Source organism: Amborella trichopoda, chromosome 3 (genome assembly GCF_054954075.1).
Source record: "Amborella trichopoda isolate Santa Cruz 75 chromosome 3, AtrichopodaSantaCruz75HAP2 v2.0, whole genome shotgun sequence".
In the NCBI taxonomy this organism is placed as follows: Eukaryota; Viridiplantae; Streptophyta; class Magnoliopsida; order Amborellales; family Amborellaceae; genus Amborella; species Amborella trichopoda.
Window position 1 is genome coordinate 52,131,837 of NC_142338.1, and position 144,179 is coordinate 52,276,015.

The following is a 144,179-nucleotide window of genomic DNA, read 5'->3' on the forward strand; positions in this document are numbered from 1 at the left end:
TGAGGATTTTCGAGATTTTAGGGTTTATTGAATGAAAAATAAAATTGATATTTTTTTTGTGAGGATTGTTTTTAATGTTATATAATATATATATTTATAAAAATATTTTTTTTTGATGAATATGAGAATATATATACACAATATTTGTGTGAGACTATTGATTGCATAAAATAAATGAACAAATTTTAGAACAAAAACAAAAATTTGGAGGTCGATTTTGGGGATTTTCGGGATTTTAGAGCTTATTGAATGAAAAATAAAATTGATATTAATTGAATTAATGTCAAATTCTAAATTGTCTTGGGTATCTTCATAGTATTCAAATATTAATTTATATAAAAAGTTGTTTCACTTTTTTTTGTAAGATAAATGTATGTAATATAATAGTATACATTTAATCTACGTTTTTCTATTTTTTTTCAATTTTTATTTTAATTTTTTTGGACATTTTTTACCTTTTTTTTAAAAAAAAAGAACTACTTGACCAGTTAAAACAGTTAACCACCCCGGTTAGTTTGGTTCCGGTTCAAACCGCTCCCAGCCCCAAAACCGGTTAACCGTTCTGGTTCGATTTTTCGAACATTGATGGTAATCCTTTAGGGTCCTACACACATGGGCATGGGAGGGTCTTATAGGATCATTACTCTCTCCAAATCACCCGAAATAATAAAATCTCATATCATTATTTGAGATTGTGATTGATATTGATATTGGTAAGTTTTTTAAAAGAAATAGAAATCCAAAAATATTATGACATTGAATATTGTTGGAAGTAGTGAGAAAATATATGGGGACCTATGACCTCACTAAGGGTATGATATTTAATAAAGAGACAAGGGTATGACTTTAATAGAGCAAAACGACAAACCAAGATTTGTGTAGCCGACTCAAATTAATTGAGAAAAAGCTTTGACGATAATGATGATGTAACATCTATGTGAAGCTTCCTATTTAGTGGGGATTCCTACTTTTATATATATAAGAAGAGAGAAAAGAATAATTGTTATGTATTTGGCTTCCTACTTAGTGGGGATTCTTAATCTTAAATATATATAAGAAGATATGAAAGAATAAGTGTGACCTATTTGAACCATATAGGAAATGTGGTTTTTTTTAGAAAAATAAAGTGGGGCCTCCTGTGCATGAAATGCAAGGCCTCCCCTAAGATAAGAGCTTCATATAAAGAGAAACACTGTGATGTGCCTCATGCAGAGTGAGACTGGTTTCTTATAGAGAAACGGTTCTTATAGAAATTTTGGGTAGTTTTTTACTCATGCACAGTAAGAGACTGGTTTCTTATAGAGAAGTGGTTTATATGAAAATTTTGGGTGATTTCCCTTTTTAGTGAGAGAATGTATCGATTGATCTCAATGTTATCTTCTTGGACAATGGTTTACATGTGGAATAGAAATGGATATCTTCATGGACGGTGATTCAATTGGTATCATGGTTATCTTCCTAGATAGTGGTTGTGGAATAGAGATGGATATCTTCCGATAAAGTCTCGGTTGATATCAAGGTCATCTTTTTGGATAGTGGTTTACCTATGGAATATATATGAATATACTCATGGACAATGGTTTAGCTATGAAATAAAGATTGATCTCTTCCTAGACATTGGTTTAGTTGTGAAATAGAGATAGGAGATCGGCGGGTTTTACAAATGGGGAAATCGATTCTAAAAAAGTTTGTTCGACTATTGTCGAGGGTTAAAGTTTTGGATTTTGTGCTATCCAAAATCACCCACATAATAAAATCCCATATTATGTGAAATTGAGATTGATATTTATATGGTTTCCTAAAGAAAATAGAAACCCAAAGGGATTAGGACTCGTGGATATATATCTTGGTCTTTTGAGATATATGTAACATTTATATGAAGTTTCCTATTTAGTATGGATTTCTAACCTTATATATATGGGAAGAAACTGCAGAGATTGTGTGTGCCTCATTTGGGTCACCATATGGAAATAGTGGTTCCTCTAAAGAGAGGGAGACAAAGCCTCATGTGCATAATATGTAATTTATTTTTAGAGAATATAGCTTCCTGTGTAATGAAACATTTGTACCTCTTGAATATGCCTAAAGTTCAAGAGGTTTGTTTTTTTGTAGAGAAGTAGCTCCCATAGAGATTTTGAGTTATTTCCTCTTTTAGTTAAGAGGTTTTTTGTCGAGATTTATTCCAAAATATTTGATGTAACTTTTATTAGTATAATGGATTTCAATTTGCCGTGCCCGTGGATGTAGCCCATTTGGGGTGAACTATGTAAATCTTTGTGTTCTTGTGGTATGTATTTTATGTTTTATTTCTCGAACTTGATTTGCTAAAAATCAACCCATCAGGTTTAGAGCTTCTACGCACAACATAAAGATGTAATTTTATGTCTCAAAATCTATGATGCAATTTTCATTGGTATAGTGGATTTCAGTTAGCTATGCTCGTGAATGTCGCCATTAAACCATATAAATATTTGTATTCTTATAGCATATGTATTTATGATTCATTTATATTGGTGCTCTCGCCTATTTTGTTTCTAGCTGATTAAGTACATAATCTTGATGGGATCCAACTTTTTGGAATTATTGTTTCAACGTCTAAGAAAGTTCTTAAATCCTATACTACATTATCTATACCATTCATTTTCCCCTAAAAATAAATGTTCATAGATATGCAAGATCTCTACCACTTTTTTGGTTTAAAATTTCGGGTGGATGGGGGAGAGCCATTTAGTGAAAGAAAGGGAATTTATGTAATTTTATTTATTTATTAGGTTGCGGCGAGAGGTGTCAAGTCCAAAGAAAAGAGTGAAAGGAGAGATCATGGGATATCATTTCCGTTGAGAGATAGGAATTTTAACTAGGATATATGAGGGAAAAGTAATAAGATAAAAAATAGGGAGGCATGGGGGAGATAGAAGGAGAGGGGCGGGAAGGTAAGGGTCGCAACGGGCCGGGTCCGGACCAAGAAAAATGAGATGGGATCCGGACCTAGGCCTAGAACTGGACCCGACCGGACCCAACTAAAAAATTTAGATATTTATGTATGTAACTATATTTAAATATATTTAGTACATTGGAACCCAAAAAAATTTACTGGACTTGAACCCGAATCTAACTAGACCTAGACCCGAACTCAAATAATGTTCAAGTCCAAGATTTGGACTCGAACCCAATCTGCCGGGTCCAATTTTTGAACCCATATCCAGACCTGGATCGGGTCTACCTATTGGGTCCTAGGTCGGGTCCAGGTCCATTGCCACCCCTAGGTGGGTTCGGGTCTGGATCCAATCGGCTCCGGCTAGACTCGAACCACTGACCTGTTGCCACCCCTAGTGCAAACCTATCTAGAGGAAATTGTGCACTTGCTCATCAGACAAATCTAATTAGGTGTATGTTATGGAGGATGTTGCATACTCAACCTAGCAGAGAAAAAAAAAAAAACAAAGAAAGAAAAGAAGTTAATGCGCACCTTAGAATTAAAGAAAAACATTATATAAATTTGCAACTTTAAAATGTAGAATCAACCATTGGATAAAATATTTTGATGCTGGAAAACCTTTTAATTGATCATCTCGACATCGAGATATATAAGTATAAAAACATAAAAAACTTTTGAGTCCCAAAAATAATGCATCTTGCAACCAATTAGTTGGACCGCCCATTTTCAATATTTTCTTGTATTTATAGATCTAATTGATTTAAACCATTTTTGAAGTTTAAAATTTTATAATTAGAGATAAAAATAGATTCTCAAGCCATTCAAAGAATGTTTTACACCAAAATTACATCTTATAATAAAATTGCATCTTATAATAAAATTTGGAGGTGCGGCTTTGATTGATTGTTTAAAGTTACAATCTTTTACCATCACACCCTAGAATTAGTATTGCATAAAAATACAGCACGAAATATGGTTCTCATATGTAATATAGACTGTCAGATTACTTATGAGTTACATTCTTTGATTCAAAAGTTCCATCAGGTTTATTACTGCCCATTCAGGGAAGACCAGGCCATTTGGGAAAGGAATATAGATGGTAGATTTTCGGTTCAGTCTCTTACTATTGATTATTTCGTGATAAATTTAGAAGGGTGCATCCTAAAATAGGCAATACTCTTTGTTACCTAATTTTTTTTAAAATCAGTCAGTATGAATTGCATTCACTTTTACAATGATTACAAGAAGAAAATGATGTAACCACCAACATAAAATGATTACAAGGAAGTTATGATGTAACCACCAACAATAGTTGGTGCACACCATTAGCCTTCCTAAAACAATGAGATAACTCAAAAGAATCACTACTTAAAATGAAAAAGATTTTGTAAAAAATGCTGCACAATCTCCAAAGAGGCTTCATTTCTCTTTTTGTCCAAACAATGATATTTCTTGAATCACCTTCAATCATCTTTTGGCTCTTAAGATTCTTTATTATCTTTAAGCCGTCCAAAAGAGCTCTTGCCTTATCTTTGTTCACCGTAGGTAGTCTGTCCACACGGTCCCCGAGTAGGTAAGTTTGAAGTTACCCATATGATCTATAATAGTGCCACAAAAACCTACAGGGCTTGGGTTTACAATCGAGCTTCCATCAAATTTGAATTTTATATTATTTTCATGAGGATAAACTTACACTCTTTGTTTATTGAAAACTAATAAGCTAATGTTATTAAGTATTGGACTTTAAAACTTTGATCTCATATTATGTCCCTTCAAAGTTATTCTATTTCTCTCCCTCCAAACATTCCACATAGTGCTTGCCCATAGTGATCTCCATTGCATGTTGCCATTTTCGGCAAACCATGGTACATCCACTGAGAGATAAACAACTCCAAGCTTTGAGGAAGCCAAATATTTATATTCAACAACTTTCTACACCAATCCCATAAGCTTAGAGGGAAAGGACAATGTAAAAAAATGCGGTCCATACTTACCTTATCTTTCAAGAATAGCTTGAAAATATTGTTTTAGGAAATTTGGAAAGAGAGGAACCAACCAACTTTTGAAAGCAAGGTCCTTGACATTGAAAGTACTAGACTAAGAGTCCTTGATAGAGTTGTTGAAAGGGTGAAGTGCAATAAGGATTGTTTTGGTGTCCTTTGCTCTGATTTATTGTGTAACTAAAAAGTTTTGATGAATTCGGGCTCTATTAAAAGATGGATGAATGGCCTATGGTCGCTTCCCTCACAAAGTTTTCTTAATATTAATTTTGATGGTAGTTCCTTTGGTATTTGAGGTGATGCAAAGATCGATATTTTGACCGGAAACCATTTAGGCATTATGAGGACACGATTCTCAAGAACCTTGTGATGTTGCAACTGCTAATGAGGTGAAGCTTAGGGCTGTTTTATAGGGTAAGAGGATATTTGAGCATGACATAATTGGTAATGTTGTTTGTGCTAAAGGTGACTCTCTCAATACATTAGGTGGTGCTAGAAGGGGCTAAGAATTCTGTGAAATTTGAGAATGATTTGCTCTTATATACATGACGTTTATGGGAGGTTGAACGTTTCCTTTGACCATGTCCATAGGGGGCCTAATGGGCTATTGGGTTGGGTAAGTTCCCTGCATTCTTTATTGGTGCCTAGAGCTTAAGTGGTGGGATTTTTCGATGTTCTCTTGCCGCATTTCTTTTTCATTGTAACACGTTTTATTTAGGCTGATTTATTTCTAAGCTTATTGATCAACCGAAATACAATTATTTTGTTGGAAAAAATATAAGCTATTTAGGATTTAATTTTGTTGGAAAAAATATAAGCTATTTAGGATTAAACTTAAACTAGCCAATCTCCGTAGAGTTGAATCCAAGTGATTGGTAAAAGACCCGGTTTTTATGCGGCTAGGCCTGTATATGTAGAAATACGGTCTTAATAAATCTATTTTTGAGATGGATTTTAATATTTAATTTTTAAAGATAGGTAAGATCATGAATATGAAAAAGTAGACAAATTTAAAAAATGAGAAATAATAGTTATAGCGAAAAAAATATTTGAACTGGTACTTTCTATTGTTTTTAAATGGAATACCTATTTGCATCCATTTTTAAGATGGATACTTAGAAATGCGGTTTAGCCCACATAAAATAATTTTTTTTTAAACAATATACAAAGATAGTTTATTTTTAATATAAGGAGGTCTGAACGCTCTTGTCCATCAGATTTCAAATGGGATGCCTATAAATGTAAGTAAGTCTCGACTCAAAGTTAAAAAAAAAAAAAAAGATATCAAATTTCGTGTTGTACCCCACACTTACGGATTTAAAATCCGGGTTGGAATAAGATAAATTTCTGTTTTTTGTTTTACAATTCGCGGGCCGTTTCCGATTGAAATTTCATTAACTTGCTCCCGCGGGAGTGCGAAGCACCCTGCGGAAATTATGGAATACGCTTGGAACCGCGTTACAACAGTGTACCAGTGGCACTCTCCCTCTCTCTCACTCTCTCTATGAGTTCCACTTTAATCATGCTTCAAATGCGAACCGGAAAATTGCCGGAAAATTGATTCTCTCTCTATCTCTACTTTACGGCTAGGCTTCTTGCTTTATCTTGTCCTGTAACCTCCGCCATTTGTCTGGAATTAGGGTTTAGGGCTTCATCATCGTCATCTTCCTCCCATGGCTTTTGAATTACCAGAATGCGAGGTCTTTTGGTCCATGTGTAACAAAGCAGACAGGAAGTTCGCCAAGTCCGCAAACCTCCCTCTATATGGCAAAATCAACCATGCTTCCTCCTTCAAAAAGGTCTTCAAAATTTACACCAAGCTTTGGAAATATCAGCAAGATCACAGACAAAAGCTCATTGAAGATGGCGTCAAGAGATGGGAGATTGGTGAGATCGCTTCAAGAATTGCTCAGATTTATTTTACACAGTATATGAGAACAAGTGAGATGAATCTTTTGTGCGAGAGTTGCAGGTTTTATCAGGCGATCTTAGAGAGAGAGTATTTCAAGGAGAATTCTGCGAGTGATTTGAGCGTGGCTAACAAGCAGTTGAGGTGCTATGGGAGGTTTTTGACTGCTTGCTTGACGCTTGGGAAGAGGGAGATGGTGCACCAGGTGGTTAATCACATGAAGAGTTTGCTTGACGAGCACAAGAGGAACTTTCAGGTCCTCTCTCTCTCTCTCTCGCTGTGATCTCTGTTCTTTCTCTTTGATGTTTGTGCAATGCTTATTGTATCGGCCTCTCTCTATCTATCTATCTTCCTATGCTCTCTCTCTCTCTCTCACTCGCTGTGTTCTCTGTTCTTTCTCTTGGTGTTTGTGAAATGCTTATTGTATCGGCCTGTGTGTGTGTGCGTCTCTGTTTGTTTTTTCTTTTTGTTGTTTGTGACCTATACACTGTAAATGGAGTAAGAGACAGTTCTGCTCCCTCTCCTCTCTCTATCTTTATTTTTGCTGTAAATTGAGCTCTGGCCTTCTCTCCCTCTCTGTGCTTTATCTTTGTTTTAAATGGATTCTCTCTGCATATGAAAGGCCTATGAAAGGCTATGTTTCCGGCTTTCTTTCTATGTTCATTATTCTTTTTCCTCTGTTGCATATGAAAAGTTTTATGCATAACTAAAGTTTTATGCATAACTCTCTTTCTGTTTGTTTTACAATGGATTGTTTTGTACCTATTTTAACCCTCCCATTCTGTCACTTTTGTCCCTCTCTCTCTCTCTCTAGCTGCATGAACGGCTGTGTTTATTCCTTTCTAATTGTACATTCCACGCCTGTTCCCTTTTCTTCTCTCTTGCTGTATACAAAACAATGGTTTACCTTCTTTGATTGAGCGGTTATGAGGAAACTTGGGGTTTTCTTACTTTGCGTACTTGGATTGAGCTTTTATGAGGCTTCTTGTTTTAGGAGCATTTACTATATTTTCCTGCTATTTTTGCGTCGCGATTGGCAAGTCCGCCATAATAGATTCTACTCAGTACAAACTCTAGGGATGTTTTATCTGTGCAACAATATTGTGATCTATTTTATCTCGGTTGAGTATTTGCTTGAAATCTACCGTCAGGATATGATTAGAGGGACGTCCTCTGAATAAATATTTCCCATTGTCATTTTAGCACATAATTGGTAGAGGAAACATGCCTTTCTTCATCTAGTATATGATTGACTTAGTACGATGCTGTTGGTTTGTACTTGGATTGTTTTGAGGTATTTTTGTAGGGTTCCTGTAATTTGAGTTTGCTAAAGGTGTGTTTTGGAGTGTGCTTCATGTTCCAGCTTCTGCTTTGTTTGTTATGGAGGAATTTGGAATCGTGGGATAGCCAGATGTTTAGCCCTTGGATCTGGGAATAATTGGAGAAAACATTTGGATGAGTATAATAGTAAAAACCTCTGTTTTAAGCGATGACTTGGGTTAGGACTCGTTATAGTTCTGAAAGCAAGGCAGACAACTTGACTCAGCCAAATATGTTAAGAGTCTTAGCCGAGTCCTTAAAAAAATTACATTGAAATCCTGCCCAATGATTTTGTTTCCAAACGCGACAGCCTGCAGAGTCTGAGTTGGACTCCATGAGTTTCCAAACATTCGTAAGAACAATTGTCTTGAATCTCTCATTTATGTTCTTTCAGAAGTTGGTACAACACACACAGTGTAACATTTTATGCCTTATGATTCAGGATTGCTTCTTCTTTAGAGAGCATGATGTTCATGATTGATATTTTCTTTTTTAGCTTTAGCCCAAAGTATGGATTCTTTAGTCAGAGAAGCATGGTGAAGAACCTTCAAACATTTGAGGTCTTGCTTGAGCCTATCTGCTTACATAAAGTGAAGTTGACATCAATGCTGCACTTTATATTTTGTACGGGAAACTTTAGATTCCTATTCATGAAACTCCTTGTGAAGTAAAGCATTTTTCAAGATTGCTTGACATCCATCCAGCATATTGGCCAAAACTTGTGAAGTGATTGTTGTAGCTTTGATTTCATCCTTAAGAATCATAATGTTTGCTGGTGGAACAGAGTTCTTCTCATTATCATTCGTGTATCATTGAGCACAAAAGCTCTCTAAAGATCTGTCTTTACCTTATAGGTTTACTCATTTTCATTTACTTCCCATTGTTATAGAGAACTCAAATCTCATATTTGATCACTTTGTGTCTGGATTTCTTCTCATGCTGCTCACCATGAACTATTGACACATGTGACTAGTAGCCTCTTTGTAGGACCTACACTTTAGAGTCCAAGGGAAACTGAAAATGAATGGTGCCTTGCAGTTGAAGTTATCAAATGGATGATACAACTAGAAGTTGGCCAACATTCTTTTGGAATGATAATATTGGTGACTCCCTGCTGCAGATCATCTTAAGGATGGGTTCCTTCTGAAGTTGCATCTGACATGTGCCTTGCAGTTGAAGTTATCAAATGGATGATACAACTAGAAGTTGGCCAACATTCTTTTGGAATGATAATATTGGTGACTCCCTGCTGCAGATCATCTTAAGGATGGGTTCCTTCTGAAGTTGCATCTGACATGTGCCTTGCAGTTGAAGTTATCAAATGGATGATACAACTAGAAGTTGGCCAACATTCTTTTGGAATGATAATATTGGCGACTCCCTGCTGCAGATCATCTTAAGGATGGGTTCCTTCTGAAGTTGCATCTGACATGTGCCTTGCAGTTGAAGTTATCAAATGGATGATACAACTAGAAGTTGGCCAACATTCTTTTGGAATGATAATATTGGTGACTCCCTGCTGCAGATCATCTTAAGGATGGGTTCCTTCTGAAGTTGCATCTGACATGTGCCTTGCAGTTGAAGTTATCAAATGGATGATGATACAACTAGAAGTTGGCCAACACTCTTTTGGAATGATAATATTGGTGACTCCCTGCTGCAGATCATCTTAAGGATGGGTTCCTTCTGAAGTTGCATCTGACATGTGCCTTGCAGTTGAAGTTATCAAATGGATGATACAACTAGAAGTTGGCCAACATTCTTTTGGAATGATAATATTGGTGACTCCCTGCTGCAGATCATCTTAAGGATGGGTTCCTTCTGAAGTTGCATCTGACATGTGCCTTGCAGTTGAAGTTATCAAATGGATGATACAACTAGAAGTTGGCCAACATTCTTTTGGAATGATAATATTGGTGACTCCCTGCTGCAGATCATCTTAAGGATGGGTTCCTTCTGAAGTTGCATCTGACATGTGCCTTGCAGTTGAAGTTATCAAATGGATGATACAACTAGAAGTTGGCCAACATTCTTTTGGAATGATAATATTGGTGACTCCCTGCTGCAGATCATCTTAAGGATGGGTTCCTTCTGAAGTTGCATCTGACATGTGCCTTGCAGTTGAAGTTATCAAATGGATGATACAACTAGAAGTTGGCCAACATTCTTTTGGAATGATAATATTGGTGACTCCCTGCTGCAGATCATCTTAAGGATGGGTTCCTTCTGAAGTTGCATCTGACATGTGCCTTGCAGTTGAAGTTATCAAATGGATGATACAACTAGAAGTTGGCCAACATTCTTTTGGAATGATAATATTGGTGACTCCCTGCTGCAGATCATCTTAAGGATGGGTTCCTTCTGAAGTTGCATCTGACATGTGCCTTGCAGTTGAAGTTATCAAATGGATGATACAACTAGAAGTTGGCCAACATTCTTTTGGAATGATAATATTGGTGACTCCCTGCTGCAGATCATCTTAAGGATGGGTTCCTTCTGAAGTTGCATCTGACATGTGCCTTGCAGTTGAAGTTATCAAATGGATGATACAACTAGAAGTTGGCCAACATTCTTTTGGAATGATAATATTGGTGACTCCCTGCTGCAGATCTTCTTAAGGATGGGTTCCTTCTGAAGTTGCATCTGACATGTACCATATAAACTCATACAGTGTGAGGTTCGAGTATATGTGCACAATTTATGTTTTTTGGTAGCACACTCGCTGTTACTTTTAAGGTATGAAAGATGTGTGAATGCATATTCAGCTTTTACATCTTAGGCTGGCACAGCAGTAGGATTTGAACTTGGGAAATAATGTTGCAATTGTCAGTACTTTAACTAATCAAGCCCAAAACCGAGTCCTAGTGAAGGTATATTCAACTGAATTATGTGAATAACATATATAATATATGTTCTTAAATTGTGACATTATTGGATTCTGAAGTGCTTGCACATGTAATTTGTGTTATCGATTTGTAGCACACTTGTTTTCTTTGCCATAGTTTATGAGATGAGTCGATGAATACTTGCTTGAGTTATGCTGTTTTTCTCAAACTTACTCCTTAGTCGTAGTCTCAGGATTTCTTCGTGTTCTCGCTATTATTTGGACATGTCTAATATATACACTTTACAATCTTTGCTCTCTTGTTTTTACTTTCCAAGAACATATGCAATACTGAGTTGTCATGGCAATTCACAGCATTCCACTTTCAGAGCAAAAATCTGCACCTTTGATTTACTGTTGTTTGTCATTGCTGTAGTTGCATTTGCTACAATTAATATACATAATCATTGGATTTTCTTGAAGAATGAATGCCTTCATTTTGTTCCAATGATTTACTTGCTTTTGTTCCTTTCTGGATAGCAACCTTCTGCTGCTGCATTTCTTTTTGATGGATGCGGCCTTATGCGGCTTCTTTTGTATCTTCTCTGAAATTGTTCAATGTTAAGATGTCTCATTTTTCCAGGATTTCAGCTATAACGATTGGAAGAGGATGTTGATAGATATAAATAGGTTTTTGAAAGCAGATACAGCCTTTATGAATAGAAGACCCCTGAGGTACAGTGTGGTCCTTGATGCTGATCCATATGCTCTTCCATCCGTTTCTTCTATAGAGGGCAAAAGGGCTCTAAGATTGAGTGATGCAATTCTTGGCAGCTACCATCACAATGAGGTTTGTGACTTTCTGAGAGAAGTCCAAAATTTGTGGTACACGTGTAATGCAGTAGTACTGCCAATTCTATCCACAAATCTGTATACATCAATTATTGTCTTCATTTGGCGCAACTTGGTGTATACTCTTTTGGTTTTTCAATGGAATGCTTATTTTGCTTATAAATGAAACAAATAAAAAATAAAAAAAGTCTATCATGTCATCTAATGTGGCTTTGAGCCATCTGTTATTTCCCAGGTAAAGTTTGCAGAGCTTAATCTTGACTTGTTTAGAATGCTTCAATGTCTGGAGTGGGAACCAAGTGGTTCTTTCTACCCTAAAAGGTTGGTGGAGTCAAGTGAAAGTTCCTGTGGTGAGGCTGGAGCTGCTGTACCCAAGCGTTTCTCATATATTGAGGGTCTAGTTGATCATTCTTTGCCACCAAATCCACGAAAAGCCATTTTGTACCGTCCAGCTGCTACACAATTCATATCGGTAAGTCTGGTCATGTAGGCATAGTATCTTAAGAAATCTGTTCGATTCTGCTCGCTTTATTTACTTTGTTTCCAGCCCTTACTTTAGCTGTTGTGTGTTGAAACTTGGATTTCATAAGCCACAAATCCCATCTGGTATTAAGGTCACTAGAATTGAATAATGGCGAAAGCAAAAAACCGGGTTACTGGAAATATGTATTATTTCTTTTCAGTCTAAAATATCTTTAAGTTGACAGAATATCCACAATTCAGCTGCTGAATCTTTTTTTATTTTAGTTCCAATAAGGTTTTCACTTTATTTAGATGGAAAGATTATGTGGAAGCTAAATATCATTAAATAATAAATCCTTGACCAGATTGTACTTATGACAACCTCTCCCTAGATGCATGTTCATTAGAGAGGAAGGTAACTCTTTACTTTTTTGCTAGTTTCTTGATACATTCAATGGGTATGTAACCTTTTTTTTGGTCTTGATATGTTCACTGGAAATTTACAAGTGGTAACTAACATAGTTTTAAGTTATTGATATGATGCTTACTGTGCTTGCAAGGAGACAAACTACAATATGCACTTTCACAATGATTTTGCTTCCAAGGTCGAGAGTTGTTGGGAGTATAGGTCCTCCAGTGATGATGGAAAAGACATTTTTACTGTGGTCAATTGCATCTTAGAATGCTAGGAGATGCCCATGCTATTCTTTAATCTTAATGGAAGGAATGAGATACCAGGATTTTCAAGACCAAATGGGATCAGCATCACTAGTCATAGATGGATTTGGATCTGTTTTATGTCTTTTCCATTATCACATTTATCGCTGCAATGTTTCAAACTCAGGTAATGGGCTGATTGGGGTGAATGATTTGTGTCTTGCCCAATGTTGGAACATGAGGACCCCTTTTCTTAGGTTGTTAAGAGTGTTCAAGGTAGAGAAGATAAATGTGTTCATATGTTGGTTGAAGGTGGAGAAGATGACTGTGTAAAAGGGGTGGAAAACGATCGGGCATGTTCTCTACTATATTGGTGTTTTATAGATGTAGGGAGCAGTTATCCTCATATCTTTAAGTGTGGCACCCCCTATTCTCCATTGAATATGCCTTTGGATGGTTCGGACATGGTACTTAAAATTACTTACAACGATGGGTATCTGATTTCCTAAATCGTGATTTTAGGTGTGAAAAGGTAGCCCTTAAACATCAATAATCCATTGGAGTTTTATGATTAGGGTCTACATTGTTTTTTGCTACAACTTCTTGGAGTTGTGCCTGGCTCCATGCGATGGTGCCCAAGTTTCTAAGTTTATGGGGCTCGATTTAGGTATCTAATAAAGGAGGTAGCGTTGGCTCACTTATTAAAGCATTTGGTGGTGGTGACTATGAATTGATACTGGTTTGATGACTCATGCGCAGATAGTGCTCGTTGAAGGAGGACTGGTCGTGCATGAGTATATACACTCTAGACATGCAGCAAAAACCCTAGGGATGGTGGTCAAGCTCGATTTCGTGAAGGCCTATGACCATGTTGATTGGGCTGTACTTGATGAGGTCATATTTACAAAATGGGTTTTGGTAACAAATGGAGGCCGTGGATCAATGTTGTATATGGGGGCCTACTTATCTGTCCTTATCAATGGAGCCCCTAAGGGCTTCTTCCCATCCTCTTGGGGTTTTTGCCAAGGGGACCTCCATCGCCTTTCCTCTTTTCTCTTGCAGCAAAGGTCCTATCATGGAGAGGCTTTTCCAAATGGCCTACTTGAGGGCTCCAAGTCTCAAGCCAAGGGCAACAGATTTTGGACCTATGACACCCTCATCTTCTGTTGTGCAACTGTCCGGCAGATGGGCACTCTATGGCTTTAACTCAAATGCCTAGAATTGGTCACTGGCTTTAAAGTAAACCATGCTAAGTCTAAACTAATGGAGACCGCTGCTGACCACCAATCGGTCTTAGCCTTGGTAAGCAGATTGAGAAGTGCTTCTAAAACCTTCCCTCTAAATACATCCGCTTCCTTTGTGCATTGCTAAACCTGGCAAGCAACAGTGGGCCCCCATTATTGAAAGGTTTGAACGCAGACTCACAGCTTGGAAGGGTAGATATCTCTCCTGGGCTGGTCACATCACTCTTATCAAGGCCACCCTATCTAACCTCTCAGTTTACCAGATGTCCTACTTGCCTCCGTAGCCCGAATGAGTAGAGAACCTAATGAGGGATTTCTTGTTGTCGGGCTCAAACGATTGTCACCATCTACTCTAGGTGGCCTAGAAAACAGTCACCCTACCCAATCACAAAGGGGGTTCAATCCAACAACCCATGGCAGTCAGTCATTATGTAAAAGTACCAGATTGATCCCCCAGTGCAGCTCCCCTCTTTCCACTCAACTGCTAGACCCTCGGGGGTGCGGCAGTCTATCACTACGAGCCTTGTTCATTTCAAACCTAAAATCTGGTTTAGTGCAATGGAGGGGACGAGTCAAATTCTGATAGGATACTTGGATAGGAAACAATTGCTTACATGGATGCTTCCCTTTTTTCTTCCTCCTAGCAGTGTGCCCAGAGGCTACCGTTGATCACTCCTATACTTTAGGGAACATTAGAGGCGGGAGCCCCATTTTTAGAAGGCCACTTCAGGACACGAGCTGGCTGATTTCTCCTCTCTATTGACTGTGCTTCGAAACAGGTTTTCTCCCCTCACAGGGATCTGATCGAATCATTTGCTCACCATTTGCCTTGGGCTTCTTCGCGGTTGCCTCTTTTCAAGGCATTCTACACCTGCTTCCTACTTCTCTCCCTCCCCACTACTCAGTGTCTAGAAGAGCTTGACTTAACCCATCCCTGGAAAAGATCCAAACTTTTGGCTGGATTGCTGTTTTCATAAAGGCCCTAACAGTGGACAGCTGCAATGCAGGACCTATGCTCAACAGGTGTTCCATGTGCAAACCAGCAGAAGAGACTAATGCTCATATATTTCTCCACTGCAATGTGGCCAAAACTATATGATGAGAGCTGTTTCAAATCTTTGCTTGGCATTGGGTTGCTCCCCAGTCAGTTCCTCAACTGTTCCAAGCCTTCTATTCACTTCCTTACATGGCAGCAGGCCTCTTTTGTGGCAAGCATCAGTGGTGGTGACCATTTGGACTTTCTGGACTGAAAGGAATGCCAGAATCTTCAGTGGAAGGAAGCCAACTTCCAAGGTCCTATTGGATTGCATCAAAGCAATTTGGGCCCCTAGCCATAAAACCCTAAGAGGGCTTGCCTCTTCGGACTTCCTCAACAGTTGGAACAACATTTTGACCTATGGACCTGCTAGGTTCTCGCACTTGTCCCTTTAGAGACCCCCAGAGACCAACCAAAAGCTAAATTTTGTCCGTTGCTCACTGGCAACATGGGCTTTGCGGGCTTTGGGTGCCTATCCAGCAATCACAATAGCAATACTTGTTTCTCATATTCTAGCCATCTTGGTTTAACTCAAACATGGTGGAAATGGTAGCACCGCTAGAGGGTATCAAGAGATATAACCAGGAGGGGGTTCTGTGGTTGTAGATGGAGATTAAAAGAAAAAGTCATAACGTGGGTCTCAGGTTCCTCCACCCATGGCGCCTCGAGTATATTTTTTGAGCATATTTTCTTTCTCTGCAGGCGTATTCACGTCTCCTTTTGGCATTCTTGGCAGGAGGCCAAACCGAGGGTGCATGCACTCACAAAGATGGGAGCTATTACATGGGTTACAGTTGGGACCTAACAACATTTTTTTAAGCTCGGTTCCACAGTTTTGGTTTTCTTTCTTTTTTGGATTTTGATTTGCTTACTATTGTACATCCTACTTTCTCAAGCACCATTTATTGCATATGATTTCCAAAACTGGTCTATTTAATGGGCCTACACCATCATCGTCCAAGCCTTTTCCCAACTAATCTTGGGTCGGCTACACAAATCTTGGTTGGCCATTTTGCTCTACTAAGGGGCATACCCTCAGTGAGGCCATATTTTAGAAAAGTTTTAAGTTGACTGCCTACCTAACACAATCTACCTCCTTTACCCAGGCTTGGGATGGGTTAATGGCAAGTTTAAGGTCCTCACTCTTTTTATATCACATCACGTTTTGTAATTTCCTGATATTGTAATACAAATACGTCATCAAAATTAAAAAAAAAAAAAAACAATTGTGTTTCAAGTAATAAGTAGTGTGCATACTTACTAGTACCATCCTCAAATAAAAGATCTTTCCTGTTTATTCTTTCTAATGAATCATGGATGCTTGAAGCCTTGAGCTTACAGTATAATGGAGATCTCTTTTTTTTTCAGGTCCTTGCAGCAATCTGGGAGGATCTTGCACCTGATGGGATTTTACTAATATATCTATCTGCTGCGGGTAGATTATCTTGCTTACGATAGTTTATAGTAAAGACCGGTTCAAATTGTGGTTGGACTGGTAGAACCGGTGATCGGAACCTTGTCCGGTCCAATGTAGGCATTAAATTGGGTTTACATAGAATCGGTCAAAACCGGCATTTGAGTGGCATTGGACTGTCCAGTTTAGAAAGTTGAACTTAAATTCCATGTGTTTTTCAAATTTATTGCTTTTCTTTTTACAAAAAAAAAAAAAATCGTAAAAAAATATTGAATCAACATTGGAACTCTTTATTGCCTAATTTTGTATCCAGAAATTATCATAGAAAAGAAACTATATCTTTGCTTTCCTTTTTACACAATAAAAAATTGAATTTGTTAAAATTTGCTTTTTCCCCACCCCCCCCTTGCGTTTGTGTTCACACGTGCGGCTTGCCCATGTAAATGTCTAGCTAAATATGTTTAGTTATTTAACATTGCTTAAATGAAATGAAATTTTTAATTAAATAAAATGCAATCTTTAATTATCTGCCAATGTTTAATCATGTTAATTTACTAAATCTTAAAATGTAACATTCAATCATTTAAGTTAGTTATAGTAAATTTTTAAGAATAATCTCTTATTTTTTTACTACATTTTCATTGGTTACCTTATGTTTTTCTAATTTTAAATGAATTTTTAAATATTTTATATTGAAAAAAGGTTCTACTAGTCTGAGCCCTGGTTGGGTCGGTTTCGATTGGACGGTCAGACCAGCCCCTTCCCTGATTCAAGCACCAATCTGGTCTTAATAAAACTGGTTTATAGAGCTGGCAGGTCTTCTTACTCTTTGACTAAATCATAAGGAATTTTTGCAGGGAAGGCCACATCATCAAGTTCAGGACTCCCTCTATCCTCTACTGAACAAAATCCAGGCGATATGCAAGCTCATGACTCTGTCTCTGATGGAAACTCTATTTCACCCGAGAGCTCTTCCCGTGATAGCCCAACTGAATCTCGTAATCTACATGAGGAGAATCACCATAATGGTTCTAGAGGTTGCCTACGATTGAGTTCTCGTGGAAATGAAGGTGACCTTTCCAACAATATCTTTGCAAAATTTAGCATGAGAGCGAATTTCTCTCATTTTTTTAAAGTATGCTATAGTCCAATGAACTGTGGCAAAACCATTATTTTAAAACCCGGCGATTTCCGATCTAGATGGGAATCGGTCAGGACCAAATCAGTTCCAGGATGGTATAAGTCCCAGCCCAATTCCCCCATAAATATATATATATATATATATATATATATATATATATATATATATATATATATATATATATATATATTCTTTTCTTTTAAGCTTACCTGATGTTTTTTAGCTCCCCTCTAAATCCCCGCCTCATAAACCCCAATTTCGATTTTTATTTGATCTCATTTATTTTTAGATAATTTTCTCGATCACCAATTTGGATTAATCTAGAGAAGATTGGGATTGCTAATCCAGCGATCTTACATGGATCTATGGATGAACGACTCGCCCTCCGTTCTGAATTTTGAAACACTGGGCAAAACCATAAGTTCATTGGTTTCATCACCAACTATTGAAATGGAGGTTGCAGAGAGTGGGAGTGACCATTTTAGGTCATTTCTTGTTATGGTGGGTCCCACTCTTTATCTCTCCATTATCACCATCATTTTCATGGATGATAGTGACCAATTGACCATTTGGACTATGGTTTTCTCTTGGTGCACCGAATGGTAGTATAGTTCATGTTCATTCTAGTAGTGATTTTCCTTTTCTCATTTAACATCATTGTCTTCACAAATTTCAGGTTTGAACAATCTTTACCCTAATGACATAATCCCTTTCACAAGACGGCCGCTTTTTCTGATTGTTGACTGTGACAGTAGTCATGCATTCAAGGCAGGTTGTTTACACTTTATCACATGTTTTGTCTGGATTTGCTCCATTGGAAGTCCTCTTTTCATATTTGAGCCATGATATGAGGACCTACGGCAGAAAAATATATTTCTCTTTAAAGGAAAAAATAATGATTTCGATAGTAATATTACTTAATAAAAAAATTGGAATGGAGTTAAGCATAGGCATCCAACCTAGGCTATTATAACATTTGCAGTTCAGTAAAATCTCTTACCTAATTTACTGAATGAAAATTCGGATATTTCAATCATGTATGCTAATGACTTGTTGATTCTTATCTTCTTATTTAACTATTTTCCACACAATGAGAAAGAGAGACCAAGCCTTTCAAGACACGAATAGGCACTGGCACTGACTTGTGGAAGGTGCCTTCTGTCTTTTAAAGATTTTTGTAGCTTATGATCCTATTTCCATTTGCTCATTGAGGGGCAGATCTACGCATCAAATACAAGAGAAGGGGTCCATTGCCCCCAAGCTAGACATATCACTTATATCAATAATATTTTTCTAAGCAATCTTTTTATAAGTCAATATATATAATTGCTTAGAAATTACCTTTTTTTGAGAAGTTTGAAAACAATATTTTGCTCCCCAAACTAGACATGCAAGGTAATAGCTACTAGTCACTGTTTACCTTTTTGTTATGGGGTCCTGTACTGGGCTAAATTTTTTGAAGTTTGAACAAAATATGTTTCTTCTCCCTCAAAACCCCATGCGATTTTCTTATGTTTTTGGGCATTCATCTTCTGCATGGATTTCACATAAAATTCATGAGTAGCAAAAAGAAAATGAAACCATCTCTAATTATTAACATTGAATCTCCAACCAGCTCGTATGTGTTTCTTTATTTTGAAGTTTTAACTAGAGAGACTTATTGAAATTTTCCAGGCCATAAGTGGTGCAGAGATGGGAGAAACTGTTGCTTTACTTCTTTCCCCTACCCTTCCATCTCCATGTGCTGCTGATGCTGATTCAACCTCCCAGCCAAACAATGGAAGCCAATTCACAATGTTTCTCACTGCCCCTTTACAGGCTTTCTGCCTCTTGGTTGGTGTTCCTGGCTTTAACCTTGGAATGGTAAGCTTTTCATGAAGCTCTTTTAACAAGTGGAAGTTTACTATAGTCCAATCAACTATGGAAAATCAGTCTAATGGGGCTGTAATTGTCTGATGAAATGGTGGATTCTGATGGAGAGAAACTGTGGGACTTACCTTTGAGTTACCTTGTTCATGTGGGTTCCGTTCTGCCTCCATCACCTCCGACCATTTGAACGGACGGTCATGACCCCCAAGGAACTATGGTTTTCATAGTCCTTTGGGCTATAGGATACTTGGCCAAGTATCTATTTGATAGATTTACTTCAAATAGGGTGCTTTAGATTTTCCACTCTTACCGGGTTTTGCATGTATTCTAATGGGTGTTTTTGTACGGTAAAATGATCAGGATGCATTTAACAAAGTTGATGAGATGCTGTCCTCGTCATTTGATGAGTGGGGCAAAATGTTGGCAGATTCTGAATCACTTGATCCAGTGTGGGCTCACGTTTTAACCGATCCCTTTCTAAGGCGGCTCATTCTTCGGTAATATCCTCGACTAAAAAGACCAGTGAACTTTCTGCCCTGTGCATTACACCAAAACATAGGGTACAATGCTAGATACTTGAAGGGGTAAATAAAATAAATAACAGCAAAGAAAGAGTTGGAACAATTACTTTAGGCAAATGGAAAGAGTTGGAACAATTATTTTAGGCAAATGGTCTACACTTGGACAATTAAAACTGTCCGTTTTTCTCTGTTGTTTCTCCAAGGACAAATTTAATTTTGGATTGAGTGGTCGTGATTCACATTGTATTGATTTCATGTGGGTTGTTTCTTAGATTTATATTTTGTCGGGGTGCCATCTCACTCTATGCTCCAACGTCGAACAAGAAAGAATATCTTCCAGAGTGCCTTCCTCCTCTGCCTGAGTCATTCCGTCCTGCCTCAGCTGCCGTTCGACATGCAATCTTTCGCATTTCGTGGTCACTTGATGTTGCGGACAACTTCCACTGTACTGGAGACAATCCTGATGGGATTGGTTCGGACAAACTGCTGTGTGCAGTTTGAGATGGACACTACCAGAGATCGTTGTCAGAGAGTTTTGTTGTATATAATTGCGGGCTCTCTCACACTCTCTCTCATTCATTTGAGGAGCCACTATAAATCTGGAAATGAGAAATGAAATTGTTTGTCAAAAGGAGCTCTTGTTGTATACAGTGGTGTGCTCTGTTTGCTTGTGTGGCCGCATATTAAGACAGAAGATTTGCATCAAGAAATTGTCATATGTGCTGCCCCTAGATTTTTTCTGCATATATGGGGGCTACATCAGCGACTTGTTTCTAGTAATACGCCTAGGATTATTGATTCTGCCAACGAAACATCATCGGTAGTACTATAAGCGTTCGTGAGTTTTGACCCACCTACTTGTTTTCATTTGGGGCCAAACTAGGCCCCCTTTTTTTCTCTATGCGGACTGGGTATATTTGAGAGAGGGATCGATAGCAGGTTCTCACCCCTCCCAAAAGATAAATGGACCTATAATTCCAGTCCTTCAATACAGAACAGGGCTGTAAATGAGTTAGGTATTGTCCAGTTGGGGGGTGGGTCTGGGTCAGTTCCCACTCCAAACCCAATCCAACTAGGTCTAAGACCCAGGTTGGATCCAGGTGAATTGGACCTGAGCGCAACCCACCAAATTGCCTAGGGTCTATGCGTAATCAATATGCACCTAGTTTCAATTGCTGTTTCTATTCAATACTACCTTAATTGCCAGCACAAAGCCTCGAGATTATTTCCTTCCTACTTTGACAAGCTATCAACAATTATTCTACTCATTAACCAAACGATGTGCCATTAAAGGCTTTTATTCTACTCATTAACCAAACGATGTGCTTTTCATTAAAGGCTTTCAATTGGAAGAAAAGCTACTGCAGAAACAATATGATAGGCTTTGCTACGCTTTCCTGATATAACTGAAACCAAGGCGAAACCAAATGTTCTTTTCATTGTTCGCAAATGGAACCCACGCAAAATCAAATGTTATTTTCACTGTTCACAGTTGAAACCCATGCAAAATTAGATGTTCTTTTTCATTGTGTGATGGAAAATAAAATATAGGGAAATTTATGATATGATGACTTTTGCAAGGTCCATAATTTCTTACAGGTAGGGGTCATGCTTTTTAAAGTTTTTTTTCTTTGTTCCCATTGTACCCTGAATTTGAAAAATTAGATTTTTGAATAACTAGAAACATAAGAAAATTATGTATTTGAGTGGTTGAAAAGTACAACTTTCAAACCACTATGAGCCTAGCTCAGTATTTATTTAAAATAAGAACAAAACATTCCGAGGCTAGGATTGGTTCAAACCATGTAAGAGTCGGACCATCTAGCCCCTTGCCCAAGTTCAGGCTTGGGTCTGGGGCCCTTCGGCCCCAATTTGGGCTGGCCCAAGCTAGGCCTCTATGGACCTGGCCAGGGCAAAGCTTGCCCCGCCAAGCACAATCATTCCTAGGTATGCGTATGTGTTTGCATAATGGATAGATCCGTGGTCCATATTTACCTATGGCCAAAAAACCATAAATTGATTTTGTGTTTGGGATCATATTCACTTTGAGTAGGTCCCAAGTATTTTTAGTCATTAAATGTGAAATCGGATAGATTAAAGCCTGCCAAAACATTTGTGAAAATTTGTTTTAGACTTTGTAAACATTCAAGGACACACCTCCAAATACTCAATCTCATATTGATCATAATAATTATGACCATCTTATTCTAGGAGTAAATGATTTTATTAGATATACTTTTATACTTTTTAATTCTTATTATTTATACAAATTAATAGAACGTCTCTAAACCCAACTTTAAGAAGTATTGTGGTTATTTTTTTAGAATTGTATACTAAGAACTTTTTATCTTTATGACAAGGCGTCACACAATTGATGCGAGCTATTAGATTTCAAATTTGATGGCAGGTCAACATACCTTGTAACTAAATCCGAACCGGTTAAACGGCATTTAAGCCGTTCATTTGTTTGCCTCCTCATCCTGGCCGTCAATAATTTAAAATCACGCAGCGTCTCTCTAAAGCGGACGGCATAAGTTCACAATAAATGGGATTACACGGCATTAGTTTTTGGCGGTGAAACAGGAGCGAGAAATAGATTTCAATGTCAACGCCATATTCTTCTCTCTAAAGGGTTTCCTTGTTAGGGTTTCTCTATTAGGGATCAATTAGGGTTTCTCTTGCTTTAGTTGCATAGAAACGATGATATCAGAAGAAGGTGTTCTTGGAAAGCTCAGGTGGAGAGGCTCTTGAGGTTGACCAGAGCGTTTCAGTGGGATCACCGACCGTCAAGCATATGATCCAACATGGATATGCAGATAATGGCGTACCTTTTCCCAATATTGGAAGAAAGATATTTGCCAAGTTTACAGAGTATTGCAGGTGCCCTAAAAGTCGCAGAGGACAATACTCAGGAGGAGATCAAGAATTGGGATGCTTAATTCGTCAGGGTTGATTGTGTGATCTCATTCTGGTGAAAAACCCTCTTCTCTCATCTGTTCCCTTGTTCTTTTTAGTTTCCCTGGTGATTTACATTTGAATTCTTGCTATGGTGTTTTGTTTTGGTGGATCTTGTGATCCAATGATCTATTTTTCTGGTTGTTATTTTCCTATTCTTGAACATGGATTTCATGGGTGGTTGTTTTCTTGATTGATGTTGTTCATTAACTTTCTTTTTTAGGCAATTGTTGATCTGGTTCTCTTTTTTGTGTCGATTTTGCTTTTGCTGTACTATTTAAAAGTTTTTATGGACTTGGGTTTCTGTCTTTTGATGCATTATGTTTTACTTATTCTGAAATGAAGAAAGTCAGTAAAGGATTGTGGTCAGCTGTGCTGTTTTCTTGGTTAGTGGGCTAGCATTACAGTCTTTTGATGCATAGTCCCTTGGGAAGGGCTGTTTATTTCATTTACATGCTTTCTTGAGTATGGCTGTGGTTTCTTTATGAATCCTTCTTTTGATGCATGATCGGCAAGGGGGCTTATGCATGAATCCTTCTTTTGTTTGGGCTTTCTATAGAAACATCTGGTGTTAAGAATGTATTTATTTTTGTTATGAGATGCAGTGGTTCTTATGGAAATTGATTTTTTTATCAATTATTTTAATAAAGGACTGCTGAAATCTTCTGTTAAGTTTTTTGTTGTCCTTCTGATATGTTATTATAATAAACTCTCATGGTCTGTTCTTTTGGGCTACTGAATTGATAATTATGCACAGGAAGTCTTCTTACTTAGATAGTCTTTGATTGATTTGGTCTTTGTTAATATTCTCTTAATAATTGGGCAATTTACCATTTTGTAACTCTTATTATTGGGCTCATGTATTACGATTTGGCAGATATTTGAACTGCGATTTTTTTGAACTTTTTTATTTCATAAGACATTCTCCAGTTTGTGATTTGGGTTTGCTTTGAATTATTGATCCCTTCATTGGAGGGATCCTTTTAGTTGAACCTTTACACAAAGAGCTCTATTTTTGAGGGTACACTTGGTGTTATTTCTCTTAAATGATTTTTTTTTATCATGTTTGCCTTCTCTTGAAAGGTCAAAGTTTATGTATTTCTTTTTTTATTTATGAAAATTCTTGGGCTTACTTTATATAAATATAGATATATATGCCTAAGCCAGAAGAACCATTACCAATACAGTTATTTAATATGAATATTAATAGTGATAAACGAAAAGGAAAGACTATAATCGATATAATCCCTATGACATCACCCGGATCTCCAATATCACCAGCTAGATCCCTTAATTATCCAGAATATTCCACCCAACATCTAAACCCAATATTTACTCCAGCGCCTGTCCTAAATAAGCCAACTAGTTCCAATAAATCAGTCTTTGAAGAAACAGCCTTTCTGATAGATGTTACGATTGATGATAAACATATCAATATTGACCCAAATAAATTGGCTCCCTTGTACCTTCAAAATCATCTTAATCCTTCGAATGGCAACAAAACCCGAGAATGGTATGAAGCCGTTCTCATGGAAACTGGATCCATATCTCTTGTTCACTTTTTTAACCCCACTACTAAGGTTATTTCTTATTCTAAAATACAAATAAAAAAATCGTTATCCTATGAAGATTGGGGCTGTACCCCAACTCAAAGAAGAAAACTACAAACTCAAGAATTTCGATACAAATCTTATAAATATACAGAATATATGGATGCTTGGCATAAAATATTTGCTTAGCAAAATCTCAATAATTCTCATACTTGGTATGTACAGTTTAAAATGCCTATACTAGAAAGATTTCCAAATTGGTTTCGATATTGGTTTTTAATATGGGGCTCTGGAACTCAAATATTATCTGATGCTTTCAAGAATGCTCAGACAAAATTTGCAAAATATAATGGAATAGATGATGATATAGATTACCATTTATATTTCATGGCAATAATTTTGAATATATTCCTCGATTGGGAAAAAGAATATTTATCAAATGGTGGGATATATTTAATATGGACCTAAACTTGATTAAACCCAAAAGAATTCCTCCTCCTTCCACAGAATATCAGAACAATAATGCCAATGAATTCGACCAAAATAAGTTTGCAGAATATATCAGAAGAATGCGCAAGCAAAATCCAAGAGCTACCAAAGAGGAACTCGAAAATCAGCTTTTAAAAATAATTGAAGAAGAAGCTTTTGATGCAACGTCTTCGTCCGAGCCCGAACAAATGGAAGACGAGTTCAGCCAGAGGCCCGAATAACCAGCTGTCAAAAATACTGTACAAAGTCATATCAAAAGTACTATCAAAGAAGCTCCTATCAAATCAAAGTAGATGCTTCCGTACAAAAGTAGCCGGCAGAAAATACTATTAAAGATGCCACCGTACCTGATAGCCAACAAAAGCTACTGTAGAAGATGCTTTTTACTTTTTCCTTTTACTCTAAGTCTTGTTCAATTGTAAAGATTCTCTTTACGTCCTGTCTCATTGCTCTTTATATCCAAAACGAATCTCTTCCTATCCAAAACGAATCTGCTTTATGACACGAGACAGTTCATCCCTTGTCAACTCAGCACTTTTCCTCCTCTATATAAACCACTTGAATCTCTCATTTGAAACAGATCGGGAAGAACTCGCTCTCTCCTCTGAAGCTCCAACTCCCTTCTTTCCTTAAGGCTTTGCCTTCCTCTCCGAAGATTCATCTACCTTCTATTACCTTACCTGATCTCATTTATCTTGCCTGCTATTTTCAAGCAAGATCTTTTCCTTTGTTCATAATTTGTAAAGATGTGTGATTGTAATTTTCATAAGTTACCTTCGTTCTGCCCGGACGAATGGAAACACTTTGCAAGTTTTTGTATATGTAATTTGTGAGTATTACTGTCTTGTGAAAATTGTTGTATATGTACTCTTTATGAATCAGTTTGAATAAAACTTGTCTATATTTGTATTATGCAGTTAAAATACGAAATAATATTTACACTACTTGGATCATAATAGATATTTCTGTAATTTCCCTTATCATTATCCTGTGTATCTTTTTATATTATACTTCTTTGTTTAGATTATTATTAGATTATATAACAATGTTTTCAATGTTGCTTAGATAAATACAATTTTTAACTGTTTGAGATCTTGGCTTCTATTTGTATCAGAGCCACTGTAAAGTAGATCTTCTTAAATCTTTACTATTAGACCATTTTTAGCTGATAATGGTTTTTTATAGGATAAGATTATAATAAAATTTGTCATTTATACGGTAGTCCGAGTTTTAAGACTCATTGTCGCCCAGTCATTAAAGAACATTTAGGCCAAGAAGAGCCGTTCAGGACGTAAGAGGTTGACCAAAGTCATTATCTGTACCAATAAATGGAAAATTTTATTAAAACCTTATCTAATAAAACACTATCATCTTCTAAAAATACTCTAAGGATAAAGAATAAAGAAGAAGTGGTCATTGAAAATATTGAACAACATATTCAAAATTGGAACATACCAAAAGTCCCAATAACAGATGTTTATAAAGGGAAAATTTTAATTTAAAAATTGGATACGCTATCAAAACGGGAGAATAAAGTTTACCTGTCCAAAATGAGCAAGAAAATCTTCAGCTATTAACAAATAAAATTATACAATCTCATAAAAATAAAGAATATCAATATCTTCATATAGGACTAATACAAGTAGCCGTTAAACCATTAATTAGATTAGGATTAAATACTTCAATTTTACTATGTCTACGAGATGAAAGACAATAATTTTTCAGATTCACTATTAGGAATGATTGAATCAAGTTTATGTAATGGACCAATCTATTTTAATTGCTTTCCTAATTATGCTATATCATTAAATGATCCTAATCTACTTAGAGTATTAACCTTAAATATTAAAACACAAGGATTTGACATGTTACAAGGATCCCAAAATATAGCTATAATCTATCGAATATATTACAAAGTAATGACTACTTTAAGCCCCAATGTTATACAAATAGATACAAATGGACAAACTACTTTCTTTCAAACAAATATTGAAAGATCAAATATTATTATTCCCAAAACAATACAATGGTCGCAAATAAAACTCCCACAAGAGTGGAAAATTCAGATATCTAATCAATTAATTAAAACTCCTAGAAATAATATTCCTAATCAAATAATAGAAAATGTAGATGGAGAAGTAGAAATGCAATTTAATAAAAGATCTCCATCCTTAAAAACTAAAGATGATACTTATCTTTCCTTATCAAAAAATCCATCAAATTTCTTATCATCAAGAAAATCTGTATCCAGCATATCTAGACCCAAAACCCCATCATCTTTAGAACCTGAAATTCAAGGACTAGTTAGAACTTCAGAAAATATACATAAGCCTGTATATCAACCAATTCACGCCGATTCTCCAGATAGAGATTTTCAGCTATTAACTTTACAAAAAGAAAATAAAATAAATATAGAATATATAAAAAATGACTATTTAAGTGAAAACAATAAATATTTTTGAAATTGGTATTTAACTACATTTTCAAAAGAATTAATACAAATGACTCATAAAAGATATAATAAATTTTTTAAGGATTCTTTGAATGGCTTAAAACTACGTTACTTTTAAAAAGAATAAAAATCCCAGAATTTCAAAAACTCCACACTCTCTAAAATCAATATCAAACATATATTACAGATCAACAAAAAAATATTAGAAGTATTCATCCCCCTGAAGAAAGTATAAAAATTATAGGAAAAGATAAGAAAGAAGAATTAGAAACCATAGCTACTCCATATAAAATACTTCCTGGAGAACACTATCATAAAATAGAATTATTACCTCATATATTAGAACAAAATAATTATACAAATTTATATTTGCAAACCATAGGAAAACAAACAACCAGAATAGAAAACATTATCAAACAACCACAAGAAAAAATAGAAGAAAAGAAAAAGGTAATATTATTTAAACCTCCTCCTCAAATTAATAAAGAAAGATTTCAAATGAAAAAAGAACATCCTTCTGAATTATACCAATAGAAGCCAAGATCTCAAACAGTTGAAAATTGTATTTATCTAAGCAACATTGAAAACATTGTTGTATAATCTAATAATAATCTAAACAAAGAAGTATAATATAAAAAGATACATAGGATAATGATAAGGGAAATTACAGAAATATCTATTATGATCCAAGTAGTGTAAATATTATTTCGTATTTTAATGCTAAAAATTAATTTAAACTGCATAATACAAATATAGACAAGTTTTATTCAAACTGATTCATAAAGAGTACATATACAACAATTTTCACAAGACAGTAATACTCACAAATTGCATATGCAAAAACTTGCAAAGTGTTTTCATTCGTCCGGGCAGAACGAAGGTAACTTATGGAAATTACAATCACACATCTTTACAAATTATGAACAAAGGAAAAGATCTTGCTTGAAAATAGCAGGCAAGATAGATGAGATCAGGTAAGGTAATAGAAGGTAGATGAATCTTCGGAGAGGAAGGCGAAGCCTTAAGGAAAGAAGGGAATTGGAGCTTCAGAGGAGAGAGAGAGTTCTTCCCGATCTGTCTCAAATGAGAGATTCAAGTGGTTTATATATAGGAGGAAGAGTGCTTATTTGACAAGGGATGAGCTGTCTCGTGTCATAAAGCAGATTCGTTTTGGATAGGAAGAGATTCATTTTGGATATAAAGAGAAATGAGACAGGACGTAAAGAGAATCTTTACAGCTGAACAAGACTTAGAGTAAAAGTAAAAAGCATCTTCTACAGTAGCTATCAGGTACGGTGGCATCTTTAATAGTATTTTCTGCTAGCTACTTTTGTATGGGAGCATCTACTTTGATTTGACAGGAGCTTCTTTGATAGTACTTTTGATATGACTTTGTACAGTATTTTTGACAGCTGGTTATTCGGGCCTCTGGCTGAACTCGTCTTCCATTTGTTCGGGCTCGGACAAAGACGTTGCATTGCTTCTTCTTCAATTATTTTTAAAAGCTGATTTTCGAGTTCCTCTTTGGTAGCTCTTGGATTTTGCTTGTGCATTCTTCTGATATATTCTGCAAACTTATTTTGGTCGAATTCATTGGTGTTATTGTTCTGATATTCTGTGGAAGAAGGAGGAATTCTTTTGGGTTTAATCGAGTTCGGGTCCATATTAAATATATCACACCATTTGATAAATATTCTTTTTCCCAATCGAGGAATATATTCAAAATTATTGCTAGTATTCTCAGAGATCCCATTTTATAATCCAGGGTATCTGATTTATTGCCATGAAATATAAATGGTAATCTATAACATCATCTATTCCATTATATTCTGTGAATTTTGTCTGAGCATTCTTGAAAGCATCAGGTAGTATTTGAGTTCCAAAGCCCCATATTAAAAACCAATATCGAAACCAACTTGGAAATCTTTCTAGTATAGGCATTTTAAACTGTACATACCAAGTATGAGAATTATTGAGATTTTGATAAGCAAATATTTTATGCCAAGCATCCATATATTCTGTATATTTATAAGATTTGTATTAAAATTCTTGAGTTTGTAGTTTTCTTCCTTGAGTTGGGGTACAGCCCCAATCTTCATAGGATAACAATTTTTTTATTTGTATTTTAGAATAAGAAATAACCTTAGTAGTGGGGTTAAAAAAGTGAACAAGAGATATGGATCCAGTTTCCATGAGAACGGCTTCATACTATTCTCGGGTTTTGTTGCCATTCGAAGGATTAAGATGATTTTGAAGGTACAAGGGAGCCAATTTATTTGGGTCAATATTGATATGTTTATCATCAATCGTAACATCTATCAGAAAGGCTGTTTCTTCAAAGACTGATTTATTGGAACTGGTTGGCTTATTTAGGGCAGGCGCTGGAGTAAATATTGGGTTTGGATGTTGGGTGGAATATTCTGGATAATTAAGGGATCTAGCTGGGGATAGAGGTGGATATATAGATATTGGAGATCCGGGTGATGTCATAGGGATTATATCCATTATAGTCTTTCCTTTTCGTTTATCACTATTAATATTCATATTAAATAACTGTATTGGTAATGGTTTTTCTGGCTTAGGTAACGGTGGTAGATCTGGACCCCCCCTGCAAAAATTCACGGGTCAGAAAATCAGGGAGAGCATTAGCAGAACCGTGAAGATGTTCAATAGAAAAATCAAATGCAGATAGAATAGCTTGCCATCGAGCAAATATCTGTTTAGAAACAAGATTTTGAATGTCTTTTTGCAAGATATCTTTAGTAGATTTACAATCTGTTCTTATAAGGAAAGTAGTATTAAGAAAATCACTTTGAAATTTATTCACGCAATGGACTATAGCGAGAATTTCTTTTTTAATTGTCGAATAGTTCTGTTGAGTTGGATTCCATGCTTTTGAGGTATAACGTACCAGCTTTGCTAGAAGCTCGATTTGAAGATCTCCTTTCTAATCTTCGATGTCCAACCCTTTCTCACTATAAATGGTATAAAGATGTTTTCTTTACTGGCCTTTTAATAAGTGAAGATAGTAATTCCGATCATGCATAGTGCGGCAATTTTGTTGCCTGCTTCATTTTCGTATATTAGGCATGTTGTTACATGAGTCTTCTCTTTTATAGTTTAATTTTGTAATTGTTCTTGATATATAGTTTTTTGAGCCATCAATACTACCTTCAACATCAATATTACTATCAATTGAAATTCCCCTCTACAGTTTGATTCATTGATTTGACTATGTGTTATTGTCAATAGAACCTCCATTTTAATTATGTATTTGATCCTCTGTTATCATAACCTAACTGGTCACTGGAATGGAGAGGTGTTGAGTTTGGTTTAATTAGTAGATTAAGTAGTTCAACTGGTCGTCAAATTGGTTGAACCATTGAAAACCAATTAAAACTATGAAATATGTAACTTTTTTTTTATGAACTGTATTTCAAAATCTGAGTTCTGGTTTCTGTCGAGCCCAAGTGTTTGGGATCCGGTTGGCCTTCAACTGGTTTGGTCCGCTTCTAATGACATTGTATTTATTATTGCTCTTCCATTTTTTTTCCACCCTGGACTTCATTTTTATTCTAGTAATGGGTTTTTGTTATGCTAATTTCTCTTTATGTTGGTTTGCTTTTGGCTATATGTTATGTTGATAATGGTTTCTCATTTTTATGTTTTCTTTTTTTTTTAGGTCTATTTTCAACTCTAGATATGCTCGATAGATAGATAGTATGCAAGCGTATGGAGATCCATGTTTCTTCCTAGAGCCAGATTCTGTCCATGGAATGGAGGATGAGGGTGGTGAAACTGCTTGTATTTGTGTGTTAATCAGAATTACCAAGGCTGCAATCAATCTTCTTTGCTCATCACAAAGAACACTGTAGGGTTCTTTATTACTCCAAGTACCTTTTCATATGCAAGTTATTAAGATTTGTATTGTATATCCTTTGTTACGATGCAGAATTTGTTGGTGTCAGGTAGTAAAATGTGCTGATGTAAAAGGTACCGGTGGTAAATGACCCTTGTCCTCATGGCTGTTGCCTTGTGGGTGTGCTTGCAAGCCAGCCAGACTAAATAAAAGTTTTCCTTTTTTGGGTTTTGAGGGGAGGCTTTTTAGGGCCTTTTGTCCCGAGCCTCCCCTCTGTGTGTGTTTCTGTGCTTGTGTCAGTGTCTCTCTGTTTTATTTGTTTATCCTTTCTCCTTTTCTTTTACTTATAATTGCATCTGCCGCGCATATATCGATCAGTGCATTGGCAATCAACTATCACTCTGCAAGTACATATTATATCGACCCACTTGACAAATGGAGATTATCTGTCTTCAATGGCTTACAGCAGTATGAATATTTTGAAATTTAATTTTTCCTCTTCTCTTACTTCGAATTGCATCGACTACACATATAGCGATCAATGCATTGGCAATCCATGACCACTTATCACGAATGCTGGTCCATATGACAAATGGATGTTACCCATGGCTACAAAAGTATGGATACCTCAAAATTTAATCTTTGCTGCTGTATTTGTTTAATGCTTTTCTTCTCATGTCCCTTATCTGTTGATGTTGTTACCCCTCCATCTCACATAGAGTGCACATATACGATCAATGCATTGGCAATCGCCGACCACTCAAACTGTGGATTATCAGTCAATGTGAGCCTTTGTTGATGGCTTACACAGGTGCCAATATTCTGTTGTTTAGATCTTTACTGCAACTAAATTTTTACATGTCTATCAGAGTTATGGGTCTCTGCAAATGTATTTCATTTCATTTGATACACATGCTCTTATATTCCAGGGGAAAATGTATTTTTCAGTTACCTATTATGTTCCGTTTATATCGTCTTTTGTTTACATGGATATAACCAGTGTTTCAGAATTTGGAATTGGGCTCCGGATCACAAGGGGCCCACTTCCAATTTGCCTAGTGTGATTTGGGACTCAAGTTGGACTGGTCCCCATAATTAAAATAGAAACAAAAAAGAAAAATTATAAAATTTGAGATTTGGGGCAAATGTAGGGATCCTCAGTTAACAAATAGGCAAAAGAATTTAAAAAGCTGGAGAAATCGGCGCATTGCATACGTGATCATGAAAAAACCGGTTACAACTCCCAAATAATCTTTCATTTATGTTGGTTATGACATCGGAAAAGTGAAAGCTAGTCGCCTTCATCTCTTTTATGTGCAAAGCTGTAGAACATGTGCTTATATGCATTTGACCATGATAGAGATTGAATGGCCATCTCCCTCTCTTGATTCCTCTCTCTTGTCACTCTGTCTGCTGTTCTTTAGTTGGTCCTCACTATCTTGGTCTCTCTTTTTCTATCTTGCTTCATTTCCCTTCATCTCTCTATCTCTCTCTTTCTGCCTCTTTCCTCTTTCTTACTATTGCCATTTTCCTCTCTTTGTCACTGTATCTCTCGCTCATATGTATTGATTTCTATAGTTTTGCATTTCTATGTTTCTTACATGCCCTACTTTACATATACATAGGGTACTTCAACTTTGAAGCTATAATGGCCATGGTTCTCTTCGGATGTTGTATCATGTTTATCATTGATTTACATATTACAGAGGGTAGCTTTTATTCCATTATTCTAATTCTTCTTTTATTTATCCTTAGTTTTTATTTCGTATCTCTTGGAAATAAGTAATTTCTGTATTGGATGCATTATTTCCATAGCTCGTGGAAATAAATAATTCATGTTGAATTTGATGCGTTGGATTATATTGGGTTACTCTTGCCATCAAGTGCAATAATTCCAGTAGACAATCTTTCTTTCTTTGTTAATAATTTTACTCGTGTAGATCTGATCAGTTTATTTTGCTAAGATATTTTTCAAACCGTTTGATTATTTTTGTGTTTTTTTTATGGTCGGAAATGTTATGATAATGAATTCTCATGTTCTGTTCTTTTCGGCTATTGAATTGGGAATTTTGTACAGGGACGTGTTCGTATTTCAATATTCTTTGATTGATTTAGACTCTGTTGATGGTTTATATGTTATTGGGCAATTTTCCATTTTGTAACTGTTATTTTGTGACTCTTGTAATGGGATTTAACTATAAAGGCACGTTATTTTGGCAGATATTTTAATTGGAACTCTTTGATCTTTTTTGTTTCATTTATTTGCCACTTGGTTTTGCTTTGAGTTGCTGATCCTTTTCATAGGAAGGGTTCCTTTTACTTGAAATTTTATTGCGAGAATTTTGGTGGGTAAACTTGGTGGTATTTCTCTTTAATGAATTTTTGTATCGTTATGTCCTCTCTTGAATTTGAAAAGTCTGGGTTTATGTATTTTCCTTTATTTGTGAAAATTCTGTGCATACTTCAGATCTTCTCGCTTCCCATGGTTAACACAATTTTGGTATCTGCTTTCTTTTCTTAACGTTAGGAATCTTGTCAAAGGAGTCCGCCCTTTATTTTCTTGGTATATTGTTTGTTGAACCATCAATGCTATTTGTTATTGTCAGTTGAAGCCCGATTTAATTATGTATTTGATGTAGTGTTATCAAACTGAACCAGTCACTTATCCTGAAGTGTTAAATCGGTTCAATAGCGGTTTGACTGGTCTTCAAATCAGTTGGACCGAAGGGAACCAATCAAAAGTCTAAAATGTGAACTTCTTTTTATGAAATATATTAAAAGTCTAAGGTGTGGTTTCTGTTCGACCCAAGTGTTTGGGTTCTGGTTGGGTCCCAACTTGTTGGCTGGCTGGTTCACTCCTGTTCCGATAACACTGATTTGATCCCTCAATCTCCCCCTTGGTTTTCTGTGATAGCTTTTGCTAAGAACAATGCATTTCCTTTTACTCTTTTCTTTTTTTGCACCATTCTTCATTTCATTATTCTGTTATTTTATAATGCTTATTCAATTATCCTGGATAGCTTTTTGCTATATGTTTATAGATATATTGTTTCTCATCTCTCTCTCTCTCTCTCTCTCAGGCTTTTTGCTCGACTCTTGATACATTCGAAAGATTCTGTGCAACTATATGCTTAAAGTGATCCATGTTTCTTCCAAGAGCCGGATTTTCTCCATGGAATGCGGGGTGGAGATTGCTTAATATGCTGGTATTTGTGTGTTGTCTGTATAAGCAACGTATGCAGTCAATCTCCTTTGCTCATCACAGGGAACACAGTTGGTTACCTTACTACTGCAATCATTAAGATTTTTTATTGTGTATCCTATGTTAGCATGCATAATGCATATCCATGTTAGGATGCATAATGCATGGTTTGACTATCAAGTGTCTCCTATATTGTTTTTGTTTCGGTAGGTGATTTGCTGATATTAGGGCTATTGGGTTGGATAGTGAAATGGGCCTGATGTAATGGGTGTGCATGGCAATTGAGTCTTGTCCCTGTGGCTGTTGCCTTGCGGGTGTGCTTGCAAGCCAGCCAGACTACCTAAATAAAATTTTATTTTTTTGGGTTTTGGGGGGATCCCTTTTAGGGCATTTTGTCCCGGGCCTCCCCTCTTTGTGTGTTGCTTGTCTTGCGCTTTTATTTCTTTGTTCTTTCATTTATTTTATTTTACTTTGTTCGAATTGGATCGACCGCACATTTATCGTTCAATGTATTGCCATTTGATGACCACTCTGAAACTACACATTATTAGTGCAAAACTAAGGGATGTTATGCAGATCATAAATGGCTTCCACAGGTATGAATATTTTGAAATTTAGTTCTGCCTTGTCTTATTTTGAATTGCTTTGGTTTTGCATATATCGATCGATGCATTGGCAATAGACGGCCATGCTGAATATCAGTTCAAATGACAAATGGATGTTTCCTGTGGCTTTACATAGGTATGAATATCTCCAAATTTTATCTTTGCCGCTCTATTTGTTTCCTTCTCATGTCTCATACTATGTCACGGCATTTGCCCTCCATCTCACATGGGCTGAGCATATACAATCAATGTATTGGCAATTATCGACCACTCTGAAACCTCGATCCAGACGTACAAAGTCCAAATGACACAACGGATGTGAGCCATTGTTGATGGCTTACACAGGTACAAATGTTCTGTTATTTAATCTTTACTACTATACAATAATTTTATTTTCTCTTTCAAGAATTATGAGTCGTTTGCAAACATGCATTTGTTTCATTTGATACAAAATCTCTTATACAGAGCGGCGGGTTTTCACTTCATTAACTATATGTTTCCGGTTGGCATCATCTGTGACTTGTATGATAAAAGAAAAACCATTCAGGTACCTATCATCAGCTACAATGAGTGTATCTATTTATATATATCAGTTCATATTGTTCCTTTTGCATGGATGCAATCAGTATTCAAAATTTGGAATTTCGCTTTTGATCACTTTGGGCCCAATTCCAATTAGCCTGGTCCAACTCGGGACCAGAGTTGAACCGTATTCACTTGACCAAGAAACAAACAACGACAAAAAATAAAATGTGGGGCAATTGTGGGATCCTTGAATCAGCACCGCCATTCCATGTTGGACCGGTCTGCAGTTAAAAATGGAACCAAATTTTTTTAAGAAATCCAGAGAACTGAGTGATTGCGATGTGATTTTGAAAATGCTGGCTACGGCTCCCCAAATAATTCTCATGTATCTATAGAGTTAGATATTTTCATTAAAAAAAAGAAAATCCACACATGTAGCTTATGACATGGGACAAGAACAGATAGTCGTGGTTGAGCTCAAAGCTGTAGTATGTTCTCTATATATTTTAACCGTGATAAAGATTCTCTTCTTGAAGAAGCTGCCTTCCTTCTTTCAAGGGCCGTACGAAATCAATTCTTGATGGTGGAAGGTATTAACGCAGTTAACAATTTCAAAAAAAGATGGTGGAAGATATTAACTCAATTTTAGCTATTGGGAATTTCAGAGTCTTTTTTGGGTGACAAAGGTAGGATGCAAAAGTCTGAAAGTCAATTATCCAGACCTATCGTAGTGTTTCTTATGGGTTATTTTCTCTCACCTTACAAATGCTTCTGTATAATGCAGATTCTGTACTTTTGAATTAATATCCGCATTCAATTTTTATATGTACAGCTGCTTTACGTATTTCCGTGTTCATTTTTTATCTGGGTTTTATCTAGGTGGGGTCATACCCCACATATTTTGTTTATTTACGGAGAAAGCTTATGTCTTCATCCCAGTTTTCAGGATTGTTTGAGCTTCTGGCCTCTTCGCTTCTACTATTTTAGGCTTCTACAAAGTTGACTTGAGCACTTAGGGAGATGGTCACTAAGAGGTGAAATCTCAACTTCCGAAATTTTGATGATAAAAAATTTGATGATAATGTTGTTTCGATCACCATAGTTGAGCAAATTGTCTTTTGTGCTCATGGATGTGAATGGATTCTTTTCCTTCGTGTTTTCAAGTTCTTACTGTGATTCTTCTCATTTGACAAGCTAAGGGCGTGGCTCACTATTTTGTCTTTGTTATTTTTCCTTCATTAGTTAGTGTTTTGTGTCCATCTTTTATTTTTCCTGCTCCCACTCTACATGTCTCAGTGTCGTGCGACTTGGATTTCTCTCCTCTTTTTGGTTGGTTCGAGTTGAGTTCCTTTTAATTAAGCTCAAGTCTCACTGTGGTAATTGTTCTGTGTTATGTTTTCTTGTTCATAAATTCACAAACTAAGCTTTGCTGGTTGCAGGCATCAAATTTTCAGGAATTTTATATTGATTCCAAGTGAGCTTTCAGCTATGTACTTTGTTTTCATATAATCGATGTTGTGATTGCTCTTGCAATCTTTTTGTTAATTATCTTTTGAAAATTTGTTTCATGCGGGCTGGACCGCATTTCTAGTTATGCATTCCAGAAAGTGTAAAGCATCCTTCTTAAAGATAGATACAAGTAGGTGTTCCATCTTAAAACAATGGAAACTAACGGTCCAAATGCTTTTTATTAGATTTTTTTTTAAAAAAAAAAAAAATTATTTATTACTTCATATTCATGATCTCTATGTTAGAGATTTCCTTAAAAATTAAGTCTTAAAATCCATATCAAAAATAGATTTATTGAGAGGCCCGCATTTCTACATATGTGGGCTTGGCCGCATAGAAACCGGGTCCTTACCTTTTGAGCGAATGTACAAATTTAAGTTTTGTTACTGTCCAAATTATTTGAATTTATTTACTTGGAAAAATGATAGTTATCAATTTGTAAGAGAATTAAATTTGTGAAACTAAGTAAATCTACTGTCCAAATTATTTGAATTTATTTACTTGGAAAAATGATAGTTATCAATTTGTAAGAGAATTAATTTGTGAAACTAAGTAAATCTTGTATAGTATCAATTTGCTGCGTGTTGTTTCCAATCCAATTTTCATAAATCTGAATTTACATCGCAAATAGTCCAATGCAGTTACTTGAGAATTGTAACTTCGGCTGGAATCTTTCAGCTGTAAATACTGATTTGCTTTGTTTTGCGCGAGTAACACGAGAAATTAGAAAGTAAAAGAGCAATGGGTGTTGCTGATTCCATGGTTATTCAAGGCAGAATTTGTTTTCAGAAATCCCGGTCCGACTTATATACCTTGATTCAAGGTTGGATCGGCAATCTCAATCTGCTAAAAGTTTTTTATAGCATGGGGCTAGTTTTTGCTTTGTTTATTCTGAATGGGCTCAGTTTATGCAAGTTCAGAATCTCATTATTTTATATAAATCAACCTCCGAAGTATGCATTTTGATGTATTACTGTTGGAAGTTCAAAATCTCAATTGCATTCTACATTCATCAAATTTCGAGGGACGTGTAGTCTTGGGTCTTTTATGGTTAGATTTTTATTTGCATCATTTATTCCAATCTCAATCTAAGGTAAATGGTAAGACTCAAAGGAGAAAAAAAAAAAAAAAGGTTTTGACGTGAGCAAATATTTTCAAAGTGAAATTTATTAGCTGTTCTATGCCATAATTTTATTTGCATAGTTAATTATGGATGCGGTTAGTATGAGGCAGTAAATTTAAACAATCGAATTAAGGTGCTAATATAAACTTTGTTATAAGATGCAATTTTGGTGCAAAAAATCCTTGGGATGATTTTAGAATCTATTTTCATCTCAAATTATTAAATTTTAAACTTTAGAAATAGTTCAAAGCTAGCGGTTTTATTAATGCATGGGAATCTTAAAAATAAATGTTTTAGGTAATGTATTGGAAGACGTACTTTTTTTACGACTTAATTTTTTTTTTTTCACATCCACGTATTTTGCAATGTTAAAAACAACTTTTTTGGATGAATTTACGAGGTGCACCTTAATTTTATAATATAAGGTGTTCTCTTTATATAAACTATTTTCTTTATTCAATCCTACCTGGCTGGGTGAAAGTCTTGGGTTGTGTGGTTTTCTATCTTTTTTTGTTTTGAACCTATTTTATTTTGAATGGTCATCTTTGGGGTGGTTTTGGGTCAATTTCTATTTTGTCTTTTTGAGATAGTAATAATTATGGTCATGTCCTTTCTAGCAAAACTTTTACCGTTAGAATGATCCTCTAGACTCATGAATGCCGGAGTAATAATAGTTAGTGGGCATTGAAACTTCAGAGGTGTCTCAGGACGGCTTTAGGGAATAGTTCTTTTTATCTTATTGCATAAAGGGCGCATCATGTTAGGTTCTAATAGTTCTTTGCTTGTTATGTTCATTCTTCATTCTTTCATAATTTACTGAAGTATATTATATATATATAGGTATTTCTCCAGATAGAATGATTTTTTAGGATTTTCATTTTTCCCCTTGATTTCTTTATTTCAAATCCGTTCTTGTCTTGGTAATCTTAAATTGCTTCCATTGTTGTCAAGTAAGAGCAAATGAATCCCTAGATACATGAACTTTGTTTCTCTTTTTTTTTTTTATGTATTTAGCTGCTCCTTAACTTGTTTTCATGCCTTGAGGGGGGAAAAAGTAGAATATCAATAAACAAAACATGTTTCCAAATTTGTTTTACGTATCTTGTGAAATGTAATTTTGAGCTTGAAACACAAATAGTGCACCAACATTGGTTGGTCTATATTTTTAATTCTTGTATTTCGTTGGTTTTTTAGTGATCTTTTTTTTCCTACTTCATTTTGACACTTATCGTGAATGTAAAACCATCTTTCACATGGTGGTCTGTAGAGTTTGCTGTCCTGCCGTAGAGCCCTGAGATTGACTTTTATTTATTTATTTATTTTTATTTTTCTGTATTTTCCATGTTTTAGAAAAATGGGTCGCGTGTGATCGAGTCCTAGGGAGCTCTGGAGTTGTTGCAATCTTGTTTATAGTGCTTAAGCTTTTCATTCGAAAGTCGCTTGTCCAACTGGTGGATTGGGCTCCAACTGGTGGATTGGGCTCCTTATTCCCAGTGGAGTAAATCACTTTTTTTTTTTTTTTGTCTTTTTTGACTAGTTGAGCGAGTCGTTTGGGGTGTATTTTGATTAGGAATATCATTAGCATTAATTTGTTGTGCATTTCCTTTATTTTTCTTTACACTAAGAGTGGCACTTAGTGCATGTATGCGCCTTGAAATCGGATTCTTAGCTCAATTTGGACAGAGCGCTCAGGGCTATTTCCTGGGACGGTGGTGGTTCGAATCCTCCAGAATCCTTGTTTATTAAGGAAACATAAGAATTGAGTCTTAGGATAAAGAAATTTTGTATTGAAAAATTGAAATATTTATGCTGAATTTATTAGTGGAAAGAAAGTCACGTATTTCAATTATTTTTAAAAATTAAAATTGAGTTTATTTTTATTTTTTTTATTTTTTATACATAAATCTGGTTGTAGGGATGGTAGTCAAGGCATCCTGATAATACCTTGAACCATGCCTAGAGGCTTTGTTCTCAAATCTTTTATTTTTAAAATAGGCTATTCATTAAAGGGTACAGTTTGCATAGAGCTGAGGCTCTAAACAAATAAAATGCAGCCCACTTTCAAATAGTATCAAAAAATGTGATTTCAATATTGGAAATCTTTGTGATAGCTTTAAAATATATTTTCAACTTTAATTCTAAAATTTAAAGGTTAAAAAAATAGTGTAGAAGGAGCGTATTTATGAAAACTTGAAAATCTTGAAAATTGATGGTCCAAAACGCATTACAAGATACACTACTTTCAAAACTTAAAATCTATTTTTTTTTCATGTCCATGCATCTTGATTTCAAGATGATCAATTTGAGGATATTTGGGCATCAAAATAACCTCTTATCGTGAAATTTATTAGGTGGGCTCTAATTTAATTGTTTAGAGCCTCAGCTCTATATAAACTTTTTCTTTCATTAACAAAATCTTCCAAAGACGATGATCTGATATTATTCTTTATCCTTTTAGAAATGGGTGACTAAAAGTCCCTCAGTTTTCTATCTTTTGGGTTCTCTTGATGTTATGTATCATTCATCAAAACACACTTAAATTGCCCAAGTAGGCTAACTAATGGATATGGGTTTTTTTTATGGTATTTTTAAGTTAAATAAAACAACAATAAAAGTTTAAATAGTTTTGACTTCATTTTGAAGGGTTCTTAAAAAGATGTGGCAAAATTTTAAGTTGGCCATCTTACCTAATACAACCTTCATCCTTTATCCGGTCTTGGGCATAACGAATTTTATGTGCGGCATACCGATGAAATTAAAAATGGAAGTTTTCGTGGATGGTTGTAAGACCAAACCATGCTTATGGGATGAAATGTTGAGCAGGCAAGAAAAAACATAGCCTCACATAGCAATGTAGCTGAGATGAGGGTGTTGAACTATGGAGAGAGAGCGAGCAACACCGACGAGCAGCCACCAACACACCGCCATCAAGAAGCAAAGCCATCGACGAGCACAAAGAGATGTTTGGGCTTGAGCGACAAGCAACCACAGAGGAGCCAAGCTACTGACAAAGAGCAACTAGTGAGCATAGCCACAAGCAAGATATAGCCAGATCCCGCCATCCTAGACCCAGCCATCCTAGACTTACCTTTGGAGGGAGCACGGCAAGCCATCAGCGGCCCGGATGCACTACCCAATGACGTCTCTTTCCACAGGCTGGTGGGTTGTCCCAAACCCCATCTTGAGATGCTATTGTTCTGGCTCGAGTAGAGGAGAATACAGAGTTCGGTATCTGAGGAAGATGCTTTTGAGTGTTATAGTTGGGGTCCATGGTAATGTACGGACCATTTGGGGTGAGAGGTGTCTATGTTTTATTCATTTAGGAAGAAGGTTGTTTTTGGAAGTAGAGAATTGTATTTCTTTATTTCTTCTTATTATTTTGGAGCTTTGCTCTTTTATGTATAATGAAATAATTGTGAATTTTGTCAAAAAAAAAAAAAGGTGGTGTTGAGATGAATGAATAGTAAGCTAATAAATGATAAAATTAGTAATAAATATATAAGAGGGAACTTAGGGATAGCTTTAATAGGTGATAAGATGGGGGAAAACATACTTAAGTAGGCCGATCATGTGATGTAGACCTATTACAACACCGGTTAAGATAGATGGTTTTGTTCATGTTTAAAAGGACAAGGGGAATCTCAAAAGGACATGTATGGAATAGTAAGAAGAAATATAGTGACTCGTAGTATGATCGAGGGCGTGGCCCTTTATAGAGTATAATGATAGAATAGAATTCATGTAATCGAACTCAAGTACTTGAGATAAGACTTTGATAATGATGATGATGATCTTTATTTTTATAGTGGCGTATTATGTATTTACTATCTCAAGTAAAATTCAAGTTCGGACCCCAAAATTTGGGAAGTTATCCATGGGACTTAACAACCAACTTCAAAGGGAAAAAAAAGACCGTAACTCTCTATGAACCTAAAGAATAACATTCTAAAGTGGTTAAAAATAATTTTAATCAAATGTAAAATTGGATAGATGCATTTATTCTATTGACCAAGCTCTATTTAAAATCAAATTGTAATCAATAAAATTACAACAACAGTAATACCATCCACTATATGTACAAGGTGTGCCTCACTCGCATTCACACCTCTCTTTCGATTAACTACTTTCAAATTCCAAACAATTTGTTCGAATAACCTATCAAAATGGTTTTGAAACACCTCAATATATACTAAAATCTAAAATTACTATTGTTCATTTACATTAAAAAAAAAAAAGATATTGTAATTTCATTTAAAATTAGGGAAAATTAATGAAAACCCCCCTTAGACTCTACTTTCCAGAAATACTCCCTCTCACCAATAACGTTTTAAAACACTAAAAAAACCCCTTTCTTTTTCGAACTTTCCCTCAATTAACAAGTCAATAAATTTATGATCAAAACACCCTCTCCCCCTTATACCAACGTTTTCTAATGCTAGTTCAGCACAAAATACGACAGGACTAGCCATTATGAAATCAATGTGCTTAACTGGAATCAATTTTCGGTCCCGCACATCAAAAGAAAAAGGAACGGGCGAGTAAAAACAGGTCAAAATGGGAGAATTTTGGTAAAAAAAAAGAAAAAAAGTACCTTTTTAACTTGGGGGTAGAAGTAAAAGAAAACAATGGAGTTCATATAGTGATATTAAAAGTGTTTTTTTGGGGTAGTAATTATCCCTTAAATTAATAAGGGTAAAAAAATAGCTTCGCTGCCCTAAAAAATGTGGGTATTGATAAAATAAAAAAAACAAGAGATAGGTATTATTAACTTGAGAGACGTAGTCAAAAGGATGGATAGAGCAGAATGGCATACCCCAAATAATTGAAAAAAAGATCGATGATTATGATGACGTAGTCAAGGATGCCCTGTCATAGAATCTCCCTTGGGTTTTAGAAAGAAAATTTTCATTGGAGAAAAAACTTGATTAGGGTGGTAAGAAATTAATTGAAGGCCCAATAAATTTCCAGTTTGTCATGAAGGGATTATTAAGGCGGGTTATCTCTTTCTGTTTAAAGTATGATAATACGGTATTCTGCAAACCCTTTGGGAATAGTTTTCATCTACCACATAAGGCAGTGGAGTTTCTCGAATTGACTTCTTTGTTAATTTAAAGAATTGCCTTCCCCTATACACCTACAATCTATGTCCTCACTCAGTTTGAAGAACGCTAGTTGTGAGCTCTCTTAAATTAAATTTCGATGGGAGTTCTTTTAGACAACCTGGGTCTGCTAGAATTGGCAGCTTGCTTAGACCATTTTTACATTGGACCTTGCAGCCATGCCACGGCCAACCAGGCTGAAATTTCATTCCTTTTACAAGGGCCAGAAATTATCGTCAGCATTTTTGGATCGGCTGTTTGCTATGGAATTCGATGTTGTTTCAGCTTTCATTCAATAAAAGTTTTAGCATTGTAAAAGAAAAAAAAAACATTAAGGCGGAATTTCTTTTCCACCCGACTCGTATAGAAAGAGTAGAGCACGTACTAAGATAAAAACCAACAATGCTGAGATTACTCTTCATTCACCTTTCTCTATTTTCTCATACTCTCCTTCCTCCCCTCGTCTCCTCATCACCACTCATTCACTAACCGCACGATAAAGATGAAGATTAAACCTTACCTATTCAATACAGAAAAATAACCACAGGGTTATCCTCCACATCTCTAGTAAAAAGGAGAACAAATAATTATATTTGAAGAGAAAACCCTAATTATTCCTATTCTCTTTCCTCATCCCTTTTGAGGAAAAAAAGAAAAGGAGAGAGTTCAGGAGGGATAATTATTGTAGAAGCTTTTGCAAAAAATGTCTCTTCAGTCTTAAATGAAGGTAGGCTCTAATTTGATTGTTTGGAGCCTAGGCTCTATACAAATCTCATCCAAAAAAAATATCAAGGAAGAACATAGAACAATCTGGATAGAGTCAATTTGAGCATCAAACCTTAAGCTACAAGGCTATATAACATGTAACAAATCAGTTTTTCCAATTCATTAAACTTAATGAGGAAGAGAATTTACAAAATGGAAGCAGCACCGCGATGACCCCCAAGAAACAGGTGAAGAACAAAGAATAGTCACCTTCCATTACAACAAATTAAAAAAATATATCCTAAAATTGCTTAGAAATCAGAACTAACCACTTGAGCCTCTGTCCAGACAAGAATTAAAAAGAAAAAAAAAATGGAAAAAAAAATTCCATTCAAGACAACTATGAACAACACCTCACCTTGTGAGTTCACATTCAAAGTCGAGAATTGTGCCAGTGTCAATGGCCTTGGCCTTGGAGCATGCTCGCCTCAGCGAGCGCGGGCTTAAGCCTGGATATGATACGCCACTCTCCATATTCCTCTCCTCAAGGGTCAAATCGGTCAACTTCCAAGGTGGAGAGCTTGAGCTTACCTTTCGCTTTTTACTGTTCATGAGAGCACCATCACTGCGAGGCTCACTATCCATTAAGCATCTAGTTAATCCTGACCTTCGTCCCATAGGCATTTTATCCAAGAGCTTCTTCACTGATGTACTAATCACTGGGCTCTCATTCGGTCGAGGGCCAGGGGTCAGTAAGCTCTCTTTTGATCGAGACTGGGTTATTGGTAAGCTTTCTTTTGGTAGAGACTCAGGCGTTGATGAGCTTTCTTTTGGTTGAGAAGTGGGCATTGGGGTCATCCCCACTTTCAAATTGACACTTCGTGGTATCATTGGAGCATGGCAGAAGTCTTGGTTGGCATGATCTTTTGCATGGTCTTCTGAATGGGATACAAAGATAAGATCATAAATGAGAAAAAAGTGCGAGAATTGCTTTCCCATTGAAAAACCTAAATCCTTTAGAACAGAGAGAGAGTAGTGTCAATATTAGTGATATCTGATTCCCAGTAGTTTTGGAAGCATAGAACTTAAAGAAAAGCAACTTGAAAAACTCACTAAAAAGACCTTCAAAACCCAATATTGCAAACACTTTCTGAGTTGTGTATTCTTTTAGATTTCAGATAGAATCCCGTACAAAACCCTAAACAAAGATCATCTATTTTGTTTTATTAGAAGTAAAGCTGCTAACATTTGGTATCTAAATGAAAGAGAAGCAGGCTGCTGTCTGATCAAAATATGTACAAGAAGCAAGCAAATTTTGAAAGACAATATTAGGAATAGGATGGCTATGAAACCAGAGAATGGGGGACGAAACTATATGTGGTTTGCCAAACTAGCTAAAAAGTGTTTTTGGTACAGCCCCTTCACCCCAAGCAAAAAAAGACCGGAAAAGTATACTTCCATCCATTGGACTACAAAACAAGAAGACCTTTTTTATCATCACCATCTAATGAAATGATGGGCATGATAGGGAGAGCCAGACCCTACCAGAACAAGACAACTCCAATGGTCAGCCATACTCTCACCATCACTGGTCACAAATTCATCAGATAGTGATGATCCTGATGGATTACAGTTTTCATAGTCCATCACACCATAATATACTTCACCAAGATCAACATGTTTATTGTGTAACCACCTGTACCATTTCGGATTAAAAAAAAGAAGAGGAAATCATCCAGCTCGGCCCCAAATCAATGAAGGGAAAGAATAAACAAATGCTAAATAAAAGGATAAACATCTATCTCATCAGATGGTTTGCAAGAGAAACAAATAAATAATATTTTCTACCTTTGTGTTTGGATTGCATACTGGGAATCAAAGGATGGGGTGCCATGGGGCAGGCAGGGATGCTTATGCTGGTAGTGGCAACATCAGTATCACTACCGGAGCTGCTACATTCTTCTGGCCTTGGAGGTGACACTTTTGACTCTTCAAGCACTGACTTCGGAGAGCTTGAGGAGTGATTGATTTCCTCACACTTTCTTTGAGTCTCCATTAAATTTGAAAACCAGGGTACACCCCGCCTCTTGTAGAATAATATATATGCCTCTTGGTTGAGTACATATTTAGCATTTGATCTCCTCACCTAGTCAAGACAATCAAGAGCAAGGAATCAAACACCACATAAAAGAAACTAGAACAACATAAAGGGATTTGACCAAGAGGCAAAGTTCAATTAAGACTGGGCAGTCAAAAGAGAAGATGCTTCGTTTTCAGAAATCCAAGTTAGAGAAAACAAGAAGACATTAGTAGCAATGTGAAACCTATATTGAGATTCTGTTCTAGTCTTAGGCTGGGATGACCCCTAAAAGGGTATGATATGCTATCCCTCACACACCAAATTGTGGGACAAAATAATAAAAGATTGATCCGACTTCTAGCCAACAGTTGGAAATTAATTGTTAACTTCAGAAAATGGATCCAACATTGGTTATTTTCCTCATTTATTGAAAAGTTTTTTATTTGTTTGAATCTGACCATTTAATATGTTATCTTCTTTATTTAAAGAAAAAACATAAAAGGTTAGCCATATCTCAATTTGAAATCAGAAATATTGATTTTCCAGGTTTTCATTGCATATTAAAGCATATGTGCTAAAATGTGAGAATCCAACATAGGTGACTGAAGGTAATATGTGTTTATCACATAACAATACTTCAAAGTTCAAAATGAATGATATGTTAATGTATGACAGTTCAAACCCATGTAAAACACATTTTACCAGTCTACAGTTGTATGTTAAAGGTATCACAGGTGCACGCGTGACACGTGCATATTCATGTATTTGTGTATGTGGTTGTAATGATCTCACAAGACTGATGCAGAAAGTGACGGCTAATGCAAATTATCTAAATAACTAATTCACTTTGGAGAAATATATTTATAAATGATAGCTTGGTGCATATTATTCATGAAGGAATTCATGCAAAGAAACATACCTGTGTATCATCCAATCTGTGCCAAGAGTCTGGTGAAGAACAAATAAAGCAGAAGTAATGACCATAATTGTATGAATTGCCAGAATGGACAAGAACCGCATACAAATCATATAGAAAATCATCCTACAAACAAAACCCGAAACTCTTTAGCCTTACAGAACGTAATGTCAAATCATAAAGGAAACAAACATTCTCCTTAGACAAAGCAGCCTAAGTAAATAAGCAGTCTTGAAATTACACAATTGTTCATTCCAAAGTACGAAAACAAATTCTAAAACACTCACACCATTAGACTTCTCACAAAGCTGTACATCATAAACAGCGGTACCAAAATATGTATGCAGATTTACCTACTTGGGATTTGAAATTGAACCATGTTTCACCTTATTGATGGACGAATTTTAAGCTTCTCCATATCATCAAATGAATGAAGGCCATAAGAAACATAAATATTTAAATTAAAAAAAAAAATTCAAGAGAACAAGCGAGCATCGTGAGTACATTTTGCAAGTCTAGGCACACCAGTAATGTCTTAAGTTTGAAAAAAAAATAAAAATAAATAAACAAATCTTTGCAATAAAGTTGCTATCAGATATGAAAATACCTGCAGAGGTGTTCTGATCATTATTCAGGAATATGCTAAGCTAAACACTAAAACAAAGGTGAGCATTTATTAGTTCACCATGCAAATACCTGAAAAGATTGAATGTGCTTGTAAACTTTGCCTCTTAACAGAATGGGTTAGCCACTTTTCCTAGATAGGTATATTCTTAAGTCACCTTTTATAACAGGAGGGAACATAGGCAGTTCAAGAGACCAGATTCCATATTCCCTCTACTAAGAGGAGACATTAGTGCAACAAATTCTTATAGATGGAACAAAAATAAACTTGATATTCTGAGGAGAGACAATCAAGGACTGATGCATAGACAAGGAGTTTCAACCCCGAAATATCAGCTAAGAGACAAGAAGATTATTGGCCTTCGGCAATATCAATAGACAACAAAAACAGGTTGAGTGATCAATCTTGGGAAATGAGAAAAAGATCTCCCACCTTTCACTAGAAGTGAGATGGGAAAAAAAAACCATTAATATTACACATACTTTACTGGCCATCCTAGTAAGAATAATAGCTTTCTAATAGTAGTCTATGAACATATGTTCAGATACAACTCATTTCGAAATTTTATAACACTTTTAGCGGTTGTTGAAGGTCGGTTAGATACTTGGAATATTGTCTATTCATTTTTCATCCTCAATGTCCAGGGTCTAATGAGAGACTCAGTGTTAACCAAAATGATTCCAAAAAGAAAAGATTTAACCAAAATGAATTTCAAAACCAAGGTCCAGGGTCTAATGAGAGACTCACAGTGTCACTTTGTGAGCTGCAAATGAACGGCTGCAAATCCAGTTCTAATGGGTACTCCACAAACTTGCAAACCTTCTCCACATTCGAACCATCGTTCTGGAATCTCTTCAGGTGAAATGTAGCAACAGCAGGGGCTTGGTCCAGTGCCAGCTGCTTCTCCACCGATACTTGCTGCTTACAACCATCACAACCAAACTTAACCTCAGGATCATCAATAGTTTCTACCTTTGTGAATGACTTCAGAGCAGCATATAGGGTTTCAGCTTCGTCTATCTCCAAACTCAGACCAAGCGAACTCTCATAAGTATCTGAACAATGGCCACAATTGTGGCATCTTACCTGAAATTATCACCCACAGATTAGAATTTGTTGGACAAACAAGCTATTCCTTGATTTCATACTATCAGCCCCAAGCCACCAAACTGAAATTGTAATGCTGGAAGTAGTAAATAACTCACCACATTCCTCTTAACATAGTTCAGCCCGATAGTCAAAAGCTTCAGGTAATTTACCCATGTTAAGGAAATTCTTAAGAATTTCCAAATGAATCGATGTTATAAAGACAAGAAAATTATGAGAGAAGTAGCATAACAAAGATGACAACCATTACCTTTTATGCCTAGCATGAGAAAGCTGTCCAAAGGGCTTCAACCAGAATAACCAAATCATGAAAAACACAAAGAAAAAGAACAGGAACTCCAAACTATGACCCATATTCTCACTCTAAGATACAGATGCAGCAATGCTTCAATCATGTTCAGGTTTTGTTAGCTAGAATTAGATGATTCAAGGGAGAGAGATATTTCATTATGGTCAGCTTACCCGGCTTCTTATATGGCCTCCAAAAATCTGAGTCACGAAGCTGTCACTCTGCCTAGACAAGGAAGCGTTTGGAGGCTTGACGCATTCATGGAGTTTGTCCAGAAAGCAGTGTAAGAACTCATGAGCATCTTCTTGCTGAAAAACTTCGAACGACGAACAAATTTCTAAGAAAAGTTAAGGATATGCACATTTATCCATTTAGACAATACATTTTCCTTTCAATTGTTTTCTTTGCTAGTCTTCCAATTGGTTTTTTTCTTTCTGAAACCTTTTTGGATGGACAGTTGTCATATTCTACAACAATGCACATTATATAAATGCTAACTATTCATTACAAATGAATACCAAAATACACCCATTTGTTAGATTCATAAAAGATAGTGAAAGCACAAAGGTTCAACTTACATGGACATAATAAAACATGAAAGAAAACCTTTTCAGACTTAAAGAATGGAGGAGAAAGGGCATCCTCTTCTTAAGTTTGCTAAGTCAGAAATATTTTCTAAACAAGAAAAGCTGTGAAGTCCAAATTAACTGACTCACCACAGCATATTCAATTCTAAATTAAGAACCAACAAATTCTTTCAAAATATATACATAAGGCATTCCTCTTCAATCAATTATACCAATCTTACATGAAATTTAGTAAAACCTTCTAGATTATGTACGAAAGCAGCAGATATATAACAATTCAAGTAACTATTATCAAATCATAGAACTTTCGTAAATCTGTGGAAATCTGGAACTGACCACTAAATCAACCTACTTTAGTTATGATGATAGAAAAATGTCAACTGGAAGACAACAAAGCAATGCAGGTCACATAGAAAGAGCATTAAGTTATTTTCAAAGAATGATTTAGTTCCAAGTCAGGTAACTAACATTATGTATGCTCCAAATCAGAAAATGTGTCTTGTTTCTCTAAATCTACAAAAGAAGCCATGATTTCAAAATCTAGCAACAGAGACAAGCATAGAGTGAAGTCTTTTGTAAATAATTTGGCATCATAATCTTCTCTCTTCTCTGGAATATAGCAATCAATTTACCCAATTCAATAAACAGCCAATCTCTCCAATAAAGCATGATTTGCAATGCGACATTTTCTTGTTGACGGAAAACAAAGTCTTGTCGCCATCAGGTAGTGTACAATGGCAACTGTCAGATTATGTAGTTGAGTGCATTCCATATTGCTGAAACTAACAGGGTACTCCTAAAATTGCATCTCTTATTATTTTATATTTTTATATAGGAAAAAGTTTATACAAAGCCAAGGCTCTAAACAATCAAATTAGAACCCACCTCAAAAATTTCACTAGAAGAGGTTGTTTTGATACCCAAATGTCCTCAAATTTATCATCTTGACATCAAGATGCATGGGCATGAGAAAAAAAATGGGTTTCAAGTTTTGGAAATAGCGCATCTTGTAACGTATTTTTGGACCGTCAATTTTCAATATTTTCAAATTTTCATAGATCTGCTTGATCTACACTATTTTTGAAACTTTAAATTTTATGATTAAAGATGAAAATATATTTTAAGGCTACCACAAAGATTTCCAATATTGAAACCACATTTTTTGACACTATTTGAAGGTGCACTTTACTTTGATTGTTTAGAGCCTCAGCTCTATACAAACCGCACCCTTTTATATATGCCCTTCATTGCCATTAGAATAACGCCATAAAGGCATTTGTATTATTGTATATAGGCCCAAAGCCCACCATTTCATGGATAATGAGACCATTTCAACCTCTTAGACCCATCATTTTAAAACCCATCCGAGTCAAATCAGACACAGACGAGTTACTCAGACTCAGCACCTTGCCAAACCTTTCTACATACAAACTCAATTATATAAAACTTATAACAAATCATAAAAACTATACGTTTCTACTAAATCAATGTATAAGTATACTATATATAATTTTGATGTTTATAATGATAATTTGTGAGTTTTTTCTTATCACGTGCTATATTTTTTCTATTTTTTCCTTTCTTAGATTTTTTTGAATTTTTTCAACCTATAAATCAATTTTTTCCCAATTCCATATTTTATATATTTTTAATCTTATTTATCACATTTTGTTTGTTTTCTACTGCTTTTCCCTTTTTTAACAAATTTTATTTTTTTATTTGTTAGCCCTTTTTTGGTCTCATACACTACTCAGCCCAAGTTACCCAGCTCGGCTGGGACCTAAGTCTTGAGCCCTAGCCGAGTATTTGAATCTTGGTCAGATCCTCAGATTAAACAAACTTATCCACAAATTCAAGTTAAGTTTAGCTGGGAGCATTTACCCCTAACAATATATAATGCAAAAACTTTCCATTCGCAAAAATACACTAAAATAAAGAAATCCATATTTCTTGTCAAATAAGGACCTGAGAGAACTGACATCAATAACAAACGACACAGACTCTGTCAAACACTCCCATACTGAGTTAGGGAGAACCATTGAATTCAATTAACCATGAAACTCAAAAGAAGAAGCCACCGAGTTAGTCAAAAACAATACTGGATCAAAACTACACACATAAAATTCTTTCCTTTGCTAAAAATTAGCAGAAGTATATGTTGAAGCAAAGAAAAAAAACATGAATATGGTAAAAAGGATACTATTCAAGTTCTCCACCAGATAGCGGGGGTGGACGCACCCACCAGATCTGGATAAACACCAATCAACATGCTCACGAAGATAACATAAAGCACAGAAACCATCCGATTCACCTTCAATTTCCCAAATTTAAACCAAATATGAGGAAACAGAAAACACTTTAATTTAACTTTCCTATCAGATGAGAAATATAAAACAAAACAATAGAAGGCCATGGACATAAGACTTCAAAGAGACGAGGTTGAAAGATTATAGAGAAGCAATTTCATTCTCCTGACAAATATGAAATATCTAACAAAATAATCGAAGATTATATACCACAGAAAATTTAAAGAAGCACAACACTGAGAGAAAACAGAGAATCTTTAGAAGTATCTTAACAATGCAGAGGTATGGTTGTGAAGGAATAAGCAAGAAAAAAAGGAGAAGCCTGCAAATTCTATAACCAATCATTCAGACAACAAAATATTTACTTAAGTAATCCAATATCGCTATCAAATACAGAGAAAAACACCAACAAGAATAAATTACCTGGGCAAACATGACTGCATGTTTGAAGGCTCAGAAGAAGAGGCGCAGTATGAGTGATGCATTGCATAACAGCGTTCATGAAGCATGTGTTGCCAAGATTAACTAGTCCTGCACCCTACAAAAGACACAAATGGAATAATTAAAAGAACAAATAAATAGATAATGAAATACCATAATAGCACTCATTAGAAACCAAAATCAAATTGGAGATCTTAGAGGATAGACATGGAGAAAGACAGAGACTGAGATAGTGAAAAAGGGCCAAGGAAAACAATACGAGAATAAGCAAGCAAAGGAAGAATGAATGAACCCTAATAAGAGAGAGAGAGAGAGAGAGAGGAAAAGATACGCAGGAGATAAAACAGAAAAGAAAAGAAAGAAAGAGGAGAGAGATTTTACCATTGGAGATGGAGGCCTGTAATCCATGAAAGAATAAAAAGAAGAACAAGGTCGTTCTTGGAGGACATTGAGCGCCATGGGGTCTCGTTTCGTCAATGATGAGCGTGAAGGCGGAGCAGAGGATTCTTCCAGGGCATCGTGCTCCATGGGAGCTGGTCTTTCACCAGAAGCAACAGGAGAAGCAGAAGCTGAGGGTTTTCCTTCCATAGGTATCAAATATGATGGTTCCGTGACTGAGGAAGGAGAACCAGGTGATTCTTGATGGTCGTTATCCGCCATTGAAGCTGGCTTCTTAAAAGGAAATAGATGAGAAGAACAAGAAGAGGGTTTTCCTTGGAGAGGACTGCAACCTCGTGGTTCCATTAAAGGGGAAGACGAGAGAGAACCTGACGATCCTTGAGCGACATTTGCCGTTGAAGCTGGTTTCCTGGGATCAGAAAGAGAAGACCTAGAATCGGATAATTGCGCATGGGGAGAATTAAAAGGTGATTCTTCTCCCCAAGATGAGGATTTTTGAGGGGAAGTCTCCCCCATAGAAATTAACGAGAAGATCGCCATTGGGCCTTTGTGAGTTGCAGAGATCGCCAGTTAATTTCACTAAGTGGGGGCTCCCTCGGTCTCTGGTTCTCCCTTCCCGTATTTTAATGGGGGAAGAAAGAGGGGGAAATAGGAAGAGGAAAACTCAAAAAATTTTGGTTTTGAAAGTGGGAGGGAAAGCTCCACCCGCCAGTCTCTCTCTCTCTCTCTCTCTCAATCGACTTTCTCTCTCCACGCGCAATCGAAATAGAAAAAGTTGTTTAACAGTCGACCAGAGAGAAAGAGGAGAGAGAGAGGCATTATGAAAGGAGAGAGAGGCATTATGAATTTTTTAACAGGAGGAGCAGTTTACTTTTACGGCAGTCTAGGGTTTGTACTTTTGGTGGGTTTGTAATTTTGTGTTGAGCATGTCCCTACTTTTATGTAGGATCCTTGGTGTTGAGGGACCAAATTGTGATAAGAAGTAGGAGTGGATAAAGTATGTACTTAATTTAGGGGAGGTAATTATCTTTAGGGGACGAAATTAAAAGATGCCTAAGTTTGTGGGGAATGATAATTATAAACTAAAACGCCCGCTCTTTTCGTGCTCACCTTAAATTTGCCAAAAAGATATTTGGGGACCTTAATATTTTTTTAAGTGTTAAAAAACTCAAATTTTAATATTTTTTTTAGGATAAACATCTAGTGATTCTTGCGGGGTTCTCATAATTTCGAATTGAAAACATCCTCTTATGTAATTTTCTTAAATTTGTTTTCATGCTTAATTATGAAATTTAAAACTCTACCGTTTGTAGAATTGTTTTATTGTATGTTAGATAACTTGAAATCTGTTTCCATATCTAATTATGAAATTCAAATTCTTAATTATGCAATTTGAGCTTATCTATAAACGATTGACAATTAATGGCGAAATTAAAATTCTTAATTATGCAATTTGAGCTTATCTATAAATGATAGAGAATTAATTGCCTAGATAATAAGTTGAATTAATTGCCTAGATAATAAGTTTGCATTTGATATTTTGGCTAAAGATAAGCCGTGGAATTTACATTTATCAACATAATTCTTAATCGTGGAGTTTGAGCTTATCTATAAATACTTGAGAATTGATGGTGTATATAATAAATTTTGTATTTAATATTTTGGATAAAGACAAACCATAAAATTTGTATTTATCAAGTCCAAGGTGAATGTATATTTTTCTGCATTCATTTGCAATTTACATACTATTAAATATAAAATGAATCGATATTTGTTGGGGTCATGTATTAACAAAAATTCGAGATTGCTTGAAAGATCTCTATACGAGGGAGAGGAGATAATGGCGGCCTCATTGGATAGAAGACATGAATATCACGGAAGGCGAGGAGATAATGGCCTCCTCATGATTATCACGGAGATCAAGGCAGGCACCCAGCCACCGAGTGTAGATGCACGGGGCTTGGGACATCATCGTGACACAAAATTGTCACCACTATATAATATACGGGAGATAAGTCGACCCTCCTCAAAATTGCCAAAATTTTGATATCGGATCCAATATAACATAAGTTTCACAATGTTAACCAAAATTGCCAAAATTTAATTTAAGATTCGCCTGAGACATCCTCAACAAAATTTAGGGCATCTTGATATCGGATCCAAAATAAGAAAGTTTAGAGTTCTATCGGATCCAATATAAGATAAGTTTAGAGTTGCATAGATGATGTCTATGCATGAAATAATATAGACAACTTAGTAACAATTATGGATAGATAACTATCATACCTATGAAGAGATGGGTAAAAGAATATAAAAAACCATAATAACAATTATAGATAAATAACTATCATAGAACACCTAATCTTAGGATGAGATGCATATCCATCATAGGGCACCTAAGGATGACATACATATCCATACGAGGGTGAGATTTCATATCCGGGTGAGATTTCAGATGGATATTGACCGGATGAGATTTCAAACAGATATTGACCGTGAGATCAAGATCCAAGAGAGGGGCAGTTTCATCATATACAAGAGAGGGCAGATTTTCAGAAGAGGTAGATCTTACATAATGAGTTTTAGGGTGTGAGATTTCAGACGGATCTCGACCATGAGATCAAGATCCAAGAGAGGGGCGGTTTTTTTCAGTAGAGGCATATATTTCATATTGAGTATGATTTGAGACGGATTTGGGCTGTGAGATCAAGATCCAAGAGAGGGGCGGTTTCCAGTGAGTGAGATTTCAGATGGATTTCGACCATGAGATCAAGATCCAAGAGGGGGGCGGTGGTTTTTAAAATGAGGCGGATCTTTTAGATATGCTATTTTTTAGATGGGGCCGATCAATCATTTTAGAGGTTATTTTCAAAGGTGGATTGAGAAGTGGATTTCAGAGAGAATAATATCTTCTTCTTTCACCACCCTCATTATTCCATAGAGAAAAAGAAACCAACTCATGGAGAAACTAACTCTCTTGGTATGATAACAGGAAGTTGTGAGGATGGAGCTATTACTATACACGTTATGTGTTTGATGCATGAAACTTATACAATAAAGAAATTCTTCTAGATCGGGCTTGATCTGGCCGACCCGATCAAGTCTCTCATGATCTGGCTTGGTCGACTCAATCATGATATTGAAAAATGGGACCTTTTCTCGAAAACCTTTTGTGAGGGGGCTTTGGTCAATCAATGACAATGACAGTTGATTGACCAAGGCCTCCCCCCACGAGGATGGAATTTATCCATTTGGTACCTCAAACATATATACGGATGAGATAAAAAACGCCATCATTGGGGCAAACAATAGAATAGCTTCAATTAGAGCAAAACCCAAAATGGCATTACCAAATGATTGTTTAGTGAATGTTGGATTTCGTGCAAGCAAGTGCGCGCCCGTCTTCGCAACGGACAGGGGGGGGGCAGGGTGGTGCAAGGACATGAGGTGAGCAGTCTTGCTACTGGAGCTCTTTCCTTCATTGACTGGATGAGAAGAGGGGTCTGCATATCCTCACTCGACGAGACTTCTGATCAAGAAGCCCTTTCAAATAATCTTCTACTCAGAAAAAATTAATGATTAAAAAAGTTTTTTTAGCACGACAAGACTCACTTGACATACCCAACTTTTTTTTATTGGCTCACTTGACTTACCCAATTTTTTTTGATTGATCCCATTACTCCTCCTTATCCTCAAAGATCGTCCTCGGAAAGCAAGAAACTTATACGGTAAATAAGTTCCCTTAGAATATATTTTCTCTCTTACCATTAAGGAAAAAAAAGGTTCATCTGAAATAATAGAACTTAAAATAGAAACTTGGTTCCTCAAATCCTAGTCCGCCTCCCTCTTTATATTTATATTTAATTTATATTTGTATTTACAATGTATATATATATTATATAATACAAATAAATATTAGTAATATATATATATATATATATATATATATATATATATATATATTTAAATTTGTTATATATTATATTACAAAATATATATTATATATGTATATTAAATTATTAATATATATTTGTATTGTATATAATATATATTTATGGATAAAATTTTTATTATATATATATATATATATATATATATATATATATATATATATATATGAAAAAGTCGATATAGAGCCCAGGCTCTAAACCATCAAATTAGAGCCTGCCTAAAAAATTTCACTAGAAGAGATTGTTTTGATGTTCAAAAAAGTTAATAGATATTTACAATACAATATATATTATATATTGTTTTATAAATAATATAAAATAATATTTAATATATAATATTTAAGAGATTGTTTTGATGCCCAAAAAAGTTAATAGATATTTACAATACAATATATATTATATATTGTTTTATAAATAATATAAAATAATATTTAATATATAATATTTAAATAAACATGACTTTATATTTCAACAGGTCAAACACAAGTATCTAGAACTTCTTAAACATTCTAGCACTTCTTTCTTCCCAAAGAAGAAGAACTTCAATTTCAATAATACATGCTTTTATAATATTTATATAAATAAAATTTTATAGCAAAAGTTTGTATTGTTGCAACTTCAAATGTAGAATTAAGGTGCACCTTAAAATTTCGTCATGTCCAAAAACCTCTTAATTGATCATCTCGACATCAAGATGTATGAATATAAAAAAGAAAAAAGACTATTGAGTCCTAAAAATAGTGTATCTTGCAACAAATTATCTAGACCATCCATTTCCGTATTTTCAAGTATGTTTATAGATTTACTTGATTTGAACCATTTTTGAAGTTTAAGATTTTATATTTAGAGATGAAAATAGATTATCAAGCCATCTTAAAAACTTTTAAGACCAAAATTATATTTGTGATAAAAACTCTTAACACCAAAATTATATTTGTGATAAAATTTGAAGGTGCACTGTTTAAAGTTGCAACCTTTTTACCCACCACACCCTTAGATATGGTATATCTGGAGTTGATTTAATATGGATAGCTATCCTCAGTATTCGATTGAACGAGCAGAACTCAAAAACCGCCAAGGGCAGGGTCCAAGTAACTGAGAAACCGGCTAGTTCACCCTGCCGAACTTCACAGGTTTCGATTGGGCCAAAAAGTTTTAAAAGATAAACGAACTACAAAAAAAGTCTTAAAAAATATGAATAGTAAAGTTTGAGAGAGCGTGCAAATATACACAAGATTATGGAGGTCCGCATATCCAAAGCCCAATAGCTACATTGGGCTATTTTGATAAAAGATTACACAAATACATGTATCTATATGTAGATGATAATAATATAGCCCAATAGCTACATTTCACTCTTTGGATAAAAGATTACACAAATACATGTATTTGTATCTATGTATAGAGGATAATAATATGAAATTACACAAATATATGTATCTATATGTAGAGGATAATAATATAGCCCAATAGCTACATTTCACTATTTGGATAAAAGATTACACAAATACATGTATTTGTATTTATATATAGAGGATAATAATATGAGATTACACAAATACATATATCTATATGTAGAGGATAATAATATAACCCAATAGTTACATTTCACTATTTGGATAAAAGATTTTGGATAAAAGGTTACACAAATACATGTATTTGTATCTATACATAGAGGATAACAATATGAGTAACCAACTTGACTATGGCAGACATAGAAAAATAATATGAGGCACAACTTGACCAAACAATTTGATTTGACCATTTGACTTGGATTATCTTCAACACTCTCCTTCATTAGGAGAGTAAAGTACAATTTGATTTGACCATTTGACTTGGTTTATCTTCAACACTCTCTTAATGAGGGAGAGTAAAGTGAAGTGCCCAACTTACCAAACTGAAATATTGAAAATTGTAACCTATTTAAAGTGAAGTGCCCAACTAAATTGAAATACGGAAATTGGAATTGGAAGGTTTTTTTGGTTGGCCCGAAAGTTTTTTTCTGGGGCAATTTGGAACGGAAGAACTGAAAGGTTTTTTTGCTCAGTAAGAGGTAATTTGGAACTGAAAGATTTTTTTTGCTCCGCAAGAAGGCAATTTGGAACTAAAAGGTTTTTTTTTTTCTTGGAGGTTTTCTTTTACACTGCAAAAGAGCAATTTGGAACTGAAAGGTTTTTTTTCTTAGAGCTGAAGATGTTTTTTCTTGTGCGGCACTACCGGTTTCCTTTGCACGACATGAGGGCAACGCAATGCCGGTTTCCTTTGCACGACACGAGGGCAATTTGGAACTGAAAGGCTTTTTTGGCTCCGTTTCCTTTGCACGGCACGGGGGCAATTTGGAACTGAAAGGCTTTTTTGGCTCAGAGCTGAGGATTTTTTCTTTTGTGAGGCACTGGAAAAGGAGGTTTTCATGTGCGGAGGTTTTGTTTTGCACGACACTAGTTTTTGAGGTTTTTTTTGCATCGTGCCCGGAGGTTTTTTTGCACGGCACTTTGTGGCCGTGCCCGGATTTTTTTGGGCACCGGAGGTTTTTTTTTGCCGGCACTCCAGAGGTACCGGAGGTTTTGCACGGCACTTTGGGGCCGTGCCCGAATTTTTTTGCGCACCGGAGGTTTTTTTTGCACGGCACGCCAGAGGTACCAGAGGTTTTTTTTGCGTGGCACGCCAGAGGTACCAGAGGTTTTTTTTGCGCAGCACGTCAGAGGTACCAGATGTTTTTTTGCGTGGCACGCCAGAGGTACCAGAGGTTTTTTTTGCGTGGCACTCCAAAGGTAACAGAGGTTTTTTTTTGCACGGCACGCCAGAGGTATTAGAGGTTTTATTTGCGTGGCACGCCAGAGGTACCAGAGATTTTTTTTGCGCAGCACGCCAGAGGTACTAGAGGTTGGCAAGCCAGAGGTACCAGAGGTTTTTTTGCGTGGCACGCCAGAGGTACTTGGGGCCAGGGCAGAGGTACTTGGGGGAAGAGGTTTTGTTTTGCGCGACAGGGCGCCGTGGCTCTGTGCAAGTGCGCCGTGGCCTGAGGTTTTCTTATGGGCTAGAGGTACTTGGGGAAGAGGTTTTGTTTTGCGCGACAGGGCGCCGTGGCTCTGTGCAAGTGCGCCGCGGCCTAAGGTTTTCTTATGGGCTAGAGGTACTTGGGGAAGAGGTTTTCTTTTACGTGGCAAGGTTTTCTTGTGCCGCGTACAGTACTTGTACTAGAGGTTGAAGTTTTTTTGCGCGACACAACACTTGAGGCAGAAAGTTTTCTTTTGCACGGCACAATACTTGGGGCCGGAGATTTTCTTTTACTCTGATACCATGTGCGGGAAAGTTTTCTTTGCGCTGCACAGCACTTGGGACTGGAGGTTTTCTTTTACTATGATACCGGGCCGGGGGTCAGAGTCGAAGGTTTTCTCACGCCTAAATTTCAAGTGATTTGGATTTGTAGAAAAAAAAAATTAAAATTCAAACAATACTGGACACTACTGGACATCTGTGATCGTCAGATCGGCCCATATTCAATTTGGGTTGTTGGTGCATTTAGCTTATCTACATGAGGCTGTTGACTATATCTTTTATATATATGGGTTTGTCTAGAGTTAACAACCCTCAAAATACAAAGGTTAAACTTATTGTGATGGTTGTATATATAAAAAAGATGATTATTTTTGTTTAAAAATTTATTTTAATAGATAACTTAACTATTAAGCAAGAGTAAATTTGAATTTTTTTACAAAAATACAATGGTATTTTGGAAGTTAGTGTCCTGAAATTTTATTTGTAGAGTACCATTGTCTTTTTAGTAAAAATTTCAACTTTACTCTTTATGGAGATGATAAAAGTACCCTTTGTTCCATAGTAATTTTTATAAAATTATCTTTACTTAGATATCACTTTTTTAAAAAAATTTACTATAAAATTAGTAAATCCACCCTTCATAACTCTCTCTATCTTCAATGTTTGTAATTTGAAGAGTTGTGAAGTCATTTGTATATATATATATATATATATATATATATATGAAAAAGTCTTTCCAACGTCTATAGGTAAAAATAAATAGTGATTTCGCCTACCCTCATCACCGTCCAAATTTCATCGTGCGGTCACGATTGTCCTGTAGTGTTTTATTTTTCATTTTTTTTCTAAAAATTCTAATGACCTGAAATTTGGAAGGTATGTACATCTTATTGAGGCGCATCTAATAAAAATATAAAAAACATTATCCGTGAAAAATAAATTGTGAGGGTATTTTGGTCAAATTTTTTCACGTAGAATATTTTTTTATATAATTTTCGAAGATTCCCCTATTTTTGATGAATGCACGTTCCAAATTTCAAGTCATTCCGATCTGTAGAAAAAAAAATGAAAAAATAAAATATTATCGGACAATCGTGACCGCGTGATGAACTTTGGATGATGATGGGGGTAGGCGAAATCACTGTTCATTTTCGCCTATAGGCGTTGCGTAGTGTTTTCCTATATATATAGATAATGATCCTATGAGACCCTCCCATATCCATGTGTCTAGGACCTCAAATGATCACCATTAAATTTGACACAGATCTCTATAAAATTTATCACATGCGTGTGAGACTTGACTTTTCTAGATATTTATGCCAATTTAATAGAGATCTTTTGAGGTCCTACACACATGGGTGTTGGAGGGCCTTACAAGGTCATTTCCCGTACACACACACACACACATATATATATATATATATATATATATATATATATATATATGGAAAACACTACACAACGCCTATAGGCGAAAATGAACAGTGATTTCGTCTACCCCCATCACCGTCCAAAGTTCATCGCATAGTCACGATTGTCCTATAGTATTTTTTTTTTATTTTTTTTCTACAAATAGGAATGACCTAAAACTTGGAGAGTATATTCATAAAAAATAGGGGATCTTCGAAAATTATAAAAAAAAATATTTTACATGAAAAACATTGACCAAAATACCTTCAAAATGTTTCAGGGGTATTTTGATCTAATTATTTTTCATGGATAATTATTTTTATATTTTTATTAGATGTGTTTCAATAAGATGTATATACCTTCCAAATTTCATGTCATTCCGATTTGTAGAAACAAAATTAAAAATAAAATACTACTAAACAATCGTGACCGCGCGATGAAATCTGGACGGTGATGACAGTAAGAGAAATCACTATTCATTTTCCCCTATAGACGTTGGAAAGACTTTATATATATATATATATATATGGAAAATATTGTATTGCCCACTAGCTCATACGAACATATGAGCCCAACGGTCTAGATTCAATCTGGGCCGATCTGACGATCACCGATTTTCGGTAGTATTTGAATTTTATTTTTCTTTCTATAAATCTAAATCGCTTGAAATTTTAGGCGTGTGTATATCGGTATATAATTTTAATATTTTTTATATAAATCCAAATAGTTTTAAATTTGGATTATAAACTCTTTGCATAAAGGCACACCTAATAAAAATATTCAAAAAATAATTCATCTAAAATAAATTAACCAAAATACCCTTGAAACTTTTTAGGGGTATTTTGAACAATTTAATTTATGCTAATTATTATTATTTTTATATTTTTATTAGATTATACTATTATTGAAAAATAGACATTTCAAATTTCAAGTAATTTGGATTTGTAAAAAAAATTAAAATTCAATTATGATCATTGGATTGGTCAAAATTCAATCTAAGACGTTGGGCTTACACTATTTCATGAGCCCATAGGCTTACATGAACTTTTTCATATATATATATATATATACTGACGTGAGCCCACACAAATAAATATGAGCCCAATGACCTATATTCAATTTGGGCAGATCTGACGGTTACGACTTCATTATGTACGTTAGTTTTAGTTTTTTACACAAATCCAAATCACATGAAATTTTAGGTGCGTATTCTTTAAAAATAAAAAAATCTAATACAAAAAAGATACAGAAAGAATCTTATTTTCTCAAAAACTTTCCCCCACAGTTTTTTTTTTTTCGGTCCCCTTGGTCCAATCTTAATAGCATTGAACTAGCTTTTATTTTATTTTTATTGCTTTTTTATTTTTATTGTTTTTGAAAGTAGGGTTTTGTACATTGTTTTAGGGCATTTTGGGATGGGTTTGATGTCTGCATTATCGGACTCCCCCAAAATGGGTAGTCCAATGGGGAAGACATCATACCGGTCTGGAAATTCGTAGTCCGGTATGCTATCCAAGGAGTGGGACCTCTAACCAATGTCACTGTGGCCTTAAGGCCTAACTTCGAAGCAGTCCAATAATTACGATATCGGACCGGTCCCAAAGTACCCTAAAACACAAGATACAACCTTACATTTGAGAAAAAAAGAAAAGAAAAGAAAACAGACCGATGTTGGCAACATCAAACTGAGGGGTAAATTGGGAAAGAAAACTGAGGGAGGATCGACCCTCCATGTAATTTTTGGGAAAATGTAGAACTTTCTATTTTTTTCCAATTTGTTGTGTGTCCATATATAATATTTCGTATTTTAAAATATGATTATATGATTTTGGATGAGATCTTTTAAACTAAATCAAAAGATAATGAGTAAGAAGTTGAATAGATGTTCTCTCATGTATATTTTCATAATCGTTTCAAACGTGACACAAAATCAATTGTAACAAGGTAAGTTGAAGACCATTCGAAAAGTTCCAAAATTCACAGGGCTCCGAGTTTGTTCGAAAAGTTCCAAAATTAACAAGGCTCCAAGTTTGGTCTATGAAACAAAATGATAGTGTGGTCCACAATACTGACTAGCCATGCATTTTGCATGTGGAATCTCATGAATTCAACATAATAACAATATAGAATAATATGTGTCTATTCTGACCAGTCTCATTTTTATTATTTTTCTATTATAAAAGACTTTTAGGAATCTCTTTACGTTAAGAATTTTGGTTAGTAAACTAGAATGCTGGTAATACATTGGTATTTTGGTTAGTAAACTAGAATGCTTGTCGTAGAAGAAATATAATATTGGGGCATTGGAGTAGATTGAAGAGGTATATTAAATGATAATCACTTAATATTTAGTAATTGGATTTTCCTAATTGAATACATATAAGTATACAATAGTTATAATTCAATACATATAATTATATTTTGAATGAGAATCACTCAATATTTAGTAATTTTATATGATTAATATATATACTTATTGGGAGAATATGAGGTCAGTAAATGCCCGATAGTTCAGAATGAATCTGGGCCGATCTAATAGACACGATTGTATTTCATATTTGAATTTTAACTTTTTTTTATACATATCCAAATTACTTGAAATTTGGAATGTGTATTTTTTAAAAATAGGTGAATCTTATAAAAATATTAAAAAAATAATTCATAAAAGTTAAATGGATCAAAGTACCCTAGAACACTTTCAGGGGTATTTGGTATATTTAATTTTGGCAAATAATTTTTGTTAGGTGCGCCTTGATGAAAAGAATAAATTGCCTGAATTTCATGTGATTTGGGTTTTAAAAAAATAAAAATGAAAATACAAAATACCGACATGTCCATGAGATCAATCCATATTCAATCTGGGCCATTGGGCTTACATTGTTCCATCAGCCCATGGGTTAACAAAATATTTTCCCATGATTATTTATTGGGTGCAGTTGGCATACAGATGCATCCGTAGTTGTAGAGGTAAGGAGGTAAGGTGCACCTTCAAGTTTTATCATGGTATATAATTTTGATGTAAAATGTTCTTAGGATTATTTGAAAATCTATTTTTATATCTAATTATAAAAATTTTAATTTAAAAAATGGTTAAAATCAAGTTGATGATCTATAAACATATGAAAATCTTGAAAATGGATGGTGTAGATAATATGTTGTAAAATACACTATTTCTGATACTTAAAATCTTTTTATTTTTCATGGTCATACATCTTGATGATCAATCAAAAGGTTTTTCAATATTAAAACTATATTTTCCTATGGATTTTTTAGGTGCATCTGTAGTTCTACATTATATGGTTGCATCCTTATATAAACTTTTTCCTTATTTACTATAAGTAATTTTTTTTTTTTTTGACAAATGTTATCAATTATTATTGATGACTAACAAATTAGTTACATCACTCACTCATTACATCATTCAAAATAGAAAAGGACTCCATAGCCACACCTCTTTTAGCCAAACCATCCGCAAGACTATTGGATTCTCTATAGACGTGATGGAATGATAAAGATAACTTTTTTTGTAGTTTCACCAATTAGACCCAAATCGAATGCAACAGCCAAGGAACTCATTGATCTTTGTTGCACCACCTAATCACATTGTAGGAGTCACCTTCGACTGCAATATCATGATCCAAACTCATGGCTTTAATAAGGAGTAATCCTTTGAGCAAGGCACTAAACTCTGCCATGTTGGCTGTGGCAATTCCGATAGGTCAAGCATAAGTAAGAATCCATTCCAATCACGTACCACACCTCCTATCCCTGCACTTCTAGGGTTTTCGAGGGGGCTACCATCAAAGTTTAACTTTAACCAGCCTTGTAGCGGAGGTATCCAACAACCAACTGGTCTAGTCTTTACCCTCTTAAACACCATCAGATAGGTTAAATTAATTCACACATCAATCTCAGTACTACCTCTCCCTTCCTCCATGACAGACAACCAACATCAAATCGTATGACAAATACGCTGAATCAGACAATCACAGGGTAAACCAACTCCTTCAAAAGTATGCATATTCCATTCTTTCCACACCTCACAACATACAACTCATTTCACTATTTGCCAGATCCTTGCCCCCAATTTTGGTAAACCCTAAAAAACCAAGAAATGATTCCCAAAACACTTTGAGGAAGAGCTGTAATTAAACCTAAAATCCCAAAGCATATCGACAATGGATTAGTAAATGCGGGATTGACTCTCCATCCTCCTTACACATAAGGCAGACATTTAGCAACATTTTTCCTCTTTTAATGAGATTATCCACAGTCAAAACTTTATTTTTCTTTGCCAACCAAATAAAGCATTGAACTTTGTGGGGAATAGGCCACTTCCATATATGTGAAAGTTGAGGCAACGACCATCTATGGCTATCGTGAAACAAGAGATAATATATTCGTTTAACCGAAAAGAGGCCATCTTTACTATGCTCCCAAATCACTTCATTTTCAACAGAATCGCACAGTACCACCTCTTGTAGAGATAAAAATAAACTCGAAACCAGCTCTATAAAAAAATCATTACCTCTATTATAAAGAAACTGGACATTCCATGCCACCTACCCTCCAATAAACTGATAAGATTCATATAACAAAGCATTTGGAAAAGAGGCCTTTGCAAATAGATCAAGGAAAAAAGACTTCAAAGGTCTACCCCCTAACCATTTTTTGATGCTAAAAATGCACTTTAGCACTATTCCCCACACACCACCTAATATCTCTGTACAAGTATGATTTGAACAAGAAAATTTCCTTCCAAAAAATAGATCTAGATGCACTCTTTTTGCCACCTTCAATCCACACTCCAAATCTGTCAATACCAAATTTCGCAAATAGGACCTTACACCAAAGCTAATTTTATGTATTAGGAATTGTATGCACAGATGGTAAAAAAGAGACGCAACCAAAAAATGTCCCAATAATAAAAGATTTAAAACTAACACTATAGTTTTTTTTGAAATATATCGATTTTTGTATTTTTCTACTCTCTCCTCTTTCAGTGTACCATAGTAATTATTTATTATAATTTCTATTTTTTAGAAATAGAGACATAGTAGGATGTTGGTCATGGTTCCGTGAAGTCCAAATTCAAATTCAAAGTTGGATGGTTCGTTTTGGCAAAGATTTGCTTGATTCTTTATTCTTACAACTTTTAAAATCTTCTCTTGGAAATAACCCCAGTAAACTCTCTCTCTCTCTCATGACATGCACTCTCTATCTCTAGAACACTCTCTCTCCCTTAACACAACACGCTTTCTTTTTTAATACACACGTTCTCTTAACAGCCAATCGCATCAGGAATAAAAGGATAAGATAAATACGATCAAGAAACCATTCAAATAAAGTGTAGGATCAAGAAACCGTAAGAGTTCTTGTTTTTTGTTGTTTTGGTTTATTCTAAAAAAGCCTTGCGAGTTTTTGAAAAAGCCTTGCGAGTTTTTGATTTTTGTTGTTTTGGTTTCATTCTCAAAGAGCCTTACAAGTTCATAAAAAGTATATATATGCATAGAAGGTCCTTACATATTACAGATTCATTTCCTTTGATTAGAGAGAGAGAAAACCAAAGCAATAGTTAGAGAGAGAGGGCGCAGGAGAATCTGCATTCCTCGAGGCTCTCTTTGAGGTACGTTAATCTAAAAAAAATCTGAATATCGGTTTTTTCTATTTATGTCTTTCTTGTGTTATCTTTATTTCTTTTTCTTTTCCCTTTTTTTAATCTGAATTGTTGTTAGTTCCTATAATTTTTTCAACGGTTGATTTTATAAATGACCAAATTCAAAATCCATTTTAAACTTCCAGCATCTGATTAATTGTTTTTTAGGGTTCCCTAACTTTTTTTTATTTTATAAATTCAAATATTGCAAACGAAAATTAATGTCATAACAATTTTATTTACCCAAAAGAAAGTGTCCTGACAATTTTGGGCTTTGAAAATCCAAAATTTAATTGACAATTGAAATTTCAGATTCGAAAATCCAAAAATAGCATATAGCCTCTTGGCAATTTCGGATTTTAAAAAATCAAAATTCATTTTGAAATGAATTTTTGGATTTTTAAAGTTACATTTTACTGTTCCTGGACACTGTCCTACTAACGGAAAAACTAAATTTTTTTTTTTTTTGAAAGTGTGGTCTAAGGATGGAATCCTTAGACCGAAGGAAAATTTTGAAGATTAAAAAAAATAAAATAAAATAAAAAAAAAGTGGGTTGACCGACCTTCTTTATAATTTCCACTTATAATAGGATCATTTTGATTTTTAGATAATTATTCCAGGTCGATACATAATTTACTCTCCTTTATTTCCTATCTTCACAATATTTTGCTCGTTCCTTTATTTTTCAAATATTTTAATCTATTGTTATTATAATCTTCATATGAACATTGGATTTTTTTGTAACGTGATTTTTTTTATTAGTGACCAACAGACCTATTTTGTATAAAAGTTAATGATATAGAAGTTAAAAAAAAATTTCAACAATATTTTGAGTTTAAAAAATATTTTATCATCCAAATTTCTTATAACAAAATTTTAAATGATTCACAAAAGTTATACTGACTAATTTCCAAACTCCTCATAACCATTTTTTTTGTGATGTCTTTTTGAAAACAATATATGAAGAATGAGAGTATAGTTTCCTTGTTTTTTACTACTTGGATAACTTTGTATTTGTGGATGAATTTTCATGTTTCTAAAAATTAGCTGTAATAAAATTCCATATTTTTATTGTAAAAAAAAAAATCCAGATTTTTCAATATAAAAATTATTTGTTTTAATTGATCAAATCTTAAATTTAAAAGGAAAAACATTAGAAATAGATATGTAATATGATGTTAGTCACCGTTCCGTGAAAGTCCGAGCTTAAAAGTAATGCCCAGATTTCGAATGCGTGAAAGCCCAAATTGGACGTAAGGCATGTCACTTGATGAGAATTACGTCTGTGAAATGATTTCATGCTCCCACAGGATTATACTGTCCATTTGCTCCCTCAGGCAAGACTCAAATTCGATATATTTTTTGCATCCCAATTTTGGGGATATAATCTATAGAACCTAGCCACCAACATGGGGGATATAATCTATAGAACCTAGCCACCAACATCAAAGAAAATAATAATAAAAATAATAATAATAATAACTCACACCCTCGGTGAGCCTAAAAAAAGAAAGGAAAAGTCTACATAGAGCCGAGGCTCTAAACAATCAAATTTGAGCCTACTTCAAAAATTTTAGTAGAAGAGGTTGTTTTGATGCCCAAACATCAAGATGCATGGACGCGAAAAAAAAATGAATTTCAAGTTCTGGAAATAGTTTATTTTGTAACGCATTTTAGGACCGTCAATTTTCAAGATTTTCAAGTTTTAATAGATCTGTCGATCTACACTATTTTTGAAGCTTTAAATTTTCTAAATAAATATAAAAATATATATCAAGGCTATCACAAAGATTTTCAGCATTGAAACCACATGTCTCGATACTATTTGAAGGTAGGCTCTAATTTGATTGTTCAGAACCTACGCTCTATACAAACCGCACCCAAAAAAGAATGACATCCCAAGATTGAAACCGAACCTTCCAAATTTTTGATCGTAATAGTTACACTTGGATCCCAATCATTCATATGAAAAAAATCTCCCATGGAGCTATATAGCTCGAGGGAGTTTTGTACAGAATGCTCCCTCGGGAGCATGCATTAGGAAGGGCGTACTCACGCATACTACACTTCTGGATGATTTTTGGATGAGGCATGTGCCATGAATTCATTTTTTTGATACCACAGGGTATATTCATTTTTTTGATACCACGTATGGATTTGTATATCTATGTCTATTTTGTTTACAATCATAAATACAAAACTGAATGCAAATGAATGGGTACTATGGATTTTGGTATCTCAATTTACAATATTGGCATAGCAAAACAAAGGATCAAACAACATAAATAAGCATTGGGAGCTAGTTTCAAAGTCACGAAATGGTACACGAATGTCAAGCTTGAAAATATGAGAAATTTTCAATTCAAAATTTGTGAATTTATTCCAAAGAGAAAGTTATCATTACATTTTCATATAAAAATAATTCATTACAGAATTTGAATCTCTAAGCTATCAGTGTAAAGAACTTCATATGGCATAATGCTTCTTTGAGAAGGAAGAAGGTAACATTTGCATTGTAAAAGGATTCTGAGGTAACATCCCAGCAGTAAAGGGAGCGCAAAGGGGTTTGGTGCTCAAAAGAAATAAGGATTTCCATGAAGAATATATCCATCCATTGCCAACTGATATTGAGGCAAAAAGAATAAGGAATTCCATGAAGAATATATCCATCCATTGCCCACTGAAACTGAGGCCAAAAGGAATTAGACCCTCTTGGTGCCATAAAGTCACTGGAGTGCGTCTGAAATTGAATAGGTTCGCATATCTTCTTCCTCTTCGTCGCTAGTTGCTCACCAGCAGGTAGCTTCTGTTGAACTTCCTCTTTAGCATTCTCTTCTGACACCGGCTCCTTCTTACTCCTTGTTTCAAACTTGGTGTCAACACTTTTTTCATTTCCAGAAAGAGCATGGGAGTGTGCTTTAGGGTAGCCATTAATACTTAGCGGAGCATGTGAGCAATCTGGGTCACCATTGAATCAGGAATGCGAGCTCGTATCACTCGATTTTGACTCCTTGGTTCAAACTTGGTGTCAACACTTTTTGCATTTCCAGAAAGAGCATGGGAGGGTGCTTTAGGGCAGCCATTAACACTTAGCGGAGCATGTGAGCAATCTAGGGTCGCCATTGAATCAGGAGTGCGAGCTGGTATCACCTTCTTAATATCAAAATCGGGATTTCCGTTTGTAAGACAATGTTTAATGAAGTGACCAGGAGTGATGCATCTATGGCACACATAATCTTGTGGAGGTGTCCTGTCTTCGAAGCCTCCTCCTCCTTGCTGCCTTCGCCAGATTAAAGAAGTTGATTTTAGACAGGCATGCCTAAAACCTCGTCCTCGACCAAAGCCATGACCTTCCAGTTTTTGCCGCCAAACTAAATCATTTGAATGCAGCCTTAATCCTGCTGTCTTCATTCGCCTTATTCGAAAGGGAATCATTTGAATGCAGCCTTAATCCTGCTGTCTTCATTCGCCTTGTTCGAAAGGGCCTGACTTGACTGAATTGGAGTCGAATTCAAATCGTCCCCAAAATCATGCCAATCAGACTCATCAACCAATTTCACTTCATCGTCACCAAAATCATCCCATTCATTCATAGTTTGTGGAGTTTCTGAAGTTTTTGGCTCTGGTTTTTCAGTGACAATGAGCAAGACACGCCTTTTCCTTTTTGAAACCACACGAAACAAAACCGAACTTTTTGGCTCTTGTATTTCAGTCACAATGATAGAGAGACGCCTCCATTTTGGAACCAACCCCAAGAGGAAACTGTGTTTGGGCACCAGCGCCTCATCCACGGACTGTTCATTTGTTTTTGAATTAAAAACAAAAAGATCGTCACCCTGCGCAAGTTCTTGCGCTTGAATATCTTTCGCTTCAAATTTAAAACATTTATGAAGTCACCTTCGATGGGTACTTGAATATCTTTCGCTTCAAATTTAAAACATTTATGAAGTCACCTTCGATGGGTAGAGAGGCGAAATGCTTTGCACTTTTAAACTTAATAGTAGACAGCCATTCTCTTCCTGTTTTCTCTGCACAAAATATAAAGAACCAAAAGTCAAAACAAAATTTCCGGAAAAGGAGTGAGAAGGAAAAAAAAGAAAAACAATTCCTTGTTTTATACCAGAGCAAGGATTAAAGTAACTGATAAAACATATTTGAGCAAGTATTAGAGAAGCTAGTAAAAACTACATGGGAGAAGTATTTTATATGTCTTATAAAAAGTGGACTCATATTCAAGAAGAAGAAAAATTCATTCAAGAACAATAAAAATTAAAAAGAAACAATCCCATGTATTATCTTTTTCTAATATATAAACAACAATTATTTTTGTTTTGTTCCATAAATAAACACCTGCTACAATGAGTTTTGTGTTTTTATTAAATAAACAGAAATTATTCATGTCTTTCTTCAATAAATAAGCAACTGATAATGGATACCTCTTTCAAGTTTAAGGCAAAGGTAAAATCCTTCTTTTAGTTTTTGGAGTATGCAAATCTTTCCATTCAAAATCCTAAAGATGAACCTTTCATTTTTATTTGGCAGTGCATCTTATAGTCAATGGTCGTCTTGATTCATAGATGGAATTACTCAATTAAACAATCAATTGAAAATTTAAGCTACCTAGTAGAAAACACAAAACAAACCATACGTAAACAATCCAAGGTAAACAAAGCATAAAACAACCCAAGATCGAGAGAGAGAAATTAAAACCATACATAGAGCACAAAACAAACCATAAAACAACCCAAGATCTTGAGAGAAAAAAAATTATGCATCAAAGAAAGAATCTGAATACCAAAATCCCTCTCAAACTAAACCAAAATCTGGATGGAGAAATCAATACCTTCAGGAAAAAAATTACATGCAAAAATACGTACCAAAATCTAGAGAGAGAAACAATTTGATACTTCAAAGAAAAAAACTGACTTCAAGAACAAGCCTCTCTCTCTCTCTTGAGCAGAGACTCTCTTGACTCTCTTTTAGAATGCCCCTTCTGCTGGCCTCACGTGATAATATGTCTCTCTCTCTCAATCAGCCTCACAAGACCTGATAGAATGCCTCTTTCTCAATCAGGGGGACTATTTATTAACAATTTGTATGTAAGAAAAGTCTTATACGAGTCAGTTAATTGGACGGTACAAAACAAATTCCTCTTAAAATGGCAAATTTTTAAATTTCAAGAACTTTATCTTTTTGTATTATAATTATCTTTATCTGGAATTCCTAAAAATCTATTATCTATTATTAAGGGTAAATTGGCAGATTTTTAAAGTTCAAGAACTTTATTTTTGTTGTATTATAATTATCTTTGTCAATTTTTATGTAAGAAAAGTCGAGTCAGCTAGAGCCTTACAATTGGACGCTCCAAAATAAATTCCTCATAAAATGGCAGATTTTTTAATTTCAATAACTTCATTTTTTTGTATAATAATTATCTTTATCTAGAATCTCTAAAAATCTATTATGCCCTTATCTATTATTACGGGTAAAACGGCATATTTTTAAATCTCAAGAACTTTATTTTTTATATAGTAATTATCTTTATCTGGAATCCCTAAAAATTTATTAGTGGGATTGTTTTACAGGTATGTTTAGATTCAGAAGTATATTTCAAAATTCGTATATTTCAAAAACATCCAGATTATTCTACTCCAAGTTTCTATTATTGTATTTTTCTAATCCAAGTTTGAAATACCTTGGATATTCAAAATCCTTGGAGTAGAAAAAAAAAAAAATTGGTATATTTCAAGAGTGAATGGTCCTAGGGACCTCTTCTCTCTCTCCTTTTTCAATGTCCCATAGTAATTATTTATTATAAGTAATTTTGGTCTCTAACCAAGTTTTGAAAAATGTGATGGATGATTCCTTGGGTCATTAGACAAATTTATATAAGCTCTCTAAATCTTCTAAGGATAAATAAAAAAATAAAAATATCCAGATTCAATGGATAATTCTCTCTCTTTCATATACCTATTTGTCTGGTTTCTTGATCGTCATTGTAATTCAATTACTATTTTTATGGTTTCTTCAAATTGAGAGACAAGGTGAAGAAAGGGAGAGAGAGGGCAAGAGATGTAGAGAGTGAGAGAGCTCAAGTAGGGAGTCCTTCATATCTTAGGTTACTAGGAGTTTACCTCGTATTCGGTGTTCCTGCAGGACCCAGATGAGTATTTGGTCCTCTAGGCAGAACACGATGACTACATATATCGTTGAAATTCTTCAAAAAATATTTGATTATCCTTGTGATCATTTTTGCCAAGAGATGGAATTAATAAGATAATATCAAAACCATGTAGGATAGAAAAAAAAGAAGAAAAAAGAAGAAGGAATTAAAGTATCCATTATGAGAATGCTCATTTTCTTGAGCTCATAATTTGATTAAACACAAGCACGAATATCAAACGAAATTTTCAGGAATTAAAGTATCCATTTTTTATTCAATCGTGTTGGATTTACTTTCATTATAACACTTTCATTGTTATTGGGTTCTGGTTTCTCATGTAACATGACTCAACACGATTGAATCAAAATCCAAGAACCCAATAACAAAGAAAGTAATACATGGGACTAAGAGAAAAATACGGCACAAAGGAGAAAATTTCACATGTAATTATTTTTTTTAAGAATCGCCCAAATTATTCTAAAACAAATGAAAGGATTAAAATATATAATAATGATAAGGAACTTACTTCAATGCAATAGCTCTAACAACCAAAAGGATTAAAATATATAATAATGATAAGGAACTTACTTCAATGCAATAGCTCTAACAACCAAGCGTGAACCAGAGAACCACCTATGTGAGTCTCTTCTCAAACTTCCTCTTCCTCTCTAAATTAGGTGTAATATTCTTAATTTATAATACAAGGGGATTCATTATATTATAGGATCTGGGTGGCTTGATATTTAAACTTATGATTAAGATAAGATAAGGATCTTTTCGGATTAATGAATAAAAGCTTGGAATCTTGTCTCAAAAAATAAATAAATAAAAATAAGGATCTTTCAAAATAAAAATCGAGTTATTCTAGATTACTATTCGTTGGGTGCGTTGATAATATCTATCTGAAGAGAGAGAGAAAAGAGACACGTTGGGATAAAATAGGAGAAAAATATGGAAAGTTGAATCTAACGGTTGAGATTATCCGGTAGCTGTCTTAATACGGTCCAGATGAAGAGAGAGAAGTTGGTGGCTGTCCTAATACAAAAGAAATAGGATAGAGAGAAGTTGAGATAGATAAGAAGAGGGAGAGAGGGCCATTACAATTTATTTAAAAACTTAAATTTCAAGATTTTCTTTTTGATACTTATCCGATTTTCCCTCTCTCTCTTAAAAACTTAAATTTCAAAGTCATGTAATAAGATTTTAATCCATAAGTAATCAAGAAAATCTTAGCACCAAATCCCAACTATTTACCTTTAAATTTGGACTTTCACGGAACGGAGACTAACAACCTATTACATATCTATTTTTAATGTTCCTCCCTTTAAAATTAAGATTTGTTCAATTAAAACAAATAATTTTTATACTGAAAAATCTGAAAAAAAAAATAAAAATATTTGACACTAAAAATCTGGAATTTTATTACAACTAATTTTTAGAAGCATAAAAATTCATCCAAAAATACAAAGTTATCCAAGTGGTAAAAAAACAAGGAAATTATACACTCATTCTTCTTCTTTTTTTTTTTTTTTTAAAAAAGTCATCACAAAAAAAAAAATTGTTATCAGAAATTTGGATGATAAAATATTTTTTAAATTCAAAATATTGTTGAAAAATAAATTTAACTTATATATCATTAAATTTTATAAAACAATAGGTTTGTTGGTCACTAATAAAAAAAACATCACATTACAAAAATTCAATGTTCTTATGAAGATTATAATAATAATAATAGATTAAAAAATTAGAAGAAAAAACAAAAGGAACGAGCAAAATATTCTGAAGATAGAAAATAAAGGGGAGTAAATTATGTATGGACTTGGAATAATTATCTAAAAAACAAATTATAGGTGGAAATTACAAGGAAGGCTGGCCAATCAAAGGATTTTTTTTTTTTTTTTTTTTCAAAATTTCCTTTCGGTTTTGAGGATTCCATCCTCAAACCACACTTTCAATTTTTTTTTTTTTTAGTTTTTCCGTTAGTAGGGCAGTGTCCAAAGACATTAAAATGCAACTTTAAAAATCCAAAAATTCATCTCAAAATGAATTTTAATTTTTAAAAATCCAAAATTGCTAAGAGGCTAAATGAAATTTTTAGATATTTCAATTGGCAAATAAATTTTGGATTTTCAAAACCCAAAATTGTCAGGACACTTTCTTTTGGGTAAATAAAATTGTGATGACATTAATTTTCTTTTCAATATTTGAATTTATAAAATAAAAAATGTTAGGGAACCCTAAAAAGCAATTATTCAGATGCTGAACATTCGGAAGTTTAAAATGGATTTTGAAAATCTAAACAAGGGAAATTTAGTTAATTAAAAAAATCAACCGTTGAAGAAATTATACGAACTAACAACAATTCATATTAAAAAAAAGAAAAGGAAAGGAAATAACGATGGCACAAGAAAGGCATAAATAGAAAAAATCGATATTCAGATTTTTTGTTTTTTAAGATTAACTTACTTTAAAGAGAGCCTTTGTGGAATGGAGATTCTCCTTAACCCCCTCTCTCTCTCTCTCTAACAATTGCTCAAAATAATAAATTGATCAAAATACCCGTAAAATGTTATTGTCAATTTATATTTTATAAATTATTTTTTATATATTTTTATTAAACAAGCCTTGATAAGAAAAAAGAACGCCTAAAATTTCAAGTGATTTTAATTTGTAAAAAAAAAAAAATTCAAATATGAAATTAAGTTATAATCGTCAGATTGGCCCAAATTGTTGGCTAACACTGTTGTCAACTCGTGGATTGATAAGATCATTTTTCGACACTGCTGTCAGCTCATGAATTGATAAGATCATTTCCCATATATATATATATATATATATATATATGATACTACAAAACACCTATAAATGAAAATGAACCATGATTTCGCGTATCCTCATCACTATCCAAACTTTATCGCATAATGCAGTTGTCAAATAATATTTCAATTTGCATTATTTTGTTACTAATCGGAATGATCTGAACTTTGAAAAGTGTATACATCATAATGAAACGCACCTAATAAAAATATGAAAAAAATAATTTATAAAATTTAAATTAACCAAAATAACTCCATAAATATTTTGATCAATTCATATTTTACGAATTATTTTTTTTATATTTTTTATCAAATACACCTCAATAAAATATACACACACTCCAAATTTCAAGTAATTTAAATTTATAGGAAAAAAAATAAAAATTAAAACATAACCGGATAACTGTGATCTTGCTATAAAATTTAAATGGTAATTAAGATAGACGAAATCACGGTTCATTTTCACTTATAGGCATTCGGAAGAGTTTTTCTCTCTCATATATATATATATAAATGCAATTAGAATATAATTTTAATGTAATATGTTCTTAAGATTATCTCAAAATCTATTTTTATACCTAATTATAAATTTTTAATAAATACATGAACCGGACCGTGTAGATAATATGTTATAAAATGCACTTGTTCTGAGACTTAAAATCTTTTTATTTTTCATAATCATACATCTCGATGTCGAGATGATCAATCAAAGGTAACATTAAAACTAACTTTTCCAATGAATTTTTGAGGGGGCATCCGTAATTCTAAAGCATCCTCATATAAACTTTTTCCATATTATAAACTAAAAGAACAAAACCCACTCTGTTCGCGTTCAATTGCTTTCAGTTTTGCATTTACGAACGTAAAACACAACCAACATAGATATACAGACCCATACATGATAAATGGTTCGGAGGCCCTTCAGTATCAATGAATTGGTTTCACTGCACACGCCTTATACTATCATACAAAAACCATCCAGGAGTATGGTATAAAACACTGGAACAAAAGCTAGATATCTTCAGCTAAGAAACTATTTTAACCGCTTCAAAATAACAGAGGCAAATGTGTGAAAATTTATTGTCTTTCCAAAGAATTTAAGATAGCACGAAGAGAAGCGCCTTAGCAGTCCTCAGCAATCATATGAATCCTTTTAGCTGATGTTTTCATTGACTTCTAACATAAACAAATATTACCCATAAAGAACCTTATCCTGAAGATCTGTTAAAAGGTTGGAGGCCAGTGATGTGAGCTTCTTTCCTGTTTCCCCAGCCATGTTCTTTAGGGATGAGATGTCCTGCGATGCCTGCATAAATCCGAAATAACCAATGTCAAATCATAAACGAATTCTTCTCCTTCTTTCATTTTCATATAATTTGTAAAATTTCAAAATGTTCATATAAATCACAATTATTCCCGGGAGCAGAACCAAATTCACTATGAGGAGCATATCAAACCTTGCGAATGCTAACTAGATGGAGAATAATATGTAGGCCAACAGCATGAATCCTTAAGCAAAGAACTTTATAATTCAGAAACTATTTATAACACTACAGTAGCTTCCAAAATACCACAGAGGCCTTTGAGATCTATTTACACTAGCATTTAACGTTTTTTTTTTTGGGGGGCCATACAATTCAAAGATTGCAGTGAGCATGTTGCAAATATGGAAATTAACAATCATTGAGAATAGAAGCTAGCCGCCCAAATAGCTGGAAAAGGCTCAATGATGATGACTGAAGGAAGAAGCGACTCGATTGTTTCGGCAATTAAACTTCATATACAATACCCTCATCACTGAGGGTATGGCATTTAATAGAGCAGACTGGTGCACCAAGATTCATGCAGCTGACTCCAAATAATTGGAAAAGGCTATGATGATGATGATACACAATGACCATCTAAACGTTGGCGGCTGTGGACTTTTCTTTAATTGTTGAAAGATCTATAATATACAAGACACAAAAACAGGCCCCAAAAAGAAAATAATGACTCTAGACAAACAAAAGCTATTTCTAGTGCTCAGCAAAGGAATAAAAAAACAAAGACAAGAAGTCAAACAATGTTCTATGTGATTTATGTATCATTAGCTTTCCCAAAATTTCTAGCTTTCAGACATGAAAGATATCTATCAAGATGAGTTTGGCCAATGAAGAAGAAGTACCTGGAATGAAATCCGATTGATAAGATCACTCGCAGACAAATCAAGGCTAGGATCATCCATGTTATGTCCAAAAAGATCAGCACTGGATATCGATGTTGAGCTCTACACAAAGCATTGACCAATTACCAAACACAAGACGAAAGAGAAAACTAACTTACAGAGAGACTTAGTGATTCGAAGGGGAAGAAAAAAATTATAACCTGATGCTATCTGCAAGATGCAACATTTGAATGCTGCCTAAAAAGGAGAAAAACTAGCCCAAGCATTCATATGGACATATTTTGTCAAGTCATTGTGCCCATTGAGATGATGTCAAACAAAATCTGAAATTTTGGGAACCAATTAAGAATTACAAGATGATTACTCTCGAAATTATTTTTGAAAATTGAGTTTTCTAACACTTGGACCTCACCATCTAAAAATTGGAAAGTCTCTATTCAATCTCTAGACATTGTTTTTTCAAGTGCATAGTGGGTATGATAAGGATTTTTTTTATCTATGGATTGAAGGGCTTACATCCCTAAAATTTGGGGCCCTAAACCTAATTCTAGGTGGGGTTGTACCTGAGGGAGTTAAAAGAGATTCTACTCTCATGGGAATAGAATATCTTTTAGCCAAAAAAAACACCACAAAGGCCAATTCCAACAAGAAGGGGAGTTGCTTAGAATCAGGAAAAAACTTTTGTTTTTTTTTTTGGAAGGGTCATTGACAACTCTTAGTTGATTAGTGGAATTACAAAAGTCAGTCACACTTGAATAGTGGGAGTAGACCAAGCTGGGCCAGTTTTCACTAAATGGGTGTACAAAAGAGAGTCTATATAATACGTTTATATGAACGTGTAAATATGGGTGTATGCATGTGTGTGTGCGTGATATGTACTGCACACGCACAAACACAAGACGCATACAGAGAACAGGGGGCGAGGAAGAGAGAGAGAGAGATAGCATACTGAGAACTTTTGCAAGGAGATTTGGGCAGAAGCATCACTGGCTTTGCTTTGATCCCCGAAGAACTGAGCTGATGAAATAGATTTTGCATTAGAAAACTTTTGTTGGGCTTCGTTGGTTTCCTCAACCTGCAGTCATGAATATAGACATCAAAAGATGGAAACAACTGCCTAGACACATGCTAAGGATTATTGTAACAAAAAGGGCAGTGACAGATATCCAAAGGAAGAAATGCTTAATATCTGTTCTAATAGCAGAGACAAAATTGTTAGAGCTCCAATTGGAGAGGGAAAAAAAATAATTTATTGCCGCTAATCACTTATTCAAAATTTGAAAAGCTCTACAGAATTTAAATGAGTAGCACCAGATATTAGATACGCCCTCACATGTTAGTTCTACAGAATTTAAGAAGATATAAAACAGGTAGGCGCTCCTAAGTTATGAACCATATACTCATGGGAAAGGGGTATACACCTCCTAGTTCCTAGGGGGTAGGATCTTTTGGTTACGTTCTAAGATAGCTTTTGCTATGGTTGGTTATGAAGGACAGGATATTTGAACAAAAATTTTAAGCTGAACTCCATTAACAAATACACTAAAACCAGGAGAAAGGGCACATGAATCGTCTAAATGCGCTAAAGTCGGGGTAGAATTCCTTTGCAGACTATTCCAACAAAAGGATGGTAAACAAGCACCTCAATAATCAGAAATTAGCCACATGATAGAGAGAATTAACAATTAAATTTGTACAAAATATGAAGGAAGCATTAAAAGAAAAACAATTGAGGTTATATCATAGAGGATGAGGAAGGACATCTGTCACTTTGTAAAGAAAGATAATTTCCAATCCTCAATTGTTAAGGATATTAAACTCGCCATTGAATGTAAAAGACATGGTGGTCTCTCCTATTGAGGAACCTAAAATTGAAACTGTGGTAAAATGGAAATCGAATAACAATGTACCTAATCAATAGCTTCAAAGCAAGCACAAGCAGGGTTAAGCAGTGTTTCCAAAGGCAACGGTACGATAGCTATTCTCCAATATGATGGGCATCAGGTGTAACAAGCCCTTCTCAAGCCAGGTATTTGGAATGGAGAACTACTATATGTTTGTATGAGGACCATTTCTCAGACTATAGATTATGGAGGTTGACTTCCTAACCTCATCAATTCACTCCATCGGGAGATCAATTCTTTAGAGCCTGGAGGAGTTCTTTCAGAAATAATTTGTACTTTTGTCAAGTTGTTACCCATGTCATGGAATCATCGTGCAAGATAAAGGCTCTAGATGCTTAATGAAAAAGAGGAACTGATATCCACACATATCAATATTTAGACCTACCATTACCAATGAATCCACCAAAAACTTTTAAAAAGATTAGATCAATTGTAGACGAAGGCTGAAAGCACACCCATGGCCATGCAAAAATGGGTGCACCAGAACAACCACCGCAATTGTAACATCCCGTCACTTTTTGCAGGTATCTAAATGATGGTATCAACACATTCAAAACCCAATGCAGTATAACAAGAGCCCAACATGGATCATGCATTGAATGGACAACCTATGGGAGCAAAAGTGCCTCTTTATGGCACAGACGTTGTGAATGCTCTGACTCAGGTTCCCAAAAAACACAAAGGAAAAAATACACAATGGTGCCCACGTCACTCTCAACCATTGGTCACAGCTATAGACAGTCTGCCTGTCAACTGATCCCTAAATGAATCCCAATTGGCATAGAAACCTTCAGTAAAGACCTCCTATAGGACAAGCCAGTCCTCATGCAATTGCAGTTCTCTTAGTGCACCTTCTTAGTACCGAGTTTATACTTTGGAAAAATTTGACACCTAATGCCACAAGAGTACGTATTCCTCAGTGATCCCGTTTGTGGTCAAACCCCCTTGCTGGATTCGTACTCTTAATTTGCCTGCAATAACTGTGCATATTATTCAAATTTTTGTTGCTTGTGGACCGACACATGTGTGTATCAATCTTTTTATTTATCTATCGTGTGTGTAGAGAAAGAGGGAGAGAGTGAATGAGTAAGAGCGAGAGTGAGGGAGAGTGAAAGAGAGAGAGCATGTGGACTGACATTTGTATGTGTGGAGAGAGAGAGAGAGAGCTTGTGGAATGACATTTGTGTGTTAATGGGTTTACTTATCTATCATGTGTGTGTGTGTAGCGAGGGAGGGAGGGACAGAGGCAGGGAGAGAGAACCAATATTTTTCAACAACCTCTATATAGACATGTGCCATCCCTATAAACAAGTCACAAATATGCATAGTAAAAGTATGAGGAACCCCATAATCTATGAAACCTGAATAGTCAGTAAAGAATTACCTGCACTTTGGAGTAAGCGGAACTTGGTTTTTTCTTGATTCCACTATCCATTCCAAAATCAGCAAAGAAGCTGCTTGATTTAGGTGGAGAAACATGGTTAAGTACTTGGGTGCCACCAGAATTGGGCTCTGCAGACTGCATGCTCTCAACATATTCAAAGCGTGATGGAAACGATGAGCCAAAAGACGGTGCTGCACTGGCATTAGTTGATGAACTAACAACAAGAGCTGGTTCTTCAGGCTTCTGATCATAAAGACTTTCACTTGGCTGCATCAAATTGAGTAGGCATCAGACAAAAAAGAATTCATTACATCACAGCGTTACAAATTCAAACTTTCTCCAGTTGATTCATTAACTACAAATAATGCCAGCAATGAATCAAGAAAACAGTAAAGATTAAAGTTAAATAGTGATCTTTAGGGATGGAAAAAATTTATGTTATTGTGAGCTAGAGAACGATTCGACCTTTGTAGTAAGCTTCCGGGCACCAAGACCTCCCGTCTTACTTCCCTTTCTTGCACCAATGGGTTTTTTTATGGTACTGGTAACTGGATGGGAAGGAGCTTTTGGTGAGGCAGTAACTTCAGGTGCCTCATGTTTGTCAGTAGCCTCATTTTCTTTGGATGTGCCAGTAAGCTTCACATGAGATAGACCATTTACTGTCTGATTTGCCGGAGAAGCAAGGGGTGATCTAGGAGAAGTTGGGTCCTCTGTCAAGCTTTTGGCAACTTCCTTTGAAAGTAATTGCCGGTATAATTCAGCTGCTCTTGATGTGTATTTTGCTTCGATTTTACCTCCGTCGGTCCATCCATGCTGTTTAAAGAAAACCTGAGCACGATTATTTCCCCCAAAGCTCATCATTTTCAACTGCTCTGGAGTCCAAGAGTCCAGATTTGTTGACCTGATTTGGAATAAAAGGAAATGCTCAAGTTCAGCAAAGATCAAATGGTTGACAAAATGTCTACATAATAGCTAAATCAGCTTAACATCTTACACCAGAAATTGTGGCAATACGAATAAACAAGTTGATCATGACGCTCAAATCAGCTTATGCAATTTTAGCATAAACAAAGAATAGGGGGCAAGACAATGAAAGAGGGACTATGAAGGGGATTGCATTTAAGATGAAATGGCCGACTGCTTCCAGGAACAACACTTCTGCTTTTTATTTCAAACCTTTCATAGAATTCACGAAAAATCTCCAAAATTTCTTCAAAAAAATATACAAATTTTTCTCTGCATTTTACACTATAATCCTCAAAGTTTTACCTGTGCAGTATCTATGACGGTTGACCATGTAATGATGCTAAATATCATTACTATCTCAACGTATCTGATTTACTGTAATCAATAAACATTACTTCTCCTTAAATATGCATGAATGTCATCTTTTCTGCACAAGGATATGAGGCATTAAATCTGCTAGCAGCCCATATCAAAATAGAGCTTGCATCCTTAGGGTTTTGTCTTCCAAACTGATCAATCTAAGATGCCAATAAATGTATGAGAACAATATTAGACAAACATTGCATAACACCAGGTTCATAAATGCCTCTTCGTCTACAAATTCTGTTTTTCTTTTTTAAAATATCGATTAATTTTAAGAAATTCACATTATTTGCTATGGACAAACTTCGTATGTAGGATCTACCCATTGGCCAGCCTACGAAATGAAGTCTGCTGCATAGCCACGTGGATCAGTAAACAGGTCAACATCTTCAAAGCAAATGTCTAAAACTTGTGACTTGGGCCCAAAACCACCTTCCTGATTAGAGTTAACTTTGTGAGTGAACAGTGATGCAGCTGAATTAAAAGTTTCAATTACAGAACATGCGCCTATCTCGATGACAGATACTACAAAAAACGTAGAGAAATCACGTAAGTTCAGGCCAGTGGAAATATTTAAAGAAAATAATATAACAATAAAATATATCAGAAAATATATTGAAATCTATAGTCAGCTAGTTAAAAGTGAATATTCAATCTGATTCAAAAATATGAGAGACATTCAAGTCAAGTAACATTGGCAAGATGGTAACAAGTTAAACTTAAAATGACCACCTTCTTCCAGGGAAATTTACACTATAAACTCTGGTGTCAAAAAACACCTTATCCCGAAAGCTACATGCGGCCCCACCACCACCAGTTAAACTTATAATCACCGCCTTCCGTCCCAGCTCCAATGAAATAACTCTTTTTTTTCTACAATATCCCAATAATTTTCTCTTATTCCTGTAAATCCCCAGACTCTTTCTTTCACTCCCCTATCTAGACCAGTGTTCGCAAAACGAACCGGAACGATTAACCGGACATAGGGCTTGGAGCAGTTAGAACCAAAACCGGACTACCTGGTCCAGTAGAATTATTTTTTTTCAAAAAAAAAAGGCCAAAAATGGCAGAAAAAAAAACATAACTTTAGTGTATATTATTTTATTACCTACATTTATCTTAAGAAAAAATTTTTTGTAGATGACCAAGGTGGATCAATAACCACTTTTCTCAAGCCTGCTATCAAATCCAACGCTTGAGATGGTTTCCAATCTTTTTGCTCGGAAATAGAATGATTAATTAAGAAAGCAATAGGAAAATGAATACTTATTTTACAATAATGCAAACTAAAGTAGCATCCTTTGAGGCCAAAATCTGGGTAGGATGCTGCTATTGTTTCACAGTTCCATATAAGAACAAACTGAAGAGTAGAACAAATAATTTTATCAAAAAAACTAATTTTATTAAGCAAAATAGAAAGCACTTCCCATATTCATCCAAAAACATAATTTTATTGAAATAATAAGTATATCAAAAATATAATTTTATTAAGCAAAATAAAAAACACTTCCCATATTCATCAAAAGACATAATTTTATTAAAACAACATAATTTTATCAAAATAATAAATTTATTAAGCAAAATAAAAAACACTTACCATATTCATCAAAAAATGTAATTTTATTTATTAAGCAAAAATAAAAATCACTTCCCATATTCATCAAAAAACATAATTCTATTAAAAAATATAATTTTATTAAAAAATAATTTTAATAAGCAAAATAGAAACCCACTTCCCACATTCATCAAAAAACATAATTTTACTAAGCAAAATATTTTTTCTTTTAGAAAAATCAATTTCTCAAAAACCCGTAATGTTGGAGCAAGAAACAACCATCAATGTTGGAATAATCGAACAAATCAAGACACATGCATTGTAAAGGCTTCGATCATCTTTGAAACGCACCAAATCTCATCAAAAAATATTTGGTATTTTGGGTTTAATTGATAAAAGGGGGGAAATTTCAGATCTATGCAATTTTCATGACATCGTGCAACAAAAAAATTCATATAAAAAATTTACTCAATTATAAATAAACATACCGATTGTATTTAAGATATGAAGCCTTGATAATCGAAATACACAACTCAATTTGATAAAAAAGACCTTCAATGGGATCAAAAATATGTTTTTTTGGATTGAACACAGGTTCTCTGAGCAGAAGCTTTGCGGGCCAAAATCAACCCACGATCTTTGGTGTTTTGAACAAATTGATACATGAATCAGGTAAATACTTCAAATAGCTATCAAAACTCTCAAATTTCTTCACGAACCATTAGGTATTGATATTATTGAAAGAATGGCGGAAATTTTCAAAAACCTGGAAAATCCGCCATTTCAATCCAAGAAATTCCTTTCTTTTTCGATGTTTAAATCTAAATTCACTGTTTTATATTCATTAGATCGTGATTAAAGAACGAAAAAAAGCCAAAAATGGCTGGAAAACGAATAAAAAAAGGTGAAAATTTGGATTCATGGTTTTCCTACTATATACAATGGCCCCTATTTCAAAATAACACCCATTATTAATATTGTACCGTTATATCTTAAAAACACCGTTATATCGGCTAACCAGTACGGTTAGGAGAAAACCAGCCGATAAGACAAAAACACGGCCGGTTCAACCCCTCATCGGCCAGTTTTAGAATGGAAATTTTAGGGGGGTATTACCTAGGCTACTAGACAAACAAAATCGGCCCTAACTAGACTCAAAACCCTAGTGGTTCCAAGCTAACCCGCCGGTTTCGGTTCTAACCAGCAGGTTTTTTGAACAATGATCTAGACAGAACAAGAGAGACCGAATTCCTCATTTGAAGGAACCCATAAGATTTTCTCGTTTGGAGGAAACATAAGATTTCATGCCTGCCTCCCTCCCTCCTTCCCAGCTTGGAATTGGCCAAAATTTTGAAGGGAAATCAAATTCCAGCTACCCAAATCACTTTTTACAACAATTTTCAGGCAGACCTAACTCTCATAATAAGCTCATCCATAGAATCGTCATCTGAATAAGGCGGAATAAAAACTTTAATTCACACAATGGCAACAAGTGAAAAAACTTTGCGCCCTCCCCACCTTATCTCTTCCTCTGCCTTATCTCCTCTGCAATTTCTCAGAGAGAGAGAGAGAGAGAGAGAGGGTGCCTTTTTCTCTCAATATGTCACTCTAGCTCACTCTCTATAATTGAGTCTCTCTCCCACTCATATAATTCAGGTTCTCTCTCTCTCTCTCTCTCTCTCTCTCTCTCTCTCTCTCTCTCACACACACACACACACACACACACACCAGACTGCATGTACTCAAGGAATGGGAGAGGGCGAAATGGGTAGATGAATGGGAATGGATTGGCTTTTGGTTATTAAATTCAATAAACAGATATTGGGTGAAAGCATGGGATGGAAGCCTGCAAAACAGTCATTTGAGCAAAAGCTCCCTACAACTTTCCCAGCAAAAGAGCCATTTATGCAAAAGCCCCCCTGGAACTTTCCCTCTCTTCACGTTCAAAGTATACCTTTTCAACTCCAATCCGTAGTCAAATCCCTTCCTAGTATCCACCTTCCGAACTCAATCCAAGTTCTATTCACCTACAAGCCCATCTCCTCAAAGAATAATTTTTTCCACGTTTAATTGATGTGTTCAAGATCAGTGTGTTCTTCTAAAATCAAAAGAACCCACATCCCCAAAAACCCAGTTTCTTCTTCTTCTTATCAGAATAGAAGCATCCATATCCCAAAAAACCCAAATTCTTCTTTTTCTTAGAACAGAACCCATCTCCCAAAAAACCACAAATGTTTACAGTGAGGGTAGAGGCAGGTGGGTTGGAGAGTGAGGGAGAGGAAGAAGTGGATTGGAGAGTGGAGGAGAGGAAGATGGGGTGGAGACAGAGGGCTGATGACGTGGGAGTCCATATGAGAAAATGAGAGCAAGTGTTTAGAGAGAGAAAGTGTGAGACAGATTGAGACGGAAAGGAGGCTTACACACACACACACACACAAAGTACATTAGAGAATGAGAGAGTGTGTTTCAGGGCATTGGGGCCTTAGGACTTAGGTGGAATAAAGTTCAGAATGTAATTTAGAAGAAAAAAAAAGGAGAACATAATGTGATTGTAGGAATGGTTTTGTTTTGAGGTGTGGAAGGGGAGTTCAGCCACTGCATGCAGGGGGTTTAATTGGGAGGTTCTTCTTGAAATCCAGGTGGAAAGGAGGGGTTAGGTTGTAAATTTCCCATTCTTCTATGTTCTACATCATGACCAGTACATAATCATTTAAATCGTTCAACTCAGGCACAGCATAGAAAAAATATTTATAAGAAACTTTAAATGTTCAAAGTATACCGGTAATGGCACTCCTTAAAATAACCACAACAATGTCAACCCTTCCATGATGAGCGCATAAACTGAGTTGAGCATGCCACAAGACATATACATACAGACGTACATTACACACACACACACACATACACACGCATATAAGGCTTTTTGCTCTTGCAAAGCACTCTCAAGCTAAAAGAGTGCTTTGCTGCCCCCTAAGGAGGGAGTTCGAAGCTTTGCCTTTGTGCATAGCAAAGCAAGTGATGAGCAGGCCTCCACAGGCATAGCGGAGGCCTTCAATTGTTTAGGGGGGCCTCTTTTTGCAAGGTTCTTCAATTAGTGATTTTATGTTAAGCAATCAAAGATCTTGTTTGAGAGTGCGATGCTTCACCGGCTAAGCATTGTTTGAGAGTGTGTTGCTTCACCAGCTAAGATCTTGTTTGAGAGTGCTCATCCGCAGCTTTGCTTAGCTGTAATTGAAGAATACCCAATCCAAGAGCTTTGCTAAAAGCACTTGCTCAAGAGGGAATGGCATAGTTTGTCTGTGGAAAGCTATAGCTTGATGTTTAACACAACAAGGCGGTATCCCAATCACCTCTATGAGGTATTTTTTGCTGCTTTTGTTAGCCCCCGAAACCAAGCCGGACTAGACAACTTAGTAAACTGAGTTAACTAGCACTATGTTCCAGTTACTTAGCTAAGCTGGGGTAAAAAGCTATATATATATATATATATATATATATATATATATATATATATATATATATATATATATATATATACTAGTAACCTGCAAATGATCCAATAAAATAAATAATAAACAATTAACATGAAGAAATCATAAAGCTCAAAACAAAATGACAATCGTTATATATAAAAAGGAGTAGAAAAGATATAATAATTAATAATATATAGTTAAACCACTTATATGAAAATTATCTGATTACCGAAAATAGACTTAGAACACAAAGAAAATACCAGGTCAAAATTTATTAAGAGGAACTGATCCTGGCTCAGCCTAGGAAACATGGTGATTTTTCACTTAATTTGGAACTTCAAACATCAAGAAAAATATCCAAAATGTTGACAGGAGCTTCACTTCTTTGGATAGCCACCTCACATAAAGTTAAGGGAATCTCCCTCTAAAAAAGGACACCAAGTGCTTCCTGAACAATCGCAGCCCCAGATTCAAAACCATGATATTCTCTCTCATTACATTTATGAACCCAGACCCATATAAAAAAGAAATCACCCCACCCCATCCTACCACCATAGTCTACATCACAAAAAATTAAGAGTCATTCTCATCAGTAAGGTGCAAAAATTAGGTCTCTCAGAAATCTGGATCATGTGACAAAGATAACCACTATCAGAAAATCTTTCATGACCCTTAAGAGTCCTGCCTCAAACTCTAAGAAATAGAGACGACACAAATTTCACCATGAACATTACCCATCCCTCACTCCCACAAACTCCCTACCAACTAAAGGATACAGACATAAAGAAACCCCAATGAACAAAGGAGAACATGCCCAACTTATTAAGCACTCTATTTCCGGATTATCTATCGTATGTCATTATTCAAAGTTAATATTGCAAAAGGGACTACATAATGTGAGACCATCTGGTCCAATCCCTACTCGTCATAAATCCTACCCTTGTAATTCCCAAAAGCCTCCAAAAGCCTCCAAAAACTTGAACTAACACTAGAAGGAACCAGAATCCAAGGTGAATGAAATGATGGAATCCCCAAAACATTAACTGGCTCATGCGATGACAGTCTAAACAAACCTACTTCACTCCACACTACTTGGTCTCTTCGAGGAAGGAATGGTCTAGTAAGCCCAACCTCTTTGCTAATATGTCAAAATTTTAGATGGCACTAAAGGCCATAGAACTCAAATTTTTCTATAAGTAAACTTTCAAGACCTAAATAGAGAACCCAATAAGCTACAGTTATACAGCCTAGAGTATCACTTCGATGCACTTCAAGAGGAAAGTCAAGTGAGGAACACAATGGGTAACAAATCGTGAAACAGGCAGAAGGAATATGTTAATATCTAATAACATTTCAATAAGTATAAAAATGCTAATATGTTAATATCTAATAACATTTCAATAAGTATAAAAATGCTAAGATAATATAAAAGGTCGTAAAGGAATGACCAATTTCAATGTAATACATGTTTACAAAAGAATATCAGTTCAACAAATAAAACCAGTGTTTAAAAACTCGGACCAGTGGGTGAAACCAGCCACCCACAGGTACGAGTCAAACCACCAGTCCAAGTTTTTAAACATTGTAAAACATTTATCAAAAAATTTCTATGGTTTCAGAACCTTTGCCCAAAACTTGGTTCACAATAGTTAATGTCACCATTCACAAAAATGATACCTCTAAAGCTATACAAACAAACACCACTACAAATTTGACTTTACAAATTATATTCTAGACCAATATCAAATGTCATCCTAAATTCCACAGATCTGGTTCAATTATAAATTCCCAACTGAAGTTAATCCACATAGACTGCCCTAGAGCATAACAATTAGCAATGGGATGAGTTTTTTTTTTTTTTTTTCTAAAATAAGCAGAAAGAAGGAATCATTTTGCTTGCATATGATAGAGTGGCAAAAAATGGCAATTACCAAAAACCAAATCCAAGCCTCAGGAAAACATCACAATATTTGATATGACATAATCGCAAGCATTAGAACCAGCCAATTGGGTGGTAATGAAATTTTCAGTAAACTACCAACCAAGATTTACATGAAATATGAGACACATAATTTTTTCAGAATCTTGAATCTCATTCTAAATCGTATTACACCAATAACAACAGTAATATTACACAGCATCCAACGTGCAGTAATCACATGCCAAAATTACAGGAAGAGAATAACAAAACAAGTTGAATGTCAGAAGGAACCCTTCATAGTGCAAATGGCACTAAAAAATAAGATAATTTTTTTATTGTGATCCTTTAACATGCCAATCATGTTCCAATCAAACCTCCGAGTAAAACATGCAACCAAAATTAACATTAAGAGAAGAAAACAAAAAAAAAAGTGACCTCATTTCTCCTTTCAATATGGGGATTTCAGATAAAGGAGGACAGAGATTAAAGAGTCGGAGAAATAAGAGAGAGAGAATATGATACCTCACAAAACTAATGTGCACGCCAAGACTACGGTGCACAGCAGAGCAATCAATGCAGAGAAATATTCCATATGTTACAGACGCCCATGTCGGATTCTTCGCATTGCAATCAAAACACATCTACCACACAATAATAAAACAACCACATAATCAAAGACAGTCTAGACACAGAAATTAGATGTAGATCCAACAAATTGCATGCAGATCTAAGATTAAGAGGGCAATCCCATTAGAAGCAATAAATTTCAGTAGAGAGAAAAGGAAAAAGAAATGGAGATTACAAGAAATAAAGGGGGGAATCGATACGAACCTTATTCTCAGAACGAGATTTGAGCTTTCTGAAGATGGCGTTCTTGTCGGTGAAGTTGTCCAACGCCATGGCTCTGAGAGAGAGATGGATAGAGAGAGAAAGAGATCCCTGTTATTGGGGCTTAGAGAAAGACAGAGTTCCCCGAAGGAGGAGGTAATGGGGCTTGCCGCTACCTCCAATGGGGATTAAAATATATGGGAAAAGAGCGATCCTTCTTTTTAACAGAGATCAGCGTGCCGTATATTATAATTTATTATTTAAAGCGTGTCGTATTTTGTAATTTATTATTTAAAGCATGCCGTATTTTGTAATTTATATGATTTAAAAATAAGTTTATATAAGGTTGCAACTTTAAAAATGTAGAATTAAAGTTCATCGAAAGTTCATCGAATAAGGTTGTTTTAATTTAAAAAAACCCTTTAATTCATCATCTCGACATCGAGATGTATGAATATAAATAAAAATAATACACCTTTTAACACATTATCTAGATAGTCCATTTTCAAGATTTTCACGTGTTTATAGATCTACTTGATTTTAACCATATTTTGAGTTCAAAATTTTATAATTTGATATAAAAATGAATTTTCAGATAATCCTAAAAATATTTTACACCAAAAGTATATGTTATGATAACATTTAGTGGTTTATCTTAATTGAATTGTTTATGGTTGCAACCTTATAGAAACCACATCTTTATTTAAAAGATATGTTTCTATAAGATCTAGATTTTACAAAACAAAATAAAACCTCACCTTAAATCCTCGTCTGGAAAGTACCTTGGACGGCATAATCTATTTGATGGTTCTAAAATCAATTTCCAACACGACCAATAAAATTTGAAGCTAAAAAAATGTACAGATATGTGAATACTTATTTTAAAGTAAAATGAAAGGTCTAGATAATTTGTTACAATATATACTATTTCATAGCTTAAAAATCCTAAATTTTTTTTTTCACAGTCATAATAGTGAAGTTGAGATGATCGATGTAAAATTTTCTAATGCTTAATTTGCAATTTTCGATGAGTAATGAGGTGAGGATTACTTCTGCAGCCCTATCAAACTATTTTCTTTATTTAAATTTTTTTAGGGGTGCATACATATTTAATCTTTTAACTCTTGTCCTCAAAATTTTTATTATTTATTTATTTATTCGTATTTCATATTTCAACTTTTTTGTTTTTAAATTTTAACTTTTGTATTCGTAAACGATGAAATGCCAACTAACCAACCACCGTCGGGAAGGTTTGAGGCGAAATTTAAAGGAGAGTGATAGGTAACCAAGAAACTAACGGCCATCTCTGAAAAGTGGAGACTTATGGGTCCTATGACCACATGATATGTGAGGGCACAGGGTAACCATTGAATCAATGGTTAGACGGTGATGGAGAAACTGCGGACCCGACAAACATGATTTTAATTCAACTATACGCCAACCCATTTATTTGGATATTGATGACCCCTTGTGACCAAATATTTCACTTGATATCCACCATCCGTTGTTCCATCAAGCAGGCAAATTATCAAATGCTGTATGGAGATGTATATTTAGAGGTTACTTCTTAAAACAATAATGAATTTCTATCGAGGGACATAGGTTGTCGTGCACATAAATACGTGAGGTTTGTATAAAGCCGAGGCTCTAAACAATCAAATTAGAGCCTACCTTCAAATAGTGTCGAGAAATGTAGTTTCAAGACCGGAAATCTTTGACTAGCCTTAAAATATATATTTATCTTTAATCATAAAATTTTAAACATAAAAAACACACTGTAGATCGGGCAGATCTATGAAAACTTGAATGACTTAAAAATTGACAGTCAAAAATGCCTTACACGATGTACTATTTTCAAAACTTGAAATTCATTTTTTTCTCAAGTCCATTTGGTGTCGAGATGATCAATTTGAAGATATTTGAGCATCAAAACAACCTCTTCTAACGAAAAATTTGAGGTAGGTACTAATTTTGATTGTTTCGAGCCTATAAACTTTTCCCCACATAAATTAGGGGTAGAGGGTTTGACATTTATACAATCTTGTTCGAATAGCTAGTCGCAAGCTGAAAATAATGTTATATGCAAGTGTCAGCGATTATTATCGTGCTACAATTAAAATATAGAACTATTGTCAGCTCATTAACAGTCCCCCGATCAAGGTGAGATCATCATCGTTCTTCGAAAATATATGTATGTGCATTAGGACCTATAAGAAGCACTTTAATTGCAGGGTTCCCTACTGCGTTAGAATTATAGCTACCGGGAGCGCCCCCATCAACGTGGCGCTCTCCATCCGGAATCTAGCTTCGGCGTTTCATGACCAAGATCTTGGCCGGAACCAATTTATTTTTTCAGGATCTTACTCCCAATTATAGGGTACTCGTCTCGATCCCACCATTGCACAGTGTATGCTCCCGAAGAATGCAGATCCCATTCATAGATAAATAAGATCCTCAATCCCCGAATTTTAGGAGCTCAATCTTTGTGTTAACAAAACTATATTTTAACTTTTAAAGTAAAACAATTATATTTTAAACCAAATTTTTATGCAGTATTTCCAACCCAAAATAACGGTATTGCATTTCTCAAATTTCTTCTAGACGTAGCCAAATAATAGCAATATATGCCCCGGTTGCATCCAGATCGTACCCAAACAACACCATTTCATTTTCAGTTAATATATTACGCCAGTAATGTATTATGCTAGTAATTTGTTTCACATATAATATAGTTTCAGGTACACAAACGGTCAACGTGACGCCCATAGCGTATTATGTATGAGATTTTGAACAATACTAGTATTAACCTTTTCAATAATATAATTGTATGAAGCACTAAAAGAATTTATTTCATACCATATTAATGAAATTTAATTAATCTATGAACATCTAGGATTGGTTGTGAATGGATCCAGCCCCATGAGCCACTGCTACATAGGACAATGGTTTCTAATATAAACCAAAACAAGATCCCGTTTATATGGGAACGGGCTACAGTGTTTAGTAGGATCACAAATCCATGTGTAATGGAGTTGGGTTTTTTTATACAAGTGGAGAATGTGATGGGACTGTGGACCAATCGTGCACAGAACGCGTTCCGTCCTTGAATGGCAATCGTTTCCAAATAAGAACGCAGTCATTCTTAAATGGGGGTGCGACTCAACTTCAAATGGGATCTCATTCTTGTTGTGGATGGGAGCGTGATCCTATTGAATATGGGAATGTGATCCCATTGTACATGGACACGTACCCGTTAAGTAAGGATCTAGATCCCGTTGTATTGGGAGCGCGCTCCCTCTTGATATGGGATCTCAATCCGCTAATTTTACCCTCATTGGAACTTGCTCCTCGAGCTGTGGAGCTTTAGGCAGCCATCAATCCGACGCTCCTGCTTCTGGAACCGGAGCCATTCTTGCTCTCGCTCCCAATAAATATGGTTAGAAACTTAGAATACTACCATAATCTCTTTCCCCTTCGTTTTCTACTCTCCTCTCTTTTCTTTTCCCATTATCATCTCTATTTTTCCCCAGGCAAATCTCATGTTTTGCTTCTCTTGCGTCATCAAGCTTCTTCCATATTGTCTACCTAACTCCAATTTTTTTATATTTTCTTACAGAAGGTTGGGGTTTTATTGCACTCATGTTGTATAGAAATTTAAATTGCTGACGGTAATATTTAGAAGTTAATGGGCCAGTAGAACAAGAGAGACAGATATAGATGGAGGCAAATGGTTCACATTTAATGTATCGGATTGACAGCGGCGAGGAAAAGCAAACACTTTGGAATTTAATTATCTGCTTATCAAATCTTAAAAAGCTTGAGGTTTAGAAATCAAAAAATTGTAAAATTTGAATTTGAATTCAAAAGTTGGTTCTCTTGATGCACGGTAAGAATGTTTGGTGGTGAAAAGGCCATAAGGTGAGCCTATGTAGAAAGAGAATTTTTTTTATTGCCCCTCGGCCATTTCATCATATCTTCCAATGACGAGGATTGTTGATATAGGCCGCTCTCCTTTTCATAGGACCGGATTCAAAAGTGTGCCTTCCATGAGTACCATTGCTCGTAACTCCGAGGAGGTTCATTGGAGAGCAGATGCAAAAGAGGAAGTAGGTGGACAGGAGCTGCTCATGTGCCACGATCCAAAGCATACATGTATGTTATATCAAACAGTCACAATGTGGGGGCTTTACCCATGTCAAATCCCTTCACATGAGCCCGGAATCACGATTGAGGTAAACAAATAGTCCCACAGGAAAGGACGTCTCCCCTTTCTCCCCCATTCTCCCTCTTCACCCACTCCTCAATTTCCTCGATCTCTGTCTCCTCATTGCCCCAGTCGTCTGTTTTCTTCGACGTCCCCCTCATTGTCCTCCCCTCACCTGTGGCTTAACCCCTAGATCTTTAGACCTCCCACTATCCCTCAAATATCTCCTACTCATTACCTTTCCCCTCAGCCTACTACCCTTCCTTTAGGCCTAACCATTCTAGCTGTATCTTCCATTCTCTCCCCCTTCAAGTGTTCAGTCCAACTACACCTCCCCTCATTTCAACCCAACCAGAGTTAATTCATTCCCCAAAGGCCAAATGACGCTAGAAAGTGTCTCCATGACACTAGAAATTGTTGCCACACTTTGAGCAGTGGCGGTAGTGGTTCTATATGTGAAGAGTCTCTCGTTTTTCTAAAGAGACTCCTTGTGTATTTATATGAATGTACATACTAGTTTTTTTATAGACAAATTAAAAATGACAATAATAGAAACCAAATCATAGATACCTAAACCATACTTAAATTTATAATAAAATACATATACTCTATCAACCCTTCCTATAAATATTGATTGCAATATATACTTTCTATATTAACCCGATACACAATATACACTTTCCTTAAACACTATAAACTCTCCCCAACCATGAGCGGTACAATGTCACTATCATAAACCCACTGTTGGAACTTCAAGCAACAAGTTACAAAACGACGTGTGCCCTAAGAGTTGTCTTCCTCCTCATTTTCTGCAACCTTGCACCCATTCCAGTAAGACCCAATTGATATCTCCAAGGATAAATGGAGATATAGCATCCAAATTGACCTGCTTTTGCTGGCATATGAAGAGGGGCATGCCTAGAAGAAGGCGGTTAGGAGCATATGCCAAAAAGGACTTTGTGGCCACATAAGGAGATATCATGGCATAAGAAGGCTGCATCTATAAGCACGGCTGCATGTGGAGGTGCATTTAAATAAAATGGTGGACCTCATAGATGTAACCCTGCTTAGGGACACCCCATGGCTTCAAGAGGATAAGTATGGTTTCTATTTGGAGTGAGAGATGTCAAACAAGTAAGCTGCAGAGTTATCTTTTACTATGTTCCAAAAGCCGCAAAGACGAGAAAGGGCTGGGGCCTTGGTAGTAGAACCAACGAGCCCCTTGAGTGAAGTCTCTGACTTCATTTTAGGGTAGGGCCCAAATCCCTACTGACTTACCCCTGTTTTTTTTTTGGGAAAGGGACTGGAGTCGTGGTGGTAGCACCCCACACTCTAATTACCACGTTGTGGTTTCCATTCTCACCACTAACACTACCCTACTAATACCTTAAAAAAGCTCCAAATCTGCTTGAAAAAACGGGTAAGGGCATGTCTTCCCTACTGAATTACCCAAAAAAAAAAGCCACTGAAGATCCTGGAACCAAAAAAAAAAAAAAAGCCACCAAAGATCCTAGAATCGATAAACTGGAATTAGGAATAACATATCAAGAGAGATAAAAGGGATGTTCAAAGTAATGAGCATGTCATGTGTTATGGCTCCCCATACCATCTTAGAGTCTTTTCAAGAAAATATTACCTCAAGGATTTAGGAGCATCGGGCTGGAGCCAGAAAGATAGTACAATTTTAAGAGAAGTGAATTGAGCAGTCTGCTCCCTTCCCCAAGTCCCAAGCTTGGCTACCAACCCGCACTCTCAAACCCTCATTTGTCATAAAGATCCTCTAATGAAATGCGAGAGGCCTAAGCGACTAGGTGTAAAAATGTCCATTTTTATATCTGATCAAAAAAATTATGTTGGATATAGTTGTTTTATAAGAGACTTTAGTTGCCCAAACCAATTCTAGGGGATACCAGACCTTCTTGGAGGAGGAGTCTGATGGGTAGTTTGGGATACCTTTGTATTGACAGGAGTTTAGGTCCTGGAGAGAGTTTTATTCTTGTATGTCATATTGAGGGACAACATACGGGATTTAACTGGGGCTGTTTGTTGTGTGTGCGGATCAAATAGGTCAGACAAGAGGCATTAATAGGAGCTACAAGAAGTGCTTCAAAAGCCGAATCTCCCTTGGTGTTTGGTGGGAAACTTTAATGTCAAGAGATGGACACACGAGTATAGTTCGGGCATAAGGACTACCAGCATGGAGACCATCAAAGCGTTCATTACCAGCGATGAACTCATCAAAATCCTACTACTTGGATCCAATTTCATGTCCAACTATAGTGCCACAAGACCGGTAATGTCCAAGCTAGATCAGTTCCTATGGTGTCGCTAGAGCGAGAGGAAATCTCATAGTGCTAATGCCATGCACTACGTAAATTGGTTTTGATTTGGTGTCCTTACTGCTGGACTCAATGTTCAAACAATGCTGGGTTAAGTTGCTAAAACGACGGTGATTAGAACACAAAATATTTTTATGTCATTATAAATATCAACAAACATCCAACAACGTTCGAAGTCCGAGGTTCACAAACATTGACTCAGATGATACAATGACCCTTGAAGCGGGGATTGTCAATCATTTATAGTTGCCCTTCCAAATAGGGGCCAGTCTAGAAACTTCTATTGACAATTGTGTCCTTCAGAGTTCAGCTCAGACCATAACAGAGGAGGAAATTTAGGAAGCATCACGCCATGTACCCCCCAAAAATTGTTGTTTCTTAACAAATAAGAAGGAATTATTGTTTCTTAAAATAAAGTGAAAAGCGAGGTTCCCGGATGAAGGCATTAACAACTTTTAAATTCGTAGATCATACATTCCATCCATGTGAACCTGCGGGTGTGATATGGGGTGTAAATTTCCCATTTTAACCCTATTGCAATATTTTACAGAGGCGACTACGCCCTCTTTTATGTTCTTCGCTTCTTCTTCTTGTCTTTTTAGTTTCTGCCACCTGAAGAATGGGTGGTATTACGCACTCCTTTGGATGGATCTTTTAATTAATTTAACCGATTTAAGGGTCTTTAAAACAAAAACAAAAAAGGATAATTCAGATTTGGGCCCTACCTTTGGTGAGAATGGAATCAAAGACTTTATCGTAATAATGTTTGTTGGTACCAGTGTTTAAAAAAACGCCGAGTTGAACCGGACTCGCCCGGTTCCACTCGGGAATCGTCCGGTTCTAGAGAGAACCGGACGATTCTGCACAGTGACTTGCCGATTCACTGCACGGAATCGGCGAGTCCCGTAAGGAAGAATATAAATATTTTTTTTTTTTTTTTTTTTTTTTTGTAATCCATGATAGATTTTTTTGTAATACTTGATCGATTTTTTTGTAATCCATGATCGAATTGTTTTTTTTTTTTTTTTTTTATCCATGATCGAATTTTTTGTAACCCATGATAGAATTTTTTGTAATCCATGATCGAATTTTTTGTAATCCATGATCGAAATGTTTGTTTTTTTTTCTTGTAATCCATTATCGAATTTTTTGTTTTTTTTGTTTTTTTTTTTGTAACCCATGATAGAATTTTTTATAATCCATGATCGAATGTTTTGTAATCCATGATCGAAATGTTTTTTTTTTTTTTATAATCCATGATCGAAATGTTTGTTTTTTTTTTTGTAATCTATGATTGATTTTTTTGTAACCCATGATAGAGTTTTTTGTAATCCATGATTGAATTTTTTGTAATCCATGATCGAATTGTTTTTTTCTTTTTTTGTAATCCACAATAGAATTTTTTGTTTTTTTATGTTTTTTTTTTTTTTGTAATCCATGATCAAATTTTATGTAATCCATGATCGAATTTTTTGTAATCCATGATCGAATTTTATGTAATCCATGATCGAATTTTTTGTAATCCATGATAGAATTTTTTGAAAATTTGTGATTTTTTTTTTTTAATCCATGATCGAATTTTTTTTTGTAATCCATGATAGAATTTTTGGAAAATTTGTGATTTTTTTTTTTAATCCATGATCATTTTTTTTTTTGTAATCCATGATAGAATTTTTTGAAAATTTGTGATTTTTTTTTTTAATCCATGATCGATTTTTTTGAAAATTTGTTTTTTTTTTTTTTTAATCCATATTATTCAAAGAGAAAATGAGAGAGATGATGATTCTGAGGCCACCCTATCCCAGCCATATTATTCACATATCGAGTCCCAACAGCAACAGTGTAGGGATGAGCACGACAGTGCAGGTGAGCATGAATGATGGACAATCTTCGGGGATTTTAGATTGGGAACACAACAAAACACTAACACTCAGGGATTTGAGAATAGTCAGACGCCTGCTAATATCGATGATTCGTTTTTAGATCGAATCAATGAATTGTTAAACTAATTCAATCAATGGCACCAGCGTGACCAAGAAGAACAATAACGTCGTCTATCATTTTATTTTTAGATCATATGTTACTAATTTTATGCTTCATTGTAGTCCATGTATGTTGATATACTTATTCCATGATAATTATATGTTCATCCTTTTGTGTGATGTAAATTAAATGCTGAATGGCGGTTCATGCAGGGAAAGAACATATCAATATTCGCATATTCATTCAAAAACATGAAAATTCTTAATAGAGTACCTTCATTTTTTATTGAATTCCTAAAAAACAATATTTATAATGAATTTTAATAAATTTTTCAGATTTTTTTTAAACTTTATTCTGACCGATTCACCCGATTCCCGATCAGAATCGCCGATTCGCCGATCCGGATCTGTTTTTTAGATACCCAATCTGGATCACCGATCCATTTTTTAAACCATTGATTGGTACTATGGCCAAAGCCCCAACCTATTCTATTTGTTGGTACTACGGCCAAAGCCCCAACCTATTCTATTTAAGGATCTTGTACATTAGTAGCATTTAGTCAACTTCAAATAATTGGGATGAGGTTTTATAATGGTAATGATGAAGATTATTAACACGTTTTTAAGGGGAGTCGAATTCAACGTCATGCAAGTGGCACTGGCTGATAAATATCTTATTCCAAGTATTTTTTATCATAGTTATTGGGAAAGTTATAAAAATTATATTTTATTTTTTAAAATAAAAAGCATTTTATATTTGACATCCAAGTACAACTTTTGAAAGTATACAATTTATTTTAATTTTATCTTTTTTCGACACACCAGTTCTTACCATCAGATACAAATAAAAATATTTAAAATAATTAAAAAAATAAAATTACCAATTTTTTGGCTATTTATTATTCTTGATTTTTTTAATATCTTTACAATTGTGCAATAGTGAGAAACATGACTGACCCGGGTTAGGTCCAGGTTTGGGTCGGGCTTGGACCCTATCGGGTTGGGTCGGGTCCAAGTTACAAGGACCCAAACCGTACTGGTTGGGTTGGGTTTGGGTTCATATGAAACCTAGTAGAGTCGGGTTTGGGTTCCTGTGAAACCTAGTCGGGTCAGGTTTGGTTCAAGTGAAACCTAGTCGGGTCGGGTTTGGGTTCCTGTGAAACCTAGTCGGGGTCTGGTTGGGTTCAAGTGAAACCTAGTCGGGTCGGGTCTAGGTCATGGTCGACCGAAATGGAGACAAGCTGGGACACCTAATGCGTTGCCAAACCTACAGGAGATGAAGAGATGCATCACAAAAGTTAATGTGACGTGGAAAACTTTTCAATTGATCATTTTGACTTCTAAATATTTGAATATTGAAAAAAAAAAAAAAAAAAAAAGGCTGCAATTCATAAAAGGATTGTATCTCAATAGGGGAGAATAGCTAATTTTTTCTATTTTTTCTAAATATTTGAATATTGAAAAAAAAAAAAAAAAAAAAGGCTGCAATTCATAAAAGGATTGTATCTCAATAGGGGAGAATAGCTAATTTTTTCTATTTTTCCTAGCTATACGGTAAAAATATGGCACACCTACAAAATTTACTTGGAAATGTAGTTTAGGTGTCAATATTGAGGGAGAGATGTAGTTCTGGTATCGAAAATTTATGACGGCTGAAAATCTATTCTAATACTTAATGATGAAATTAAAATTTTAAAAAATACCAAAAATTGAACGGATATATAAATACTTAAAAATCATAAAAACAGACGGTCTAGATAACTTGTTACAAAATGCTATTTTTAAGACTTGAAATTCTTTTTTTCCTTCATATCCATACATGTGGAGGTCAAAATGATTAAATGTAGGGTTCTCCATCGTCAGGACATTCTAGAGGATTTTTCATGCACCGTACTTCATCAGTATAAGGTTGCTACCATATATAAATTTTTCCTTCAAAATAGCCAATGTTCTTAGCATTATTTATACAAGCGGCATTCCAAGGGTGTTGCACACAATCGCCTAGCAATACTAAATCCGCACATTGGACGATGATAACAATACTGATATCGAGTAGTGATCCATTCAAACATGCTTTCTACAAACTGCCATTGGTTGACAGTGATTGAGAGACCAATGCCAGTCCCAATTCTCCAAACGGTGAAAGGTATTTCCAAAGCATTCAGACAAAAGCATCTTAATGTAGAATTTCCACTGCATTTAGACAAAAGCATCTTAATGTTTCAACTCTCTGGCTCTCGTATCAAAGAAGCTGATTATGATCTATGGTTTACCAACCACAGGTTTTACAGGGGCCTAACAGCCACACAAAAAGGGAGTGCTGAGGCATGGTCGATAGCCCGACAAAATAAGGACTGATAGGGCTTTATCTTGGGAGCACTGAGACATGATTGATAACCCGACAATTTAAAAGATTCATACTCCATAGGACCTGAATATGAACTATTTTGAACTTATTTACACGGAACAAGATAGGATTACAAAATTTGCTGATGAGGATAACACAAACAAATATCATTTTCAGCAGAACTGGTTAAGAGTTAAATAAAGACTAGTTACAGTACAGGCATGTCAGTTAGAATCATATTTCAGTTCCCTTATTGCTTTTTCTTTAGCTTTAGTGATGTAGAAGAGGAGGATGATGCTGAAGCAGAAGATCCAATATCTTGACCTGAAGCCCTTATAATGAAGAGAACAGTTTCGAGAAGCATTGCAGATACCAATCCGAAGATTCCCCCTGCTGCACTCTGGAAATTGAGGAACAGAAAAGGCCAAAAAGATAAATGAGAAAACCAGGATTGAGATCTAGAAAAAGAGGGTGTATATAGTATACTATGCTCCTGCAAGAGTCAAAAGTACATTTGCTCCCTAGACAAAAGGCCCACTTAGGAGGATTTTTTCATCTGAAATTTTGGGAACCACTTTTGAGTCACATGATAAGTATTCTCTTTAAAGAAAAAGGGTTTTTGCATTCCTAAACATCTAGAGTGACCAACCAAAAATCGGACAATCTCTATTCAATCCTAAGACATGATTTCTTTAGGCAAATCCAGCATGTGTATTCGACTTTTTCCTTTTAGGTTAGTCGATAGGTTGAGCATTACATCTCCAAAATTGGGGATCAGAAAAGTACTCATTGTTAGGTTTTCACCTAAGGAAGCAATTATATATTTTGCTCCCATAATCATCATTGAGCTTTATCCCAACTATTGAGTTCACAAGAGAATAAAATCTCTTCTTAAAAACAAAAATACATGCAAATATTTTCATATATCTAGCTTGATGTCTATAATGTTTCATGTTAGTCAGCTAACAAATTTGCAAATAGATTGTCGACATTTTGTGTGTCTTTCCAAGTTGCGAACCAGCTTTTATTCAATATCAAGGAAATGTTGGTCATCAAATTACATTAACAACATGCTCAAAGCATATGCCACTAAACGTGTAGCATAATTATGTCGTATTTATAAAAAGAAAAGAAAAAGAAAACTAGATTCTTGGAGATAACCAAAAGGCTCTTGGTGTTTGGAATTTGCAACTTACCTGAGTTACCTCTGATTAATTCTGGGACAGTAGGGCATAGCGTGAAAATTTTAAAAAATAAACGGAGAACGCGATGCTCTCTCAATTTAATAAAAAAGTGAATATTAATTGTTTTCTTTGGAAGATGAATCCATGAAGCACTCTTTGATCCATGATTTTCCCCAAAAAACATAGTCACACTTGCAAAAACGACGCCCCTACTCTGAGAAGAACCAAAACAACATACACTGTGTGAGGATCCCAAATCAGTGGATGGTTTCCCAAAAACTAGTTCGAGATGATGTATGAAATAGGGAAAAACCTTAACATGGGGCTCCCATTCCATATTTCTCTTTTATGTAATATAATTCCTTCACTCCTTGCATCTCTCTTAAAATGTTTTTTTCCCAATTTTTTGGATAATTCAATGTTTTTCTCCTTTTAATAGTCGCATAACAAAACAAGGAACAAAAACGCAAGATGTGACATACCATGATTGCGCTTCGACCAAACAAGGCCCTGAATCCAGCATATCCAACCAAAAAACCCGTGAACATCGTCACAATGACATGGAGACCTGTATAAGCTCAAGCATTTTTAGGTTACAGATATGTGCTAGTAAACAAAACGCCAATACTTTAGAATACAAAACTTGCATGCTAATATAATGCAAGAAGGAGAAGCCTCAAGGATGGAATTCTCATGGCCAATTACAACTAGAAAAAAATATCTTTGCATAATTCAAACAGCTCCAAGGTAAAAAAAAAAGCAGAACCAGGGAAGAAATGCTTGTATTTTTCATTCACATTCAATAATATGTGAGGAAGGTTTACAAGGATGCCTAAATCTATTAGGTAATCTGGCAATCTTTGACAAAACCACTTTGCCTAGAAGATATAGTCACCTAATAAAGGCTATATTTACCAAATATTCTAGTGTACAAACTTCAAAGTGGGTCTTATATCCATGTCTCAAAACTTTGAAAGCATATATGCAAACTATGAAACAACCAAAATGTGATTCTCTCGCAGTTCTGCAGTAGATTTCATAAATAACCAGGGTTATTTGAAGAGTGGAACGAGTTATCCAGAATTACTATAGCATAGACTAGAATGCTAAACAAACGAGCTATTAAGCAAACCCTAACAGAATATCATCTATATGTCAAACACAAAAGTTTCACCAAAGTTATCAAAGTTGTAATTTGTTATCACAACCAAACTATCGAAACTAAGAAATTTTTTTTGGACCCATCTACAGTTACACAGAAAAAAGAACAAAAAAAGGAAAGGTGTGGAACCTCTTAAATATGGAAAAAATTCATATAGAGCTAAGGCTCTAAACAATCAAATTAGAGCTCACCTCAAAAATTTCACTAGAATAGATTGTTTTGATGATAAAATATTCTCAAATTGATCATCTCGACATCATGATGCATGGGCATGGGAAAGAAATGAATTTCAAAATTTGAAAATAGTGCATCTTGTAACGCATTTTTGGGCCGTCAATTTTCAAGGTTTTCAAGTTATCATATATCTGCTCGATCTGCACTATTTTTGAAATATTAAATTTTATAATTAAAGATGAAAAATATATTTTAAGGCTATCACACAGATTTCCAGTATTGAAACCATATTTCTCGACAATATTTTAAGGTGGGCTCTAATTCAATTGTTTAGAGCCTCGGCTCTATACAAACCGCACCCCTTAAATAATTGAATAGGTTCAGTATTTTTTTATTGAATTAAGGGGACGAGCATGTTAAAATTATAGAATTGAGAAATGTGGCCCATAACCAGGAAGTTTGAAACAAAAACTACCACAATTCCATAAAGTAAACAAACTCAAGCATCAAATAAACAATGCAATATTGTCTATACAACAAACCAATACAGTAAACATTACAAGTTTTCTGATTGGTAATAGATCATCAAAAGTTTTAGCGACGTGCCAAACCCAATCTGATCTCTGTAAGAAGAAAATGGTTCTTCTTGTTTTTTCGGAGCTATATCCTTGATGAGATCATCGTATGCTTTCTTCTCAGCATCCTCTGCGAGTTTCCTTAGTCTCTCCTTCAGCTCTTCACTCTACTCGGCAATTTTTTCAAGCCATATGATTATATAAGAAATTGAAAAAAAAAAAAAATTGAACACAAATGATCTCAAATTAATCTCCAAAGAAAAAATGGTGGGGTTGAGTAATTATCTTAAATTGGTCTCATAAAAGGGGAGAATACTTACAAATTAAAACAGCAAAAATTAAAGAAAGAAATTGGGGGTTAAATTTGTTTGACACAAAATAAAGAGCAGAGAGATGCAATGCATTGAAAAAAAACCCGGAAAATAAAAGCAAAAACCATTTTGGGGAAGTGAGTTTCCAATATTTTGGGACATAGGAAAAGGGAAATTTTGAATAGGCAAAACCGATGCTCACCTTTTCTCTTGGCTTAGGGCTTTGAAGGAGGAACTCAGAAGAGAAGAGGAGGGACAAGAGACTGGGCCTTTCAGAACAAGGCATGGAGAGCCAGAGGTCTTTTAAAGTTTTGTAAGGGATTGAATCCTTTGAGGAGAGATCCTCTGCAACTGTACGGAGATCAGCACTTAGGGTTTGGAGCTGAGACGCATCAAGCAAGAATGAAATTAGGGTTTTGTTGCTCTTGATGACGAGGCCCTTGCTCCCCTCCATCTTCGCCAATAAACTTTTCTAACTGTTTCAGTTTGAGACGAGCAAGAAGAGGTAAAATGCCATTGGTCGGATTAGCGCTAGAGAGTGAGAGAGGCACCTCACACTGTTAGAGAGAGAGCCTGTCATGAATTTACTCGGACGTCCAGTTTCTCTTCATCACCGTTCATTTATTCATTAACACCGATCAACCTCATGACTTTTTGTCGCGACTGGTTGAGAGGACTAAGTTGCACTGACCTTTTCATATGAGAAATTTTAAGATGCATTTGGATGAAGAATGAACGGATAAGATGGCATCTAGGTGTATCGGCGATTGAAACCCGTTCATTGTGGAAATGGAGTAATTAGTAATGGCAAACGATTTCTTGACGAAAAAAGTACTACTTGTTCGTTTTTACCTAGAGAAACCCTTGTTTATAAAATTATAAAGGAAAAATACACAAGAGACCGTTTACCTCTTAGAAAACGTAGTTCCAATAAATATTGACTATTGGATGTGAAATTGGGCGGCCGCATTTATTCTATTGACCAAATCCTAAACAATTAAATTCAAGAGTATCAAAAAAATTTACTAGAAGAGCTTGTTTCAATGCTAAAAACTCTCAAATTGATCATCTCGACCTCAAGATGTATGAACATGATAAAAAATAGATTTTAAATTTTAAAAATAGTACATTTTATAATGTATTCTAAATGAATTTTCAATATTATCAAGTGTTCATAAATCTGCTTGATTTATACCATTTTAAATTTTTAAATCAATGATGAAAATAAATTTTCAGGCTACCACAAAGATTTCTAGTATTCAATTAACATCTTTTGACACCATTTCAAGATGTGATTGTTTAGAATGTTTAGGCCCCAGCCTTATACAAAACAAATCAGGGAAAACCATAAATCCACCAAACCTTTAAGCAATCGAACCATTTCAACTCAAAGTCTAGGGCCCTAGGCGTAATCTCTTATACGTATTTTGGCAAATTTACCTACAAATAATTACATTCTTCATTAGAAATATGGAACCATCCGATGCCCCAATTGCATTATATAGAAACAAGCCCGCCTAAAAAATACCATGACTTCATTTGAGTTTTTCTATGTATTTTTGTTTCGAGACCTGGAGATTTAGACAGGGAATTAGCCTGAAGTCTCGAACCGAACTGTTTTCAAGATGGTAACTCGCCCACACTTCCCCCTCAAAAACCCTGTTTTTATTTTTTTTTTAAGCTTATCTATTGTTTTTTTTAAGCCCCAAAACCCCTCACTGAACTCCTATTTCATTCTTTTTCTAAATATTATTTGGATTGCCAATTTGGACTGATTCCTACCATTGATCCAACACGAATTTGTCGGGCGCATGATCCACCCCACCAATCCGGATTTTGAAGCATTGGCTTTTTTCTAATGAACCATGGTTTTAAAAATCACTCGCTTGAAGAAGCAAACAGAGATCATTAGGCAGCAAATCTAGTCCTAAAGAGTTCCTTAGAACCGTGACTCAGGTATTCATCCATAAATTATTCGTCTGTGGGTCTCAGGTATTCCACCTTAGTCCTCGTTCAATAAGTGGCCAAATTGAAGTTTCTTTTAAAGTAGTTTGTTCTTGGGAAGTAGGGCAAATAGAGCTGACAGATGGCCGGCCCCAGCCAAGGGCTGGGCCGAGCCAAAGAGGCAAGGCCGGGTCAGGTAGAATCAATAAAAAAATGAAGGGGAAAAAAGGGCCACACGGGGCCAAACCGAGCAGACCCTATCATGGCCCTGGCCTGGCCTGGTCCCGACCTCGAGCCACATTTTGTGACCCAATACCTAGTTTTTAGGGCTGGGATGGACCACCCGGCTCATTGCTACCTCTACTAACAATGGGTTGGTTGGTCCAAACTAGCACAGTTGCAACTCTAAAAGTGAAAGTTCTCACTCTCATCATCCATCCCTTGATCGAGCTGTAAGATACTTTTAGGGCTATAAGAATCATCCTGTACTTTCCTTTTGATAACATGGACTAACAAACGAAAGAGCAAATAAAACAAGCACGATTCCATGAAAATCGTAAACTACATGCATTTTCGAGCTGTTTACTTTGATTATAGAACATCTTAGTAAACCTCATATAATTGATCGGTCCACACATGGTATTTAGCCATTAGCCATTGGATGTTACAATGTGACATATGGCACTAAACTATCAGCCCTGAAAAAGTTTATATTAATGTGAAATTTATCAAAACATACAACTATTTAACATCTCACCATATATTTTGGTCTAATTTATATAATGAGAAACTTCTCAAAACATACTTCAAGAGTTCAACTGTTTAACATCATATCATATATTTTGATCTAATTTTTAATAATCCGTCATTCCCTCAACTAAATTCCAAATATCCATATAGTCCATCATTCCCTCAACTAAATTCCAAATATCCATATAGTCCATCATTCCCTTGAAATTTCAAATATCCCATAAAAGATATTTTTAAGAGTTCAACTATTTGACATCTCACCAAATATTTTGATCTAATTTTGAAGAGTTCATCATTCCCTTGAACAGATTTCAAATATCCCGAAAATGACAAATTTTAAAATGTATCAAATCACAGCTACGGTGAAATCTTAAATAGTTCAAACTTAAGCATGATTTAATTAATTTCCCTAAAGCTTTCCCTAAATAGGGCAGACACTAGAAACCACGAGGAGATCACAATTAAATGAACAGAAAACAAATTTCTCGCATAGGGTGTTCAAATTCAATTCTAGCTGCCTAAATCATCCAAAAACATAAAATGTAATGCATACTAATGGCACGACTCCATATAAAAGTTTTCATTAACCCAACAACAGAAAGCCTAAGGTAAAGCTGCGACATGGGGCTTTGGTCAAGTAGAAGTCGACACGGAAACATCACCCCTCTCCAGAATTGAAATTATTCCCCAATCACTCACAAAGAGTTTCTCCAGAAATCTGAAATACAATTTGAAAGGTTTTCTGAAGGGTGCTGTTTCTAATGCAAAACGCTTACTATAGAGCTTACCATTGAACTTGCGGAACCTTGTCAAACTACGATGATGCCAAAGAACACAAAAGACCTCCATGTTAATAAACTGTGAATTATCACAATCCCTTGGAACTATTGCAAGCACAAGAATAGAGTGCATAACATAAGCAAAACACTTGCCAACAAAAATTTAGTTTGTGTCCAAGAAAGCATCACAGACACAAAAGAGGATGCTGTTGCACATCACATGCATTGATATTAGGTTAAGAGAACATTAGTGCTAGTTGCCAATCAATGAAAGCATGCTGATGATTTCAGAACCAGTATAAAATGAAGTAAAATGACCATCAATCAGCAAAAGAAACAGATTATTATCAACATCAGATTCATTCATAGGTTGATCACTAAGCTCATGCTTAGACAGTCGAGCAAATGTGCAATGAAACAAGCAGTAATATTTTCTCATATATACATACATAGTTTCTTTACTATTTCTTTTTTTTTTGGAAGCTATAGTTTGTTTACTATTTCTCATGTGTGTTGTTTCCTAACAATCAAGAAAAAGACAAATGTTTGTTTCTTTTTACAAGTGTAAATGTATGCATGTGTTTACAAGCCTTAGGAAGAAATCTTCCCATCTGCCATCAACACCTCCGCTTCCTCTTCTCTTTCTCAGACTTCTCCGGAGCATTCTTTGCCTGCACAATGTATGATTAACAAAAAATCAGAATCTATCCAAACGAAAAACCTGTTTGTATCCAACAAGTGCACTGAATTTTTCAAAAAAACAATATTCACTAGCCATCCACTGTTGAATCAATGGGCATGATAATGTTAAAGCACAATAATAAATTTCAGTATGCTCATTAAAATTATATAACAATGATAGTGCTCAAAAGGTCACTAACCATTATGATAAGAAGGCGGACAAAGACAGCAACGAAGTCTACAAATAGATCCAAGGAATGCTTCACATAGTCCATGTCTCCAAAGTGAGCCCTTTCAATTATCTTCTGGGTATCCACCACCATGTAACCCACAAATACCAGCAACCCAAAATACAACTGCAGCACACCAAGGCATAGAAAACATAACTCCCATGGAAAGTAAAGACAAAACCAGCTCAAGGAATAGATAATATGGACTTAAATTTCCTAAAATTTCAACAAATTCAAGTATCTAACTATATGTCTTTTTTCAAAAACATAGAAACGGATCCAGATATTTGAAAATCGATTTGATATTAAGATGGATCCTCAGCAAATTACAAAGAAAACAATTATCGGCTTGTGAATGCTCAACCTCCAAGAAAATTAAAACACAGAAAGACAGTTCAGAGTATGGGAAGAAGAGTTTAGCACCTCAAATTTAAAGACTGCAGCAGAACCACCAAAGATCGAGGAGGCAAACTGCAACCAAAAGAGGATGGAAATGCCAGAGGAGAGAAGACCTCCAAGATAAATCCATTCTCGGCGCCTTCCCAACATAGCTGCCCCTGAGAAGCATCCAAATGCCAAAGCTGTTCCCACAAATGCACTTATTAAAATCCTGCAAAGACCGAAGTGAAAATATATTAAGAGTCATGCATATAAGACATGAGAAGAAACTCCACCATGGTCCCAATCCGGTCATGCCAGTGCCAAGCCAGATAAAGGAGGAGGGTTGTGTATGGTCGGCAGCCAACATGAAAGTTTTGCAACATCTATTTCATGAATCGTACATCCGATGGAACTTAGGGGTGGCTCTAGGAGATAAGGTATGGGAAAGTAGACTTAGGTGGTCTGCTCATGTGCAGTATTGACCTAGAACAACATTGGTTAGGAGGGGTGATTTGGTTCGAGTGGAAGGCTTTAGAAGTGCAAGGGGAAGGGCAAAAAGGGAATAGATGGAAGTAGTGGGAAGAGATAAGGTGACTTATGGTCTGAGGGTAAAACACTCAATAGAGTAGAATGGCCGAACATGATAAGTGTAGCCGATCCCAAATACTTGGGATAAGGGTCGATGATGATGATGATGATGATGATGATGAGTGAGATTATATGGATTTCAGCCCATAGCTCAGTTGGAAGGCACTTGTTACCAAGAAGTTATGGTTCCAACGAAGCTGATATACCAACAAAAATCAAACAATACATTATTTAAGCTAATTAATCCCTGTTTCAGCAATAAGAAACCAAAAGAAATCTAAACCGCATGGACGATAAATCATAATAAACTCAAGCTGATCAGAGATCTTCATTAGAGAAATTTATTTAAATTCATCCAAATTATCAACTATTTAACAATTCATTCATTTTCAACTATTCCTACTCATGGACATGTGTATTTTAACAGGCCTTTGAAGTTATCTAAAAAGTAATGGGTTCATCTCTTAGGTGCACTTTGATAAATTTCCTTTTCTAAATTATTAATCTATAGAATAAACATATTTCATATTTTTGTTATTATAATATTATTGCATCACAGTAAGGATTGTTTTGGATTGCATCCAATACATCCATTAACATGTGTGTGTAAAAAGATGCTTGTAGATTAGTACAAACGAAAAATCATATACTTGCCTCTATTGATATTTACTTAGAAGTGTCCATAAATCTAGTACTGATTGAAATGTATGCACTCTTCCTGGACATTTACCAACAGCATTGCACAGAACAAGTCTGATACAATGACATTGAAATAAATTAAAATGGTAAATTTCAGCTCCTCATGAGATCTCCTCAACACACTCAAATTTCTTTGTTTATATGGGCCGTCATGTCATTGGACAATAGACCTGAGCAAGGACTAATAATAGACCCTCAAATTGCACCATTAATGAAAAGAGGAAAAGCTTCATTTGATACATGGAGAAACAATACCTGTAAGGCATAGTTAAAGACTCCCTTATCTAGGATGAAAAGGTTGACAATTTGAAATGGACCAAGTAAGCAAGACAGAGAGAAAATGTAAACACAGGCTAAAGACCCTTTGAATCATATCCTCAGATCTCAAGTGATAGATAAGCAATCTGTCCAGTAGTCTAGTTGGATCAGATAATTTTTTTCAAACAGCACAAAGATCCTCTCCAAAAAATTGTGCTCCAAAGGATTTCTCAAATCCCATGGCTCTGGGACTAATTTAAACACCTACAAATTTTAGTTACCTACTATCCAATAAAAATAAGAGCATCCCAATTCAATTCTGGGTATAAGAGTCTCTGTTGAGGCCAAGAGTCATTACCAGTCACTTTAACAATGCTAACAAATTAAATGGTCGACTTGATCATGGTAAAAAAAGCAGTGAAGTCACTATGTTAAACAATGGACTTCAAATTTCAGTGAGTTTCTCAAATTGTAGTGTGAAGAATTCTCAAAATATAATGTCTATTTGGGAATCTAACCACCATCATCACATGGGCTATTCCATAGTGCTGCCACATTGGAACCATCATGTATTTGTCAAATTAAACGTAGAAAATTATACACTACAAACTACTTGGATATATTTTGAGTTTCTCATTTATAAACTTGACCACCTGAGAAAAATTGAATCAAGCAATCTTTTCCAACTTCAAAATGAATTATTCTTCACTGCATAATAGTAGTTACTCTGGGAGTCCAATGCGCCAAGGGGCCTCAAGCATTCAGGGTAGGGTATACACCTTTCACAACTCAAAACGAGCATACCCTTTTAGCAGCCAATAGTCCCAACTATTGGAGTGGAGGCTACGATAGTCCCAGCTTACCTAGCACTTTTGAATCACTAAAATTCTACAGAACAATCTTCTCATGAATCTTCATCCTAGTTACGTTAGGATGATATAACATTATTTGGATGGTTATCCACAACAATGGTTTACAGCACAACAATGGTTACAGGTTGCATAGGTATAAATATGGAATGCCTAGACTAGACATAAACATATTTATACACATCTATCAACAGATACAAAATGGCAGACTTCCATCAAACTTGCCAACAGTAACAAATCATTTTACCCCACTCATCAAGTGTTGACTACCTATCCAGAGGAAGGTAGTTTCACATCTCTTTATTGGTTGATTGTGTCAACCTCAGATTACCAGTCAATGAATTATATCAATCTATGACCAACAAATGAATTAATTTCAGAGAGCATAATAATCACAGGACAGAGTTTCTATGTCGGCTCATGCACACATGCCATCTACGCTATCCAACTTAGTTGGATGGTGGAGATTACGTAGATGGCATGCAGGTGTGCGGGCCCGCCTGCTTAAAACAATTTACCATAATCATATCATGATAAACTTATGCATTAGAGCCATATTTAAACATAACCATAAAAATTGCCAACTTAAATCCATCGAATTACAAGCGGACAGAAAATATTCGCTAAAAGGAATGATTTAACCAACAATTTTGGCTACTTTAGCTCATGAAAGATTCTGATAGAGTCAAGCACAGTTGCCATATTAAGTAGATCACTTCTCATCATCCTCGAGGCTTTAAGAATACCGTCAAATCAGTATTTCTAAAGACTTTCAAAATAAAAAGAAGAAATTAGTCTTGCCTCGGATCAATCTGAATAACCAGATCAATCAACGGACCCAGAGTAGCTCCATGACACAAAGCCGAAACCATCAAGAGTAAAACTCTCTTCTTCTGTTCAATCGAAAAAAAAAACATCAATCACAATGAATCCCATGAAATAGGAATCAAACAATCCAATAAAAAAAAATTTAAAAAATAAAGAGGAAAAACACATCGGAATTACCTCCTCATATGGATAAGCTGGTATCGAGAGAAGCCATCCCATACTACCCATACAAGCAAGGAAAGTGATAACCCCACCAATATTCCATAGAAGATGAAAAAAAACTCCAACAGCAGAGGCTATTAGGGCAAAACACAAGCACGAATAAACCTGCAAAAATGAAACCTTCAACCCATAAATTTCCACTAAAAGAAAAGGGATTAAGCCTGAAACCCCAATTTCTGACAATCAGAGAGATTTTTCAATGAAACTCACCCGCTTTAAGTGGGCCTGAACTGCCGGAGAGATTTGTCTGAAGTTCTTGAGAGAATCATGGCTCCGACCACGAGAGGAAGAGATGTTTGGTTCGAAGAATGATGAGAAGAGGGACGCCATTTCTTGCTCGATTTCGAGGTTTTGAAGAAGAAACAGAGATTACACAGAAAAGACAGTTAGAGTGGAGGTTTTCAAGAGAGTCAGAAAGCAGGTTTCAGAGTGAGAGAGGAATGGGGTTTACTGCTTTAGAGAGTGAGGATGTCGCGTTTCAAGGAGTCGTGTCCACCGCGATGAAACTAGCGAGTGACACGTGTTTGTGCGAGTCATTTACTGAAAAAAGTACAGGGTTTGTCCTGGGTCTCTTACGAGGAAATGAGTCCACCCTTCAAATTCTACTTTTGAGATCGGATTTTAAATTTTAAAGAACAGTCGTTTCCCACCGGTTGGGCCGTATTTCTACACTATGCAGTCCGGAGGTATAAAGATGGATGGAAATAGATAGTCCATTTAAAAATAATTGTAACTATTGGTCAAAATGTTCTCTTAATATATTTTTATTTTTATTTTTCAATTTTTGTTTCATATTCATGATCTCTATGATAAATAGTATATATCCTCTAAAAATTAGGATCAAATTATATATTCTCTAAAAATTAAGATCACATTATTTATATTTTGTAATTTTTATACAAGGTGGTCACAATAATCTTAACCATTGGTTTAGAAGTTGGGTGGCTGCAATTATTCCATTGACCAAGTTCAAACTTCAAAAAAAAAATTCTCGAAGTTTGTGACACATCCAAACGATTAAAATTTACATCAAATGGTTGTAAGCAATGGTTTAAAAATCGGATCGGTGACCCGGATCGGGCTTTTCAAAAACAGATCCGGATCGGCGAATCGGCGATCCCGATCGGCGAATCGGCGATCCGGATCGGCGAATCGGCGATCCGGATCGGCGAATCGGCGGTCCGGATCGGAATCAGGTGAATCGGTCAGAATAAAGCTTCAAAAAAATCCGAAAAAATTATTAAAATTCATTATAAATATTGTTTTTTAGGAATTCAATAAAAAATGAGGGTACTCCATTAAGAATTTTCATGTTTTTGGATGAATATGCGAATATTGATATGTTCTTTCCCTGCATGAACCGCCATTCAACATTTAATTTACATCACACAAAAGGATAAACATAGAATTATCATGGAATAAGTATATCAACATACATGGACTACAATAAAGCATAAAATTAATAACATACGATCTAAAAATAAAATGATAGACGACGTTGTTGTTCTTCTTGGTCACGCAGGTGCCATTGATTGAATTCGTTTGACAATTCATTGATTCGATCTAAAAACGAATCATCGATATTAGCGGGCGTCTGACTATTCCCAAATCCCTGAGTGTTAGTGTTTTGTTGTGTTCCCAATCCAAAATCCCCGAAGCTTGTCCATCCTTCATGCTCACCTGCACTGTCGTGCTCATCCCTACACTGTTGCTGTTGGGACTCGATATGTGAATAATATGGCTGGGATAGGGTGGCCTCAGAATCGATCAATTTTCAAAAAATTCGATCATGAAAAAAAAAAAAAAAAAATTACAGCAAACTCAAACAATAAAAATTAAAAATTAGGTTTAAATGTTTAATACATCATGATAATCAAAACTTTATCACGATTTTCACATCTTTTCGAAAGATCATCATTTTTCAAAAAATTCGATCATGGATAAAAAGAAATAAATAAAAAAAAGTACAGCAAATTTTCAAAAAATTCGATCATGGATTAAAAAAAAAAATTAACAAATTTTCAAAAAATTCGATCATGGATTAAAAAAAAAAATTCATAAATTTTCTAAAAATTCGATCATGGATTACAAAAAATTCGATCATGGATTACATAAAATTCGATCATGGATTACATAAAATTCGATCATGGATTACAAAAAAAAAAAAAAAACATAAAAAAACAAAAAATTCGATCGTGGATTACAAGAACAAAAAAAAACAATTCCATCATGGATTACAAAAAATTCAATCATGGGTTACAAAAAAAAAAAAAACACAAAAAATTCGATCATGGATTACAAGTAAAAAAAACAAACATTTTGATCATGGATTACAAAAAAGTCGATCATGGATTACAGAAAATTCTATCATGGATTACAAAAAATTCGATCATGGATTACATAAAATTCGATCATGGATTACAAAAAAGTCGATCATGGATTACAGAAAATTCTATCATGGATTACAAAAAATTCGTTCATGGATTACATAAAATTCGATCATGCATTACAAAAAAAAAAAACAAAAAAAAACAAAAAATTCGATCGCGGATTACTAAAAAAGAAAAAAACAATTACATCATGGATAACAAAAAATTCAATCATAGATTACAAAAAACTCTATCATGGGTTACATAAAAAACAAAAAACAAAAAATTCGATCATGGATTACAAAAAAAAACAAACATTTCGATCATGGATTACAAAACATTCGATCATGGATTACAAAAAATTCTATCATGGGTTACAAAAATAAAAAATAAAAAATAAAATTCGATCATGGATTACAAGAAAAAAAAACAAACATTTTGATCATGGATTACAAAAAATTCGATCATAGATTACAAAAAATTCTATCATGGGCTACAAACAAAAAAAAAAAAAAAAAAAAATTTGTTCTTCACAGAGTCGTTTTACATAAGCGATTTTAACTCAAAAATTCACCTCCAAGTGAATAAATTACATCCAATTGACTATATTATCTGATAAACAACAATATAAGGAATCAAAAACCTAAATTTTTAACACATTATTTCTAATATATCATGAAAACAAAATCAAAAGGCGGAAAAAAAAAAAAAAACAACGGAATTTGGTTCCGCAGACATCTCACTGTTCATATCAAATTTCTTGCTGTAATTGACCAGATTACGTAAAATTGAAAATTTTAAATCATACTAGACACAATAAAGATTAAAAACCCTAATTATTGAACTCATTTTGTTCAAAATATGCCATGAAATAAATCAAATGGCGGAAAAATAAAAAAACCCAAAGTTCTTACCTGTTTTTGTGAACCGAAGCTTTCAATCTCCAAAAAAGTCTGTTTTTCTCAACGATTATCACAAATTAGTAACAAAATCTTTTGATTCACAGCTTTAAGATCAATATGCCTACAAATTTTGAAAGATTCATGCCCTATTTGGCATGAAATTTCAGAAATGGAGGAAACCCTAAACCCCGAATTTTTCTTGATCCAAAAACAACCAATTTTTCCACCATTAAATCGTTGAAAAAGCTGAATAAAGCTGTTTACAGCCTGCAAAACAGATCACGTGCTGAAAAAAACAAAAAAAATGATCAAAAAATGACAAATTTGAAAAAAATCCGTGAAGAACACTGTGCAACCCGTGTTCTTCACGGACTCGCCGATTCCGCACAGTGAATCGGCGAGTCACTGTGCGGAATCGTCCGGTTCTCTCTAGAACCGGACGATTCCCGGTTTTTGAACCGATCAGGTCCCTTTTTTGTGAATTTCGAGTCGAACTGGGCGAGTCCGGTTTGACTCGGCGATTTTTAAAACGCTGGTTGTAAGGAATTATGACCAAAGATAAATAATCTCATTGTATACATTCCGTAGAGAAAAATGATCTCGTTGTAGACAATTCCTTTCACAAATAGGTTGTTTTTTCTCTCTTTAAAAATCTTTGAGTGTGAAGGGGGGAGAGACGTGAGAGAGACTTAACATTTGGAGAGAGAAGAAAAAAAGGCATATATGAGAAAGAATTTAAGAAAGAAACTTTAAAGCAGGAAAATTTTCTAAGATTTTAAGAAATAGATCAGAATTTTAAGAAAGAGAAAAAGAAGGAAAGAAGGAAATTTTTATATTTATATGAATATATCATCTTTCTTTATCTCTGGAAAGTTTAGAATAATCTATACTGAATGTCTTACTTCAAATAAAATAGTAGTGCAGGATAGAGATATTTTTGGATAATAAGTTAGAAAGTTATAGACATAGAGAGATATCTTTTGAAAAGAAGTGTCACGTTTAGTTAGCATGAGTTTTAAAAATTTGAACGTCTCATTACTACAGCTAACACAACAAAACGTAACCACAAAATGGTGAATAAGGTGTGGGGTTGCTTTGGCGTGTCTTATTTTCAACTGATGTCTAACCCCAATTAATATGTAATGTAACTCTCCAACTAATGTCTCTATAGTCAGACACCTGAGCGTGTACTGTTTCAGCTAAAGTTAGCAATATATCGGTCAAGCATGAAGCAAAATTAGCTTAAGTTGACATAAAAAAAGAAAAGAAAAAAAACAATAGCAATTCAGTTATGGGCCAATAAAAATGGAGTCAATAATCTAGTCTGGGAAAAGGAATTGTCGTAAGATTGAGTTTTAAAACCCCACGATCTGGAATGAGAACCACCAATTCGAACTAGGAATCAACTGGAATGGAGTCAGTTTTGGGAAGGTATAGGTCCCGGCTTGGTCCTCCCCTCCCCCCACCTCTAACCAAAAAAAAAAAAAAAACCCTTTCATTATGTTTCTTAAATCCCCACGGCATAAACCCTTATTTTAGTTTTTAATTTATTCATAAGTTTTTAGTTTTTTTCTGGATATTTGATATGGACCGGATTGGATCACCTAGCGACCTGACACTGATCTATAGGGGTGGACATCCACCTAACTTATCTCGGTTTTAAAACACCATATAAATCACTAAGTGGAAAATACTTGAACGGTATGGATTTGACTAAAAATAGTGAAGTTTAAAAACGATATATGTATGGCCATATATGTAGGCTAGACTGTGCAATTATAATAACATTCAAGTAAACCAACTACAAATCTAAGCTCGTAATGTAATTAAGAAAATAATAAACGAAAGTTAGTACCTTGTCGAAGCTCCAAAGGAGCTATAACAAGTGAACATAGCACTCGGTATATTGACAAGAAAAAATAATGAAATAGAACAAATTAAAGTAATGATATTATAAAAGTAAGTTGCACCTCAAAAATCCAGTAGAAAAGAGAGTTTTAAAATTGGAAAAACCTCCTATTGATCATCTCCATTTCGATATGTATGGAAATAAAGAAAAAAAAAATTAAAAATACCCAAAATAGTGCATTTTGTAGTAGAACATCTATTTTTAAGATTCTCAAGTGTTTATATCCAAAGAAAAAAATTAATGTTTCAGTGCCGGTGGCTTTGATCAATCGATGGGCACATGCGTACTTGATTTGCGCCGTTATTTAGAAGGGGTGAATGTGGATCTCCAAGCCATAATAAGGTTTCAACCCGTACAGCGTACGATGGGAACCTTACACAAACCTCACCCTCAAGTAAAAGCTTCCTTGAATAGCTTTGTCTAAAATGACGACAATAATTCATTTATCCTTAATTTAATATCAAAATCGTATTTTTAAAAACCTTTTTAAGACATGAGAGTATTTTTGCTAAAAAAAATCCTAATAAAAACGGAGTTTTGATGAGTATTGTTTGACCCATTGTTTAAAATTTCGGCCAATTTTTTTAAAATCAGCCGACTAAATCAAGATCGGCCGATCTCGAGTTATCTCGATTTCGATAGTTATGTATTCTAAATTTTTTCAATCCATTGATCGGCCGATTTATTGTATTAATCAGTACTAATTGGTGCACTATTTGACGACTTTTTGTAAAGATCTCCCGATTTGTGCACTATTACATTGCATTCTTTTATTTTCACTCTCATTCTCTTCTATATGTTGGGTTGGGGCATGTCCTTGCCGCAACCCCTCTCTTTTTTTTTTTCTTTTTTTTATTTTTTTCTTTTTTAAATTTTTTTTTTTAAGGTCTCTCTCACTTTATCTTTCTCTCTCTCTAACTGGTGGGACATGGGACTGCCTCAACCTTTCTCTCAGCTCTCTATCTTTCACTTTAACTGATGGGGCAGGCTTGCCCCAAAATCTCTCATTCTCTCCATCTTTGGAACTGTTGGGGCAAGAGACTACCCCAACCTCTCTCTCTATTGGGTTATCTTTCTCTCTTTAACTGTTAGGTCGGGCCTGCCCACCCTAACATCTCTCTCTCTCTAACTATTGGGGTTGGGACTGTGCAACCTCTCTTTCACTTTCTCTCCTTTGGCTTTGGGTTGTCCGATATTTTCAACACTGGACATAACTCTTGCTAAGGGACAAGGTGTCCGGCATTAACAACATCATATAACCTAACATCTTCAAATCCTTGCCTTGTTTGATATTTTCAACTGCAGATAAGTCATTGGTGTTAGCAACATTCATCAGTCTAAGGGCAAGGATTTGAGGACGTCCAATATCACTTATGTTGAACATACGATCGCCTTTAGGGCAGTCGGTCATTGTCAATATCGAACATAACAAAAGATAGGGGCATTCAACATTTGTGATATCGAACGGTCCTCAAATATTTAAAAATAAAAAATGAATTTTCTACTTGTTCGATGTTGGATCTGATGGCAAAATTAAAAGGGCAAGGTTTTTATGCTTCTCCTACCATATAGAAGTTTTATCTTCCCCCTTATCCAACCGTCCATTTTGAATAATAGAGAGTCAAGATTGCCCCAATCACAATGTCACATCTTTATAGTATTTTATTTTTAATTTTTTTTCTATAAACTATTTTGATACCAAATTGTGGACGTCCATTCCTCTATTAAATTTGCACTAACAAAAAATATATAAAAAATATATTCAATAAAATAAAATAACCAAAATACTTTTGAAAGTTTCAAGGGGTATTATGGTTATTATATTTTATCGAAAAATTATTTTTAATAGGTACACCTCAATAAGGGGCTGACACGTACCAAATTTCATATCCATACAATTTGTATAAAAAAAAAAGTGCTTTCGACATAATTTTGGACAAAATAGGGAAGATACCATAATAAATGAGGAAAAAACTGGTGCCGAAAAAACTAGTGCATGGTTAACAGTTGTGCCGTGCCGGCTAGTATGGTTACCCAAATTTTGGGTGGCATAATTAAAAAACATTAGGGTTGAACTACTAAAAACCTGGGTGGCCGCATTAGTCTCCATTGTGGTATCATGTGATTTGCCGGACAGTCATCGACTTTGGATGTGACATTATTTAGTGGTTGAGCTCGACTTCCACCCAACCCAACTAAGCTTCCTTCTAATTGAATTGGATTGGCAGCTACACGACCCAAGTTTTTTGCGGTAAAATTGGACTAAGATTTGGAGCCTCTACCCCAACTTTGTATCACTTATTGATAAATTTATTTGGGCGGGGTTTGTATAAGGTAACAAATTTAAACTTAAAACACTAAAACTTGGTACAAGATGTTGTCTTAATGTTTGGAACTCTCAATGAACACTAAAACATTATGAAAATAAACGGTACAGATCACGTGTTTTAACATGCAATATTTTTAGGGCTTGAAATCTTCTTTTTTTTCTTTTTTTTTCGCGATCCATACATCTTTGTATCTCCAAACAACCTCTTTGAGTGAATTTTTGAGGTTCACCTGATTTCCACATCACAAGATTGACACCTCATATATGTAAGAAAATCTCTCCATTTTTTGTATTACACTTGTGGTAGAAATCCCATATATGCATACCGGGGTAATATACAAAAAATGAAAGAAAATCCTACAACGTGTATGGTATACAAAAAAGGTAAAAATAAATATACAATTTTACAATCCCCCTCAAACTTATGATGGTTGGAAGCAAACCATTGAGAGGTTGGAAACAAGACTTGAGTGAAATAAAGACCTATGTGATCTTTTACCGAGGAATATATATATATATATATATATATTATATTTTTTTTTTCTTCACCCATTTCTTTTGGCAAAAGATCACTTACATGTGGTCTTTATTATAATAAGATTATTGTCAAAATAAAATCAACATAACAATAAAACCATGATCCTAACAACTTAATGTCATTGAAACAACTATGTATTATGCTTGAGAATAAACGATAAGATCGTAAAAAACAAAAAGAAGAGTGCCAGAGATTACCTCAATCAGGCCTATTACACTCCACACCGAGTCTCCACCATCCGATGGCGCAGGATCAACAGTCTAGCTTCAATCTCGAACCGAAAAAACAAATTTCAGACAAGCCACACCATTGGAACATGAACCCCTTTGATCACAAACTCAAACCCTATGTGAATTCTTTTAGCAACCTAATTTGTGAGAGATGGATTCTCTTTTTGCGAAACCCTAAAACCCTTAGCCATAAATCCATATTTGAGAGACATGAGAGAAAAACTCCAGAACCTAAACCCTTAGGTTCTTTCATAATGTGGGAGAGAGAGATCAAACAAGAGAGAAGGAAACTTTTTTAAGAGAGAGAAATAGAAAGACAAGGTATAGAGATATGTTTTGGTAGAGACAATCATTTTTTATAGGCTTTGAATAAGATTAGGGTTTCTTAAGATTTTCTTTGACTTGCATCTTCTTGTAAGATTTGAACATAGACTGTCGATCAATGGTGACTTGTGGGGTGAGAGATGTGATTCATCTATTCCATATATGAGCCATCAACATTATGAAAAGTGCATGAATCATTATCCCCTTTCCTAAACCATTTTCCCATCAATAGAAATTAAATAAATTAAATCTAATCAAAATATTGTGCATACTATAAAATAACATAAGTCTACTCAATCTTTCCACAAAAAATTTTAAAGATATATCAAGTCAATATTTAGTCAATATCTTCCAACCATATGGCCACAAGCCATATCACCAAAAAACAGGAAAGAGAATAAGGGTGGGGCGTGCCACCAAGGATGGCACCTATGGGCCCCACATTCTAAAAAAATATGGCGGGCCCATGTCCACAATGGGCCCCTATGATATTTTTATATATTTAAAATTAATAAAAATATTATTTGAATATTTGAATATTTAAATAATTATAAAATCAATATCGTTAATTTTATAAATCCAAAAAATATAAATAAAATATACAGGGGTTCATAAAAATTCAAATAATAATCTTAAAATAATTTTCATCATAAAAGAAACACAATTAAATTAATTTGATGAGAAAATATGGTTTAGGAATCAATAATCATGGGGTACTGCACCTTCAACTGTGGACAACAGACCACATTTGCTTGATCAGACAGATCCAGTGTTTCCCATGACCCACAGTCCAAGCAAGGGCTCATTATCGGGTCACCAAAGTCCGGCCGATGAGCCAAGAGATCGCAATCCCAGCCTGTGGATTCAAGTCATCCTCTAGAGACAAGTCAATATCACCAATACCTTATGCGACCACAACTCTATGATGCATAGAGGTATCTCTCTCACATGCATACGCTTCACCTTAAAAGGTAGATTTCTGGTTTTTCCAAACGATCTATTGATATACATGCCATGTGATGGCACATGGATGAGGCTTTGGCCCCTATCTCTCTAGGTCACCATCATACATAAGGGTCACACAGTCCCTCGGCTCACTCATCCGGGCATATTTTCCGACCTCATCAAGGGCTAACCCATTAGAACCCTTATCAGTTTGTTCTTTATGCCCAAGTAACATGGGTTTTTTCCAATCGACTGGCTTAGATCGTTAAGCACAGATCGGTATCAGCAAATCATCGTTTGCTTAGTATAGCCCACGAGGGACCACACTCCCACTGAGTTCATGTTCTACTCTATCATTTCATTTTACAAGCACTCATAAAGCCTTTAAAGGCCACATGAACCCAACATTGAGAAACGAAGAGTGTTATGGGATTTTATAAAGAATTCAACAAGTGGGTGGAACATAAGATATATGGCAGAGCGATTGTCCCAGGTAAAATATATAAATGAATTCAACGATCTTCTTCAATATGCTTGGTGCGATCATGAAATTATGGATTTTTAGCAATATAAATGACTCTTCTGTTATCACAATATAAGGAAGTAGAAGTAGAAGTAGAGGAGTAGAAGTAGAAGTAGAAGGTTCCACACCCAAATCAGCCAATAACTAGCGATGCCAAACAATCTTCGTTGTTGTTTGAGCTATAGCTCGATACTCAGCTTCAACAGTGGATTGAGCAGTACATTTTTGCTTCTTGCTTTTTCACGAAATAAAGGGGTCACCAAGAAAAATAAAAAAACATTTAGTACACTTCCAAACAGTAGTGGTCCTCGCAAATCAGAATCAATGTAAGCATAAAGCTCAAGAGTAGAAAATGGAAAGAATAAGAGAGCACGATCAAACATGTCTCGAATATAACAAATAATGCGTAAAACAATTGTCAATGTACAAATGGAGGGACACTCAAGAATTGGCTAACCAAATGAACAGTATAAGCAATGTCTGGCCAAGAAATAGTAAGATAAATCAAGCTTCCAATAAGTTATCTGTAAAATGTAGGATCAGAAAAGAGCTAACCATTTGTCGAACAAAGTTTGACATTCAACTAACTAGGTGTATCAATATACTTTGTATCATCATCCAAACGAGCTCTTGAAACAATATCTGAGGCATACTGAAGTTGAGAAAGCAAATACCCACGAGAAGAATAAGCAACCTTTAGGCCCACAAAATATTTTAAAAATCCCAAACATTTCATCTCAAAAAGCTGACTAAGTTGTCGCTTGATTAGATGAATAGTATCATCATCATCACCACATATAATCATATCATCAATATAGAGTAAGAGAATTGCATATCCTTTGGGTGTCACTCAGACAAACATGGTCATGATAGCTTTGACGAAGACCTGCAGAGACAGCTAAATTTTGCAAACCAAGTATGAAGAGCTTGTTTAAATCCATAGAGTGTGCGCGGTAGTCGACATACTCTATGGTTAGTATCTGAAATCCCATGATCATATAAACTTTTTCTGCAACATGGCCATTAAGAAATGCATTTTTTACATCGAGTTGATATAGTGGTTGTTGGCGAACAACAACCACGAAAATCAGAGTTTGAATTGTAGTCATGTAGGCAACACGAGCAAAGTTTTGACAAAATCAATCTCGAATTGTTAATTATAAATTTTAATCGTGCCTTATAACGCTCGACACTGCCACCAGCTTTAGTTTTAGTTTTGTATACCTATCGGCAGCCAGTGACACTTTTATCTTTAGAAAGAAGGACAAGATCCCAAGTATGCATTATGTGAAGAGCAGTAAATTCTTTTACTATGGCATGTCGCCACTCATATTGTATGGCAGTTTCCTTATAAGTCTGTGGCTCAGGGTAAGAATGAATAAAAACAAGAAAGACTCGATAGTTTGGTAAAACGATTTCATAATCAACAAAACAAGCTGGTAAGATAGATACATAGTTACTACGATAGACAGAAGGAGTTTGAACAAGAGCAGCAAGTACATGTGCCTGAAGTGGTTCATCAATTGTAAATGAATATTATACAACTGGTCCATCTATAGGAGATATGGGTGAGGTTCTAGATACATCATAAACATCATTAGAGAAAAGACTAGAAAAGAAGTAGAAGATGAGTCATTAGCTGGTGGAGGGGTTTTCTGTAGGTAGTTTTAGATGGCGATTCTTGTAGGAGATATGGTGGTTTCAGATTTAAGTGGGTGGTTTTCTATGTGCGCTTTTGACAATGGTTTTGCATAATGATTTGCAGAGTAGTTTTGTATGGTGGTTTTGATGAGCGATTTTTAGGCTCCCAGATCCAATGGACTAGGCTCTGATACCGTATGAGAATTTATTTTTTGTATTACACTTGTGGGAGAAATCTCATATATGTATACAAAAGTAATATAAAAAAAAGGAAAAAAATTGATACAACTTGATATGCAAAAAAGGTAAACATTTTTCAATTTAAAATGGAGGTACTAATTCCTTACATGTCACGAACAAATGAAATGCAACAAAAGCCTTGTTGCATATCTCATTTATCCCTCGAAACAAGCAAGACAAGCAAGACCTGTATTCTCTTTTTCTTTTCTTCTTCTCTTATTTTTTTTCTTTCTTTCTTCTTTTTTTTTTTGAAATACAAACTTGTGACCTATAGGAATGAAAGTCTCCCAGTGGCTGTCACCATTTATCACACGTTGCAAAACCTCTCTTATGAAAGGGATCGGTATGGTGTCCACCTGAAAAAATTTGGATCGAGGCCAATTGTGCACTCCATGTGTCGGACGGATCAGGGATGGCCACACAAAATAAAATAAAAATAAAAATAAATAAATAAACATACATGTTAATAGTGTAACTGAAAAACAGTTAGCGATCACCTAACACTAGAGACCCATTTAACTCATGGGCAACTAATCAACCAAGTTTCAGTTTCCAAATCTCTAGAATTATATTCTCTTCTTGAAAAGATGCCTATAAAAGATGCTCATCGGTTCAAGAATTTATTTTTCATCACTCCTTTGTTAAAATTTAGTTGAACCATGATTTTCAACTTTTAAGATTTGAAAATGGTGTGAGGAGGCTTCCTTTTTTTCCGGACAATGACACATGAATCGAATTAAATTGAGACTAAGAGCCATAACTACCGAGAACAATCATGAAAAAAAATAAATATTTGAGCTACTTGAAGAGATGTAATTTATACATAATATTTTCAAATTCCCTATCAGACTATTGAATAAGCAAAAATCAAGTCTCAACAACAATTTCATTATTTTAGAAACATGCTGTAGACCTAGAACGATCGATTCATGTGACATTGTCCGGAAAAAAGAAAGGAAGCCCCCTCTGGGATTGTATACAATAAGAAGATTTACTTTTAATACAAGAGGTTACAATTACTTACAACAATAAATGGTCTCATTGGATACAAGAGGTCACAATAAATGGTCTCATTAGATAGTTTTCATATTTTTAATGCTTACTATTGTATTACAAATATAATTCGGGATTATATACAATGAGACCATTTAGCTTTGTTACAAGGAGGTTATAATTGCTACTATTTATTAGATGTCAAATTGAATGGCGTGAAGTGTGTTACAAACTTCAAGAACTTTTTTTTAACTCTATGTCTAGTTAATGATACACTCCAAACTACTCGATTTCAAATTTGACGGATGTGACCTATTAGTATTAAAAATAAATAGTATCTGCATACATTTTTCCATATACTTCAACGTGGCTTGTGAAATTGTGAATCATGAACAATCTTATCAATGGTGCTAGTCTTAAATATCCTCAGTCTTCTATACCTCAGTGGCGTGTTATGGATAATTGAAGTTCGAAAACTTCAAACTTCAAAGTGATGGATTGGCCTTAATCTGCTTCCTCTTTGTTTTTCTACTTTATAGCAACAATTACCTTGGTAATTTTTTCTTCTCCATGCGTAAAATAATTTGAAAGTTGAATAAAATCGAATTACTGCCATATTACTACCTATTATTATCTTGACAAAAAGTTTGTAGATAATATCATACATGTAATATAAACGCAAAGTTATCAATTTGAATTGAAAAATATATGAAATTACCTGGAAATAGCTCTAAAATGTTGGTGCAACAATTAGTAAGGGGATTGTGAATTAGTGTTAATGCTATTAACTTACTGATTTTGACATTTTAAGGTGTCACGACATTTGAGAAATTTTGTTTCGGACTGTGTTCCTAAACAATGGCACATCCTCAACCCACCTTATTTTAAATCTAAAAGTCAATGATGATTGTGACCTCCTTCTATATAACATAAAGGGTGCGATTTGTATAGAGCTGAGGCTCTAAACAATCAAATTAGAGGCCACCTTCAAATACTGTTGAGAACTATAGTTTCAATACTAGAAAGTTTTGTGATAGCCTTAAATTATATTTTCATTTTAGTTATGAATTTAAACCTTCAAAAATAGTGTACATTGAGCATATCTATGAAAACTTGAAAATCTTGAAATTTACAATCCAAAAATGCGTTACAAGATGCACTATTTTCAAAACTTGAAATCCATTTTTTTCTCATGTCCATGCATCTTGATGTCAAGATGATCAATTTGATGATATTTGGGCATCAAAACAACCTCTTCTAATGAAAATTTTAAGGTAGACTCTAATTTGATTGTTTAGAGTCTAGGCTCTATATAAACTTTTCCCAAACATAAATGGTCTCATTGTACGCATTTCCCTAAAACTTTCTCAAAATATATCTAATGCACCCTAAGGGTGCATTTGTTTGCTGAGAAATAAATGTTTCTTTACAACATTATTAATATATTATATATTATTAAAATATTATTTATATATTAAATATGTCATTTAATATATAAATAAAATGTTATATAACATATATTATGTAATAAATAGTTAATAGTGATCACTAGGAGCAATAATCGACAAAACCTTTTGGAGACTTTGGGTTCTTAGGGCCCCCCAAGAACTTAAACTTTCTCATTTTAAAAGGGAAAAAAAACTTTGGCTTCCCATTAGTATAGCAATTCCCACACAGTGAAACGTGGAATTGCTATAATACTAGGAACGTCATTTTTCTTAAAGTTTTTTTTATCTACAAACTAACACACTCTAAAAGATAAGCTTCCTGCGAAACTGACTACCTTAGAGTGAGTTTGGATTATAGCCTTTAGAGATATGCTAGCCCTTATGGAATAAAAAATAAACATATATACCATAAGACTATGGAAAATGATTTGATAGGGCTGCAACATTATCAAAATAAGTAAAGTCTCACCTTATAACTCATTGAATATTACAATTCAAGCTTTGGAAATCTTTTAAATCAATCATTGCGGCTTGAAATATTACAATTCAAGCATTGGAAATCTTTTAAATCAATCATCTCGACTTGAATATTATGGTTGTGAAAAAGAATTAGGATTTCAAGCTCAAAAACGTAGTATATATTGTAACAAATTATCTTGACCATCCATTTTGCCCTCAAAATAAGTGTTCAAAGATCTGTAAGATTTATACGATTGTTGAGTTTCAAATTTTATTGTCAATGTTAGAAATTAATTTTAGAGCCATCATGGAGATTTTTGTTGCCAAAAGTGCTTTTCGAGTGAGGATTTGAGTAAGGCTTTATTTTGTTTTCATAATGCCTAGGCTTTATAGAAACCTCGTCCTAAGACCATTTATCTTTTTGTATAAGGAGGTTAGGGTCATTTCTGGCCATTAATTTTGAAATAAAAAGGCTGAGAGTGTGATTGGTTAGGATTAAAGTTCATAAAAAAAATCTTTTTGAACTCCGTGACATACTTTAAGCGGCCTAATTTGACATTTGATGGCTAATATTAATTGAGATATCCTTATTCTAAAGATAGACGGTCCTATAGTAATACAATCCCATTAAAATTAGATTGTATATTACAATATTATATCTTTTAGTACAAAAAAGTCACAGTCACTCTAAACCGTCAAATGTTGAATCTTAAAGCTTAAGATGTGTTATAAAGATTTTGAATTCTCTTGAGAACTTTAATATGTAGTCAATGGCATTCCCTATCTGTCTGATATTAAATCTAACATCCACAAGTGACTACGACCTCTGGTACCAAAGACAAATAGTTTTATACTATACTTTCCATAAAAAAAAAATTAGTGTCATCGGTACATAACTACTATTTGTCAGTGTTTTCTACATTAGATAGATTGAAAAGTAACAGAGCAGTGGTGTTCCAACACAGGTGGAGGAAAACACTGTGGTGTTACAACATAAGATAGATTGAAGGTTTGTTTCATTCTGTTATTTTTTAATCCTTTGACACATCTAGTATTGCTTTATTTCACGAATTTTTATTAATGCTAGTGCCTTAAGAAATTATCTACATGAATTGTTTACTAGGTGCCAAAAGCTGTGGTTCATTCTATCCGCAAATTTGATCTATAAACTCACATTTTCTCAATTCTCCTCATCATGAGAACCTTTTTCTCGATTCAAAGGCTCTCATGATGCTCATATTTTCTATTAGTGGTAGTGATCAGTGGCAGCCGGTTCAAAGTTTAACTGCCCGGTTAGTTTGGAACTAGCCATTTGTCGGTTTTGGTTTTAGTGAACTGATCGGGTATTTTAAAAAAATTCAAAAATAATTATATAAAATCTCAAAAAATAAAAGATTTTATTTGAAATGTATTTTTTAATGTTTTCATTATTTGAAAAGCATTAGAAATTGTTTTGGCTATTAATATTCAATTTTACATTTTCCATCTTTTTGAAAATTTTCAAAAATACTCTTGGGTAGAAATCAATTATTTGAAATTCATTTTTTCATTAATTTTCAACTTCATTTGGATGCTTTGTTTAATCGTGCTTTAAATATGCTATACATATTTTATTTTATTTTTTATTTTATTTTTTATTTTTTAACTTTTTTTTGACCCATTGGGACTTGCCCGGTTAGGTCGGCTGAATCAGCCGATTGAATTGCTTTCGGCCCCCATGTCCGGTTAACCATTCTAGAGTATTTTCAATGGGTTGAACTCATATTTTAAAGGGAAATTTGTTAGCCCGTCCTTATGCATGGCTTTGGCACTCTTTTTTTTTTTTTTTTTTCTTGGGTAATTAAGTGGGAAGACATGTCCCTACTCGTATTTTAAGTAGCTTAGGAGTTAGTTGTTTTTTAAGGTTATTAGTAGAGAATGGTGTTAGTGGAAACCATAACATGACTATTAGGATATGGGGTACTACCACCACGACCCTAGCCGCTTTCCCATAAAAGAATAAGTTGGAATTTGAGCCCTATCATTTGATAAGAATGGAGTGAGAGACTTTTTTTTTTTTTTTTAATTAAATTTTGGTTTAATCTACACACATTCCAACTACTTTAGCTGACCATTCAGCCTAAATAAAAATTCCTAGGCATTAATCTTTGGTGACCACATGCATTAGATGTTAAATTATTGAGTTTTGACGTCCAACCCATGAGGAACACTAAGATACACATCAATACAACTGCAATAACTACGTAATCTACATAAATTATTGCAAGTTATTGTCAAATAACTATCTAATCTATCTATCATACCATATATTGGGCATGTATACTATGCTCCCATGGGAGCATGGTGTACTTCTACTCCCTCATTTACAAGACCTACTTGGGAGGATTTTTTTAATCTGAAATTCCGGGAGTCACTTAAGAATTACTAGATGATTATTCTCACAAAAAAAAAATTCAAATTTTAGTTTTCTGATACATAGATCTCACCATCTAAAAATTGGATGGTTTCCATTCAATCTCAAGACATTATTTTTTTAGGTGTATAGAAGGTACAATTAGAAAATTTTGTTTATTGTGGTTAATCTATGGGTTGGATACGTTACATACCCAAATTTTGAAATCCTAAAACTAATTCCAAGTGGAGGTTTAACTGAGGGAGTAAATAAACATTCTACTCCCAAAGGAGTAGAATATCTTTTAGTAAATAAACATTCTACTCCCAACTATGATAGGACCCTTTCGAGAGAGAGAGACTTTAAGATAAAATAACAACCGAAGATAATCTGCATTCTAATCCAATTTAATATTTATTTATTCATATTTTTCTAATTGAGAAAAAGAAACCTCAATTTTAATAAGAAAAAACTTTATATAGAGTCGAGTCTCTAAGTACTCAAATTAGAGTTGACCTACAAAATTTCAATAAAAGAGATTTTTATGATGCCTAAATATCATCAAATTGATCATCGCGACATCAAATTGTATGGACATGAGAAAAAAAGGGATTTCAAGTTTTGGAATTAGTGCATCTTGTAAAGCAGTTTTGGACCGTCAATTCTTTAGATTTTCAAGTTTTCATAAATCTGATTGATCTACACTATTTTTTAAGCTTTAAATTTTATAATTAGCTATGAAAATATAATTTAAGGCAATCACAAAGACTTTCATTGAAACCACATTTCACGACACTATTTGAAGTTGCACTTTGATTGTTTAGAGCCTCGGCTCTATACAAACCACACCCTTTCAGGGATTGTCTACAAAGAGACCATTTATCTTTGGGTGCGGTTTCAATAAGGTTGCAACCTTAAACAATCCAATGAAGGCGCATGACCAAATTTTATTATAACATGTAATTTTGGTGTAAAAAACTCTTAGGATTTTCTAAAAATGTATTTTCATATCTAATTATAAAATTTTAAACTCCAAAAATAGTTAAAATCATGTAGATCTATAAACATGTGAAAATCTTGAAAATGGATAGTCTAGATAATGTGTTGCAAGATGCACTATGTTTGGGACTCAAATCTTTTTTTTACACATTCATACATTTCGATGTCGAGATGATAAATTAGAGAGCCTTTCAACATTAAAGCAACATTTTCCAATGGATTTTTGAGGTGCATCTGTACTTCTACAGTATAAGATTGCAACCTTATATAAACTTTTGCTTTTTATTTTTTGTACATAGGGGTCACTAAGAAACCATTTATCTTTTCTACATAGAGGTCACGATCATTCTTGTCCTTTAGATTTCTAAAATGGGTTGTGGTTATAAGAGTGTAATTGAATAGACACAAAGATCTAAAACAAAAATTGGCGGACTTCGTGATTCGCCCCAATCCATCCAATTTGACATTTAATGAGTGGTGGGAATGATCGTGACCTCTATATACAAATGATAAATGGTCTCTTTGTAGACAATCATTTTAATATAAAAATAAAGTCAAAAGTAAATACGTTTGATGCAGGTACACTTAAATACTTTTATCTATATATTAAGATTAATTATTTTGGATGTAGGTACAACTACGATACTAGGACTGAATATTTTGGATGTACTACGGAGATACAAATAAATAATTTTATCTTATCTTAAGATAAGAGAAAATATTTCCGATGTACTGAGAGATTGTCGCCTATTGTGAGAATCATTTACTTTCGATGCTCTTAGAGATTCTCGCCCATTTTGACAATTATTTACTTCATTAGAAACCTGATATTAAACTCTCAATTTCGGAGGTCTTATTTTTTTTCAAAAGATATATTTTTACTACCATCTTGACATTGTACTCATAATAACAAAGGAAAAAGTTTATATAAGGGTGAGGCTTAAACAATCAAATTAAGGCGCACCTCAAAATTTCATCAGAGGAGAATGTTTCAGTACCCAAAAATCATTAAATTAATCGTCTCGACCTCAAGATATATAAATATGAGAAAAAATAGACTTCAAGTTTTGAAAATAGTACATATTGTAATGCATTTTTTAGACCATCAATTTTCAAAATTTTAAGTGTTTAAAGATATGTTTGATCTACACTACTTTTAAAGATTTTCAAACCATCACAAAGATTTCCAGTATTTAAATATCATTTTTTGATACCATTTGAAGGTATACCTTACGTTGATTGGTTAGGGCCTCCGCCTCATACAAGTCACACCTAATAATGAAACCAAATGCTCTATAACCTATGAGTGCAAAATGTTACCTTTAGTTTTCATACCAAATACTAAAATTTGAAGCAGAATTTCTTAGTGTTCAACAACCTGGCTGGGTGGAACTGAAAACGGCCAGGTTAGTCGGAATGGGCCACTTGTAGTGGCCGTTTTTTGGTCGGTTAGGGTAATCAGCTGGCTTGACTATCCTAACTTATAAAAAGAAAATTTAAAAGTGGCCCATTCCGACTAACCTGGCCGTTTTCAGTTCCACCCTTGGTAAGAATTGAGCCTATGATATAACATTGCAAATCGTGAAGCGCTAACCAATTAAGCTCGAGTGAAGACTGATGGAAAATTATACATGAGACAACTAAACTATAGGAATACCCTAGCGTTTAGCAGTATATTATAGGCTCAATACTTAATCTATATCCTGCAGAATGCTCCTGATTTTTCTTTAAATAAATATACAAAGTGGGGGTTGTCTTTCTTAAGAATAGCAAGGCATAATTTGGGTAGTGTGAAAAAAAAAAAACATTTGAACATGTGGTCACAACACAAATGCTAGAGTTTGAATCCTAGCCTCCTGCACTAATAATAATAATAATAATAATAATAATAATAATAATAATACTAATAATAACAATTAAAGATAAGGAACACCTACTACAAGAACATTTATCTTTGATGCAAAAAACTAATAATCACCCATATCCATTAGATGTGAAATCTAAATGCGCGTGTGTCATAAGGTTAAAAAATTTTCTGTTGAATATTAAGCCTAACGAATAAGATAAATGTGGTTACCCAATTTCACATCTAATAGATAAGGTTGATCATGACCTGATCGGCAAAGATAAATAGTTGCATTCTATGTTTTTTTATAAAAATAACCATATTCTAAAAGAAACCAATAGAGTCACATCACCTTACATAGATTGACAAAACAATAATGCAAAAAAAGTTTCAAGTCCTACACCTTTGGATAAGAATAACTTATCCACAATAAAAAAAATAAAAAATTTGACCATCTCCTCTGCCAAAGGAGAAGGAACACTACATATGCACAGGAGAAGCTAATAATCGAAACCAATTATCATGCAAGATGAAAGGTGCACCATCTGACAATAGATTCATCAACAATCAAGCTAGAAAAGACCTGAACCCCACACCTTTGGATAAGATTCCTTGAATATCCGACACTTGTCAAAAACGACATAGAATATCAGATACTCCTCTCATGGTTTGCCGGCATAAGGCCCCTATCTCACTGCACCATGGTCCAAGGTTTGAGCCCCAATTCCCAAATTATCCACCCAATAAAAAAATGACATCAAATTATTGGAGTTTCAAATGCGTTGGGTAGGCTAGCAAGGGGCAGGGCCAACTCTAACCCTAGCTAGCCTTAATACACATAGGGCTCGCATAATCCGGGTCCGGCCCAAACCAGGCCAACAAAGCCCTAGCCCCTTATTAGGGTCCGGCCAGGTTATATATGTATGAAAAAACCAAGGCTAGGCCGGGCAAAACCAGACCGGCCCTACCCTCGAGTTGAAGTTGCCTAGCCATAGCCCAGCTCTCGGGCCACATTTTTTAGCCCTAACATTGGGAAATGGATTCTAGAATATCCCTAGAAAAGTGAGAAAGGGGTAGGAGCCTAATTTGCGCAAGACCTAAATGATTTTGTAGTAGGCCACCCATCCTTCTATTATTGAAAGAGTCCAAGTGCGCGCTTTGTAAATTCATGAATAAGGAGGGGGTACTTTTGTGAACATGCGTGTTTATTGTCTTTAGGGGTTCTTAGCATGAAATTTGCCTTTATTAAAGAATAAATGTGGATAAGGTTAAAATAATGAAGGCAAAACCAAGGGTAGGTCACACGTGACTCACGCATTGACCAAACTAACTAGAATTAATTGAACCCTTATTTCAAAAGGAAAATTGTTTACATTTGCTGTTCTCCGAAGTATAAAGCATAGATGCAAACAGGTGATCCATCCAAAAATAATTGGAACTAATGGGTCTAAATATTTTTTTAATAGAACTATTATTTTTAATTTTTAAAATTTATTTATTTATTCATATTCATAAACTCCATTTTATAGATTGCATATCCTTAAAAAGTATCAAAAATAGATTTTTAAGCGGTGACACATTTCTACATGGAAGCTGTGTCCATTTTAAAATCATTAAAATGGGTTTCCTTCCTTTTTACTTAAAATTTCGGTTGAAAATTTTGGATAACCTGGTTGAAATTTTTGAACTCCATGAATCATGATCTCGAAGGGCCGGGTTGATATTTAATCTTATCAGGAGTAGAATATTTTAATTGAATTAATATATTCTACATATTGTTATTTTGTTAGATATTTCATATATTTAATAATATATATATATATATATATATATATATATATATATATATATATATATATATATATATATATATATATATATATATATTTATAAAATACATATTTAGCTATTTTTAGTTATTTTTGGCTAAAATCATATGATCATCAAAATTACTTTGAACAAATTAAATGCATATTTCGAAAAGATAAACCTATATTAAAATTGCCTATAAGTTTATCTTTAATAATTTTGTGACGAAAATTGTCAAACAATGAATAACTCAATCTCATGATTAATTTTATTGAAACAATGAATTATCAATAATAACAAATATATCCTAATAAGCATGAGTGTAAGGTACGAAGAATTTGGCCAAACACACCTTACCTCTTTCAAAGTGGTTTTCCATTCGAAGTTTTGTAAATGCCAATTGCACGAAGGAAAAGGGGTTGGGTCGTGGTGATGGCACCCACACTCTAATCACCATATTCTGGTTTTCATTCTCATCACTAACACCATCCTATTGGCACCTTAAAAAAAAGTTAACTCTTAATATGTTTGAAAAAATGGTAGATGCCTTCCCCACTAAATTACCGTTAAAAAAAAAAGAAAAAAAAAAAAGCATGAAGAAGAGGTTGCTAAGCTCTTCTCCGAAGAGAGACTATAGGAGCATGCAATGCTTTTCCCAAGCAATAATTGCATAGGAGAGCTTAAGATACAGAAAAATAAATCGTAAAGTTTCAGTAAATATTGCCCAAATTTAAATTTTTGTTTCAAAGTCATAGCCAAAAGAGTGTATACAGTAACAACAAATTTTGGTACGAGCCTTTTATGTACCTGGTATGGCTGTGCTGTCTTTTACTGTATGAGCAGTAATGAGGTGAGATTTCACTTAACTCCATATTATAATAAATGAGTGAGAAGTATTTAATTTCATTTAGAAGGTTGTATTGTCTCCCTAACTATCCAACGAGTTTTCCGGGACTCGTCTCAGCCAAGGTACTTTGCCAACCTTGCTCGGGATGAGTAATTCAGCTAAGTCTGAGTGGATTTGGCTGAGTTGTGCATATCTTTTTTACAATGTATAAAAATAAAGAAAAAAAACAAAAAAATTTCTAAAAAAATAAAAAATTAGAAAAAGTATTTAGAGATAATAAAAACCATTAAAAAGCTAAAAAAATATGAAAAACATATAAAATATGGACTACTGGAAATTTTAATTTATACCTCAAATATTTCAGAAAACATATAAAAAGAAGAAAAACGTGAAAGATCCAAAGTCATCCTAAAACTATCAGAATCATCTAAAAATCATTTCTATCATTTCTATTTCTTAGATTTTTTTAATATTGTTTTTTTTTTTTTAGGGCGATTTTGGGGGAGTTGAGTTGGGCACCGAACTCACCTCGTCGCCAGGGTGAGGCTAAGTCAACTTGGCCGAGTTACATCACACAGTATCTAATCTCCAACCAAGATCATGAAACCCTAAAAATTTAAAGTTTTGTAGTTTAAAGTGTTCTGAGGAAAAGGAACACTCATTCACCCAAAAAAACGAAAAGAAAATCCAAAAATGAATGAAATGGAACTATTTAATTCGTTGCGATAGGTGGCATTAGGAACTAAGGGTTTTCAAGATCAAGGAGCAAATATTTAGTTTGGAAAATTAAATGTTCATGTACGAGTTGGAAGGTACCGGTGAGAGTCAAAGGGATTAATAAATGAAAAAAGATGCAGCTTATATAAGGCCTAGGCTTTATAAAAACAAGTTAACGCTTACCTTGAATCCTCATTCTAAAAACATTTTATGGCATCAAAAATCTAAATGATGGCTTTAAAATCAATTTTTAAAATTTAAAACTCAAAAATTTAAATCTGATGTATTGTAAACATTTATCTTTTGGGTGAAGTAGACGGTTTAGATATTTTATTATATTATATACTATTTTTAGGTCATAAAATCTTAATATTTTTCACAACCATGATGAAAGTTTTCCAACACCATAATTGTAACTTTAGGTAAATTTTGAGGTGAAGCGATACTTGTTTTGTTAAGGCTGCAGCCATATAAACCCATTTTCTAAACCCATCCAACAACCACCTGCTTCCTCACACTCTTTGAATGCTAGGTCCGCCCCTTTAAATACACACTCCTACCCCCTCTTAACTGTTACAACTTTACATCTCTCTTTCTCTTTCTCTCTAGTAATGGCGATCTCTTCAGGAGGTGAAAATGCAAGGCCAGTTTGTGTAATGGATGCTTCAGGGAACTTGGGTATTGGACTAGTGGAGAGGCTTTTGAAGAAGGGCTACTCTGTTCATGCTGCAGTTCAAAATGGAGGTCTGTTCACTTTTTTTGCTCTCTGTCTTTCACTAAAACGATTTCTTTTTCATCTCCTCCTCTCTTTCATTCGACAAGTTGCAGAGGGGAGTTTTGAGAAGAGAGTCAGCCTTTTGAGTTGGGTTTTGTTTATTTATTTGTTTGCTTAACCATGTGTTTATTTATCGTAGATGATGGCCAAATTCTAAGGAAAATGATCACTGAGAATGAGAATCTGAAGGTTTTCGGCACCGATATGATGGATTATCAGAGCATTATCGATGCCATTAAGGGTTGCTTTGGCCTTTTCTATGCCTTCAAGAGTCCCATGGATCAATCGGATTATGATGTGAGTTCTTCTTCTTTTTTTTAAAAAAATAAACCTACTGGAAAATTCAAATCCTCAACCATAATTGGATTCTCACTTAGAAAATTCCTCTACTTGTCTTTTGGACATTGATGATTTATGTGCAACTGTGCATGAAAAATAGGCAAATTTTGAGCTAAGCTATAAAGTGGTTTTCTCTTTCACAAAATGAGCCCAAATTTTGTATTTCCATATCAAATTCATGCAGCAGAAGTGTTTTGCCTGTTTAAGCTTATGGGTACCCGACTAATCCACTAAATTAAGGGGTTAATGGGGTTTTAACGTGTTAATTTTTGTAATTGTAGGAGTTCTCAGTGGAAACTGAAGTCATGGCAGCACATAACGTGCTAGAAGCTTGTGCTCAAACAGAGAGCATGGAGAGAGTAGTGTTCACTTCATCGGTCACAGCCGTTGTTTGGAAAGGTGACAAGAATCAAGCATCAGATGTTGATGAGAGAGATTGGAGTGACCCCAACTTGTGCAGAAAGTTCAAGGTATTTGGCCTGTCTATATTTGAAAATTTGAGTTCATATCAAAGATTTGGATTTACGGCGGATCAGGATTAGTGTTGGCAACTCCAATTGGTTTGAAAAAGGCTTTGCCGCAAAATGATGATCGAATGTTTGGATCTCTCAAAAAATAAAAAGCTTTGCCCATATAGGTTTGTTTTCGGAGTATATTCGTTTGACTCTTTTTTATTAGAAAAAGGGGAAAATTTTGGACATAGTTTGTTAAGGGAACTCCTAATCCAGGCTGAATACCCCCAACATGGCCCTTTCCAAAAGTTATTTTGAACATCATGCTGAACCGTTATTAAATGCAAAAATTAGGGAGAGAATAGCATTTTTATCATCTTTTTTCGAACATCGTGCTCTCTAATCCCATAGCTTCGAAAATTTAACCTTAAAAATTTGGGTAGGAGCCGGTATTCCCCCCTGAATAACAAAAAATAAATAAACTTGCATCCGACCATTTTCGAAGTACTTTTTGTACAGCACAGAAATTTTGTCTGGATGTATCGACTTTACCAGGGTTTTCCATATTGGTTCAAACATAAGTGCCAAGAACTATAACAGCCATAAGGCTTTTGTTGAAACAAAAAGTTGTTATTTTACGCTTTACTTATTTTGTGAGGGTTCCTAAAAATGGGTAGGTTTGCACATGGCTTGTACTCCTGGCATAATTCAAGTTTCGAACCGTTGACCAGGGAGTAAAGTAACAGCCGTTATAACGGTAAAAACAACGTTATTCAAAAGTTGCCTTACATCTCTATATTTTCCATAACCCCGTAGAACTTCAGTCAAATTTTAAATTTTCGGCCGAAACTCACTGAAATTTTATTACTTTTATCAGTTGTGGCATGGCCTAGCAAAGACCCTTGCGGAGAGAACGGCTTGGGCCCTAGCAATGGACAGAGGAGTGGACATGGTCTCAATAAACTCAGGTCTCTTGACTAGGCCTCAAATCCCTCTCTCACATCCTTACTTGAAAGGAGCTGCCGAGATGTATGAAGGCGGGGTGTTTGTAACGGTCGATATTGGCTTCTTGGTGGATGCTCACATATGTGTCTATGAGAACCCTTCAGCTTATGGCCGTTATATTTGCTTCAACCAACTCATCAATAGATCCGAGGACGCAGCGAGATTTGCAAGGATGCTAAGGCCCCCCGTTCCGAGCCCCCCATCAAGGTAAATATGAGGGGTCAAGTATTTACTCACTCTGGTGAAAATCTACTCTAGAAATAATATTTTCAATCTACAACTTTTAGATCCACTTTAGAATCACTTGATGAGTGTTTTCAAGCTGAATTTTTAAACACTTAGATCGGACTGATAAACAAATTGGGGGTCTTTACGACGTTAGTTTTTTCAAGCCTTATTTTTTGTTTGGCATAGTTTCTAGGTTGGGGAGGTTACATCCCCCATTGGTGAAAAATCAAAAATAAAAAAATACTTCAACTCTTTTGTGAGGCACCTCCTTCCGTTTGGGAAGGTCAGGTATTCTTTTGTCCCTTCTAGGGCAATAATTGAAAAATACCAAAAAGCGTAGCACCATCTCAATTACGAGGGGCATAAAGGCAATGTATAAAAAATCAAACTTTTTTGGTTTTAACCATTTTTTATGAAACAAACTTTGGTATTCCCCACCTATTCTAGGTACAAACTATATTGCTCTTTAAATATTTAAAAAAGAAAAAAACCAGAGAATTAATTTATAACTTTGATTTTGTGATTATTTTTTTTTTAAAAAAAAAAACCTTTGATTTTTTTATTTCCTATTTAATAATTTGATATAAGTAAAAATCATCAATTCATAATTTGGGATTTAACTTATGGGTGTCCTCTATTTCTTGTTGCAGTGAGGATTCCAAAATTTATGAGCAAAGAATCACCAACAAGAAGCTCAACAAATTGATGGTGGATTTTGAGAGAGAAGATGAGAACCAACAGTGTATCTAACTTGCTTTGGGCCTCTTTGTCGATAGAAGTGAACCATGTACAATTTTGAAAAGCCTAAGAATAACACTCTTCAGATTCCAAAGAATCAAAAGTTTAAGAAAAAGGTTGAAGAATCTGAGAGGTGATCACTGTAGAAAAAGAACTTTGGGCAACCACCAATCACAGGTGGACCCATCCACTCTTATCTTGTTCATAAACAAACTATGTTTAAATAAGTAGTATTATATTTTGTATGGCACAGAGAGATTTCTTCAATGGAATATCGTCTCATCATAAAGCAATTTCTTTATTTTTTATTTTTATTGTTTTAACTTTTGGTGGTGTCGTGGGGCGTGAATTATGTGGTCTCATACGTGGGAATGCTTGGTTTTTGTGAAGTTGGATAATAATTCAGTTGAATATTAGTGCATATCGGACGTATGATACACGTGGTGCACCGACCTAGGCCCTACTATGACAACGAATTGTACTTAGTCGCAACGTTTCATGCGTGGAACTCATTTGAAGAGAGAAAAGGGTAGTGGGTGCTTTTAGATTTTATCAAAATTCCTCATTTGAAGAGAGAAAGGTAGCGGGTGTTTTTAGATTTTATCAAAATTTAGCATGAATCCTGAACATTCAAATATCAGAAGATATGGCTTTTAATAAAGTGGAATGATCGATTGAAAAATGTTTTAAGGTTGACAATGTGTTCCATCAGTTTACCTTGTTTTTTTTTTAATCGACGTGGAATAAAAGACATGTTAAATAATTGAAAATGCATATCTGTTTTGAATCCATCTGATTGCAAAACTCCAAAACCTAATGTAGTTGAAATGTATATTGGACGCGGTTAGCATGGGCCAGCCTGCATAATATAGAAATGTGGGCTTGGCAATATATATATATATATATATAATTTGATCTTAATTTTTAGAGAATATATAATTTTTAACATGGAGATCATGAATATGAAAAAATAAGATAAATTAAAAATTGAAAATAATAATTATATTAGTTACAATTGTGTTTAGATGGACCACTTATTTGCATCCATCTTTAATATGGATGTCTTATACCTCTCGACCGACATTGTAGAAATGCGGTCCAACCTGCATGTTCATATATATTCGCCTTGGGGCCATCCATTTCCATTAGTAGAAATTGTGCACATATGATGATGGTGTAAAACAAATAAAAAATGTATTACTTTCAAAGTCCAAATCATTTTTTCCTTCTCAGCTTCATGATCGTAGATTCGTAGCGGATGAAGAAATTTTGGTCCACGATAACTATCTAAGACAGTCTCGGAAGGGGAAACCTGGTTCCAGTTTAATTGATTAAGTTGGGCCTTGAATATGAATGTTGAGACAAAACTGGGCCACTCGGCCTCTGAAAAACAAGGATCTGGGTTACAAATGTGGTGTGAGGACCTAGCTTGGGTTAAGCCATGACAACCTTAGGGTAGGGTCTGGTCCCAGCCCCTACGGCCCGAAGGGGGCTTCATTAGGCCCTTGCCAGGCTTCGACTAGGCTCTATCCTGACTTGGTGAGCCGGTAGGGCTCGGACGGTTTCCAGCCCTATGACCGTGGCCCTCCATCCACGGGACTCCTTATTTCCAGCAAAAGCCACTTTTTTCATAAGCATATGCGGCAGGTCGGTTTTGTAGATCTCCCTGGCCCCTAGGGAAATGAAAGATCAAATCAATAAGTTAATTTCCTTGCTGTTTAATTATCAACGGTTTACTATGCATTTTCAACCACCCATTTTCTATTATCAACCACCCATTTTCTATTATTAGAGAAAAATTTACCATGGATAAAAAGTATCATGTAAAGAATCGTAATATTAACAATAGCCTCAATTTGCTTCACGAAACTGACTCACGAAGAAGACGAAGAAGAAGAAGAGGCCATTCTCATTTCCAAGACCTATTCTCAGTTCATATATTTATTATGCTTGTCTCAAGAGTTAAACACAATTAAGAATGAGTTACAGATGACAATATAAACTCATGCAATAGTGACATGATTTCCTAAGAATGAGTTACATATGACAATATAAACTCATGCAATAATTTCCTGCTCAAGTGGAGCATACTGTCCACTCCGTCTCTCCAGAAAAAGTCATGCTAGGAGTATTTTCTGGACTCTGACTCCGAATTTTGGCAATGTAACATGTAGTACCTATATACCAACCTCAAAAGAAAAACATTATAAAAATAACTAAATAAATAAATCTCACTCCATGGGCCTAAAAAATATAACTCCTCAAGATGTGATAGGGACCATCAGTTTTTTGAGGGCTAGATCTAGATGTTGAATAACTTAAACGCCTTTCTTTCTTTCAAAATATTCATCTAATAATTCTTACATGGATCGTAAAATTACACATAAAACTTCGAAATCGCTATTTTGGCCAAGGGAGTTAGTACACATTATGCTCCAGCGGGAGCATAGCTCAAGACCACTGTTTTTCTTCTTTTTTTTTTCTTTTATCAGAAGTACAAGTACTATACAGGACCAAACAACTCTAAAAGAATGCTAGAGATTAATTCATGGAGTTATAGGATTGAAAACTGGAATCCATGAATATGTAAGGTTGTCAAGTGTGAACACAGGCTCCATCCTTGATGAAGCAGTCAATAAGTTAGTTGAAATTTAAACAATGAGCATCTATTGCGGACCTACACCCTAACCACCGAGCCAAGGCCCATATTTTTTCTAAATGAAAATGAAAGTGATTCAGCTTGAGCTCACAAATGAACTAATTACCTTTAGGTTGCATCATAATGTGGTTTTGATCACTGAGGCATCGCTTCTCTACTGGTTTAAAATTCGAAAAAGTTAATTAAGATTGCAACCTTAAGCTGCAGATGTCAAGTGCATCTCAAAAATTCTGTAAAAAAGAGTGTTACAAAATTAAAAAACTTTCGAATTAATCATCCTGACCTTGAGATGAGATGTATAAATATAGAGAAATGAGCAATAATTTCATGCAACCGTTGTATAGTAATATGATGCAACCACTTTAAAAAACCACCTTATGGCTATTTGTTTGATCCAAAATTTGAAATATACACTCTTTTCATTCTAGTGAACAATCACAAAAAAAAAAAAAAATTGAAAACACAATCTAGAAAGTACTTTTTTTAGCCCAATTAACATAGGTTGTTTCATTTTGTTGAGATGCTTAGATCTAGGCCTTAGAAGTATTTTTTCATTTCCAATTTTTTTGGATGGCTTTATTACCATTAGATGAACAATGTTAAAAAAGAAAAAAATCATTTTGAGTTTATAAAGGCTAAGATATTGAAATTTACAAAATGAATGGTTTAGATTCGTTTTTGGAGGGGATTCATTTTGACCATATCTAGGGTTCAAATTGAACTATTTTTTTAGAGATTGATTATTGAGATAAAGAGAGTGTGTGTGTAAATTTTGAGATCATACAAATACTACATGGTTTTCTAGAAGTGTCGTTGCATTTTACTATGATACAACCATTGCATTGGATCATTGCTCTAGAGAAAATAACAATTTCAAGTCTTAAAAATAGTTTATCTTATGATTTATCTAGACTATATATTTTCAAGTGTTTATAGATCTGCTCAATCTATATCATTTTTTAAATTTTAAATTTCATAAGCAGTGTTGGAATTGGATTTTCAAACAATCATAAGGTTTCCGGCACCATAACTATAATTTCCGGCAAAATTTTGCAGTGTATCTTACTTGTATAGTATAAGGTGCGCACCTTATGTAAACCTCACCCTTTAAAATTTCAAATATTTTACATGGGTAGATTAAGTGCCTGTTTGCTATTGTAATATGATTTCCCA

General features: G+C 34.9%; 6 protein-coding genes and 2 long non-coding RNA genes across 28 annotated transcripts; 3 read left to right on the top strand and 5 right to left on the bottom strand.

Moving 5' to 3' along the window:
• Window positions 1-6,282: 6,282 nt before the first annotated feature.
• Window positions 6,283-20,818, top strand: LOC18429235 (uncharacterized). Of its 10 annotated transcripts, none has more exons than XR_016051612.1 (10): window positions 6,637-7,103; window positions 9,206-10,903; window positions 11,635-11,841; window positions 12,079-12,315; window positions 16,611-16,677; window positions 17,514-17,726; window positions 18,474-18,569; window positions 19,472-19,660; window positions 20,027-20,163; window positions 20,460-20,818. XR_016051612.1 is itself a non-coding variant. In XM_088861253.1 (10 exons), exons 2-10 carry the CDS (start codon window positions 10,868-10,870, stop codon window positions 20,686-20,688), a joined length of 1,407 nt encoding a protein of 468 aa, XP_088717379.1. In that variant the 5' UTR covers window positions 6,637-7,103; window positions 9,206-10,867; the 3' UTR covers window positions 20,689-20,818. The 10 variants fall into 10 exon arrangements, 4 of the variants coding, with proteins under 4 accessions (XP_006838589.1, XP_088717379.1, XP_088717380.1 ...); XR_016051613.1 differs by having other exon boundaries at window positions 9,206-10,839; XM_088861253.1 differs by having other exon boundaries at window positions 18,474-18,565.
• A 1,950-nt stretch (window positions 20,819-22,768) lies between these two features.
• On the top strand, window positions 22,769-41,913 carry LOC18429236 (uncharacterized). 7 transcript variants are annotated; one of them, XR_016051618.1, is made up of 7 exons: window positions 22,769-23,158; window positions 31,316-31,504; window positions 34,573-35,290; window positions 35,436-35,644; window positions 35,765-35,846; window positions 36,764-36,858; window positions 41,280-41,913. It is a non-coding gene; the product is annotated as an uncharacterized LOC18429236 (long non-coding RNA). The 7 variants fall into 7 exon arrangements; XR_016051621.1 differs by having other exon boundaries at window positions 36,771-36,858; window positions 41,280-41,896; XR_016051617.1 differs by lacking the exon at window positions 41,280-41,913 and adding an exon at window positions 37,264-37,383.
• A 2,466-nt stretch (window positions 41,914-44,379) lies between these two features.
• On the bottom strand, window positions 44,380-53,929 carry LOC18429238 (uncharacterized). Of its 3 annotated transcripts, XR_016051624.1 has the most exons (9): window positions 52,993-53,929; window positions 52,594-52,708; window positions 52,065-52,175; window positions 49,451-49,614; window positions 48,629-48,967; window positions 47,260-47,382; window positions 46,109-46,406; window positions 45,806-45,956; window positions 44,380-45,198 (listed from the first exon to the last, which is right to left on the bottom strand). XR_016051624.1 is itself a non-coding variant. In XM_020664461.2 (8 exons), exons 1-8 carry the CDS (start codon window positions 53,548-53,550, stop codon window positions 44,675-44,677), a joined length of 2,229 nt encoding a protein of 742 aa, XP_020520120.1. In that variant the 5' UTR covers window positions 53,551-53,929; the 3' UTR covers window positions 44,380-44,674. The 3 variants fall into 3 exon arrangements, 2 of the variants coding, with proteins under 2 accessions (XP_020520120.1, XP_011621708.1); XM_020664461.2 differs by lacking the exon at window positions 45,806-45,956 and having other exon boundaries at window positions 44,380-45,195; XM_011623406.3 differs by lacking the exon at window positions 45,806-45,956.
• A 15,731-nt stretch (window positions 53,930-69,660) lies between these two features.
• On the bottom strand, window positions 69,661-72,366 carry LOC148782952 (uncharacterized). Its single transcript, XR_016051625.1, has 2 exons — window positions 72,184-72,366; window positions 69,661-71,334 (listed from the first exon to the last, which is right to left on the bottom strand). It is a non-coding gene; the product is annotated as an uncharacterized LOC148782952 (long non-coding RNA).
• Window positions 72,367-77,110: 4,744 nt separating this feature from the next.
• On the bottom strand, window positions 77,111-91,207 carry LOC18429240 (putative ADP-ribosylation factor GTPase-activating protein AGD8). 2 transcript variants are annotated; one of them, XR_016051626.1, is made up of 7 exons: window positions 90,847-91,081; window positions 90,538-90,656; window positions 82,203-82,638; window positions 81,738-82,004; window positions 79,399-79,524; window positions 78,450-78,772; window positions 77,111-77,591 (listed from the first exon to the last, which is right to left on the bottom strand). XR_016051626.1 is itself a non-coding variant. In XM_006838530.4 (7 exons), exons 1-7 carry the CDS (start codon window positions 90,913-90,915, stop codon window positions 77,478-77,480), a joined length of 1,233 nt encoding a protein of 410 aa, XP_006838593.2. In that variant the 5' UTR covers window positions 90,916-91,207; the 3' UTR covers window positions 77,111-77,477. The 2 variants fall into 2 exon arrangements, 1 of the variants encoding a protein (XP_006838593.2); XM_006838530.4 differs by having other exon boundaries at window positions 78,450-78,551; window positions 90,847-91,207.
• A 10,588-nt stretch (window positions 91,208-101,795) lies between these two features.
• LOC18429241 (ER-based factor for assembly of V-ATPase) lies at window positions 101,796-105,599 on the bottom strand. Of its 3 annotated transcripts, none has more exons than XM_088861257.1 (4): window positions 105,324-105,599; window positions 104,847-104,977; window positions 103,382-103,467; window positions 101,796-102,115 (listed from the first exon to the last, which is right to left on the bottom strand). In XM_088861257.1, the coding sequence occupies exons 1-4, from the start codon at window positions 105,573-105,575 to the stop codon at window positions 101,940-101,942; spliced, it is 645 nt and encodes a 214-aa protein (XP_088717383.1). In that variant the 5' UTR covers window positions 105,576-105,599; the 3' UTR covers window positions 101,796-101,939. The 3 variants fall into 3 exon arrangements, with proteins under 3 accessions (XP_088717383.1, XP_006838594.1, XP_088717382.1); XM_006838531.4 differs by having other exon boundaries at window positions 104,842-104,977; XM_088861256.1 differs by having other exon boundaries at window positions 104,796-104,977.
• A 3,336-nt stretch (window positions 105,600-108,935) lies between these two features.
• Window positions 108,936-113,954, bottom strand: LOC18429242 (bax inhibitor 1). Its single transcript, XM_006838532.4, has 6 exons — window positions 113,561-113,954; window positions 113,306-113,455; window positions 113,102-113,193; window positions 109,929-110,115; window positions 109,476-109,631; window positions 108,936-109,265 (listed from the first exon to the last, which is right to left on the bottom strand). Exons 1-6 carry the CDS (start codon window positions 113,678-113,680, stop codon window positions 109,212-109,214), a joined length of 759 nt encoding a protein of 252 aa, XP_006838595.1. The 5' UTR covers window positions 113,681-113,954; the 3' UTR covers window positions 108,936-109,211.
• Window positions 113,955-137,382: 23,428 nt separating this feature from the next.
• LOC18429243 (cinnamoyl-CoA reductase 1) lies at window positions 137,383-140,636 on the top strand. Its single transcript, XM_006838533.4, has 5 exons — window positions 137,383-137,554; window positions 137,725-137,882; window positions 138,206-138,394; window positions 139,254-139,588; window positions 140,260-140,636. The coding sequence occupies exons 1-5, from the start codon at window positions 137,422-137,424 to the stop codon at window positions 140,357-140,359; spliced, it is 915 nt and encodes a 304-aa protein (XP_006838596.1). The 5' UTR covers window positions 137,383-137,421; the 3' UTR covers window positions 140,360-140,636.
• Window positions 140,637-144,179: the final 3,543 nt, after the last annotated feature.

Bases quoted from the DNA above. Each gene is read 5' to 3' on its own strand.
- LOC18429238 (XM_011623406.3), bottom strand. From the start codon at position 53,550: ATGGCGATCTTCTCGTTAATTTCTATGGGGGAGACTTCCCCTCAAAAA. The intron at 46,407-47,259 runs GTATGTTTCTTT...TGTCTTGACTAG, and splicing joins ACAGATTGGATGATACACAG to GTGAGGAGATCAAATGCTAA. The intron at 45,199-46,108 runs GTAGAAAATATT...TATCCCATTCAG, and splicing joins TATGCAATCCAAACACAAAG to AAGACCATGCAAAAGATCAT.
- LOC18429243 (XM_006838533.4), top strand. From the start codon at position 137,422: ATGGCGATCTCTTCAGGAGGTGAAAATGCAAGGCCAGTTTGTGTAATG. The intron at 137,883-138,205 runs GTGAGTTCTTCT...TTGTAATTGTAG, and splicing joins TGGATCAATCGGATTATGAT to GAGTTCTCAGTGGAAACTGA. The intron at 138,395-139,253 runs GTATTTGGCCTG...TACTTTTATCAG, and splicing joins ACTTGTGCAGAAAGTTCAAG to TTGTGGCATGGCCTAGCAAA.
- LOC18429241 (XM_088861256.1), bottom strand. From the start codon at position 105,575: ATGGAGGGGAGCAAGGGCCTCGTCATCAAGAGCAACAAAACCCTAATT. The intron at 103,468-104,795 runs GTAATGTTTACT...GAGCTTATACAG, and splicing joins TATTACCAATCAGAAAACTT to GTCTCCATGTCATTGTGACG. The intron at 102,116-103,381 runs GTATGTCACATC...CTCAATTTCCAG, and splicing joins TTGGTCGAAGCGCAATCATG to AGTGCAGCAGGGGGAATCTT.
- LOC18429242 (XM_006838532.4), bottom strand. From the start codon at position 113,680: ATGGCGTCCCTCTTCTCATCATTCTTCGAACCAAACATCTCTTCCTCT. The intron at 113,456-113,560 runs GTGAGTTTCATT...TCATTTTTGCAG, and splicing joins TTCAGGCCCACTTAAAGCGG to GTTTATTCGTGCTTGTGTTT. The intron at 109,266-109,475 runs GTTAGTGACCTT...TACATTGTGCAG, and splicing joins TCCGCCTTCTTATCATAATG to GCAAAGAATGCTCCGGAGAA.
- LOC18429240 (XM_006838530.4), bottom strand. From the start codon at position 90,915: ATGGCGTTGGACAACTTCACCGACAAGAACGCCATCTTCAGAAAGCTC. The intron at 82,639-90,537 runs GTATCATATTCT...ATTCCAAATCAG, and splicing joins GTGCACATTAGTTTTGTGAG to GTCAACAAATCTGGACTCTT. The intron at 77,592-78,449 runs GTACTTCTTCTT...GGATTTATGCAG, and splicing joins TCAATCGGATTTCATTCCAG to GCATCGCAGGACATCTCATC.
- LOC18429235 (XM_006838526.4), top strand. From the start codon at position 6,612: ATGGCTTTTGAATTACCAGAATGCGAGGTCTTTTGGTCCATGTGTAAC. The intron at 16,678-17,513 runs GTAGATTATCTT...GAATTTTTGCAG, and splicing joins AATATATCTATCTGCTGCGG to GGAAGGCCACATCATCAAGT. The intron at 20,164-20,459 runs GTAATATCCTCG...GTTGTTTCTTAG, and splicing joins CTAAGGCGGCTCATTCTTCG to ATTTATATTTTGTCGGGGTG.